The sequence below is a fragment of the Urocampus carinirostris genome, chromosome 7 (assembly GCF_059441175.1).
Source record: "Urocampus carinirostris isolate Australia breed hairy pipefish chromosome 7, RoL_Ucar_1.0, whole genome shotgun sequence".
Classification (NCBI taxonomy): Eukaryota; Metazoa; Chordata; class Actinopteri; order Syngnathiformes; family Syngnathidae; genus Urocampus; species Urocampus carinirostris.
This window is the reverse complement of record NC_142355.1, coordinates 27,625,904-27,770,082: the sequence shown is the minus strand read 5'-3', so window position 1 is coordinate 27,770,082 and position 144,179 is coordinate 27,625,904. Positions and strand designations below refer to the sequence as shown.

The 144,179-nt window shown below is 39.9% G+C and overlaps 4 protein-coding genes and 2 pseudogenes across 5 annotated transcripts; 2 read left to right on the top strand and 4 right to left on the bottom strand.

Annotated features, from left to right (window-relative positions):
• Positions 1-22,371: 22,371 nt before the first annotated feature.
• Positions 22,372-29,929, bottom strand: dusp6 (dual specificity phosphatase 6). Its single transcript, XM_088340434.1, has 3 exons — positions 29,231-29,929; positions 27,301-27,729; positions 22,372-23,364 (listed from the first exon to the last, which is right to left on the bottom strand). The coding sequence occupies exons 1-3, from the start codon at positions 29,652-29,654 to the stop codon at positions 23,027-23,029; spliced, it is 1,191 nt and encodes a 396-aa protein (XP_088196560.1). The 5' UTR covers positions 29,655-29,929; the 3' UTR covers positions 22,372-23,026.
• A 19,648-nt stretch (positions 29,930-49,577) lies between these two features.
• poc1b (POC1 centriolar protein B) lies at positions 49,578-116,596 on the bottom strand. 2 transcript variants are annotated; one of them, XM_088340431.1, is made up of 14 exons: positions 116,194-116,596; positions 115,914-115,998; positions 114,788-114,959; positions 114,456-114,635; positions 110,643-110,750; positions 110,445-110,560; positions 110,242-110,375; positions 108,533-108,601; positions 107,340-107,492; positions 107,179-107,256; positions 56,975-57,142; positions 53,455-53,572; positions 51,654-51,675; positions 49,578-50,046 (listed from the first exon to the last, which is right to left on the bottom strand). In XM_088340431.1, the coding sequence occupies exons 1-12, from the start codon at positions 116,206-116,208 to the stop codon at positions 53,456-53,458; spliced, it is 1,395 nt and encodes a 464-aa protein (XP_088196557.1). In that variant the 5' UTR covers positions 116,209-116,596; the 3' UTR covers positions 49,578-50,046; positions 51,654-51,675; position 53,455. The 2 variants fall into 2 exon arrangements, with proteins under 2 accessions (XP_088196557.1, XP_088196558.1); XM_088340432.1 differs by having other exon boundaries at positions 56,975-57,139; positions 116,194-116,595.
• Positions 111,877-111,996, top strand: LOC148362859 (U2 spliceosomal RNA; annotated as a pseudogene).
• A 314-nt stretch (positions 116,597-116,910) lies between the features above and the next one.
• On the top strand, positions 116,911-126,293 carry cep41 (centrosomal protein 41). Its single transcript, XM_088340433.1, has 11 exons — positions 116,911-117,592; positions 117,815-117,878; positions 117,961-118,008; positions 118,091-118,152; positions 118,341-118,410; positions 118,481-118,622; positions 118,772-118,929; positions 120,935-121,002; positions 121,099-121,213; positions 121,292-121,510; positions 125,798-126,293. The coding sequence occupies exons 1-11, from the start codon at positions 117,560-117,562 to the stop codon at positions 125,929-125,931; spliced, it is 1,113 nt and encodes a 370-aa protein (XP_088196559.1). The 5' UTR covers positions 116,911-117,559; the 3' UTR covers positions 125,932-126,293.
• Positions 126,294-127,373: 1,080 nt separating this feature from the next.
• On the bottom strand, positions 127,374-139,377 carry cpa5 (carboxypeptidase A5). The gene is made up of 11 exons (XM_088340429.1): positions 139,255-139,377; positions 133,535-133,616; positions 133,303-133,437; positions 130,763-130,867; positions 130,589-130,690; positions 130,333-130,434; positions 130,149-130,259; positions 129,982-130,072; positions 127,887-128,086; positions 127,734-127,818; positions 127,374-127,627 (listed from the first exon to the last, which is right to left on the bottom strand). Exons 1-11 carry the CDS (start codon positions 139,317-139,319, stop codon positions 127,440-127,442), a joined length of 1,266 nt encoding a protein of 421 aa, XP_088196555.1. The 5' UTR covers positions 139,320-139,377; the 3' UTR covers positions 127,374-127,439.
• Positions 139,378-143,920: 4,543 nt separating this feature from the next.
• Positions 143,921-144,058, bottom strand: LOC148362855 (U2 spliceosomal RNA; annotated as a pseudogene).
• Positions 144,059-144,179: the final 121 nt, after the last annotated feature.

Here is a 144,179-nt window from a genome sequence, read left to right as displayed (position 1 = left end):
GACTACTTGGCAAAAAATACATGAACTATCATACAAATCTTAGTTTTTATTAAAAAAGAATCATAGGAGGAGAAATTAGTATTTCTCTAACTGTGGAATCCCTTCTTAGATCTGCGCCATGCTCTTCCAGCATGCTCTGCCGGGTATCAGCTTGCTTGTACCAGACAACACAGTGCCATCTACTGGTCAATTATTATGCGTTGGGGCTTTACGAAAAAAGTCAAGTCATGTTTATTTGTGACGCCCTTAATCAGTAAACATACTATATATTTTCAGTTTTTCTTCTAAATCTAGAGTAACACCATAATTATGTAGTAAAACTTGGAAAACAGGTTAAAAATAAAATCTAAGATTACAGCAAAGCTGTGACCTCAAATTAGAAAAACTTTATACGTCAATTTAGGAAACGACACTTCTGTCATGATTACCGATGTGATGGACTTGTGCCCGCTCCTTTGGCGCCAACTGCCTCGGATTCTGATTAGCTCCTTGTCACTATTTAAACCCACTTCGCTCTGTCACCTGTTGTCAGTCCGTCTGCGAACCTCAGTTTACTCTAGGCAAGCTTTTTCGACCCTGACTCACACCTGTTTTTGCTCCCATCTGTTTTTTTATCCTGACCACGTCCACTCTCGTCTCCTGGCGTTCGATTCATTTCTGATCCCGACCACGTTTTATTTCCCCTGTCCCGGCTACTGACCCGTTTTTTCCGTTCCTGACACCGCCATCGTTCGCCACGGAAGTCCCACTTCCGCGTTCAAAGCGACCTGCTTCCCGCGACCAGCGATCACTGGAACGTGGGTGCAACCCTTACCTTTCTTCCAATAAAGCTTAGAGAAACGTAACGCAAGTGGGCCCTGTCTCAGTTCTGGTCCTGACAACTTCGTAATGTTGCATTTAAAATATTTTTGGGGAATTTCCTTTCAATCTATAAAATAAATGATTTACATTTAAATACCGGTAAATGGATTTTGGTTAACATCTCTACCCTATAATTCATTAAAAAACAACTAATACTCTGAGGAGTGCAAGAACTTTTGCTAAGATGCGGACCTAAACAATAAAACACACTTGTTTTTTTTATTTTTTTTAAATAAGATGGTCCCTTACAAAATATATATATATATATATATATATATATATATATATATATATATATATATATATATATATATATATATATATAGCATTTGGCACAATCTCCACACTAGATACAGGCACTGCAACAAATACTGCAAATAATGTCTCATTAACAAGCAAAATATGGCAATAAGGTGTGATTACATAAAATGAGTATAAAGAATATTTTAAATTCAAAGTGTCCTAATAACGAGGATCATGTAAGGCACACAATAATCTCCATTTTGGGCGTCAATTAAAAAAAGAAGTTACACAAAGGGCTTACCTGCACAGTAATATAGTCGTTTCCCTTTAGTTCCATGATGCCCTTATTTGACACATGTGCTCCGTCTGCCTTTATACTTAATTCTAATCTTGTACTTTGCTCTTAGTAAGTTTTTATTGGCCATTGTCATCAGTCTTCCCCGCTCATTGGTAATATTTCCACATCTTCTTATGCAACGGTGACAAAAAAGAGTTCAGACTGGACGGTCATAAAGTTTGGTATTGCCGTCTGTGTACAGTAATATTGATTTGCTTGAGTTGGTTCTGATGGATTTATGGGGTGCAAGATTGCAAGCGCTTGTCAAAGTAAAATGGGCTTGAAGGGTTTATGGGTTTTATCGGGTTTGAGCTTTAGCATTGATTAGAAGTTTTTTTTATCGAATCATCTGTACTCAGTCACTCACTCATGCACACCTATTAATGGATCCATAATTTGGCTCGTTGCCTAAATCCCATTCAGTTTTCTATCCAATCACATAAACTACCGTCAACAATCATTTCATGCATCCATCAATTGGTTTACTCACTCAGACACTTGAAATTCCGTTAATCCATTGGTTGATCTTCTCACTGATGCATCCGTCCGATAAATCATCAATGAAATCATCCATTTTTACAACCATGGATCATCGGTCATCTACTCAAGATTTAAAGAAGGTCAAATTATCTTATCGTCATCTATTGAGCCATTCACTGAGTCATCTGTCCATTGATTCACACGTTCATGTATGTTCAACGGCTATAAATCAAATGTCCATCCATGAATTTCACTCATCAGCTCACACATCCATTTATACATCTGCTCATCATTGGGCATCTGTCTATTCATTCATCCATCTAGATTCATTATTTTCATGCATTCATCTTCCTTTGCAGCAATCATTCAACCATCAATGGATCCATAATCTTGCCCATTCACTTCGACGCATTCGGTTTTTCATCCAATATTTAACTACTGACGAAAATGAAATTTGTTCATTCATTAGAAAATTACTTCATTGATTAATATTCTTATTCATACATTCATCCGATAAATCGTTGAACCAATCGTTGATTTTATTTATTTTTTTCGGAATCATTCACGGTTTACAGATCCCTTTACCGCATGTGTCGTCAAGGCACCAACGAGGGTTCAACTCTAGACAGCCTTCTCCACTGTTGACAGTCCCTGGCCTGTTCTCGGGTCGTGGCAAAGCTGGCACCAGTCCATTCCTTGATGTTGACAGCTTAGTTCGTTTTCGGTCTTTCTATCCTGCCCCGTTGGTCTTTGCCCTGGGGAATTATCCTGATTATTTCTGATGATCTTGACGTGACGTGACCTTACCACTGAAGTTTCCATTTGCACACAGTTGACAAGAGTTCTTCGTAGGGTCCAATGTACTTTCTGGTAGTTTTGCGCACTGTTTGGGGTAAGTAGCTGATGCCCGGAAGTTTCCTGTAGCATCGCATCTCCATGGCCTGGGTTTTCTTTTCCAGTTTTGCTGTGAGAGTCCATGTCTCTTAAGCGTAGAGGAAGATGGAAGTAACCAGCGCTTGCATGAGTCTGATCTTTGCTTTAAATGTAATGTTCTTGTCCCTCCAGATGGGTTTAAGTCTAGCAAGTGTGGCTGTGGTTGGAGCTATCCTGGCCATGATTTCTGGTTCTGACCCCTCATCTGATATGACAGGTCAGAGATATTTAAATTCGGTGACAGGTTCTAGCTCTTTGTTCGGTTGATGGTAATGTTTGTGGCGATACCTTGGGGATTGTTGTTTTATGTGCTGATTTCCATCCTATACCGGGTTGATGCTATATGCAGGTGATTGACCAGATATCTAAGTTCCTGTTCGTCTCCTGCCAATCCAGCAATATCATCAGCAAAACTGAGGTTAGTGGTGATGTGTCCCCAATACTGGCTGTGCCTTCATGTGGCTCCAGAGCGTCGGACATAATTGTCTCCAGGATGATGTTGAATAAAGTTGGAGAGAGAATGTCGACTATGGTATGTAACCACGCTCCAATGGTACCATTCATAAGCACCTCACTGTTCTCATTGGCATAAAGTTGTTACAGTTTTGAATCTTTGGTCATCTATTTAACATTCAAAAAATGTCAATTTTTCTCATCCTCGTGGGATCCGTATTTATCACGGCATTCATTCTTTTATTCTTGCATCCTCATCTGTTAATCAACTTGTGACCCACGCATTCATCCAGTCGCCTCCATCCATAAAGCAGTCTGTACCACCAATCATTTGACATGCATTCATTGTCATCCAATCACCTATCCATCTACGAATCAGGTCATCCATCCACATATTCATTCTTCAATCCGTTGTAGTTGTAATTCATCAATCCACCCATCAAGACGTGCATTGTCTTCTTTTTGTGAGTTTGTTTCCTAACAGGTGAAAAGATAAATATGAGAGATCAGAGTGAATGAGTGAGAGCACCTAATAAAATACGGACTAAGAATATATTAGATCTGCGACCTATTTTTTGATTTCAAACTCTGTTTTGTCTGTCTGTATTTTCTCCCAAGGCTGCATGCAGATTGGATGTCTATTTTTACACTCTGTGGGCTGTATGAAAACAGCACACATGATTCAGGGCCATCGCTCTTTTACCTTTTGCTATGGCCAGCTTTCTCTCTTCAGGCCTTCGTGTACTCATGTAGTCATAGAGTGTCATGTTGGAGAGCCCTGTAGTGGTAGCGGCGTGGGCTGAAGAGTTCGGATGACTCAAAGTGAGCTGAAAAATGCTTCCAAAGATAGCAACCGAAAAGAACTTTCAGAAGTCTGCATCGTGATCCGGCGAATGCTCGCAAGGGAAAATGTGAACAAAATCGGGAATGAAATAAAACAAAGTCGCAGCGTATTCTGACATGAAGTTCAATAACCAACAGATCGTTTTCTGGTCTATTTGACGTCAGTGTTTGTACACCTCGTCTAATTTCGGACGTTAGTTAAACCTCTATTAAATGTCTTTTCATAGACATCTGAATGTAGACCGTGGGCTACCAAACTTCTTGAAGCAGAGAGCTAATTTTTTTGTTACTGATGAAATGAAAATGAAATGATCTGCATTTATATAGCGCTTTTCAAGTCAATGACTTCCCAAAGCGCTTTACAGTGTGCTTCACATTTCCCAATAGCGGCCTTGTATTGCAGCCATGTAAGACGCTAACCTGCTTATTGGGGGTATTAGGGGTTCAGTGTCTTACCCAAGGACACTTCCACATGTAACACAGACAAGCCGGGATTCGAACTGGGATCCCTTGATTCCAAGACGAACGCTCTACCTCCTGAGCTACTGCTGTCCCACGCCACTGATTAGCACAGAGTGCTACCAGTTTGACATGCATTTGTAAGATAAGTTATCCTGTTACTATGTTGTTATTGTGTTATTACTATGTTATTACCAGGCTGAAATTATGAGTAGTATTTCAGAACCAGTCTGTGGGCTACTATTTAGCTGGGCTTAAGGCGCTACCGCGGGTACCACATTCGTGATCCCCAAAATTTTCTAGACTTTTGAACGAATGAATGAAAACTGTATTCGAACATTAAAATAAAAACAGAACAAAAACAATAACTCAACAACAAAATACTGTTACATAATATGTTCGAAAAGGGGGTAGTAAGAAGCAAAATGCTTATATTCCCTGCCCCATCATCTTCCCTATTAAATACACCAATGATATAACAACAATTGTAATAATATCAATAATAACAGTTATGATACAACAATAGCAACAATAACACAAAGTTAACCATAGTTCTGGCATGCACTATTCCCAATCTCTCGTATCACTCATGCTTTATCGTCGACGGCGACTTTAATCGGGCATGTTTATGGACTGTACTCCAAAATCCATTCAATTGTGGACTGAGCAATTCGGAAAAACACTGGACTATGTGTAATGTAAGATCAAACATTCGGTTGTATCCGGCAACTCTGTTTGACCCCCACACCCCCCCCCCTTCCATAATCCAAAAACATGCATGTTAGGTTAATTGGCCAGTCCAAATTTCCCCTAGGTGTGAATGAGCGAGCCAATTGTCTGTCCCTGTGTGCCCTGCGACTGGCTGGCAACCAGTTCAGGGTGTCCCCTGCTTACTGCCCGAAGATAGCTGGGATGGGCTCCAGCACCCCTGCGACCCTACTGAGGATAAGCGGTGCAGATAATGGATGGATTTAGTCCCCTAAACTTGAACTTAATGTAGGCCAATAAAAGACAGTTGAATTTTGGTATGAACTTTCCTAAATGAAAATGCACAATATCTTTCCCGTGCTCAGGATTATAAACTGTGCACTTGAAATAATCCCTCTAGTTAGCTTTAAGGCAGCAAAATGCTGACTAACAACGAATAAATGCAACATTAGCAAGATGTTAGGGTGGGGAAAACAGTAATATGACACATAAACAGTCACTAACAAGTAGAACCTAAAGTTACGGTGACGTTCTTTAGCACGCATGAATAAACTCTTCTTTTTTCCATTTTCTTTGGGTTTGACATTTGGACAGCATTTGAAACAGTCCTTTTCTTACTTTCACCGTTTCCGATCCTAGATGAAAAGAAAACCGTGAGCACGTGCGTGAAATCACTCTCCTCTCCTCTGCCGTAATGCGCTCCATGGCTACCAATGATAAAAGTAAGATAAAAGCACGTAGGCATGGTGGAAATATATATATAAAGGCTCTTTGAATACAGTTGGGCATTGTTAACACAAACTTAAAAGAGAAAAAACATCCTTCGTTTTTTTTCGGGAGAAACTTAAATTACGCACCACACTTTTGGGAACATCTGAATAGCGTGCGGGCACCATGTTGAAGACCCCTTCTGTAAATGATAACCAGTAATTGTCACGCCTTAACTTTAAAAACAATGTTTTTAAATCTACACAAATCCCCTGTTTTTTGCGATAAATGGGGAACATAACCGCCCGTCAAAAGTAGTATACCTTTTTCTTTTCGGCGGCCTTCATTGAAGTAGACTAGCTGACAGAGAGAGAGAGAGAGAGAGAGAGAGAGAGAGAGAGAGAGAGGGAGAGAGGGAGAAAGGACAAAGAGAAAACTAAAAAAAAAAAAATTAAGGTAAGCATAAATATTTTTTGGTGTGTCTTCATTAAACCGAAGTTGCTGAATGAGAGAGAGAAAGTGAGAGAGAGAAAGAGCACAAGAGTGTGAGAGAGCAAGACAGACAGAGAGCGTGAGCGAAATAACATAGAACCCGTTTTGATTTGAAATTAGTTGATGTTTTTTTGGCTCACTTTGGTTAGAGCCTTGCCGAGTGAGTGAGTGAGTGGGGTTTGGCAGATGCATCATTCAGGCGGCATAACGAAGGCGCAGGACAAAAACTCTTCTCAGCGAGATGCAGAGGAACGCAGAGCAGGTGTCTGGTCAAAATGCAATATAAAATACACTGAAATAATTTGGCCAATCAACATTAGAGATTACACGTTGAGAGGTGCTGGCCAATCGGCTTAAATCTCGGTGGTGCAGGAAGCATCTTTTGGATTATTTTTAATTAATCTTTTTCTGGGGGGGATTTAATATTTTTGCTCTGAAAAGGAAAGCACCAGCAGTAACTAAAGCACGAAGTAGCGAGGAGTCTCTGTATAGCAATTTCAGTACTTGATTAAATGAGTAATATCCAATTTTTTTCTGTTTATTGATGACAGTTGGGGACGCTCGTCCTGTGATCAAGAGGTCGCAGGTTCAATTCCCGGCTCTTCCTTGTTATATGTCGAAGCGTCCTTGGGCAAGACACTGAATCCCTAATGTCCCCGGTAAGCAGGTAGTTGCCTTGCATGGCTGACGCTGCAATCGGTGTGTGAGTGTGAAGCACATTGTAAAGTGCTTTGGGAGGTCTTCAGTGACTTGAAAAGCGCTATATAAATGCAGACCATTTACATTTGTATCAATGACACTGCCTTCTAGTGGCCAAAGTTGCAATTTCAATTACAGAACACTCTATTTCCCTTCGACTGAACTTTCAACATTTCTTGTAGGGAAAAAACCGTCGCCGTTTGTGTATTTTTTTGATCGCCGTGACTCTGTACTCAAAATATAAGCCCTTTCACACAGAGATGTCACCTTGCTTCCTGAACTCTGACGGGAAGCTCGCGGTCGGCGAAGGGTCGAGAGTCAAACGAATCTTCTATGTACACGACTTGCGAGAAAATATCCTTTGATGGTCTCGCAGAGAAAAAAAGTTGGTAACCGCATGTCAACTTTGCGTGTTCTAAATTTTGCCGTAGGACAGTCTTGCGGAAGAAGTCCGGAACCGCGCTGTTGACACCGGTTCGGTTGCCAAGTGAAGCCGTTGTGTACACACGCTCCTCTCCTCCCAGTGTGCAAATTCCTTCCCAGAATTTTAGAGAGCGTGGGACTTTTACGACTTGACACGCTGAAATGAATCATGTTAAACTGAGGAGAAATTACCTGGGAAAGTTTGGAATGTTTTTTTCTTTTACTATGGGATTTTGTCAAAGTGAGATTTAAAGCGGTTCATTGATATTTTTCATTTAAATTTAATTAGAACGGAATATGCAATGCGGATTCAAAATAACGTTTAATGCTCACACGCCATCTAGCGACCAGCATTATTCACTTCATTTAAACGTGTGATTTCTGTCTAAACCTATCATATTTGTTTCTTGTATTCATGTGACCTCATTTAAGCCAATCAGATGTGTTGTTCTACGGGTGAATTCTTCAATAAATGAGTCTCTAGCCACAGAAGGAGCGTAATTATTTAAACATTTGTGGTATATTTACATTGACAAAAGTTAATTCCTTGTTTTCGGTAATTTATTTTATACTTGTAAATTCAGCTTTGATGAGAGTATATACGGTAGGGAGAATATCTCCATGAGGACAAATTCAGCGTTTTCATACTTGAGACAACACAACCATAACTATTCTGAGGTAAATATAAACACCCTTCAGGGATTGCTCCTGACGGATCAAGGGATGTATTGTACCATGTCCATGAAGAGTATAAACAGTGCCTAGCAAAAGTATTGCCCCCCCAATGTGTCTTGAAAGAGGTCTTTTGCAGACTCCGGCAGATTGTCTGCCAGCATCACCCTGTATTTGGCTCCATCCATCTTTTCCCGTCAACACTGACAATCTTCCCAGTAACTGCTGAAGAAAAGCAATCCCAGTGCAAGATGCTGCCGCCACTATGTTTGACAGTGGGGATGGTGTTTTCAGGGTGATGTGCAGTGTTTTGTAACACTTTGCATTAAGCCCAAAAAGTTGAATTTTGGTCTCATCTGACCAAATAATCTAGTTCCACATGTTAATTGTTGTCCCACATATGGTTTCTTGCAAACACAAAATGGGGCTTTTTATGGTATGCTTTTAGAAAGGGCTTTCTGCTTTCCACTCTTCAATAAAGGTCAGATTTATGCAGAGGAATAATAATTGTCCTATGCACAGATTGTGCCACCTCAGCTAGGTGTGCAATGTGATGATAGAAATCTTGGTTGTTGCTCTGATTAGTTTCCTTCTAGTTTGGGCTGAAAGTTTAGAGGGACGGCCAAGTCTTGATAGATTTGCAGTAGTTTTATTCTCCCTCCGTTTTAAAATTATTGCTCGCACAGTGCTCTTGGAGATGTGTAAATGTTTTTAAATCTTGTATCCCAGTCCTGCTTTAAACCTTTCCACAACTTTATCCCAGACCTGCCTGGTGTGTTGTGTTCTTTGGTCTTCATAAATGTTAAAAGAATTGCTATAGTTACAATTATTGTCATAATAGACTAGATGACTATTCTTCATGCTATTGTTGAACGTTATTTATGTTATTATATTGCTGTCATCATTATATTATGCAAAGTCAATGCAATCTAGATCAGGGGTCAGCAACCTTTTCGGTGTGGAGTGCCACTTTCAAATTTCCTTGTAAATCAGTGTGCCACATCAAGATCGACTCTGAACAGTTGCCTGCCCAGCCATAAAGTTGCCTGCCCCATTTTTCCCAACTTGAAAAAACAATAAGACGACTATAATTGCAAAAAAACCCGTTGTTGCAAAGTATTAAGGATTGATAATCAGAATATATAACAGAACAACACTTTAAAATTGAGTTTATTATAAATTAACTTATAACATTCATTTCCTGTATATGACATTGCTGTTTTCCATCTGCCATCAGTATGTATTTACTCATCTTCATTCATGCAATGTTTGCGTTGCGTCGTCTGCTACAAGCCATGTGAACTCCTCTTTCCATGATGCTTCTAATGTATGTTTACGTTTTTTAGCGTCATCAATTTTGTTAGCTTCTTTTGAATGTTTCTTCTGGGGCTGAGGTTTTGGCTTGATTCCTAACCACTTAACCATTTTTCTTCTGTTCTCTACTTTGGAAAATTATATGCAAATACAGGACCTTATAACACTCTGGAAAGTCCAGAAGCACAAGTTATTCGATGCAGGCTTCTGATCGGCTGCAGAGTATGCAAATTGCCAAACGAACACTCACTTGCACACGGAGCAGAAGAGGAGGGGCGCTACTGTAAAGCCTCTAAACAACACGGCGCGCAACTGAAAATGTCTAAATTTCAGGTAAAAATGCCCATTTTTAAAAAATAATCATGATTATTTTGCCGTGCGCTCGCGTGCCACTGGTTTTCCCTTCGCGTGCCACTTCTGGCACGAGTGTCATAGGTTGCCGACCCCTGATCTAGATCTATATTTATAGACAAATCAGTGAGGTGATTAAATATGTTGGCGATGATGGTGAATATTAAGAAACTAAATGAATGGAGATAAGTTTTTATAAGAAAACAAAACAGAAATATCTATATCAATATATCAATACTTTTTCTCGGCAATGCATACAGTAGTGAACACGTGTAGTAACGCACCAAGTAGTAACGACCGTAGTGTTACAAAATCTCATCAACACGATGTTGCGTTTAGTTCCAAAAATCGAGTTCCTTAATCTAGAAACAAAAAAAGCAGATTTGGTTAAGGTGTGACACACATGCAGCGTTCAATGTTTGTTTTGTGAGCCATCTGTTGGATCCGATGAGATTTTGAGTGGGATTAATAATCTGCATGTGCGTATTACAGAGAGAGCAGCCGGGTTCGACGTTGACAGTGAGACGGGTTGGCATGCCAAAGGCAGGGGTGGGGAACTATTTTGAGTCAGGGGCCGCATAAGGTATGTGGCAGAGGGGCCGATCCTGGAGACCTATCCAGTTTTTTTTTTATGTATCACTAAATATACATGCAGACATATCCATGTTATATTTCTTTTGATATAGTTTAATCTCATCCAATTCGTTTTGAAACAATTGTAATTAAAGTAAAATAGTATATTAGGTCCCATTTTTAAGGACTGGTTGATATTTAATTCAGTAGTAGTTGTATTTTTGTAGTTCTTTTGTGGTATTTCTAAAGTTGTTTGTTTGTCTTAACTGTGTTTTTTTTTAGAGTATTACTGTAGTTTAATTTTTTTAGTATTTCTGCGGTATTGTTTTAGTAGCATTTCCATAATATCATGTTTTAGTATTTCTGAAGTATTTTAATGGTAGTTTTTGCATATCTGTAGTATTACTGTAGTTGTATTTTTTATTACCTTTGTGGTAATTCTAAAATTATATTTTTGTTGTAATTCAACTGATTTTTTGGAGTATTACTGTAGTTTTATTTTTGTGTCATTTCAACAGTAGTATTTTAGTAGCATTTTTATAGTAAGATCTTTTCCTGTATTCCTGTAGTATTTTGATGGTACGTTTTTTTTGAGCGTTTCTGTGGTATTACTGTAGTTATTTTTAGAATACAATATTTCTGTGTTAAAATTTTTGTTGTCTGTCTGTAGCTTTTCTGTAGTATTTTTGTAGTGTTACCGTAGTTTTAATTTTGTTGTGTTTTTGTAGTATTTACATATTACAATTTATGTAGTATTACTGTGTTTGTTTTTTTTGCAGAATTTCTGTCATAATATTTCTGTACTGTCTCATAGTTTTACTGTAGTTGTATTTTTGTAGTGTTTCTGTAGAAGTATTTCCAAAGTAGTATTTTGGTGGTACTTCTGTAGCTTTTTTTCTAGTATTTCCATGGTAGTGTTTTTATTGTTTTTCTTTAGTATTTTAGTAATATTACTGTAGTTGTATTTATGGTGTCATATTTATGTAGTAGTATTTTTGTACTGAAGCATTACTGCAGTAGTGTTTTTGCACTATTGTTTTTCTTTTTAAAATCAAAGCAATATTGTGTTTGGTTTTTAGGCCCCTAATTTGATACTTTTGTACTCATTTTGTAGTATTTTTATGGTACTTCTGGAATAATATTTTTGGAGTAGCCACACAAAAGAGACAATAGGCTCGAAGTTGGCACCAAAAATCATGTCTTTATAGTAGTACTTTATTTAGTATTTAGTGGGTTCAAGTCCAGCTATCGCAGCCTCCCCATGTGGAGTTTGCATGTTCTCCCCATGCCTGCGTGGGTTTCCTCCCATATTCCAAAACCATGCATGTCAGGTTATTTGGCTGGACCAAAATTGTCCCCAAGTGTGAATGAGCGAGCGAGTTATCTGTCCCTGTGTGCCCTGAGATTGGCCGGCAACCACTTCAGGGTGTCACCTGCCCACTGCCCGGAGACAGCTGGGGTGGGCTCCAGCACCCCCGAGACCCTACTAAGGATAAGCGGTGCAGATAATGAATGGATGGATGATTTTTTTTTTACCAGTCTGGTTTGTTGGGCCAGATCAAAAAGTACGCCGGGCCGCACGTGGCCCACAGGCCGTAGTTTGTCTGTCCCTGTGCGGGAGGGGAGAATGTGTATTTCCATGCAGGCGTGTGAGCGGTTTTGGAACGTGTAACAAGATCTGCAAGGGCAACAGGAAATTGCTGGCGTGGAAAAGGAGGGGGTGACTGGGACATGAGACAGGTGGGACGGTAGTAGAGTAGGCGGAGGGGGGGTGCGGAAACCAGCTGTCGATGAGGCGCAGGCTGCTTCGCGGGTTTAATATAAACATCCGTATTTCAGATTTCTTTTTTTCTGGACATTTAGGTGCACCCAAAAAAACACAAATTAGCCAGAAACTTGAAAGTGCGCTTTATAATCCGGTGCGACTTTACAGAGCCGGAAAAATGATCGATAAAATTGGAAACCATTTATAAATGAATTAATTTTTTTATATTTAAGATTCCCTAATTTTCATATTGGATGACTTTCTTGTCCTATTTTATGTGCCTTAAAGTTCGATGCACCTTATTTATGAAAAAATAAATAAAATTAAAAAAATCACACAGGGGTATTTTGAAGGTGTGCCTTATAGTCTGGTTCATTTCGTTATTTTGAAAACAAAGTCAGTGGTTCAAAGTTAAAATCCATATATAAACTTATAATTCACTAACAATTTTATAGTGATAATGAAAGGTGGAGGAAAGTATCAATCCTAAAACAAAAATATCGATCCGATCCAAGTTACCTGGGATACAATATTCATCCGTTCTGAGTGGAGCTAATTACCGTATAACGGGTGATAGAAACCAGTTATTTTTAACTGATTAATTACGAGAACAGAATAAGAATCTATTCATGTATTAACAATTGTATTTATTGTATCTTTTTATTGATGTATTTTACAGGAAATACAACTAAATTCCAATTTATGGGTTTTTTAAAGCGAATGAGCGAAGGTGTATATAGCTAGCTATCTGGCTATTTTTTTTAGCTTTGTAGGTGGCCATCTTCCATCATTTTAAGATATTTAGCAAGCTATCTAGCTAGCGTTTAACATTTTTTGCATGCTATCTAGCTAACATTTTATCTTTTTATATCAAGCTAAATCTTAGCCTCCTTTCTAGCTATCTAGCTTTTTTTTTAGCTTTCTATCTGGCTATTAGTTGGCTTTTTACTCTTTTAGCTAGCTATCTAGCTCCTTTTCAGTTTTTTACCGGTTTACTTTTATAGCTAACTGTCAAGCTCCTTTTTGCTACACTGGTACCTCCACTTACAAATTTGATTTGTTCAGGAAGTTGCTTTGTAACCTGAAACATTTGTAAGTAGAGACACCTTTTGAAGGTCAATGCACTAATCCATTCAAAGCCCCGCAAAATTATATTTTTGTTTAATAAATCGTTAAAGAGCATCAGAACATGAAACAATTATATATTAAATTTAGATTACAGCTCCAGAAACATAAAACCAGAGGCACATAATGTAAAAAAACCAAAAGAAAGGAAACAATGAAAATATTAATTTACCTTTTAACTGGTTAACTGGTTCTCAGCAATGTTTCTGGCTCCATGTTTTTTTTGAAAAACTCATCCAATGACGTCTGCTTTTTTCAGATTTTCACAATCCGTCGGGAATGCGCGTGACAGACATCATAATGAGCGATTGTCCTGAGCTGTCAACACGTTATCTGGGTGATTCCTTTCCACAAATTCACTTTGTGGATTCTTGCCAAAATGTCTTTAATTTGTCGTGTGTGAACTCCTGCACGGCAGTATGTGTCTTCATACTTTTCTATTATCTCTTCCTTTGTTTCAATGGCCAAAAAAAGTCTCTTCCTCTTCTTTTCTCCCTTTTCACTTTTCTGTACATCTTTCGTGGGGTCTTTTGTAAATAATAGCTCTTTGTAGCAGTACCATACAGTATACCGTTTACAGAGCGGATAGGGGCCACGAAGAGCATGCGGGGATTCATGCATACGCATTGGTTGTCAGGTAGATCTCTGGGAGCATGAATGGCAGCGCGTACTGTACTGTATTTTTAGCATTGTATCCTGAAATGCCTTTGTAACTCGAGGCAATATTTTCCTCAGATTCCTTGTAACCTGAAACTTTATATGTAGCGATATTTGTAAGTAGAGGTACCACTGTGTTTAGCATGCCATCAAGCTAATTAGCTATTTTAGATATTCGTATCAAACTTTGTTCCCTTTTGCGCTGATTGGCAACTACGGTAGCTTTGAGCTTGTAAAAGGTTGGAGACCCCGATGTAGGCAAATCAAATAGAAATCATGTTCCCAATGACCCACTACGAGATTTTTTTCCAGCACTTGACGTTTCCGACATATGTGTTCGATTCACGGGATTGGACATGCTAAGGAAAGGCGCACACGCGTCTCTAGAAGGCCCAACAGTTCGTCCAACCATTGACAGCTGAAAAAAATCGTGGAGGTTGGGTGGAGACCAGCTGTCAACAGGGAGTGGGGTGAGCAGGGGTGTCGGGGGTTAGTTTGGAAGTGTTAGCAGAAGATTAACAGGCGTGCCAAGTTTAGCAACATGGACGCCGTGTCCGAACGCGAGACGGGCAGGATGTTATGTCCCAAGTGTGAAGGAACTTTTAATCATTGGCAACTCCGGCGTTTTCAAACCAACACAAGTATCTTCGTACCTTAGACATTTGGACTTTTTTTCCACTGTTCATCAGATACAAGTTTACGCTGGACGTTGAAAGCCAGTGTTATTTAAATATGGAAGTGTCAATAATATCAATATTTGGATCGCTGAACCCACCCTTACCGTGGACATTCATCAGTTCTGAAGAGAGGAAATTGCCATAACGGGGGAATGAAAACCAATGTCATGAGTTATGTCCAGATCATCAAATAACATGAGAAATGTTAAGGAAAAATGAAATGTGATTTTCCTTTGACGTGACGTAACTTGACCTGGTACAGTTGGGTAGCTGGTGGATGCAGAGGGGGTGAGGAGATTAATCTGATTTACAAACTTCTACTCACGAGGATTGCATCATTGTATGATAAATTCCATGCTTCTTTTATATGGGTGTGTGTATTTCATTAGAGATAAATGAGTAAATACTGGGCATGGCGCAGTAAGTCTTTCAAAGTGTAATGTGGTGTTCACAAAGTGGAGGTGACACTCCTGAACAATATTGAATGATCTTAAATCCTTTTAAAAGGTGTTATGTTTGACCATTAGATAGCACTGTATTGTTTAAAATGCAACCGAAAACCAGTGCCAAAAATATTACTCAAACCAGCAAGATGTCAGACAAACATGGCAGCGACTGCCAATTATGGACTCCGCTATGTAAAACAAATACTGTATATCTTGCTCAACCTATGAATATTTATAAAAATTAACATTACAATGATAATTCATGTATATATGCCTATTATTCATAACAATGTTTTTTTTACTGAATGTTTTTTGTACCACTAGTAGGCACTAATTATTACACTGTCCCTTTAAGTGATTTGGAAACAAATAAACCAGCCAGGAGTAAAATCGCCCCTGGTTACAATTAATCCAATCCATCTTGGTCCCGTCACTTTTACAGTCCAAAACACTTTTCACAATTATCCAATCAATTAACCAGTTTATGATAACAAGGTATTATATGTAATGTGATTCACATCTCTGTATCACACTAAATAAAAGGAATAACTATGAACATTTGATAAGCAGGTGGTAATTCAAGTTTTTTTGGTCAGCCATCTTTTCGTCAGGCCCAGAGATAGTTTAGTAGACGTAAGTCCTTCGTCATCTTTATTTAGAAAGAAAAAAAGCTTGACTACCAATCCATATCTTTTCTTACCACACTGCTTCACTGCGCTTACTTGCCACATAAGCTGCCTACACACTCTCAATCACTGGATACAGGGAGCAATATTAGGAAGTGGGGCAGCTTTCTTGATGAGTGGACAGAGCTGATCAAAGCCACTCCTGACATCTCATGACGATTTGTCACTGGAATAATTCCCAGAGGCTTGATACTTACTGACGAGCTGCAACAAACCCTTTCTAATATATTTTTTTTTTCAAATAAAAGAAAACATATTTTTTTTGGGGCACTCGGGGACAATGCTTCTGAGAACTAAAAGACTGCTTTTCTTCTTAGTTTAGGACCTTGCTTTAGGATGGAAAACGTTTCATTTCTATTGTTTACGCAAAGCAAGACAGTTTTTTGGGGTTGGTGTATACTGTATGTTAACCCCCTGGAGTTGAGATATCACTTGTTGGCTGCAGGTTCCGTTTTTTGTTCTGAATCATATTTTGAAGTTCAAGCAGCTTGTACGTATGAATGCTGTTTAATTTTGATACCATAGTTTAGAAGATCATTCAGATGACTATTTTGGTCAAAATCATTCACAGTGGTACCTTTATTTACGAATGTCGACATACGAAGGTTTCAGGTTACTAAGTACCTGGAACAGGAAAATATTGCCTCTAGTTACAAATGTGAAAATAGAGTACAGCACGTGCTGCTATCCGCTCATCACAGAGTTTCCAGATTGTAAACAAACTGGCTATCGCTTCAAATCTGCCTGGAATGCGTGCTCCCAGCATGCTCTTCATGTCACCGTCACAGTTGAGAGTTAACAGATGAGAAGGAGAGGGTTTTCCAGCATGACGCAGCCATCATTCAATCAGCCCAAATTAAAGACATTTTAGCAAAAGTCTTGAGATTTGTGGAAAGGAATCACCCGGGAAAAGTGTTGACAAGTCGGGCTGTCGCTACTTCTGCCTCACGCATTCCCGCTGGATTGTCAAAAGCCTGCAAATGCAGATGTCATCGGATCAGTTTTTCGAGAAACGCAAGGCAAAAAGGTGAATGATTTTTTTTTTTTTATTTCCTTTATTTTCGTTAGTTTTTATATTATGTGACTCTCGTGTTATGTTTGTTGTGCCGTAATATAATTTTAATATGAGTTTGTTTCATGTTCTGATGCTCTTTAATGATTCATTTAACAAAAATATCATAATTTTGCGGGGCTTGGAATGAATTAGTGCATTGTCATTCAGAAGTCTCTTCTTAAAAATGTTACAGGTTACAAAGCAACTCCCTGAACGAATCAAATTTGTAAGTAGAGGTACCAGTGTAGCAAAAATGAGCTTGCTGGTTAGCTAGAAAAGTAAACAGGTAAAAAACTGAAAGGGAACTAGATAGTTAGCTAAACAAGCCAACTAAATAGCCAGATAGAAAGCTAAAAAAGCTAGATAGCTAGCTCGAACAGAGACCAAAAGTTAGCTTGATTAAAAAAAAAGATAAAAGGTTAACTAGATAGCATGCAAAAAATGTCAAAAGCTAGCTACATAGCTTGCTAAACATGTTGGAAGATAGCCACCTACAAAGCTAAAAACAAAGTAGCCGGATAGATAGCTAAAACACTTTAGCTAGTTCGCTTTATAAAACACATAAAATGGAATTTAGTTTGTTGTATTTCCTGATTTTGCAGGGTTGAAGGTTTTTTCTTTCCGATCTTTTCAAACTTGTTCTCCAACGTTGAAAACTTGTCTTTCAAATGGTTGAATCAGTTGTCGTAGCTCCTCCGTCTCGTCAGATTTGTATCATCTATTCACCCATTATCTGCACCGCTTATCCTCAGTAGGGTTGCAGGGGTGCTGTAGCCCATCCCAGCTATCTTCGGGCAGTGGGCAGGGGACACCCTGAACCGGACCGGCCAGTTAACCAGACATGCATGTTTTTGGAATGTGAGAGGAAACCCACGCAGGCACGGGGAGAACATGCAAACTCCCCACGGGAAGGTTTGATCCCATGACCTCAGAACTGTGCCGCACACACATATTTTTTCATTTTCTCGATTTCGAAAAGGAGCAAAAAAGAGCAAATGAATGAGATAGCAGAGAGCAGTGTGAAAAGCGTCCTTCTGGTTTGAGTCAAAGCACTCAAAATCTTTAACAATGTTAGCCTTGAGTTTAAGATTCTGAGTCCTTTTTTTTCTTGATGACATTTGTTGGGAAACATTCAAGCGTTCCGGACTAAAATTAGCGTTGCCCCACGGCGTCCGAGGCCTCGAACGGGAAGAGTGGAATTGTGGGGCGGGGGTCCGACCGTGCCTGCCAGGCGCTCACCCCGTTTTCACCCTTGCTTGTCAATCACTTTCGTTGGACTCATTTAGCCGCAAGATATCGCCGTCACACACTGGAAGGAATTCGAGTTCTAGTTTTGTTTGTTGTTGTTTGCTGTGCGAAACGCTTCTCCTAAATTGAGTACAGCAAGACGGGAGGTTCAAAATACTAAAAATAATTGTGGTGGTCTGCTGTAAAAAGCCCCCCCCTCAAAAAAAGGTAATTCCTTTAAAATACTTTCTTTTAATGTATTGGATCTAATTGAATATGTAGAGATCCGCTGCCTCAACAGCCCCCTTTCTTCCACTGACAGCATTTTGCACACAGTTGTTTAAACTAAAAACGCCACTAAAATGGATCATCATGTCACATTGTTGTTAAATTTAGAACAAAAATGTGATTGTGAAAGTGTCATCGCTACATAGCAGTAAATCATTTGCTGTGATTCATGAACCTCACCAATGATTCATTTCCATCCGTGTTGCTATTTTTTGCTATGCGGTGCGTAATCATTTTCCAAAGGTGGCCTCGTCACGTCACAGTCGTAGCGTGGAGGAAAAAGAATACTCGCGCTGGTCAGAAGACAGAGGAAAAGAAAGGTGTCATTGTTGCTCGTTGTAGTTGCCAGAATTGAAGAAATAAGTTAATAATCTCGGATTAAGGTTTTACAGGATGCCAGCGGAAATTCCTGATTAAAAAAAAAGAAGAGAGTTGTGGTTAAATGCAAAAAAGCGAAAAGATTGGACCGAGGCACTCATCAAAAGAGCTCGGGTTTGCAGAGCACATTTCATATCAGGTAGGAACAATTAAACGTTTATGATTGTCGCTATCGAGTCCATATGACTTATCTTAACGGCAAAGTATATTGTTATTTTCTTAGCTTCAACTAACAGTTAGTGTGTAGGCTAAATGCTATCAAGAGATGCATGTCCTAAAAAATAAACAACGAATACACAAATAATTAAATGTATATAAGAAATGACATGAATTGTTACGCTACATGCTAACAGTTAGCCGAAGCTGAGAAATATAAGATATTTTGCAGATATAATAAATGATATGGACTAAATATTTAATTTCTTTTACCCGATATGAAGTGTGCGCTGTAGACCCTAGCATTTTTTGACGAGTGCCTCGGTCCAATCATTTTGCTTTAATGCATAGAACCACAACACTTTTTTTTTATCAGGAGTGTCCGCTGGGATCCTGCAACACATCAATTTACAATCGCTAATGTTTTTTTCTGATTATTCCGTCACCCAAACACACAAGGTGACGACAACTAGCAGCACTGACAGCTTTCTTTTCCTCTGTCTTCTGACCGGCGCAAGTCTTGTACTGAATCTAGCTTCGGCTGTTAAATCCCACATGAAGTAGGTTATTAAACCGTAATGTCAAAGCTATGCATTTTGATGATACAAAGCGAAACTCTTAGCGTATTCGCTTGTTGACGTATCGTCTCGCCACTGCTCACTGGATACAATGTTTACAAACAAATAAAGATGTCTGCTGAGTGTACTTTTAATTTTTTTCACTCTGTCAGAATTCTGCTCTCATTTCCCTCCCATGTCCAAGTGCAAGAGAATAAGTTTCGTTTTTGGCATTTGCATTGGTAGGCACATAGCACACTTATCACATTATTCGCTCTATATTGGTGGGTACAGGCCCCCTCCGCCCATGCCAAAACTACGCCCTTGTCCGAGAGTAAAAACTAGCTTTAATAAAAACCAAAACAGTTGAATGGAAAATGTCAAACTTTCACTGTGCCAGAACAAGGCAGTAGGTAAGAAATTGTAACATTTAACAATGATTTGTTTATGAAGAAATCAATCCCTTACCATTGTTAAACTTTATGAACTTGTTTGTCAATGCGACAATGACACAGTATATATTTTTATATAAACATATATTAATTACGTTTTTTTATTTACCACTAGGAGACAGTTAACGATACACACTGTTCCTTTAATAAACAATGTGTCATTAATTTTGTCGGTTATAGCTAGCATTAGCCTGTTTGTTTGATTCATGCCTAACAGACTAGAAGGCAGCTAGTTAATTCATGATGGTTGTAACTTTTGATAATGCTATTTTTTGGAGAAGATTATAGTAGCGTTTGAGAGACAGTTTGTATACTGAAAACATTTAAACGATGTTCAGACATGTTTTTATTCAAGTGACCATTTTTTGACTTGCGTCACACAAACAGGAATTCTCGCAAAATCTCTTGAGAACAAACGCCATAGTAAACGAACATGGCTGATTTAAGAGTTGTAGGTATGTCATCTTAATTGACAAACTTCTTCCTGCGGAGTGGCAAGACGGCCCGCATCTGTATTACAAGTACTATTAGCATGTTAGCTTACTAAAAAAGGGCAGAAAGGAACAAAGTAGAAAAACGCTAACAATCTAGGACAGGGGTGTCAAACTCTTTTAACTCGGGGGCCGGACTAGTAGATTAAAGAGAAAGAAAAAGAGAGATAAGGAAATAAAAGAAAGAGGGAGGGGAAAGGAGAGAGGGTGGGACAAAGAAAGAAAAAGAGAGGAAGAGAGCGTGAGAAACAAAAGAGATAAAAAGAGAAGTCGTTAGAGAGGGGGAAAGAAAGGAGAGGAAGAAAAAAATCCAAAGAGAAATAGAAAGACAGAAGGAGAGAAAAGGAAAAAGAAAGCGCGAAGGGTAGGAAGAGAGAAAGAGAAATGAGAGAAAAGGAAAAAAGGAAGTTAGAGCAAAAGAAGTTAATATGACACAGAGAGAGAAAGAGACAAAGCGCAACAAAGGAAGAGACAAAGAGAGACACAGAGAGTGAAAGAGACAGAGAGTGGGAGAAAGGGGTGGAAAAGAGAGAGAGAGAAATAAATACAAGTACAATATCTTTGTGAGAGGCACCTGGTTTTGGCAACATCAAGTTGAACATATTTCAACCTGCAGTTTGTTTTTCTCTTGCGCTTCTCTGAGTTTTGTCTCGCGGGCCGGATTCAATCCTTAGCGGGCCTGATTTGGCCCGCGGGCCGCCTGTTTGACACCTGTGCTCTAGTGTACGTGTTAGCATGTACTGTTAGCTTGTTTCCTTTTTTTCTATTGGATGTTCTTGAATAGTTTATAGGACTCAAAGTCTGATAGTTTGATGACTGACGTGTCGCTGTAGCAGGGTTCTCCAACCTTTTCAGAGCTGAGAGCTACTTTTTGTTACTATTTAGCGCACCCAGTTTGATATGAATCACTAAAATAACAACTTAGATGGCCTTCTAAATAGTTAAAAACTAGCTTGATAGTTACCTAGAAAGGTAAACCGGCAAAAAAAAACTAATAGGAAGCTAGATAGCTAGCTAAAAGAGTAAAAAGCTAACCAAGTAGCCGATTAGAAGCTAAAAAGAAGCTACAGAGCTAGCTATAAAGGAGGCCAGAATTTATCTTGATAACTAACAAAATAGATCAAAATGCAAAATAGCTTGCTGAATAGCTAAAAAGTTGAGAAGATAGCCAGCTACAAGGCTAAAAAGGTAACAAGATGCACATTCTTTCCTCATTCGCTCTATAAAACCCATAAATTGGAATTTAATTTGCTGTATTTCCTGTAAAATAAACCCATACATAGATTCTCATTCTATTCTTTTAATTGCTTAAAAATAATTATTAATACTTAGCTTTTTTGTACGTGAATCCCATGAACCAAAATTTATTTATATTTGTAAAATAACAATTTATCATTTTATTACCAGTTTAAGTAGAATAGGATTAAATAGATCCAATCAACCAATAAAAAAATCATTTTTTTCAAAAAAATCTGGATGACCTAGCACTGGTGGGCTATTTTCACAGGTTCACGACACTTCAACTGTCCTCCAGGGGGCATCCTGGAGATCTCTGCGCTATGGCTAGCATTAGCTGTTCGATTGATGCTTCTAGTATTGCATCTAGTTTCACACATTTGAATTTTACAAACTATAATTCGTAGTATAAGTACCATTTATTTGTGATCTATACAATGAGGCACTATGCTTATTTATCACAACAACACGCAGAAGACGACAATGCTAATTTTTGGATGATACAGTGCTAGCTTTTGAAAAACTATTGAAATAATAACCATAAACTAATTTCAGAGTTTTATTTATGACGACAATGATATTGAAAGAAAACAACCACTCGGACCAAAAACTGAACCACACAGCGGATTTTATAGACAAAATATCCATTTATTAATAATTTATCTTTACATTCATACAAGGAAGAAGGGAGCTTTCCACATTCTTTTCTTCTCATCACATTTTTTCTCCCGCCAAAACATCACAGATTCCAGGGACCCTCACCAGAAAGAAGGGGGAAAGAAATCATGCCTCTGTCGTCCAAATAAATAAGGCGACCTCAGCCCAATGGATCTATAAGAGGTGCAAAAAAAGGCCTGATGGCTCAGAAACGTTGATAGCAATCATATACTGAATATTTCACTCGATTGGGCCTTAAAAGGCCCAGACAGTGTAAAATGAGACACTGAGAATATATATATATATTTTTGGTCGTGAAAACACCGCAACTGATTACATGTAGATAGAAAAGAAAAATCCTTTTTGATTGATATTTTTTGGCATAATCAACATTTATATACACAAGAGCGTCCGTTATGCGTCTTCGCAGAAGACAAAAGTCCGATCGAGTCCTCGACTCAAAGGGTGGTCCAGTTTGAACACGTTTGACCGGGTACACCTCCACCGCTGCCCCCTACAGGTTTCTCCCAGACGGCCGCCCACGTCCGACGTAGGACAGAAAACTCCTTCCAGGACGTTGAGATTTCATTCAATTCTCACATTTTTTTCCCCGTTTTCGCATCGTTCACGTGGACTCGAGCGGGTCCAGCTGGAAGACGTTGTGGTTGGTGGGTGTGGTGAAGTAAAGGGGTTGGCCGCCGGGTGGCGCCATCACGGCGGCGCTGCCGGTGAGCCGGTTGTCGCACGGGCTTTTGAGACCTAGCGTGCGCTCAAAGTCCAGAAGCTGGCCCATGAAGTTGAAGTTGGGCGAGATGTTGGACTTTTTGGTCTTGACGATATCGTAAGCGTCGTTCATGGACAGTTGGAGTTTCTGCATCAGGTACGCGACCGTCACCGTGACTGAACGGCTGATGCCGGCCAGGCAGTGCACCAAAACGCCGTGGTGTTGGCCCCGGGCTTCGTCTGAAAGGAGAGAGGAGAGATTGTTAACCGTGAAATTTTTCACATCGAGTATTAATTCAAAACACAACAATAGCACAATTCAGAATCAAAACCTACGTCTTGCGGGTGCAGAGGTTCGTTGACGGACTGACAAAGTGTGAGTGAGCTTAAATAGGAGGGAAGCTAATCAGCCAACGAGCAGCAGCTGGCACCAAACGGGCGGGGCCAATTGGGCGCCATGGGCAACCGTGACATTGTCATAATATAAAGTTGATTTGTTCTCAATTCTTTTAAGTTTTTAAGGTAGAAAACATAGACATATTTGAATAAAACTACAGATAAGATATTTAATGTAATACTATGATTTATAACATTGGGGTGACATTAGCTCAGGTAGAGCGCTCGTCTTGTGATCAAGAGGTCGCAGGTTTGATTCCCGGCTCCTCAGTGTTCTATGTCGAAGTGTCCTTGGGCAAGACACTGAATCCCTAATGCCCCCAATAAGCAGATATTTTACCCTGTTTATATTACAGTGTCTATTTTTCGTAACACTATTTACTGATTAATACACCCTGTCGCTACAGTGTTAGTAGATTTGGTTTATTTTTACCAGGCATCCATATTTTAATACATTTTAATCCCAACATTTTATCCAGTAAGATTTTTAATTTTACTGTCATCAGACTGTTATTACTTTCGTAAAACCATTCAAGATAGTTTTTAGTTTTAGACATTGTGTTTGAAGTAGTTGTGGAATGCTCTGCCTCCTGAGATTTGATCTGCAACCTCAGTGGATCTGTTTGAATCTAGGCTTAAAACACACTTCTATTCTATTGCATATGAACAACCTATATTTCATGTTGACAAAACCTGTGTATTATTTGTTATTTCAACATCCATTGCAGCCTGTTCATCCTGGAAGGGGGATAACCTTATATGCGGTCCCTTCTCAAGGTTTCTTCATTTTCTGCATGTTTAGTTTTGAGTTTTTCCTTGCCCTCATGTAGGTTTTAGATCAGGGGATGGTGTAATAATAGTCTATGGTCTCTACAGCCCCGAGAGACTCTTTGTGATTAAGGGTGTCACAAATAAACATGACTTGACTATTATATTGTGAGTGAAATGAGTCATAGAATTAAGTTACCTATCTTATTTTACCGGAATTTTGTTGACATCTCCCGCGGATGACGAGCGGGTAATGACGTCATCAACCGAGATCAAAAAACAATTTCCATAAAGCCTGCTTTGTTTTGAAATGATCTGCATTTATATAGCGCTTTTCAAGTCAATGACTTCCCAAAGCGCTTTACATTTGTGCTTCACATTTCCCAATAGCGGTCTTGATCTGTGCAGCCATGTAAGGCGCTAACCTGCTTATTGGGGGTATTGGGGGTTCAGTGTCTTACCCAAGGACACTTTGGCATGTAACACGGACAAGCCGGGATTCGAACTGGGATCCCTTAATCCTAAAACGATCGCTCTACCTCCTGAGCTACTGCCGCCCCATAGTCATAAATCGGTAACGTTGCCAGCCGACGTCAAAACCTCAAAGCTCCGACCGCTTTTCAAAAACTCGTCCACTGCAGTGACTCACAACACCCGGCGGGTCGACCTGACGATTTTACAACACTTCCTCTTTTGATTTCATTTTTCCGAAATCGTTTGCTCCGGAACACCGTGTCTTTCTTCTCCGGCCTTTTATCGACGTCGAGGTAATCGGCGGAGATGACCGGCAGGCGCCCCGGTGTTGCTCTTTGCGCCTCTTGTGTAAGAGTCGCTTCCAAAAAAAGAAAAGAAAAAAGGACCGCGCTGAAACCCGAGAGCAGCAAACCGGACGGTAATTTGAGCGCAACAGGAAGGAAGCGCTATTGAAAGTAATCTAGGACAACCTCTCCCCCCCGATCCCCTAACCCATTACGTGAACAAAAGCAGCCTTTTACAAGCCCGGTTGACATCCTGTGAGCCTCAACAAACACCCTCATGACTCGCCAAGGCCCAATGGCGCCATTGTCACGCAAGGGTCGGCGCTAGTCGGCTACGCTAACGGAAAAACTTTAGGACCCTGCTTTTTCCAATGTATAGTACACTCTTTTTAAAGGAAATTAAGATTCAATAAGACATTCTTTTTCATTTACTATTTATTTTTGAAGTCTTTTAATCTGGAGCACCACATTTAATATCGTAAACAATGTTCACTTTAGTGTCAAAACGCCAATAGAGATAAATCTATTTCATAAATCATTTTAACACCTGATCGGTATCTACTAGGAGTAGGACAGATAAATCTATCGCAATTTAATTTTTGTCCATTTTTAAAATCGACGTTTCTCCCCGGAACAGATTGAGATGTCATATCCGATATGTAAAACTGCGGGAAAGCAACAGAATTAGAAAATGGAGGAAAAAGGGCAGCAACTAGAACTAGGGCGCACGCCTATAAATTTTACATCGATCATGTTTGGTATGTTTTTAAGTTTTTTTAACAAAGAAAATACAGCGAATCGGCACCATGGTATTGTGATACAATCGAAATTGTGACCAAAGAATATAGTCTTACTCGAAGTATACACAAACGTTGGGTTTAAGAAAAGAAAAACAGTTGTTCCCCATTGCCATTCATCCACTGGTAAACATTTGAACCAGTGATTTCTTTTGTTTTTAGCATACAAAGCCTGAAGTAATGTCAGCTCTCAAGTACTCATAAAAAAATACACATTTTAATCCTAATGGATTAAATCTAACTTACTGCCATGATACAACTGGTCAAGTAGATATAGCCTATTGTACTTCAAATATTTTGTTCACAAGAAAAATCAATTGTTAAAGAATATTAAGCAGGTTTCAATCAAATAATAAATCACAATCTCGAACCGAGACATATGCTACTGCACTTCAAGTATGTTCACACATCAAAAGTATAACATTCTGAGCTATTAAACATTTTCTAATCAAATGGATATCCAAATTATTGATCATAATCGATATTGATTAACATATTTGGCATTTCAAACCTATGCTCCATATTTAACCTAAAATATTCCTGTTCCCACAAAAATGAATATGGCTAATGTTATATTTTGCTAGTTATTTTGTTGTTGTTTCTGTGCTCTGTACACCCCTTTGAGACTTTTTGTGATAAAGGGCTTTACAAATAAATATGACTTGACTAATAACTTTGATTTGCCCACTGAGGTTTTTCAGGTCCTAATTTTCATGACATCCTTCAGAATAGTGTAGCAATTATATTTATAGACGTTGCTTTGAAGCAGTGTTTCGCAATTATTTTTTAAATGATTGCGGTTTTTGCCACTAGAAGGTGCGAAATAATACACTGTCCCTTTAAAATGGTTTTATTTGCTTTTCACTACCATTACAAGGTAAATTTGTGATTGGGGTATATTTTTGATGTTTTTAATTTCAGGCTAACACAATAAAATCTTTGTTTTTGTTTGATGTTTTAATGCAGAATCAATATTATTTTAACAGAATAAAATGAGTTCTTACCCCCAATTTCCTCTTTTGTACCACGTGTAAAAATATCACGCCATTTCGTCTGCAGTGCCACCTGCTGTTTTCCCACCCAAACCTCAGTTTGCTTTCCCACAATGCTGGAAGAAATGTCGGCTTTGGGGTACATGTGGTTTTATTTTAATTAAAATAAAATCGCTTTTAAACCATTATTACGGATTACATGATTGTGAATTTCGAAGAATATATGGATAAGTACATGTATATTTCTCAATTTATACACAGTTTTAGGGAAAACAATAACAAATTGATAACTTAGTTGCGTTTGGTTTTCATGCAGGATAGGATTTGTTTTTAAACGTAATAAATTGAGTCCCCCCCAATTTCCTTTCTTCCTCCACATGTAAAAAATGTGAAAAGTTTGTCTAGTGCCCCCTGCTGCTACCACATGTAAAAACTCAATCGCTGTCCCTGGTCAAACCAACTCACCGATGAAGTTGATGGCCTCGGGGAAGAACTGCGACAGGTTCTGGCTCCAGTGATCAGAGATGGGGATCTGCTTGTACTTGAATTCGCCGGCGTTTTCGAAGAGGTTGGGAAGGTTGGGCGTGACGTTGAGGATGTACTTGATGCCGTACTCCTCCAGCACGTCCAGGTTGGTTGAGTCTTTGGCGCAGCCCAGATACAAGTTGGGCAGGATCTCCACGGGGAAGGACGGTTGGGGGTTTGAGAGCGGGCTTCCGTCAGAGTCAGTTGCGCTGCTGGGGTCCACGTCCGATTCGATGTCGGATGAGTCCGAACTGATCCGTAGGCCACCCAGGCCCAGGACTTGCGTGGAAGGAGGGCTGCTGTCCGAGGAACCGTCCAGGTTGGTTTCACACAGGTTGGGGAACTCGGCTTGGAACTTGCTAAAGCCACCTACAACCACAACGTACATGACGATTAGAAATTATGTATCCTGAGGGCCTTTGGTTGCTCCCCTTTACCACACATGCATTGATATCCTTGTTAACCTTTCTGTTTTGCTGGTGTAAGATAAGAAAACTTGATATTTCTATTATTAAAATGTGTTTGTTTCAATCCAAATATCTGTGATGTCAAATTCCCCTCAAAATAATAAATTAAAAGGCATCTTCACTATACATAAAACGTTTTATAGGATCTGGCTAACATACCGCTAAGTATAATTTATAGGCGATTGTCATTTCACAAGAAAAAAAAAACCCACAGTTATTCCAACAAAAATCACAACAATAATACATTTAAAATTAACAGATTTAGATGACCTTTTAAATAATTTTGTAAAAGTACAAAGGCACGATTGAAATAATTGAAAAAAAACAACCAGTACTTTTCGACCATGCGTTATTTTTTTAATGATGGCGACGAAAAACGATAAATATAGGTACAAAAAAAAAAAGCGAAACAATAGATTTAATATTGAGAAGTTTAGCGTACAAGTCATTTTTAGATAACTTTCTAATAAACAATTTAGGGACAATTTAACGATTTTTTGGGGGGGAGAAACGTATTTTTCTGTGACAACACCCAAAAAACTATATATTTAGTATAAAACAACAATAATACATTTTCGCGTTGTCACGGGGGGAATGCTTCGTCTAAATCGGTCAATATTAAATGTATTGTTGCTTTCCGAATTTATACATTTTCTGTCACACTCTTGGGAAAATCAGAGGAAAAACATCTTAAAAAATCATTGAAGGCACTGTGTGTAATATTTAGTCCCTCCTGGTAGTACAAAAACATTGATTTGAACACTAGGCAAAAATACCCGAACTTTCATCAGACAGTAATGTCAATTTTTGTATAAAAAATATATACATGGAGCAATTTTGAATTTCTTTTACATAGAGGAATCCATACCAAAGGCTGCCGCCATGTTTGCCTGGCAACTTACTGCTACGGTGTGCTATGTGGCACCGGTTTTTGTTCACATCAGACAATACAACGGTGAATTATTAAAAAAATACGGGTTTTAAATATTTTTAAGTAAATCACAAAATAGATTTTAATGACGCAAAAACAACTAGTTAGCGGTTTCATTTACGCTACCGCAGTTTTTGTGTCCGAGAACACTGATTGGTCAGTGGCGTGGCATGAGTCATGCGATAGGCGTGGTTAGCTACTTCATTCGCTTATATCTAAGTTTTTATTAGGCCGCAAAAACAAGGGATGCTGTTATTGTTTTATAAAACGGGAAAAAAAAAATCTTTCCAAGTCTGCTTTTAAAATATCACAATCAAAACGGGGGGGGGGGGGGGGGGGGGGGATGTCTGTTTACAACTCGTAGAATGCGGGTTGAACCCGTGACCCTTCCAGGACGATCTTTATGGAAAATACTCTCCAATCGGTGTTTAATGGACTTTAAAGTTGAAATGAATGGCTGGTTCCGACTCACCCTCCAAATAGAAGGCCTTATATCCCTCGTCCTTCATGCGCCGCAGCAGCAGCCCCAACACGGATCCCCCGTCCACATTCTCGTTCCACTCGCGGCTGTATTCGTCGTAGAGCACGATGGTGGCGCTTTTGCACCGGCGGGCGAAGCGTTCTCGGTCGGGCCCGTCAGCCAGGAGCGCCCGCACGGGAAGATTGCCCTTGCGGAGTCTTCGCAGCATGAGGCCGGGCAGCGCCACACTGATAGCCCCCCGGACGTGCGACGACTCGAAGGGCTCTTGGCCCCGGCAGTCCATCACTAGCAGCAGGCAGTCTCGACGCGGAGTCTCCAGCTGCTCCCGGAGCCAGGCCGACGTTTTGCTCACCGCCATGACCGAGTCGAGCGGCTGCTTCTGCGGGGGGAGCACGGGCTTGAACTTGTCCAGCATTTAGACGGGTCCCGTGGGGTAGAATGGAAAGCGTTGTTTATCAATGAGCGGGTGAGACGGTGAAGGAGTCCCGCAGTTGAGTCTTTCTTCTTCGGGTTGTTTTATTTCTCCTCGAAAATATAATCCGAGGATGAGTTCGAATTTCGAACAAATTCCCTTCGTGTTTCCTCGTCACGCTTCTTTTCCCACACTGAAACCCGGACAGCGGCGCCGAGCTACTGAATGGTGGCGCTCGGGGGAGGAGGTGGAGGATGGAGGCGTGGCCTAATCTCGGCATTCCGATAAACAGCCAATAGGGAAAGGCCTCGAGTGGCGGTTGCCTAAGCAACGGGGGGCCGGAAGGCGCGAACCGCCCCTCCTGTCTTCCTCCCCCCGCCTCCCTCTGTGTTGATGAATTGTTAATGAATTTGTCATTCACAAAAAAAAAAAAAAAAAAAAGGGGGGGGGGGGGGGGGGAGAGGAATTTCCGCTCCGGATCAAGTGAGTGCAAACACGATGAAGAACTGCGGAAGGAAGGAGGGAGGGAGAGGTGGGGCGATAAAGGCAGGGGATGGGGAGAGTCGGCTTTCACATGCTGCACCAATGCAATCAAAAGTGAACACACGCACCAGACACAAACGCAAACATTGTAAACAAGGGATGCGACTAACGACTATTTTAAGGGTCGACTAGTCCCCGACTACTTGAAACGATTTATCGAACAATCGTTAATCATTAGTTCAATGCAACACATATAAGGTGCATTTGTGAAATACATCCAGACTTCAACTACAAAGACCAACAAAAGTGATTCGATGCCAGACGTTGCTCTCAATTGGGAAGAGCCGGGTGCCAGCCATTTCTTTCCATTGAGACGCAAAAGAAAGTGCAATTCTGTAGGTCCATAGGCATAGGACACATCAACAGACGGCTAACAACCATCATCTTTCACTAGAAAAATTATGTTTCTAGCTTATCCTTTGTTTAGAATAGAACGCCTTCATTGCACAAAGTGTCAATAAAATTCAAAACTGCATCGAACAGTGCACATATACCATTAGGATTTAAAGTGACATAGAAATTAAAAAGTGACATAGAATTTAAGAAGTAACATAGAATTTGAAAATACTGCAATTACCAATATGATTAAAAAATATTTAAAATGTATATAAACAACCGTTGAACATTGCTAAGTTTCTCGAAAAAAAAAAAACTTGTTTCCCAAAAAACAGAAAAACGGCTTTTTGTGAAGGGATGCATTGCATTTTAAGCAGAACTCAGTTTTTTTTTTAAACAAATGTGATACCTCTAACATCGAAACAATCCTTTCCTTAAAAATAAGAGCACTTCGATTGCAAAATAACATTTTATTGCAAGAACACTGAACTTGTGCATGAATTTTGCTAAAACTTTTCAGCATTCGGCGGTTCCAATGAAGTGATCACACTATTTTACGCACTATGGCGATGCACGAAACGTCATCCCTCTCTACCCCGACAACGATAGAGCGACTTTGTAATCTTTTTTAGAAAGAACTCTCTGTGCTTATCCATATATTCGCTACTCTGACTACACTGCTTTACTACGTCTTTGCGGGGTCGCACACACACTTCATTTGCTGGATACAGGAAGAAAGACTAGGAAGTAAGAGCTTCCTCGAGGTGTGGACAAATATTTGATCAAAGGTTTTCCTACCATTTCATGGTGATTTATCATAGTGAAATTATTCCCTTCGCTTGCAGAATAACATTTTTATTGCAAGAACACTGAACTTGTGCATGAATTTTGCTAAAACTTTTCAGCATTCGGCGGTTCCAGTGAAGTGATCACACTATTTTACGCACTATGGCGATGCATGAAACGTCGTCCCTCTATACCCCGACGATGATGGAGCGATTTTGTAATCGTTTTTAGAAAGAACTCTCTGTGCTTATCCATATATTCGCTACTCTGACCACACTGGTTTACTACGCCTTTGCGAGACCGCATACACACTTCAATCGCTGGATACAGGAAGAAAGACGAGGAAGAAGGAGCTCAATCGAAGTGTGGACAAAGATTTGATCAAAAGTTTTCCTACCATCACATGGAGATTTATCATAGTGAAATCGTTCCCACAGGCTTGATACTTACTGATAAGCTGTGCTAAACACTTTATAATAGCTAAAAAGACAAGGGAACAACACTTCCGAAAAGGTATTTATATGTTATGGCATTGAATGAGTTAAGTATGTGTTAACACTGCCCAACTGAGTTCAAGTAGCCCTTATGCTTTAATATTCATTGCACAAATCTGCCTTTATCGTACTTTTAGCAAAGCTGTTTGGGGCGGAACACATTAGGTAGGAGGAACAGGGGTTGGGTGTAGTGCTGCAGAAACCTCCTGCCCGTCCTTACAAGTGTGTATTCCGAAGTTGTTATTCGTGTTATTTACTGTAACAATCATGCAAGTGTTATTACTGATGTAAAAACATTTTCACCTTTCAGTTACGACGCTAAATCAGATTCAGATCTACTTTATTGTCATTCTAGTACACGTGTATACAGAACGAAATGTCGATACATCTGACCCACACAGTTTCCTTGAATGTACAGATATAAGTAAAAGTTGTATTGTATTATGGCTACGTATAGTATTTTACCATAGTGCCGATAGTGCAAGAGGAGTAGCTAACCAGATGTGCAAAATGGGCAGGTAGGTTAACAAGTCAGGTAAACAGTAACATTAACACTGTAACAATAACGCTGTAAGTACAATAGTGCAGAGAGCAAATTTGCAAGGAGTGGCAAGCTATAAAGAACTGCCAGTAGTGCAAAAAGTCAGATTAGCAGCCTTTTAGATTTAGGTTAACTATATGTTAGATTGACCATTTAACAGTCTAATGGCCAGGGGGACTAGACTACTGCGGAACCTGGTGGTCCTGCACCGCACACTGCAGTACCTCTTCCCAGAGGCTAGCAGAGTGAACAGTCCATGATGGGGGTGAGAGGGGTCCCCGATAATGTTCTTAGCATGGGATAGGCAGCGCTTCTGGCCAATGTCCTGAATGGAGGGAAGTGTAGTCCCGATTATTTTCTCTGCTGTCCTCGTTACCCTCCTCACACTACCCCAGTCAGTAGCGCTGCAGCCTCCACACCACACAGATACAGCTGGTCAGGATACTCTCTATGGTGCCCCTGTAGAATGCGATGAGGGATGGTCGGGGCAGGTGGGCTCTCCTCATCCTCCGCAGGAAGTACAGGCGCTGCTGTGCCCTCTTAACCAGTGATGCAGTGTTCACGGACCAGGTGAGTTTGTTTGTAATGTGCACCCCTAGGAACTTGATACTGCTGACAACCTCCACAGCCTTGTTGTTGATGCAAAGTGGGGCATGGTTGGGCTGGTTTTTCCTAAAGTCGACAATGATCTCTTTAGTTTTGTCAACATTCAGGACCAGGCTGTTGTCCCTGCACCAGCCCACCAACTGCTCCACCTCCTCTCTGTAGGCCAGGTCGTTGTCGTCCCTGATGAGGCCCACCACTGTTGTGTCGTCAGCATACTTCACGATGTGGTTTGTGGCGGACCTAGGGACGCAGTCGTGTGTCATCAAGGTGAACAGCAAGGGGCTCAGGACACAGCCTTGGGGGGAGCCCGTGCTGAGGTAGATGACATCTGAGATGTTCTGACCTATCCGCACTGATTGGGGTCTGTCACTGAGGAAGTCCAGCAGCCAGTTCCGCAGGGGGGTGTTGAAACCCAGGAGTCTCATTTTGTCTACCAGATGTTGTGGGATGATGGTGTTGAATGCTGAACTGAAGTCCAGGAACAGCATCCGCACATGGGTGTTCTTCTCCTCTAGGTGTGTCAGGCTCAGGTGAAGCGCAGAGGAGATGGCATCCCTGGTGGAGCGGTTTGTCCGGTAGGCAAACTGGAAGGGGTCGAATGAGGAGGGGAGACTGGAGGTGATGTGCTCTTTAACCAGTCCCTCAAAGCACTTCATTATGATAGGAGTCAGTGCAACGGGCCGGTAATCGTTGAATGATAAGATCTGGGGTTTCTTTGGCACTGGGATGATGTTGGCAATTTTGAAGCATGATGGTACTTTGGCTTGGTCTAGCGAGGTGTTGAAAATGTCTGTTAGTACACAAGCCAGCTGATCGGCACACTCCCTAAGTATCCGCCCCGGAATGTTGTCCGGGCCTGGAGCCTTCCTTGTGTTGACCCCTCTCAGGGTCTTTCTCACGTCAGTTGAGTCCAGGTGGAGTGCTCTTTCGTCCTGATTTGGAACCGCTTTCGCTGCAGGGGTGCCGTTTTGTGCCTCGAACCTTCCAAAGAATTTGTTGAGGTCATTCAGAAAGTCCATGCTAGTGTTCTGCACTGGGGCGGTGGTTGGCTTGTATTTGGTGATGGCCTGAATGCCTTTCCACATATCCCTGGTGTTGGTTGTACTGAGGAAACGTTCCTGGATTTTTTGACTGTACGTTCGCTTTGCTAGTCTGATAGCACGGTTCAGGTTAGCCCTCGCTGATCTCAGCGCCTCCTTGATTTGTACATTTAAATTTATATATTTAATTCAAATACAACTGGCGTTTTCTAACGAATCAAGTAATACACACTGTCCATTTAAGATAAGTTTCATTTCTTTCATTACAAAAGCCAACATTTTTCAATCATAACAAAACAGAAATTTTAATCAAACACAAACTTTTTTATAGGACCCTAATTGAAATGCTTTTCGAGTGGGAAAGCAGAGCCACATTCTATTGTCCGTTAGGAAAGTTGTAAAACACAAACTCCTACTCGCAGCCAGGTAACGACATCTGAGAGCACTTCCTAGTGGAACGTAATCACCCCCCCTCTCTCCGTTCTGGAAAAAAAAACAAGGGGGTCCGACACGGGGCCGTGAACAAAGTGTGCTCGTGCGTGTTAGCATACGAGTGGGAAGCGGCCCCAGCTCGAACACGGGGAACTCAGGAACCCCCTCGTCCACCACAGCAGTGAATGGAGCCAAGCTGTTTGCATTCACCTTTAACTCTATTGTGCTCTTTCACTGCTCCTCCCGTCGACCCGGGGCACATTTCAAGACGTTTTGAGGGATTTCTTTTGCTAGCGTAGCCTGGGAACGGACGCCGGACAAAATAGCCCATACATGGACTCAATTTGCTCAAATGTATACGTGGGCTGGGCAAAGAAATCTAAAATAAACAAATTAAACTAATAATTGATTGTTTTAAATGTTTAAAAAAAGTCAAACAAAATTGTGCTCTGGGGCTCCAGGTAGCCCCCTAGGGAACAAATTATTAGCCTGCGCCAATAAGAAATAAATAGCTAAAAATAGCTTCTGAATATAGCTCACGAGTAATGGATCATTGTGATTTTCTAGCTCATAATATATAAATGCAAATCATTCAGTGGCCTTGTAAAAGACACATGTTTTTGTGTTGGACAGATCCTATTTTTATCCTACTTTTATCATAACAAGCTAGAAATAACACACACTAACAAAGTAATGACATAGTAATAACCTAAGAAATGCATATCAAACTGGTGTTCCTTCGCGCAAATCAGTAACAAATAAGTATCTTTCAGCTTCGAAAAGGAAGATAGCTTGGATGGGCTCCAGTGCCCCAGCGACCCTAATGGGGATAAGCAGTCCAGATAATGAAAGGATGAATAGATACAATGCTCAACATACTTGTGATATAAATATTTTTGGGGGCCTTATCGCCCACCCTCCTTTATTTCCTAAGTGATTCCATAACTTGTACTCTATGATCTTTATTGCACCCCCAATTTACATTTTTCCCTCGTTTTTTGCGACCTTCCTCGTTTCGGCTTACATTTGAACTTTCTAAAAAAAAAGCGGAGCTTCTTATCGGATGTTACCACATGAACCGAGCAGCTGATTCGGGGTTAACGCGGACGTCAGGCGAAAAACAAAAAACACAGAAAGCCACAACATTCATGTGACTCTTATTTAAACTGCACGAAAAAACACAGACACATGAACCTGATTTGAGTGTTTGTGTCTTTTGTGCAAGGACAAAGGACTTCTCCGTCTGAGAGGAGCAGCCGGTGGGCAGAAAAAACAGGGAGGAGGACCAGATTAGCCGTTGACAGACTACAAGAAAAGTGGGCGAGTACGTGTTCTTTGGTTTCCTCGCCCGCACAGGAAACGCCACTCAGGAAACAGGAAGTCTACCCTGTCACATAACCCAGGGGGGGAAAGACAGACGTGGACCTTTTCACAGAGACACAACGGCGGCAGCTTTTGACTTCCTCTTCTTACGCCCACAGAGGAGATAACGGATTTGGTGATAACCATTCACAGCGCAAACACAGATAAGACTAAAGTCATCGATATGGTCGCGAAAATACAGTATTTTCAACACTATAATGCACACCTAAAACTCTAAATTGGCTATAAATTTGAATGTGCGCCTAAAAAACAACTTTGTAAACATTGTTACGTATCCGGTGGGCGGGGCTTAGCCTGGATGTAAAAAGCTAGAGCGAGACGAGTATGTCAACAAGCGTACGTGCTAAAAGATTAGCTTTGTATTATTAAAATGGACGACTTTGAAATTAGAGTTGAATAACCTACGTGACATCACAGGTGAAGCTGGAGGCAAAACATGACATGCGCTGGTGAGAAGACAGAGGAAAATAAAGCTGTATTTACTGCTAGTTGTCCTCATGTGTTTGTGTGCCAGAATCGGAATAAAATACGTAAGTGATCGTAAATGGAAGTTTTACAGGATCCCAGCGGACACTGCTGATCAAAGAAAAAGAAGAGAGTAGTGGTTAAATACAACAAAGCAAAAAGATTGGACCGAGGCACTCATAGAAAATGCTCAGGTTTGCATTTCATATCAGCCAAGAAAAATTAAACGTTGAGAGCTGCTATCTAGTTCACATTTTTTCTCATATCAGCAAAATATCTCGTTTTTTTTTTTGTTTAGTTTTAGCCAACTGTTAGCGTGTAGCCAAAGTACCAACATTAGCTTTAGAAACACTGCATGCGGCTGCTAGAACAGGCACGTATTGCAAACAATCTTTGGGCACACAATCCAAATCCTTTATTCAATGAATTTCATTATTCATGTATTTGTTTGTCTAGGAGAAACTTCTCTTGATGGCATTTAGGCTACACGCCAACAGTTAGCTGAATCCAAGAAAGAACAAGATACTTAGCCGATATAATAAGTAATAAGGACTCGATAGCAACAATCAACGTTTAATTCCTCCTACCTGATATGAAGTGTACGCTACAAACCCGAGCATTTCTTATGAGTGCCTCGGTCCAATCTTTCCGCTTTAAGGTATTAAACCACAACTCTCTTCTTTTTCTTTGATCATGAGTGTCGACTGGGATCCTGTAAAACTTCAATTTATGATCACTAAGGTTTTTTTCTCCGATTCTGGCACCCAAACACAACATGACGACATTTTAACACCCAACTAGCAGAAACGAAAACTTGTTTTCTTCAGTGTTTTGACCAGCGCGGAGACTATGAAGGGGTTTGTAAACGGGTGCACAAGATAAGGTGGATACAATTGGAAATGCATACAGTTTTAAAACTTGTGCTGACTACACAAGGTTTTACGGTATACTACTGTGTTTGTGCAATGATCTATAGGTCGAAAAACAGCGCTGGCCATAACTGCACTGTATGCAACAGGAATCGAACCCGGGTCGCGGGGGTGAGAGAGTAGACACTTGACCTTAAAACAAAAGTGCCTAGAACTTTTTGAAAAAATAAAATACTAATAGATTTTAAAAAAGGGAAAGAAAAACATAAATAGAAAAGCATATTGAAATAAAAAGCTCCTATATATTCAATACTATGTTAACTTTTATTTTGTCAGTAAAGTAATACTTCGGTATATTTTAAAGAATGGTTAATTATTTTTTTCTTTTTTTTGTCTTAAAACAAGCATCATTACTTGTTTGTTTTATTCTTGTTATATTGATGTTGTACATTCTGTGTACAGCCTTGGTTTTCCTAAAAGGAATAATTATTAGTATTTTTTCCCTTAGTTTAAGGATTTTTTTTCATCCGAGAAACATTTTTTAAATGATTTTTTTCCAAAAACAAGAAAAAGAGAAGAAGTTCTTATTTCATAAATGTAAACACAAAACTAAATTTTAGAAACATGTGTATCCACAGGAAATGAATCGGATTATGTACAGAAACAGAAAAACGAAGTTTACTAAGATCTTGATTGACATCAAAGCTACTCCAACACAGGCTCGACAACTCATTCCTGCTACACCATTTTATAGATCTAACTGAAATGACCCATAAAAGTAGGAAGATGCTTGATATGTATGTTTACCAACTGAACAAAATACAAAAGCTACAAATAAGTAATTGAACACCTGTGTATCATCTAGAATTCTGACCCTGAAAGACCTGTTAGTCCGCCTATTACACTCCATGTATCATCCTGAATCAGATGCACCTGTTTGAGGTCGTTAGCTGCATAAAGACACCTGTCCATCCCCAACAGTCAGTAAGACTTTAGTTTGTAACATGGCGAAGACCAAAGAGGTGTCCACCAGAGACACAATTGTACACCTTCACAAGGCTGGAAAGGGCTACAGAGCAATTGCCAAGCAGCCTGGTGAAAAAAGGTCCACTGTTGGAGCAATCAATAGAAAATGGAAGAAGCTAAACATGATGGTCATTCTTAATCGGAAAATGGAAGAAGCTAAACATGAGGGTCAATCTCAATCGGAGTGGAGCCCCATGCAACATATCACCTCATGGGGTCTCAATGATTTTAAGAAAGGTGAGGAGTTGGCCCGAAACTACATGACAGGAGTTGGTCAATGACCTGAGAAGAGCTTGGACCATCGTTTCCAAAGTTAGTGTAGGTAATATACTAAGACGTCATGGTTTGAAATCATGAATGGCACGAAAGGTTTCCCTTCCTAAACCAGCACATGCCAAGGCATGTCTTAAGCTTGGATATGACCATTTGGAAGGTTTTGTGGTCAAATGAGACCAAAAAAAGACCTTTGTGGTCATAATTCCACTAAGCGTGTTTGGCGGAAGAAGAATGAAGAGTACAATCCGAAAAACACCATCCCTACTGTGAAGCCTGGGGGTGGTAGCATCATGCTTTGGGGGTGTTTTTCTGCACATAGGACAGGACAAGTGCAATGCACTAAAGAGAGGATGACTGGGGGCGTGTATTGTGAGATTTTGGGAAACAACCCCCTTCCCTCAGTCAGAGCATTAAAGATGGGTCGTGGCTGGGTCTTGAAACACGACAGCGACCCGAAGCACACAGCCAGGAAAACCAAGGAGTGGCTCCGTAAGAAGCATATCAAGGTTCTAGCATGGCCAAGCCAGTCTCCAGACCTGAACCCAATCAAAAATCTTTAAAGGGAGCTAAAACTCAGTTTCTCAGCGACAGCCCAGGAACCTCATTGATCTGTGCGGAGGAGTGGGCCAAGACTACAGGAAAAGTTTGACCTCTGTAATGGCAAACAAAGGCTACTGTACCAAATATTGACATTCATTTTCTCAGGTGTTCAAATACTTATTTGCAGCTATATCACACAAATAAACCATGCATTGTGATTTCTAGATTTTTCTTTTTAGTTTATCCCTCTCACCGTAGACATGCACCTACGATGAAAATTTCAGACCCTTCCATGATTTCTAAGTGGGAGAAATCGCAAAATAGCAGGGTGTTCAAATACTTTTTCTTCACTGTATAATGGTCTGACACAAACCAGCTCTAACAGCACAAAACATGAAAGACCACAAGAACCATTCCCACACGTGAACAGAACAAGTAAAGTGCCATGACAACGAGACAATCTACTGTAACGCAGGCCTACCAATTAGCTCTGACTTAACAAAAGATGAAAGAAGGCTATGCAGGATATGTAGGGACACTCGCTAACTGAACAAAAAACAGGAAGTTCAGATTTTCACATAACGCACACGCTGCAGCTGCCACTGGCTCGCCATTCACATGCTAATGCTACACAATACCGTTTATGTACAGACACAAACGCACTCACAAACCCACTATGTTATCCGCAACTCCATCAGGTTGTCTCTCCGCAGCGTGTGTTCACGCTTTTGTACTTTGAGCTCAGTAGCATATGTAGAATGAATGCAGATTCACGCAACATTGTGGAGTCTAGAAAAAAAAAGTCATTTAACACAGAGCACATAACTTAAGATCGTTAACTGCGGTGACTAGGTGGAACAATTAAGTAGGTTACCGGAACGTAAACAAGGACAAACCCTAACATTGTGGAGCAATTTAAGCGGTGCATTGTTACACAGAAGACAGCTCCACATTACGCTAATGTCTTAAATACTGCAGACTGACAGTGGGGAGAAATCTCGTGATTCTGTAAAAAAAAAAAATCAAAACAAGCATAGTTTCCCATTTCAAACACATGGACGTGCACAACGTTATGGAGCACCAACATGTCAGTGTATACGGGAACTAATAAAATTTGGAATTTTTTGCCCGACCGGGTTATTAGTGCAAATACGGTGCAAACCTTTAAGCAAAGGTTGGCAGAAAAAGATCTGTCAAATTTCCTTAGGGGAGGGGGTGTAAGGTGACCATATTTGGCCATGCTCACTCTCAGCATTAGTTTTTCTTTTTGTGTCATGTTTTGATTAATGTATCCAAGAATACCTTCAATAAACATTTCTTCTTCTAATAGTTCCACAAGAGGTAAAGTGGCTGCATCTGAATGCAATCCGTCATTGAAACGTCATCTCCACACGATATACCCAGAGTGTAAGTTAGATGTGTTGTGCCGCACAACGTTGAGGAGCAAATCCATCTCAGCATTTGATTCTTCAAGATGCTGGCGCCGTATTACCCAAATATCTTAAAAAGCGTAGGCTGATAGCCAGACAAAACAACTGCAAAATAAAAAAATAATACCACACTGTCACGAGACGTGGTGGCGTGGAAGGTGACCGGACCAGAACGGAGGCAGGAGGCATGAAGGGAGAACTCAAATGCGTTGACGATCCATAGGTTTTATTTAATAAAATAAAAGTCGCCCAATACTCCGAGGCAAAACAGAACAATACAGAGTTCCTCCGGCACGAACTCAACAGGACAAGGCATAACAGACTAAAACAGGACAAGGCATAACAGACCGGGATTGTGTATAATGAGTAATGAACCAGCCCCTGCCAAACCCAAAATCCAGCCTTAAATAGCAGAAGAGCAATCAGCTGATCTGCTTCAGCTTGAGTTCGGGGGCGTGGCATACTGGTCGTCATGGCGACCGTGACAGAGCCCCCCTCTTAAGGGACAGCTCCCGAGGTCCCAAAAAAGAAAAAATTACTACCTCGCGCCCCGGAATGTTGACGATCGCGATTGGGGCAACCCTGCTCCCTCCTCCGAACACGCAGGAACGGGGAGAGGCAGGCGCCATCTGCGTCGGGCGGATCGGAATCGGCGCTCGGCAGGGGGGGTCTGGTGGCCAACTGGACAGGGGATGACAGACAGGCAGAACCGACGAGAACAGGACAGATAAACAGGACAGGCAAAATCAGGACAGATAAACAGGACAGGCAAAATCAGGACAGGTAAACAGGACAGGCAAAATCAGGACAGGTAAACAGGACAGGCAAAATCAGGACAGGTAAACAGGACAGGCCGATGCAGAAGAGTCGCACTCAGGACAGGCCGATGCAGAAGAGTCGCACTCAGGACAGGCCGATGCAGAAGAGTCGCACTCAGGACAGGCCGATGCAGAAGAGTCGCACTCAGGACAGGCCGATGCAGAAGAGTCGCACTCAGGACAGGCCGATGCAGAAGAGTCGCACTCAGGACAGGCCGATGCAGAAGAGTCGCACTCAGGACAGGCCGATGCAGAAGAGTCGCACTCAGGACAGGCCGATGCAGAAGAGTCGCACTCAGGGGGGTCAGATTCAGAAGAGTCGCACTCAGGGGGGTCAGATTCAGAAGAGTCGCACTCAGGGGGGTCAGATTCAGAAGAGTCGCACTCAGGGGGGTCAGATTCAGAAGAGTCGCACTCAGGGGGGTCAGATTCAGAAGAGTCGCACTCAGGGGGGTCAGATTCAGAAGAGGCGATTCAGACAGGACAGGCAGAATCAGAACAGGCAAGACATGAGAGGGTCAAAATCAAAACAGACAAGACATGAGAGAGTCAAAATCAGAACCGGCAAAACAGGAGGAGCGGAGTCGGGCTGGCAGGCAGCGGAGTCGGAGTCGGCCCAACGGGCAGCGGAGTCGGAGTCGGGCTGGCACGCAGGGGAGACGGAATAGCAGGCAATCGGCACGGGAGTCGGGCAGGCAGGCATGAGAGTCGAACAGGCAGGCGTCAATTCTTCCCGGGACCCCATTCGAGGCACAGCCAGGGCCACGACGGGCGGGGCCGTGGTTCGAACGGGCAGGGAAGGCCAAGTCAGTAGGCGCCTGCCGAACTGCGCTCTCCAGCTCTCCCAAGTCGCGCTGGGATCGTTCGCTGAGTTCTATTTGTTGGCTGGTTCATTCTGTCACGAGACGTGGTGGCGTGGAAGGTGACCGGACCAGAACGGAGGCAGGAGGCATGAAGGGAGAACTCAAATGCGTTGACGATCCATAGGTTTTATTTAATAAAATAAAAGTCGCCCAATACTCCGAGGCAAAACAGAACAATACAGAGTTCCTCCGGCACGAACTCAACAGGACAAGGCATAACAGACTAAAACAGGACAAGGCATAACAGACCGGGATTGTGTATAATGAGTAATGAACCAGCCCCTGCCAAACCCAAAATCCAGCCTTAAATAGCAGAACAGCAATCAGCTGATCTGCTTCAGCTTGAGTTCGGGGGCGTGGCATACTGGTCGTCATGGCGACCGTGACACCACACAACATTATGGGACGACCAAAAAAGGCTCTACTGGTAGAATATATAACACCACATCAAATTTGTTTTGATATTACGTAATATTATTTCAAATAATGTTACTTATTTACTAAACTTGGATGTGCACAACATTGTGGAGCAATCACATGTAAGTGTTTACAAGGACTAATGGTACCAAAAAAGATAGAGAGGCATCTTCTATTTGTTCAAGTGCTGCAGACTAATGGAAAAAAAAACAAGCAAGTTTTTCCATTTCATTAACATTGATGTGCACAACATTGTGGCACAATCACCAAACTAATTCAAAAAATAAGCAAAGTTTCAAAATAATAAACATTGATGCATACCAGCTCAGTAGCCTAGATGGTAGTGTGCCCGCTTTGAGACTGGGAGGTCGCTGGTTCGTATCGACATTTCGTTCTGTGTACATTGTTACAAAGAATGACAATACAAAGGAAATTATTATTATTATTATTATTATTATAACACAACATTGTGGGGCAACCACATGTCAGTGTTTACTTTTTGTCACGAATACTTGATTAACTCATCCAAATAATTCCACTAAACGTACAGGGGCTACATCTGCATGCAATGTGTCATTGAGGACATCATCTCCACATAATGTATGCACAGAATGAATAAGATTTGTTGCCACACAACATTGTGGAGCAAACATGAGGCCGGATGGACTGAAAAATGAATCATCTTCTCGACATAACATACTGTTAACATTAGGTTGAACCCCAAAAATAGATACATAGCGTAGCTCGGTAAAACATGAAAATGGGGGCACACAACATTGTGGAGCAACATCTCGCCAGAATTGACTGGAACGTTATGCGTCTATAATACTGCAGACTGACAAAGGAAAAAAATCTCAGAACTCTCTGAAAAATGAACCCACAACATTGCGTCGCGGCCATAAAATTGTCTACTGCAGGGTCCTAAAACTCAATTGACTTGGGGACCAAGAGAGCTGGGGTCTGGGGGATGTTGGGCTGAATCAAGTTTTCCAAAAAGAACGGACGGATAGATGTTGTATGGGTGGTGCAACCGAAAAGAAGTGCTAAAAAGCACAACGAAAAATCAAAATTTCGGAGACTCAACTGCATTTTTCTTGGAGCAACCAAATGCATCTCCACCTATCTCCAGTATGAATATGATGTGTAGCCACACAACATTGTGGAACTAACACAAGTAAGGATGGACTGTAGAACAAGTCAACACACGATAGAATGTTAGAGTTGAACAAACAAATGCATAGTGTAGCTGGGTGGAACATGAAGATGAGGCCACGCAACGTTGTGGAGCGACAGTGTAGTTATTTACTGAAAAAAAATAGTTCCAGAAGAAGTAAGGGGGGCATTTTAAATGCAATTTGTGATTGAAGACTTCATATTCACCTAGTAGATCCCCAAGAAAATATTTGTAGTCACACAACATTGTGGAACAAACATAAGGCATTAATGTACTAAAAAAAAACAAATTATAACACACCATTAACAGTTAACACAGTGTTGGAGAATACAAAAAAAATAGTGTAGTTTGGAGGATCATGAAAATAGGGAAACAACCTAGTGGAGCAACCTAGCGTCAGAGCCTTCTGGACTGACTGTTATGTATCTTTATATGCAGACTGTGAAGTTTATTAGCTTAGCAGAACATCAACATGGACACACTCTCACACTATACTGTGGAGTGGACACATCAAACAATGGCTGACCCTCAGCTTGTCGACTCGTGTCTCTGCCGGGTGTCAAAGATGTTAGCACAAGGTTGAAAGGGGCGAGTTTTTTTTGTTTAACTTTGACCCCCATTAGCCTTTCTTGCTTTTGCCGAGGACCACCCACAACAGAGGGGGATGGGAGAGAACAAAGATGGTGGTCTTTCTGGGATGCACACGTAGAACATGTCCCCAATTTTACAAGACACAGATAGTAAAAAAAAAACAATTAACACTCAGCAAGCATAACTTTGTCGATATACACTTATTTTCTTAACGACTGGGTTTCCATTGCTTAGTATTAAGTTTAAACTTAAGTAGACACAATAACAAACATATTCACACTAGGGCTGCAACAATGAATCAATAAAATCGATTATTAAAAGTGTTGGCAACTAATCACCGACTCGTTTTGTTGCGTGATTTATGAGCCACGAAGCATGTTAAATCAATGCAAATAAATGCATTTGATCTTGTTGTGGGGTTGTAGTACCACTTTGGTCCGGCAGAGGGTTTTAAAAAGCATCTTACAATTTTTCTGATGAACATTGCACCATTGCAAACAAAATTGACATACAAGAGTCAAACACTACAAAGTTAAGATTTTTCAAGGGAACAGAAAGTGCTGCAGAAATACATAGAAAAAGAAAAATAATAATGATGCCGTCTTTAACCCTACACGAAGGGCAAATTCTTAAGCATATTAAATATATCATTTGCACATTGGGAATGTTTATCATATTCAAAGATTCAACCCCCCTAAAAAAAATTGTTGACATCAGTTTTAAGAGTGGGTTTACATCTTTGATATTGGATTTTCTTATTAGTTTATACTGCAGAATATTATGTTGTTTTGTGCAATATTTCTATATCGCAAACCTCAATTTTTGTCTCGAGGAAGAAATTAAAAATGTGCTTTTTTTAAAATGCGATTGGTCGATTCATCGGAAGAATAATCAACCGATTCATCGATTTTTAAGATAACTGTTAGTTGAAGCCCTAATTTACACCCAACTGCACTTTGATGTATGCCTAGATGGTAAGGCGCCCGCTTTGAGACTGGGAGGTCGGTGGTTCGCGCCCCGGCCGAGTCATTCCTAAGACTTAAAAAGTGGTCAGCGGCGCCCTCTGTTGGCTGCGGCTGCATCGGCTCGCTACAACGGGTCAGGTGCAATCGACATTTCGTTCTGTGTACATTGTTACAGAGAATGACAATACAAGGAAATTATTATTATTATTATTATTATTATTATTACGTACAATGACACAGAATATATGCAAATAGTTCAGTAATGTTTATTTGTGCAGTCCTTGATCACAAGAAATCTCAAAGGGCTGTATAGACTACAGACTATTACAGACGCTGCCCTACTTACGAACGAGATCGTTCGTAAGTTGAATTTGTTCGTAAGTTGCTTCGGTACTATATTTTTTATGTTTAAGGTTTAAGTATGTTTAAAGCTTGTATAAGTGACCTGCATTTTTTTGTACTGAAGAAAAATTCATAAGATAATCTGCTCTATAAAGATAAAGTTGAGTTTACTTTATTTTGGAAGAGGCGCTAATATAGACATAGACAGTATAGGATGTTTACACAACACTGTAGCTGATTGAAGGGCACTGAAAAAGCTGCGGTCAATCATGGGACAATTCATCACATCCACTACACAGCATCATCTCCAAACGGAAGAGCAGCTTCAGCAACAGACTGCTGTCACGGTCTTGTTCCACGGACAGACTGAGGAGATCATTTCTTCCTCATGCCATGAGGCTCTTTAACTCCACCTGGGGTAAAAGCCCACATTAAACCACACCCCACATTGCAGATTACCCTATTTTTATTACAGTGTGTATTTTATGTAGCACTATTTAAATACTCTATATTAACACGTTACATTGGGTATTTATGTATTATATTCCTTTTACTTTATTAATGTTTTATTTTCAACACAAGGATACTGCTGGAAGTGTGAATTTCCCGACGGGGATGAATAAAGTATCTATATATCTATCTAGAAAGAGGAAGCGGATTTCTTCATCGGGGTGGATACTGGGTGACATCTCACAGCGTCACATAGCGGAAAGAAGTACTACAGCCATTTATGCCCTGTACTCGGAAAACGGTGCACACAATACAAAATCGAATTTATAGCAATGTCCAGATATTTTCGACAACCCGAAAAAAATGATTGTACCTACCGTTTTTCGTAAGTCAAATGGTCGTAAGTAGGGGAGCGTCTGTATTACTCCGTCCCCTGATAAAAAACCTACATGAGGGCAAGGAAAAACTTAAAACTTTAGCATGCGAAAAAAGAAACAAAAAACTTGAGGAGGAGCCGCACATGAGGTAATCCCCCTTCCAGGATAACCAGGCTGCAATGGTTGTTGCAACAAAAAACAATACACAGATATTGTCAACGTGAAATATAGGTTATCCATACGCTATAGAATAGAAGTGTTTTAAGCCTAGATTCAAACAGTTCCAATGAGGTTGCAGATCAAATTTTAGAGGGCAGAGCATTCCACAGCACCAGGGCTCGAATGGAGAACGCTCTCGAACCTGCAAATTTCTTCTTGGTTCTTGGGACCACTAGTAGAAATATTCTTTCCTTTTTGTATCTACGGTACATATTTGATTTGATTTTTATTTCATCCTAGTTTTAAACTTGGACACAGTTGTACACTGGGGTTGCAAAGAAAATGTATTGGCATTTTTATGTTAATGACATAAAAAAGATCTTGAATCTGATTGATTTTCTTTTCATTTTTTCATTTTCTTTTCATTTTTTCAGATTTTATTATTTTGAGAACAGTGAAACGCCTTTCTTGGACGTTTCCATTATTCCCCCAACCTCACCAAGACCTCAACTCCAACACCCCCCAAGGGTAAATTGAGTTTGAGAACCCTGATTTACGGTATACGTACAAAAATCCATTGATGAATCCAGTCCATTTGAAAAGTCAGGTCAGTTTAAAGCGTGTAAACACAAATCAGTCTTCCCTCCTCCTCTGCCAGGCCAGCTGCCGGCAGGTCTCGTGCAGGGTCGGCCACCTTAAAAGATTCACTGCCGGTAAACCACTTAAAAGTTCAAAGCTCCACGGCCGAGGAGAGATCAGCGCTTACGACGCCTCGCGGCCGGAAGCGTTCCCTTCCTGATGGGAACAAACAGTTCCCGGGATAAGTGCTGACTTGGCGTTTACCCCGTACGCTCGCTTCCTGCCTTCCCGGTTCCTGAACATAAACGCAATAACAAGAGGGTCTCTTCTCTGACGTTTCCTGTGAGGAAAGGGCCCCGAGTACAATTGACAGGACCGGACACTCCAGGGCTCGAATCAGGATGAGAATTTGATGGGAACATTGGGAAATCGTGAGAAAGTGACAGTCGTTAGGTGTTCTTGGGATCGTTTTCACAATTTTACCATCATTGAGGGGGTAACTAGAGGTATTTTTAAGACATTGGGTGAAAAAATTTGGCCAAGGGACCAATCCTGGATTCTGATCCAACTTTTCCATGAATGAATAAATATACAAACAGGTATTTGCATGTTATATTTCTTAATATTTTTTTAACGGAATAGTTGAATCAAATTAGTTTTGAAACGCTCACAATTAAAGAAAATTAATATTTTAGGTTCATGTTTTAAGCACTTAATTTATTATTATTCATGTATTTTTTAATGTAGCTGCAATTGTATTTTTTATGTTATTTTTGTAGTATTTCTGCATTCAGATTTTTGTAGTACTTCTATTTTTGTCGCTTTAAGTTGTATTCCCAGAATAATTCGGTCAAAATATTTCCATTATAGTATTTCTGTAGTATTTATGGAGTAGTATTGTATTATAGTATTAATCTAGTGGTACTTTTTTGAGTAATTATATAGAATTGAAATATTTCCACAGTAGTATTTTTGCACTATTAAGTAATATTACTGTAGTTGTAGTTTTTGTAGTATTTCTGTTGTAATATTTCTATTTTTACTCATGCGCGGTCCTTTCTCAAGGTTTCTTTATTTTCCTCATGTTGAGGTTTTTGAGTTTTCCTTGCCCTCATGTAGGTTTTAGATCAGGGGATGGTGTCATAATACTCTGTGGTTTGCAATAATCTGTGGTCTGTGCAGCCCTTTGAGATTAAGGACTATACGAATAAATATGATTTCACTTGACCATTACTGTAGTAGTACTTTTGTAGAATTTTCTATAGTATTTTTTTTTGTAGTATATTTGTCATACTATATTTGTTGTAGACATACAAAAGGACATTGAGGACAAATTTGGTACTATTTTTTATTTTATAAGGACTGATTCACTATAATATATATATATATATATATATATATATATATATATATATATATATATATATATATAAATCGAGTTAGACTTTAGTTAAGGTCAGCTTATATATAAATCGAGTTAGACTTTAGTTAAGGTCAGCTTAATGGTTAGAGGTTGAGACAATCAGTTCATAATAATAGGAATATAATACAAATATATATAATGGATACAATTTATGGTAGGTGGCTATCAAATGCATTATGTCTATAGATTGTCTAAACTAGGATAGAAAAACAAAACTGAGTGTGTGTACTCATATTTCAGACCTCCATTTTCAGAATTTTACCATCAATAAACCTTAGTAGGACATTTTGGTGTATCTAGTCTGGCTAAATTATTTTTAGAGTTAAAACTTGGTTTTACAATTGAGGTTCGGGTTAAGACATGTGTGTGTACCCATATTTGAGAACTTTGTAGGACCATTATCAGGATTTTTACTATCATTCAGAGTCTGAAATAACGTCTGCCCGGTGCGTGCATCTTTTACGTGGGCGTACAACTTACACAACGTCTCTACCCGGGTGGCCGCCAACTTTTTTTTTCCTTCAAATCAAACGTTTGCTTTATTCCGATTTTGAAATCTTCGTTTAGTTTGGAAATTATGACTGATTTCTATATTAGGACATCATGAGTCCTAGACATCTTTTTAACGATAAAAAACTTGGTTTTGAAGTTCAAGTTTTGAAGTCCAGGTTTGAATAACTATTTAAGTTTAGGTCATGGTTCTCTTTAGGCAATTTGCATTACCGGATAAGATCAGTGTAAGAAAATCATGATGCCAACGAAATATCTCTACTTGTGTGCATGAGGGTGGCTACGCAGGTGGGGGTCCGGTCAATCCAGTTAGGCCAGTGCAGGTAAAGCCGATCTAGAGATGGAGGGAGGACAGCAGAACAAGGGATAAACCACAACAACAGCAGACACTCTCAGTCACGCAGCTGGCGTAATGCCGCCGAAGCAATGCATTGTGGGACGTGACCCACAGCCACTGAACTCTCGATAGGCAAAAAGGCAGCAGACGCTCATTCATAGTAATGATGACACCAGTTTTATTTAAAGCGCTTTTTCGAGACAGTTTATAAATATGCATAGAAAAATATATAACACGAACAATAAGCATTGAATTAAAAAGCCCAAAAAATCGGATTGCTTGAATTACCGTATTTCCTGGACTACAAGGCACACCCGATTATAAGGCGCACTTTAGAATTTTGGGAAAATTCTGTTTTTTTTAGGTGTGTCTTATATTCAGGAGAATCAAACATTCCACAAAATGTAAAAAACACTAAGCTTTTGGTCAATGACCGACCTTATTTTCTTAATTCAATAATACATTTGTAATGAAGGTAAGATTTTGCAAGCTCACCAATTTTCAGTTCAGTTCTTACTCAGTGACGTGCAAAAGTGGGCGGGAATGGTCATCTGTTTCCATTGGACCCCCGTGTGATTCCGTATGTCCGTCTTCAGAGTAGATTTCCATGTTTTATTTACTCTCTGTCGGGTACAATAATAATTAAAAAACCCCGCTTGTCAGACATGAACCATATATTGTATGTTTGAATAGAACAAAGATGCACGAAAACCATTTCCCCCGCCCCCCCCGCTTCCTGCGCCCAAAATATTTGACTAGAGGCAAGAATACATTAACTATCATACATGTTAATTTTTATGAATATTCATAGATCGAGAAATGTGTTTTTACTTTACAGAGCAGATTCCATCCTTAGTGGTCGCCGCCATGTTTGTCTGGCATCTTGCTGCTAGGCTGTGCTCATTCGGTACTGGTTTTTGTTCGAATCAGGCAATCCAGTGCCAACTAGTGTCTAAATTACACAATGTACCATTAAGATAAACCAGTGAAAGCTGTCGGGCCCTGCTGTTGAACAAAAGAGTGTGTTGTGTCACTCTGACCCGAGTGACATGGCCGCTTTCTGGTGTCCCATTTCATCTGGAGGGACGAAAGCATGACCAACTTGGGTGCCGAGGTGCCTAACTTGTTTGGGTGTTTGGGCAATTGGGTTGGCCATGGTCCCAAAAAATGTTTGTGTTTTTTTTGCTATTTATTTCCCTTTTATTTTCTTTGTTATTGTATGTGTGTGTCTTGCTGTCGGTCACCCCTCTTGAGGGATATGACCAAGGTAGATAGATAGATAGACCATTAAGATATAAGTCTGATTTTTGTCTGAAGTCCAAAAGTGAATTCATACTGATTACCATACAATTCTATGAAGGTCTAATGTGTCAGTTTTCTTCCTGTGAGTTCATAGTAGCAAACGGAAACTGATCTCTGCAGTGACAGGTGGCGAAGTGGCGTCACTTTGGCACACGGGAGACAGGTTTTAGCTCCAGAAAAGCGTTAAGAAGCTTCCTTGGATCAGCCGTGTGAGGCGGTATCCACGAGGCCGTCACTCAAGACTGAAAGCTCTTTGAGTTTTGGATCATCAATGGCCAAGCGGACACTTTTAAGCGCCTTAACACAGAAAGGAGATCTCCTGCTCATTGACCTTGCTCACCTGACTTCTAATTAAAATAAATTGAACCACTGATGAGCGGAGCTGTTATGGATTGTGGGATGCCGAATAATCATTTTATGTTTATACAGCAGGTCCCCGGGATACGACATTAATTAAATGAAATGAAATGATCTGCATTTATATAGCGCTTTTCAAGTCAATGACTTCCCAAAGCGCTTTACAATGTGCTCCACATTTCCCAATAGCGGCCTTGCAGCCATGTAAGGCGCTAACCTGCTTATTGGGGGTATTAGGGGTTCAGTGTCTTACCCAAGGACACTTCGACATGTAACACAGACGAGCTGGGATTCGAACTGGGATCCCTTGATCCCAAGACAGGCGCTCTACCTCCTGAGCTACTGCCGCCCCGCTCCGTTCTGAAATCGGTATCTCAAAGTAAAATTGCAGTAAAGCGGGGGATAGAAACCTATGGGAATAAGTTAATGCGTTCTGAACCCCCAGTACCGCAGATAATACATAAAAAATACGGTATGTAGAAGTACTAATTACGTATAATAAAAATGTACATAATTGAGTATCATAAATACAGTTAATATATTTTAAAAGGAAAAATGAAATTTCATTTACCTTTGCTGTGACGTGACTTGAGCTGGTTGAATGGAGTGGCAGATGGATGTAGATGGGGGGGAGGAGATAGTGGATAAAAACAGATTTCATAACTTACATTTGTTTAAATTGCCACCTTATTTTTAATAATGGTCTGGACTGTCAATCAGCTATGGCCATGCAACTTAGCATGGGTAGTGAGGCATGTGCCTTTCTCGTATTTCTTGATCATTTGTTCCCATAGTTATATTGTTGTGGATAAATACAATGCAGAAAATAAAATAATCACATGAACTTGCCAAGAACACGAGATTCTGACCTGAATGAAGAGAAACGCTATTGAGAGAGGGAGTTCACCCAACAACATACAGGGTACCTCGTTCTACGATCGGCCTGTCTTACGAATGTTTCGGTGTCCGAACTTCACGTCCGAGTAATGTCTTCCTCGATATACAATCAGTTTTTCAGTTTCCAAAGTTAGTGATGCTACCGCTAAAGGCAGGTACGCACCATCAGCATCCTCATGGTTTATCAGCTCGCTGAGACCGTTAACCCCCCTGCATTAAATTGCCAAATTAGCCACCAGGGCTTAGTTCATTTTCACTCTTGTGCCTTATTTATGTTTCCATCTATTGGTCCAGCGGAAAAGGCGAAAAAGAGAGCCAGGGCTTCACTTAATTTCGATAAGAAGCAAAATATCGCAAATTAAGAAAGAGGGACAATAAATAAATAAAGATATGGAAACTTTTTTTTTTTTTGGACACGAGAAAAAGCCTGCTGGGGACTTGATATCGTTATCAACGGCAGAAATTAAGGAAGCGTTCGCTTTTTGGTAGAACTGCTGTCCCTTTTAACAAAATGCATCCCGATAAAGCCAAAAGTGGAAGGTCAATGGAGACATTTGATGTAAACTGTCTGAAACATTCTGAGATCTAGATAGAAACAACGATCGCTGGATCGCTATTTTATGCGTCCAGCGACTGAACCGGCACAAAGTCGAAAAGCATGGATAGACATTTAACTGATTTTTCACATTGATTTTCATCTTTTTTTCCCTTTTTTAAACTGTTCTTGGCTAAAAAAGCTTTGGACTCCCTCATTTGCATTTTTTTAGCCTTATATCTTGTTTTATCTAAACTATGTGGTATATTTATGAACATCGACTGAATATTTGTGTACATACAGGGCGAATGCAGTTGATTTAGGGTTAGGGTTTGGTTGCATTTGATGACCTTGAAACGGATTAATCCCATTTCAGTTAGATTCAATGGGAAAAGGTGTTTCCGTGTACAACGGTTTCATTACACGTCACTGCTGGAACCAGTTACATTTCGTAAGTAGAGGTACCACTGTATCTGCAATTTTTATAATGCTATGATGCTAACCAATGGTAGCCAAGCATCTTAGAGACGCAAAATTTGAATTTGATTAGTTTTCAGGAACGCAAAATATGCTGTTGTTGATGCCATCTAGTGGGGAAAATGCTGTAAAAACTTCTTATTCCACACCAAATAGTGAAAACAGTGTAAGGTGGGGACGTTGTATCTGAGGGTTTGGTTTACCAAGTAAACCTGCCTTTAAAATGTCTTAAAAGGTTTTCATAGTTGTAACTCATGAAGCAACCTCTTCATGACCGAAACCCTTCAACCCAAACCCTCTTCATGTCTCTAGACGTCAATCCATTTTATCTGGGCAATGAATGAACCAATTTACCCGATATCCTATTTTTTTTGTGTGTTTTCATGTGACGTCAAAATGTCCCATCCAAGCATCTCTGGACGGGTTTTCAGAGAGGTGAAGAAGATGAACAAATCAAACGCACCTCAAGTGCTGGGGTCCCGCAGTCTATCGTGTGGAGCTGTGTTGCGTTGCGGCGGGCCCAGACACTCTTGAAGTTTGTCCTCCGTCAGGCTTAGTCTTTCCTCCAGTACGGAAACGGTCTGAGGAGAGAAAACGGAAAATAGTGCAATGGATGGGACACACCTTTAGAGTGCCTTGTTGTTGTGTGTGAACATGGCACTGTAAAGACTTCTTTCTGGGTTAACCCAATCTTCTGAGTTTTGAGACAAAATGACCCATTTTTGACGTAATTTTGTGTGGCTTATTAGAAAGGGGGGGGAAAATCCAAATTATTTCTGGGTTCTTGTGCATAGGATAGATTTTGGATGGGAAATTAAAATGAATTATTTAACCTTTTTTATAAAAACATCTGTGTCCTGGGTTTTGTTTTACAATATGACCCACATTTTTTTCATTTCTTCCTTATTCTTAGCCTAAAAATGATTTTATCTTCTTCACTGCAACTCCCATTTAAATAGATATTTGATGTCTAGAACTGTCAATGACAGTCCAGCTAAAATGCATCTTTAGATTAGAGGTCGTCTATTGCAGAAAATGAGTTGAAAGGCCCCAGTGTGTAATATTTGACCACTAACTGGCAATGTATTGTCTAATGTGAATGAAAACCAGTGCCAAGAGCACAAGTAGCAGCAAGATGACAGACAAACCTGGCGGCAACCTCTAGATAGGGATTCCACTACTATACAAATTTACCGATGATAAAATTAAACGTATGATAGATAGTAGGCGGCACGGCAGCTGAGTGGTTAGTGCGTCCACAGCGGTGTTCTGAGGTTCAAATCCAGCTACAAGCCTTCCTGTGCAGAGTTTGCATGTTCTCCCTGTGCTTGCGTAGGTTTTCTCTGGGCACTGCTGTTTCCTCCAACATTCCAGGTTAATTGGCCAGTCCAAATTTTCCCTAAGTGTGAATGAGTGAGTGAGTTAATGTTTGTCTCTGTGTGCCCTGCGACTGGCTGGCAACCAGTTCATGGGGGTGTCCCCCGCTCACAGCCTGAAGATAGCTGGGATGGGCTCCAGCACCCCCGCGACCCTGAGGATAAGTGAGGATAAGTGGAGCAAATAATAGATGGACAATAGATAGTCCACGCTTTTTTGCCTAGTATTCAAATCAATGTTGTTGTTTTTTTTTTTACTGAATTCAATATTTTTTTGTAGGCACTAAAAATTGCAAACTATCTTTAAACAGAAATGATGTTTTATTTTTGCTAAAAAACAACAACAAAATAATGCTGGAATGTTTTTTTTTTTTTCATAAAAAACACAAGTTTAAATCAACTAGCACAAGTAATGGATCAGTCAATGCTTGACCCAAATCATTTTGACACAACTGTTTTTAGAGTGCATGATAAAATGGAATCATGAGGAAAGGAAATAAAGGGCGGAAAGAATAAAAAAATCTGTGTAAACAGAGGTTTCGGGTTTAAGTTCTTATTTAGAATGCCTCATTGTCACAGCATAGCTTTTACAAGGTTGATATCAGAAGTAGTGTTAAAACTGAGTGACTTTAATGGTAAATGAGGCAATCAAGCAAAACACGAACTGCCGACAAAATACTTCTGAAATCAGTTTCTGTTTTTTCATTAGGTAAATCTGAGAGCATCAACTTGTGTGAAACTGAGAGCTACTTTTTTGATACTAATTAGTGCCACTAGTTTTATATACATTTCTAATTTATCATGTTTAATTTTATTTTGTTCTCTAGTTCTGTCATACTGAACATATTGTGCAGAAGTTTGGGGCAATAGTTACAAGAGTTAACTACAGCCCCTTTTTATCCTCCAAAAACGTGCAATTAGAACCATACACAGGGTAGGATATAAAGATCATACTTATATTTTATTCCTGCAGTCCAAATGATTAAAATTGGATGATTTAGTAAAATTTATCACTCCACAACTGCTATTTAAGGACAACAAAAACATAGTGCCAGATAACATCCAAAAATGATTCACTCGGAAAGAAGTTATAACTTAAGGGGCTATTGTAAATTCAAAATCCCAAAGGTGAGAACCACCAGGAAAAGTATGTGTGTGTCTGTGTGTGGAGTCAAACTTTGGAAAAACCTACGAGACGAGATCAAACAATGTCCAACTATTCAAGTGTTCAAATTTAAATACAAAAAAACATGACTGGCAGAATACAGAGATGAAGAAAATGGGGTATGAATGATACTAGAGATTGGAAATACTGCGTTTACAACTATAGTTAACATTGTTGTTATTGTTATTATTATTATATCATAACTGTTATTACTGCAATTGTTGTAATTATCATTTGTGTCACTATGAAATTTAGTGACTAGTAGCATTATAACGTTAATAGATGGGTACTACGATGATTAGTGTATAAAATGTGACTATTATTATAATTATTGATATCTGACCTATGTAATATGCATATCCGTGAGATTTTGTTATATTTAGACACAAAAGAGGAGCTATCTGTAAAATGTAATTAATAGGGAAGATGAAGGGGTAGGGAAAATAAGTGTCTGCTTCTTTTCGAACATTTTATGTTAACATTATTTTAGTTGTCATTGTTTTTGTCCTTTTTTAATTTTATAATGTTCGAAATAAAGTTTTCATTCATTCATGTTATTACTATGTTGTTAATAAGTTATTTTCATTACCAGGTTGGAATTCTTACCAGTAGGGTTAAATTGGGTTTAGTTAAGCACCAAAACATCTACCTTGTTTAGGGGCACATATTTACATATACAAGTTGTAGGCAAATTAAACCATGTTTTGTAAAAATTGATTATGTATTTAAAGACAATGATCATGTCAGTGATTTCTAGTTCAGTTAGAAATGAATTGTCCTAGAAAATCGCAATGACCCGTCACTAAGGACCTATTTTAAGAACCAGTCTGTAAGCTAATCCAGTGTTTTAGGGGGATACCCGTTGTTTGTGAGCACCACATCGGTGACCCCTGCGTTAATGCATATCGTTTTTATACTGATAAGTTTATTCAGATTTCAATATTGGACACCTGTGAAGATTGTATAGGATGCTAGTTTTTGACTAATATACCTCACTATTGTTTTTTTTCTCGACTATTATGCGTGGTTTACATCAATGTCACTATACGCCTATCATGTTGCTGTTCTTTGATTTTTGCATCTTCTAGGGAGATTCTGCTTTTGTAACCAGATATATTTAATAAAAATAAATTAATCTGGTGAGGGCTTTTAGAAAAGGATGGAATTTCTTACCTGCGGTTTGGGTCTTCTCCTTTTCCCCTTGCAAGTTAAAAATCAACTGATGTGGTCTTTCCTTATTTTCAGTGTCTACTAAACGATAAACTTATATTCAAAATGCTAAATAAGCACCCTGCATTTTTTGTAGCAGGAATTGCATATTTGATTGCCAGTCAGGTAAAGAAGGGTCACCACAATTTCGGAAAGAAAGCCTCGATTTTTCGGCCTCATTTATTCAAATTTGTCAATGTGATTAAAAACGCTGCTCTTAAAAAATGGACAACCTGCGTGAGGACGTCCAGTTGCTTGACCATGTGCTGCAGGATGGAGTTGAGAACGGGGGGCTGCTTCGCGGCCTTGTCCCACCGCCCCTTTGGCGGACCTTCCTCTGCGAAAATATCCTCCTGCGTCCAGATTTCTTCATCCGCCGATGACTGACTGTCACGTCGCTGCTGATCAAAGTTTAAAGTTCAAACTTCAGCTGATTTAAGTTAGGAACAGGGTTTGTACACCTTTTTCGTGGCCAAACTCAAGCACTTTTTAAGGACTTTCAAAGCCATTTTTCCGAATTCTCCAGGACAGTTAAAACAAGATATCGGGTGTGAATCATGTAATTTGCAAATATATGTGGGATTTCAAGGATTTAAAGCACCTGTAGTAGATACATCATAAAAAAAGCATGGCAGGGAAGGGCATATTTAAATTCTATATAAGAAACTTAATTGTTTCAAATTTAACATTTTGTTTACTGATGTTTGTTTGTAAAACGAGAAAACATTTCAAATACATTTATGAGGAAGCTAAGTAAACTCATTTTTATTCAAGGTATTGTATATTTCAGTTAAAAAAATTATCCTTCAAGTAAATCTAAAAATTTAAAAATCTTCAATTACTTATATTTCTAACTTCAAGTTTTCCACGTTAGTGACGAAATATTTCTTCAAATTCGAGGATTTTTCTCGTTTTACAAGAGAACTAAGCAAAAATGTTGTATGATTAGAAAAAGTGTCCCTAAAATGTGTTTTTTTTTAACAAGACTTTTGAAAATAAGGAAAGAATTAAAATAAATTCACGAGGAAGATGATTAAACTCTTGTTAATATCAGAAATCATTTTTTATATTTCAGGAAAAAATCTTCGAGTAAATTTTAAAATTATAAAAAAATCTAATATTTTTCTTTTTTTTTTACTAACATATCATTTTTTTCTTCTTCAATATTTTTCAAAGTAACTATTTAGAAATAATAATAAAATCTAAAATTAAAATGGCAGAAGAACAAGAGTATTTAACTCGAATATATGTTTTGGGGACAATTTTTTTCTACTCCTTTTGTATTCCACAAAACTTTTTTTCAAATCAGTAATAAAACGGTTAGATTTGGCAAGAATTCCATGCACAACTATATATTTTTTAAAGCCCCAGTGCGTAATATTTGACCACTAGATAGCAATGTATTGCCTAATGCGAACGAAAACCAGTGCCAAATGAGCACAGCAAGATACCAGACAAACATGGCAGGGACCCCTACGTAGGGATTCCACTTTGGAAAAGAAATAAAGATTTCTCGACCTATGAATTTTTATAAAATTAACATTGGTATGATAGTCCACATATTTTTGTCTAGTTATCATATCAACATATTTTCTTTTTCTACCGAATGAACGTTTTTTTGTACCACTAGGAGACATGAAATATTACACTCTGTCCCTTTAAAAAGAAATATTATATAAGTGCAAAGAAAAGTTGGTCAGAAATGAACACTTTAAAAATACACACACAGACCCAGAATATAAAAATGTACCATGTAAAAAGAAGCATGAAAATGAGCATTCTGATGATTTTAACAGCGTCTCATTGGTTCGTGTACCTAGTGAAGGGTCTACTGTTCCCACGTGCGCGTAAGAAAACACATGCACGTGCACGGGGGAAGAAGGAGGGCGGATGGACGGAAGGAAGAAGCGGAAGAAGAGGGTGTCACACATTCCAGACTTAATGCACGGAGCAATCGATTCCGGCGTTCTTCCTGTCCGGGCTTCAAAGAGGCCGCTAATGATAGAGGGAGAAGGAGGAGGAGTGGAAAGAGGGGAGCTATTAAAACGGAGGTGAACAAAGCTGTCAGTGTGACTCCGGCCGGGCTATCTATTCCCCATCTCCTCCGGCACATCTGGTCCACATCTGCCCGGCTCATTTGCTCTGAGTGCAACCAGACCCCGTGCAGGAAGAACGGCTGCAATCAAACCACATCCCAGAGGAACATGAGCCGGACGCCCTGAGAGCCAATCAGCGGGATTACGCATTGATCAGTCTGCTTGCTAATTAAAAGGCATGCTAATTAAGGAGCAGCTATGAGACAAAGTCCCGTGAAAAATTATTTGCCCCCTTCCCGATTTTAGTTTTTTTTTTTTTTTTTGCACATTTATCACTCACAAAGGTTTTAGATCATCAAGCCGTTGTTACAATACACAGAGAAAACCCCCAAAAAACATAAAATCCAGTTTTGAAATGTTGATTCTATTTATATTCACTAGGATTTATACAGACGCTGCCCTACTTACGAACATTTGAGTTACGAAAACGGTAGATACGAATATTTTTTCAGGATGTCGAAAAATATCCGGACATTGCTGTAAGTTAGATTTTGTATTGTGAGCACCTTATCCCGAGTACAGGACATTACGGCTGTGCTTCTTTCCACTGCTACCGGCGTGTGGTGGCGCTGTGAGAGCTCACCCAGCATCCAGCCCAAAGAAGAAAATCCGGCTTCCTCTTCCTAGTTTGTGTGCTAATACACTATACTGTATCTCCAGCGCGTTAAGAACTTCAAGATTTTTATTGTTTGATAGCTCGTGCATCCATTCAATATGGTTGGTGTGAAGTGTAAAGAATGGGCGAGACGTTTCTTTTGAAATGAAAGTGGAATAAGAAAGCTTCATACGGTTGAGAAAATGGTTGGCTCGCTTTTTTCCGGCCACTTTCTACCACAGAGGAGGAAGTCACCTAACGTTTGAAGCTCATCTTCCAAAAGTAAGTTAAACTTAACTTTATTTATCTTTATAGAGCATATTATTTTATTGCATGTTTTTTTTAATACAAAACAGTACAAGTTACTTGTATAAACCTAAAACATAAATTCCATACAAAATACAGCACTGAGGCAATTTACTTTAATTCAACTTACGAACGATTGTCCGGAATCTCGTTCGTAAGCAGCAGCGCCTGTAATAAACATGGTCCTCTCAAAAAAATATGTGATAAAAGTTGAAAAAAGGGAAAAAGTCCTTGGCTCACAAGAGGAATTATTAATGCTTCCAAGTAGAAAAATAATCGGTATGAAGAAATCATCAAAACGAAAAGCAGAACGAATGTATAAAACCTCCATCCATCCACCGCAAACAATTACTCAATTTTAATAAGTATTTGAGAAAAAATCTGGAAATTGGTCAAAAAGTTACATGACAGGTAGGGAACAATACGTTAGCATGGGAGAATACAGATCAAATAATCCCTGTATATCATGTGAGGTTCCACAGGGATCTGTGTCGGGACCAAAACCCTTCAACGTGTACGTACATTTTTTTTAAGTGTCTCAAGTACTCAGGCTCGTTCTGTTCACAGATGACCCTATTTTTTTTAATGAAAAGGATGCTACAGAAGAAGTAACAACTGTAAATAGAATATTACAAATAATCAAAAGATGGGTGGATATAAATAATGCGAAAAGGACCAAAGAAATGTTTTTGGGGAATTTTAAACAAAACATAGAATTACCTATTCTCAATTATGCACCATTTAAAAAAGTGAGTTAATATAAATTCCTGGGAGTCATAATTGATGACAAATGATCCTGGAAACTCCACGTAAACCCCAAGCAATCAATCTTATCTTTCTTAAAATTAGCAAGTATTTGTCTGTTGTCGCCTTTTATTTTAATGAAAAAGTTTTTACGATAGCTTTTTAAAGTATTCACGTTTTTCAAATGCAGTGTCTGAATTGTTATTTGTTGGGTATCAATATCAAGGATGATATATTAGGATCATGACTATCCTAACAGAGACACACACAAAAACAATAATTGGACAAATAATAATGATCAGAGAACTAGTTCATCCAAACATAGTTACATTCGTTTTTTTGGTTTGGTAGACCAAAGTAAGATGCCATCACGTGCCAAAACCCGCAAAAAGTAGTCTTATTTTGCTGTGAGTATTTTGGGAGGTCTTCAGTGACTCAATGCAGTACATTTATTGTACAGGCAAGGACTGTGTTCGAGAAAATCCCTGGGTACCAAACAATGGAGACGAGAGGGAAGAAGCCTCTTGAGTTGAACATCAAAAGGCTCCTTCAGGTTGATGCAGAGAGCTCAGCTAATCCTAGCTGCATGCTAATGACACATTTGATCTTTGGATGGAATTCCAAACGGCAGCTATTTGGATAGCGACGTTACTTTTGATCTCAAACATCACAGCTGACCCTCTGACTTGGTGGCCAAGGGTCATTGGTCGCAATCTTCATCGTCAAACAGCTTAAAAACCTACTAGCCGACGTACTGGCTCATTCTGAGCCGTTTTTACATACGACAAGTATCATAAGAACTGAAAGACTTTTACTTTACACCAAAAGCAACCATTTTTTTACTCTCTGCCGAAAGCTCAGTATTCCTCTTCTCCTAAAACCACCTTGGTCTTTGATACCAAAAGCAAGTATCACCAAATATTAGCCTCAAATTCTGCGCGAAAGCTCCCTAACTACCTCAGTACATAAACAACAAATATTATTTATACACAAGTGTAAATTATAGTCCCTAAAATTACATTATTGTCGACGCCAGATGCACATCGGTTAACACGCTTACATTTTAATAGGCATAAATCACACAAACAGTTAATGCTAGCCATACCTGACAAAAGTACTGACATGTCATACATCACCCTCTACGGCTTTGTGAAATATTAATCTTTTCACAAACATTTAGAAAATAAAAGCAGGTTTGCCAAACAGAAAATGCTAACAGCAATACACAGCTTGTTAGCGTTTTTTAATTTTGTTCCTTTCTTTCCAAACTTTCTTAGTTAGCCATTATGCCAAATAGTTCTGTTAGAATACTGAAGCTGGCTGTAATGTAACTCAACCAAAAGTGAAGTTTGTCCAAAAGCTTAAATTAACCCTACAACTCTTATTCACCTTATTCTTTTACATTAAAAGCTAGTATCGTCCTCTCTTGGGCCGATAATTAGCGTTGTAATCATCTGCACGAAGTTCTAACCAGAATTACTTAGCTTGCTACTTTATTATATAAACCAAAAATAATGTTGTTAATACTCCACTGTGAATTATATTCTGTAAAAATAAATTATTGTTCACGGAACATGCATATCGGTGATGATGCTCACTACAAACATTGATTGCACAAACAGGTAATGCTCGCTATAGCCCACAAACGTAGCAACACGTTATCCTATGACAAAAATAAAAACAAATTAGCCAAACAGAAAATGTTAACACCAATACACAAATAATTGTTACAGAATTCAATTCTGTTCCTTTCTTTCTACTCTTCCTTCGCTAGCTAAATGCTAACCAAATCTTATTGTAATACGGATGCTGGCCATCTTGTCATAGCTCAACATATAGTGAGGTTTGTCCAAGAGCTTAACCTGTACTTAAAAATCTTAACCAACCATGTTCGATTACGCTAATGTTACTATCCATCTCAAAATATTAGGTGAGATTTTCCTCTATGAGTATACAGTATTAGTGTTTGTTAGGGACGTATTAGCAAATTTCTGGCAATTCTCCTTTCATTTTTAACTAAAAGAAATAATCATTAGTCTTAGAAAACATATTTACTTTCCAGAGAGGGTTTGAGTTAAAAAGTACATTTCTCAATCAAAATATGCATGATTTAACATGAACCATTAACGCAAAATATGCTAGCATCAACAGCTTTCAACCACAATGCTAGCATTAGTACAGGTGTGCCCAACATTTTTTAAGCCAGGAGTTACTTTTTATGTTTCTGATTTGTGTAAATGGCTACCAGTTTGATGTGGTTTTCTAAATAAAAAAGAAAAACTATAATCATGTACTATGTTATTACTAAATTGTTGATTAGAGGTAAGATTCAAATAGGTCCAGTCATACACTAAAATAACTGCCTTGTATAAGGGCAACACCGAGTGATTCACACAAGCAAACATTACAGATGATGTATTTAAAGACACTGATCATTGTCAGGGATTTGTCATGCCAGTTAGAAATCAAATTTCCTAGAAAATGGCAATGACCCATCAGCGGTTAGCTATTCTAAGAATAAGTTCAGGGGTTCATTGGGGGTATCTCGTGCCCACGGGCACCACGTTGGTGACCCAATGCATGGGTAGTTAAGATCTGTGACACTAGCATTAGCTGTTTAATGATAAAGTATCAACCACTAAAGTGATGCTAGCATCTAAAGCAAAGGTAGCCATCAAAACAATGCTATTTGCTAAAGCTGCGAGCAGCTGGGTTGGCGAGAATATGACTGTTGAAACAGGTCATAAAGACAATCTGATATTTTTTTCACGTTTTGAGAATGCAAACAAAACATATCACTAACCCTTTGTTGACTGTGAAAAGTGTAGACTTTTCTAGGACAATTCATTTCTAACTGACTTTAAAAATTGTACATAAGGGCTTTGGAAATTTCCCGAAAACGTCTTCCACAACAACATGCGTGGGCCCGAAGCTATCAAACTTTGATCTCCCGACACTCATGGAGAGAGTGACAGACGTCTGACAAGTCTTGCGTGCGAGGACATGGCGGCTTGTTTGTTATGCTGCCGCGCCCGCAGCAGCAAGAGTACAAAACACCTGCGGGAGGTGCGCCACCCCGTTAAAGATTGTTGCCGACTAAACAAACTAAAAGTCGACAAAGGTGCGGTTCGCAATTTTTTTTTTTTCTGAGAGAGGAAGCCGACACATCCGCTCGTCTATCTTGGCGACATCCGCCCACGCTCGAACCAAAACATCCTGCTTGGCAGCTTTTCAATGACACACACAAACAGACACACAGCAACGTTTAAGCCAAGGCCTTGTTGTGGATCAATGGCGGCCTGTCATTCAGAGAAAAAAAACCCGTTCTACATGGTCATTTGTTATATATTGAGAGAAAAAAAACAATATATATGTATAGTGGATGCCACACTTGTATCCATCTATAAGTAGTGTAAGTCCACGCATGTATCAGTCCATAAAGCATGCAAGTCTAAGCTTCCTTGCAGAGACGGAACGCCCCACATTGGGAATGAGAGAATACAAGCATGGTAACTTGGTTGATTTTGGTCTTTAGTGAAGATAAGATTTAGATAAGATAGACAAGATAAGCTGCTTTTACACTAATATAGAGAGCAGGGGGTCTCAAACTCAATTTACCTGTGGGCTGCTTAAGCAAGGGTCTGAGTGAGGTTGGGTCAAATCAGGTTTTTGGATAAAAATTTGTCACAGTTTTCGGATATATATTTTTGAATTACCTTCACAAAAAAGAAATAAGGCCTCAAACTATCACTCTAAGTGCTGCAACTGGCCCTCGGGCTGAGAGTTTAAGACCCCTTGCTCAGGAGATATGACAGTAATTATTCAAATAGCATCATTGTGAAGGAGTTAAATGAGATTGTGATCTCAAAACATTGAAAAATTATTAGCAGTCCGTAGCCTGGATTTAACTACAATTTTCGGTTACGAAGCCGCATTGAAAAAAAAGCATGGGTTTGGTGTCTGGCTGACCTTTAGGAGCTAGCATCAATTAGTAGTAAATGCATTTTTTTTGTTTTGTGGTCAATAAATTAATTAAATTGTGATTTATAACATTTCATATGTCCATGCCTTTTTTATTTGTTTTGAAATTAAAATAATTCACTCGCAAATTTATTCACACGCACGTAGGCTACTTAAAGAAAATCAAATTTCCTTCCGTGTCTCTTGGCCAATGAGAGGCATCCGAATACACATCTGAGTGTGACGTCTGCCTGCTACCATTTACGGGAACATTTAGTCAAACATAACAGTAGTCTGTGTAAGTTATGAAAAAAAAACAAAAACAAAACAATGATCATAAAAATGTTTGTAGATTTTAAATATGTTTAAGATTCACTTGTATAAAACGGAATGGTCAACGATTAAGGACTACTCAACTCCCAAGGTTATAACCAATGTTCCCTCTAAGCTGCCCGCACATTCTCAGCAGACAAGAAAATCTAGCCAGCTCACAAAAATGAGGGCTCAAATTGCTAATTAAGAAGCGAATTAAGTCAAAGTCACAGTGCATGAAGGTAAAAATACACGGGTTTCCCTGACCTTGTGCTCTAAATGCGGTATTTTGAAGTCAAAATGTAAAAAGAGAAAAAAAGAAGGCAAAATTTAGAAAAAAGCCAGAAAAAAAGAAAAGAAAATAACAAGGGAAAAAAGTAAATGGAGAACAAAAAGAAAAAAGTAACAGCAAAGGGAAAAATAACCACAATGAGATTTTTTTGAAAGGAAATTTAAAAAAGTAGAAAAAAACATTGAAAAATAAGAAAAAGTTTGTGTTGCATTCAAATAATTTCCAATTATATCAAGGGAATCTTGTTGCCAACATTGTACTTCTACTAAAAAATATGATTAAGTACAGTTCTGTATCTTGCAACCGACTAAATAAGTCCCCAAAAATGTTAGTATTATGCGACAAAATATATCAGGAAAAAAAAAAGAAATGGATATCTTGTGAAAGAATTGTAAAACGTTTGTAAGCCGTACAACCTTTGCAATAGTACATGAGTCAATTCATTCAAAAGAGAAAGATAATTTTGCATTGCCGAAAACTCAGCAAAATGTAACTTGATGTCAAATTTTGGACATGTTTGATCATGATTTAGTTGCCACACTTGGGATTATGATTGCTTACTGTTGTTTCAAGCGTTGCTCACCGACTTTGTGTGAACGCTCAGACCCGTGCAAAATTAGAGGGAACATAGGTTATAACTGTGACTATGTCAGACAGATGAAGGTAAATGCATCTGTACACTTCTGGTTTGCAGTATTTAATGACATTTTTACAAAAGGACACTGCTTGCACCTTGTTTTGTAACTAATATTCACATACATGAATTGCGTTTACCTGTGTATTTTCTGCACAGTCCTTTGAGACTTCTTGTGATTAAGGGCTATACCAGTGTCTGAAACCCATGACAAATAGTTACAGGACATCAGGGCAGACAACTCTGAAAAGTTGCCTTCCCAGTCATAAAGTTGCCTGCCCCATTTTTCACAACTTGAAACACAATAAGACGACTAATCGCAAAAAAAAACCCATTGTTGCAAAGTATTAAGGATTGATAATCAGAATATACAGCAGAACACCACTTTAAAATAAGGTTTATTGTAAATCTACTTATAACATTCATTGCATGTATATGACATTGCTGTGTTCCATCTGCCATCAGTATGTCTGTATTTACTCATCTTCATTCATGCAATGTTTGCGTCGTCTGCTACAAGCCACGTCAACTCCTCTTTCTACGATGCTTTTAACGTTAACGTTTACGTTTTGTAGCGTCATAAATTTTGTTAGCTTCTTTCGAATCTTTCTTCTGGGGCTGAGGTTTTGGCTTAATTCCTAACCACTTATTCATTTTTCTCTTGTTCTTTGTGCGTCTACTTTGGAAAAAGATATGTAAATGCACGACCTTATAACGCTCTGGAAAGTCCGGTAGTACGAAGGTATTCGATGCAGGCTTCTGATCGGCTGCCAAGTATGCAAATTGCTGAACGAACCGAAATTCCGAAATTTGCTGGACTGGACTTCCGATTTGTCTATTCAGATCTTCTTAATCTCAATAAAATTGAAAATAAAATCCATTTTTTTAAATACCTAAGAGTTAAAAAGGTTAAAAGGGAAACGAAAATATGTGAAAGTAGAAAATAGTTGTAAGAACCAGTTTATTTTTGTAAATGTCGATATGTAAATTCAGATTTTATTTGTATTTAATACATTTCGATCTAAAAATTGATGAAACTTATTCATTGTCAATTTCGATGTTTGTCTGGTTAAAATGTATTCAATCGTAATTGTACGCTCACGCATATACTTGTGGAATTGACATGGTTTTTAAATATTATAGGCAAGATACAAACTCGTAATATTCAGTGAATTTTTTCAAGATGTATTTTTGAGGGTAAATACAGTTTTCTGTTATAATTACTTCAGTAAAACTCAAAAATGGATTTTTAAAAGCCGTTCAATAAAAGTAAATATTAAATGAGAACGTGCAATAATACAATTATTTCTCCAATTGTGAAAACTTTTGTGAAGAGTTATTTGCAAGTGGTACAAAACAAGCTTTAAAAATGATATTTCTCATATATTGAATGGAAAATAATTTCATAATAACTAACCCTGCTCGCAGGTACTTTGATTACCTGCAGTCAGGTCGCCGTCTTTGCTCCATTGTGAGCAAAACTTCACGTCTTAAAGAGAGTTTTTACCCTTCCGCTATCTGTATGTTCAACAAGAATTGATTTAGGTTATTATGTGTAGTATTATTATGCCAACGGCGTTCCTCCGACCTATTCTACTCTCGTCTTGTTATTTACATATTCTTTCTTTTTAAACTATTCTATATAATTACCTTGTATTATACACGCCAATATATTTTTTACTCTATTCTTTTTATTCTTTTAAATCTTTTATTTTATCATTATTGAGTGTTAGCGTGTCAAATGATTTCTTGTATATATCATGTTAATGGTTTATACTGGCTGAATAAATAAATACAATACAATAGAACAATACAATAGATCAAAATATCATTTTACAGTTTGATTAATTGATTGAAAATTGATTCATAAACATTTTGTCAAACCAAGCCCAAACAGATACTAAAATATTCCTTTTTTTTCTTGTTCTTTACTGTAGTTTTTAATCTTCCTTAAATTTTTTTTCATGTTAAATAAAACTCTTGAATGTTTGCTCAACCCCCACACAAAACAAACACACTTTGGCGGAGGCCACATTGTCACGGCCATCACGTTGGTAAACATCCTGTGTCCCTGAACACACACATGCAAAAAAAAAAAAGAGGAAAAAAACCTTTTTAAACTTTGACCCACTAAGAGTAACATAAAGGACTTCCCTTTTCTCACAACAGGAAAGCAGTCTATGTCACTTTCTTAAATGTAAGTCTATTAAATCCATTATAAAGCAGTGAATTTGTTTGTATCCTGTTTTTTGTTTGCAGTGTTGCAGCAGCAGAAAAATCTAAAAAAATGGTTAGAAAACATGAGTAAATTAAGTTCAAGCCCAAACATTCCAACGGGAAAATGTCTGAAGCAGGAAAAATCAATAAGCTGCCATTAAGGAAGCGAAATGTAACATCCTGCCAGGCTAATACCATCTCACACAGACCACATGTGTGCTATCAGTCACTTAGTGTTAGCATTTAGCACCGCAAGATGGACTATGTTTTCATGCAGGCAATAATCTGAATGGAAACGGAATACAGTGGTACCGTTACTTACGAATTGAATGGGTTCCACATGTTGTATAATGAAAAAGTTGCAAATCGAAACATTTTTCCCTATTGAAATAAATGGAAACAGGATTAATCCCTTCCGAGGTCATCAAATGCAACAGAACTCCCATTAAATCAACTGTAATTGCCCTGGAGGTACACTAATGTTTAGTCAATGTTCATAATTATAACACATAGTAAAGATAAAACAAGAAATAAGGTTAAGTAGATGAAATAAAAAAAGTAATGTACAGTACAAAGCTTTATTAACTGATAACAGTTCAAACAACAGCCACACAACTAAATAAAAACGATTTTCCACTCACTGTGCGGCTTGAAGCATAAAATAGTGATCCAGCGATTGTTGTGTCAGTCTAGTACGCAGACTGTTTTTAAAATGTTTAAGTTCATCAAATATTCCGTTGCCCGTCCACTTCTGGCTTTATCATGATATCTTTTAGTTATAAAAGCCTGCAGTTTTTGCCAGCAAGCGAACGCATCCTTAAATTCTGCAGTGGTTAGCGGCTCCTCTGGATCATTTTTTTCATCAGAAACTAGGTTTGGACAGCAGAAAAACTGGATTTTTTTTTGCACGAAAGTGAACCTTTAGCTGATCTGTTAAAGTCCGTCTGAATGGCTCAAATCCGATTTTTTCCACACCAGACACAGGCCAGTTCGATATTTGGTCCTAAAATTTGATACGTATCTGATCTTTTGGAATGTGACTTCTGTGTGAACGCTTGAGATTCATTCATTCGACCTGCACCACACTCTGCAGCCAACATGTTTCTCCTGGCAGAAGTTGCTACCACTGACCCACAAAAGTCAAAACTCTGTTTTTCTTCCTAATCTTCTTCTTAAAACGATAAAGATGTACATGTGCTACCTGCTGTAGCATAACAATTTAAAAATTGCTAGATATACTTCACCGTTACCATCCGTGAGTACTTTGGCAAACACTGATCGTGTTGCATGTGACGTTCGTGTCTATTCTGCAGGACAATTGGCGTTGGAAATGGGAACCATCTCACAAAAACATCCGATTTCACCCAAAATTCGGAATTGAGCATTAAACTCTGCAGTGTGACCCTAGCCGACAAAGCACCACCGAGTGCTCCATTTCCTGTCTGCAACTAATGAATTAACAGAATAAACACATTTTCAATTTAATGCAGGGGAAGTTGCAAAGGTCTCACCTAGCTGAATCTTTAGTGCTAGTGTCACTGACTTCGGATGCTGGAAAACTTATTGTATAACGAGGAAGACTTTAGTTGGACTTTGGATATTGAAACATTCGTAAGATAGGTGGATCGTAAGAACAGGTTCCACTGTATTGGGTTTCTGGAGCAATCTGAGTGAATCGTTCACATGACTAGTGCCATTGTATACATGGTGTTTGGGGGTATTCCAATTACAAAAGGGAAGTGTAAATGGGCATTTCCACATAAACTTTCGACCAATTTTGGACATATTTAAGCAAATAGCCGGCTTCTTACCTTCACGCCCAAAAATGAAAGCCAAAGCTGAATCCTGTGTATTACAAGTTGTGCCCTAACATGGCAATCTAGAAGCAAAGAGTTACACTACATACAGATACAACTATGTTATCTACAAGAAACTGTAAGAATAATTGTCACCATGGGGGCAGAAACTATTGTATTTTCTCGATTTTCGCGTTTAATCCGTCTCATAACCAGCAGTATTAAGTGAAATTTCATGAAGTAGGAACTAATGAGCATCATCTGGGATTGTATGTCGCAAAGCATTGTGGGATTTGTAGTACAGAGACAACTGATACATGCAATCTCCTGCTTACTTGCTAAAAGTCCTCACATGTATTGTTTGATTTCTCAAAGACAATTCCATTTCACGTTCTGCCACCAGAGTGAAAATGTTGGAGTCCATATAGAGAGGATGCCACATTTGTATCCATCCATATGTATTGTTACTCCTCAATTGTATCTATTTGTGTATAGTGTAAGTTTATGCTTCTGATCACACTTTGTAAACAGAGAGGACAGAGCAAAGGAGCCCACTTTTGGAGCAAGAGCAGACAAGCAGGATTGTCTCTTCAAGTACTTATTTTGCTTGTGCTTGACCTTCCCCTGTTTGTTTTTCCACTAGAACGTTAAAACAATTGGATTTCTCCAAATAGTACCATGTAAACTGAAGACAATTTTCGCATTGGTTTGATTGTACTGTGCTCATAAAATGACGCTAAAATAACACAATGTACACAAAAATTCTCAGAAACTAATGAACGGGAAAAAAATCTGTGATGCATTAAGGACGCAAATTAATACGTCGGGGAAAAACAGTAAAATTGAAATATTCTTGATAAACCATTAAATACACATGAGGCTTTTACAAGCAACTCAACTGGATCTTGTGTGTATCAATCGTCCACATTGTTTTGCAGAATAAAAATATCCCACATAGGGAAATTGCGCACAAGCAATCCGATAACTCAAATGCATGTACATGCACGAGTAATCGGAAAATGAAAGCACTAACCAAACCATTTGCAATTCAAATAGTCGGACTAGGACATAAATCAGATTTCTGTACATCTTCACATGGTCTTACATAACCGGAATACTGGCAATATTCCAATTCTGAACAGATTATTGCCTGCATGCAAACACACCTAGTGTTGCCATATAGCGTTCGCATTAAGCTCGTGTCAGAAAACCTTATTTGAAAATACGTATTTTAAAAGCAGCAAAGAGTGTTTGTGTTGCCAGTATGTCAAAGTGATGAAACACGCCGCAAAGGCGCGTTAGTAAAGTCGCCCGTATCTTTTTTTGTGTGTTTAGTGTTTTAAGTGGCAACGCAGTGACAAGGACTGACCTCTGGGACTCATGACTGTGACTCATCCTTGGCATCCTTACATAAGCAGGTGGAGCTTCCTCTTTCAAAGCAACACAGGAATACTCTTATCATTGAGTGTTCACGCTAAAGCCCATTTTTCATTCGATCGAAATAGACAAATGTGCTTGGATATTTCTCAATTCAAATGATGCATACGATTATTTGACTATGAAAAGAAATGCTCCAAATCCAACTTTTTGTGGGCAACTGTTACAATCAAGTGCCAAAATACAATTAGAACACGGGTTTTATACTTAAACATGCATTGTGGAACCGGCCCCTTTTTTACTCATGGCTGCCCCCTCTGGCTCAAAGCAAAACTACAGCGTCTGCGTTTAACCCAAGATGCATGGAACTAAAGTCAAGTCCTGTTTATTTGTATAGCCCTTAATCACAGGGAGTCTCAAAAACCTGCACAGATCAGATTATTGCAAACTAGAAACCATTATAACACCATCCCCTGATCTAAAACCTACACGAGGGCAAGGGAAAATTCAATCAACTAAACATGCACTTTCTCAGCTTCATTCAAAACACATTCAAAACTAATATTTTGGCCCATTCCTCCTTGCAAAACAGCTGGACTTTGACTTGGCCATTCTAACCCCTTGATATGTTTTTTGGTGAACCATTCCATAGTAGCTTTTGCTTTATTTTGGATCATTGTCTTGTTGGAATCGCCATCTCAGTCTCAGGTTTTTTGCGGACTCCATCAGGTTTTCCTTCAGAATGGTCCTGTATTTGACCCCATCCATCTTCCCATCAATATCAAGCATCTTCGCTGTCCCTGCTGAAGAAAAGCAGGCCCAAACCATAATGCTGCCACCACCATGTTTGATTGTGGGGATGGTGTGCTGAGGGTGATGAGCTGCGCTGCTTTTACGCCAAACATAACGTCTAGCATTGTTGCCAAAAAGTTTGATTTTGGTCTCATCTGACCAGAGCACCTTATTCCACATGTTTGGTGTGTCTCCCAGGTGGCTTGTGGCAAACTTTAACGACACCTTTTATGGATATCTTTAAGAAATGGCTTCCTTCTTGCCACTCTTCCATAAAGGCCAGATTTGTGCAATATACGACTGATTGTTGTCCTATGGACAGATTCTCCCACCTCAGGTGTAGACCTCTGCAGTTCATCCAAAGTGATCATGGGCCTCTTGGCTGCATCTCTGATTAGTTTTCTCTAAAGGTATTAGGGGTACGGCCCGATCTTGGTAGATCTGCAGTGGTCTGATACTCCTTCCATTTCAATATTATTGCTTTCAGTGCTCCTTGGGATGTATAAAGCCTGGGAAATGTTTTTGTATCCAAATCCAGCTTTAAATTTCTTTACAACAGTATCTCAGACCTGCCCGTTGTGTTCCTCGTTCTTCATTATGCTCTCTGCACTTTAAGCAGACCTCTGAGACTATCACAGTGGAGGTGCATTCATACAGAAACTTGATTGCACACAGGTGGATTCCATTTATCAACGTTAGTCATTAAGATCAACATTGAACAATTCGGAGATTGTCACTGAACTTCTGGACAGAGTTTGCTTCACTGAAAGTAAAGGGGCTGAATAATCTTGCACACCCACTTTTTCGTTTGTTATTTGTTAAAAAAGTTTCAAATATCCAATAAAGTGTTTTCCACTTCATGATTGTATCCCACTGATTGTTGATGCTTCACAAGAAATTACAGGTTTATAGCTTGATGTTTGTAGTCTGAAATGTGGCAAAAGGTCACAAAATTCAAGGGGGGCAAATCGTTTCGCAAGCCACTATATGAGCCCTGACCTAATTTGCCTTATTTTGGATGTATGGGATGTAAACATTTATTTGAGTATGCAATGTACTGATAAATGTTGGTGGTCAACCGCTTTTCTTTTCGTTATCCAACCAGTGTTCTTTATAAAACAAACCCCCCATAGAAGCTGACAAGTTCAATTTTCTTGCTACCTTTTTGTGTAAAATCAAACGCATAATCAACGAGCTGAGCATCCTTAAATCCTCACGTGTCACATTAACCGATGCTTGAATAAATTAAAGACATAAGAGTTCTCTAATAAGAACGTGATGGATCACGACTCTCGTCCTCTTCAGAACAACACAATAATACTGAAGAGCTCTTTCTCGGAAAAAAAAACACTCCGGTGCTCGTCGAACTCGCCAACGCAGCCGCCGCTTTGAGTTTTATTGAAATGTTTTTCATCTGAAGCACTTTCTACTCGAGCTATTTTTAGTTCATCTTTACACAACAGTGACCTTAAAGTTCAAGGACAGTTTTCGCGTCGTGTTAGCATTATACAAAGTTGGCGATTTAGTCTATCTAGGACAACATTACAGCAGCAAACAGTTATGGAAAAAAAATGTACAGTTTCTGTGATTTTGATACGTGTACAGAACAGTGTCCGAAACTCATAAAAAAAGTTACCGGACACCAAGGCAAAAAACTCTGAAAAGTTGCCTGCCCAGCCCTGAAGTTGCTTGACCCATTTATCACAACTTGAAACGCAATAAGATGACTAATCGCAATGTACGTTAACGTTTTGTAGCGTCAAAAATGTTGTTCGCTTCTTTTGAATCTTTCTTCTGGGACTGAGGTTTTGTCTTGATTCCTAACCGCTTATCCATTTTTCATGTGTTCTCAGTGCGTCTAAATGATATGCAAATGAGTGACCTTATAACGCTCGGGAAAGTCCGGAAGCACGAAGTTATTCGATGAAGGCTTCTGATCGGCTGCTGAGTATGAAAATTGCCAAATGAATAGAAATTCAGAAATTTTAAAACCGAACGAAGATCAAAATCAGAATAAAGACAAAAGTTTCATTTGAAAAAAAATCTTTGTTTTTTTTGTTCTTGTTTTTTTTGTGAAAAAGTGTCGGCCACCCGGGCGGAGATGTTTTGTAAGTTGTACGCCCGACGTAAAAGATGCATCCGGGCAGACGTTATTTCAAACACTGGTACAGAATGTTGGCACATTCCGCACTTCCTGGAATCGAGTATGACTGCAGCTGTGTCCTGCATCTTGAACCTAGCAAAGCCTATAAATGCTATTTAAGTCTTCTAGAGCTAGGGATGAGCTAGCTATTAGCGGGTTAGCTCCTGAAAGTAATCATGTTTGTCCTATTTGCATAATGATAAACAAGTGCAGCACTTTGTCGTTTTTGTTTTTTAACTGTGAGCAGATGTTTTTGTTTGTTGTTGCAAATTGACACCTTTTGCTCTCATTTACTGCCACTGGTGAATATTGAGTTAAATTCAGTATTTTTACTCGGTTGCCATTGGCGGCTATTCACATTGTTTTTAATTAGGCGGCAGATAGATTTGAAAATGTAATTTATTCCACTGACATTATTTGGAATGATCACATTCAATATAAAAGGTTGGACAATAAATTAATGCATGAAGGAATGCATAAAATCAAATATAAGCCTATTCACAGAAAATAAATAATACTAAAAAATAATGAATGATTGATTTAAAAAAACTTTCGCTATCTACGGCTAAAGACACAATTTATACATTTTTACTAGCTTGTCATTGAGGGCCGTGGACGTCAATGATCTGTTTTTAGTGGGTCAGGAGTAAAAACAGTTTATTACACGGACAGTTATTGAAACAGTAAAATTGTGGCTAAATGGTTGGAAAATGAACAAATGAATGAACGAACAATGAATAAATAAATGAGTGTAGATCACAGCCTGTGCCCACACAGACCAATTCACCAGACAAAAAGGGTTAGTCCTAAAATCAATTAATCGGTCTATTACTGTTGCTAAAAAAAAAGTGCTGACAATACCAGTGCGATACTTGGAATTTAATCAATAGGCATACAAACATACATCCTTCGCGATTTTGTTCATTAATAGAACATATTGTTCTTGCCATATAAATCTGCTAGCTCTTTGAGTGCCAAAACCTCAAAAAGTTGAGAAATCTGATGCTCATTTTCATCCCATGAAGATCTGTGGCAATGGAAACAAGAGCGGAAATTTTAAAAGACGTCCCGTAACCAGCTGATTCATCGTGATCGTAACACGACGGTGGCACTTTCATGCGTACATTGCAAGGTGTCCAACTTTCAGTTCCTTTTTTTTACGTGAGTCAGTAACTCAGGTTCTTCTTTTTATTCGCATTTTAAAATGGGTGAATACGCTATGCTTCCTCTTTTTTACCAAGCTACGTGACACATTGCACAGAGTGATTCATCTGTCAACATTCTGTGTGTTGTAAAGTCCTATATGACAACATTGCTGCCCCCGGCTGATTGCAATCATGAATTGTCAGGACGGTGGCCACGAAAAATATTCTTGCCGCGATGTGACATCCATCTATTTTATTCCGCTTATCTGTGGTCCCTCAGCAGGGAGGCCCAGACCTCTCTACCCTTAGCTCATCTAACGGGATCCCTAGACGTTCCCAGGCCAATCTTAAAAGAGGTAGTCTCTCCAGCGTGTCCTGGGTCGTTCCCGGGGCCTCCTGCCAGTAAGACAAGCCCGGAACACCTCCCGAGGGAGACATCCTTATTACATGCCGGAGCCACTTCAACTGGCTCCCGTTGAAACGGAGGAGCAGTGACTCTACACTGAGTCAGTCCTAGATGACCGAATTTCTCACTCTATCTCTAAGGGAGAGCCCAGACACTCAGCAGGATCTTGTTCTTTCGGTCATGACCCACAGTTCATGGCCATAGGTGAGAGTAGGAACATAGATCGACTGGTAAATCGAGAGCTTTGCCTCTCGGCTCAGGTCCTTCTTCACCAAGACAGGGTCCACATGACGGCAGATGCTGCGAAGATCAGTCCATCTGTTATTGTTCTTATCTTATTAAATTATCTGAACTTTTAGGAGGTAGTTGGCATAAGTGAATTAATTTTTAACTTAACTAACTTATATGTCAGGCCATTTTTTTTTTTACATTTTAAAAGGAATGTTTTTTTCAGATCAGAAAATGAAAACTTGCTATATTATTTGCCGGGTGTCATATAAAGTAGACAATGTCAAAGAAATCAGATAGTATCAAATCAGTTTGCTCTTTTTTTGGACCAAAAGAAAGAAAATGTCCCTAATTATCAAGCGCAATAAAATGTAAAATGAACAGAATTCTTATATTCCTGGTTTTTAAAATCCTCAAAATGAGCAAATCCTGATAAGCGAGATCATCTTTTCTCATTTGTGTATATATATATATATATATATATATATATATATATATACATATATATATAATTTATCTATTAACAAGTTTTGCCATTTAAGACATCTTTTTTTCTAATCAAATTGTTAAAAAAATAATAATAATATATGATCTGCAATATCAGGTTGTTTGCTTATTTTAAGGATTAATTAAGATTAAAATATATATATATATATATATATATATATATATATATATATATATATATATATATATATATATAAGCTATACTTAAAATGAGCATTTTTTGGGGGCTAATTTGCTAAGAATGTATTTTTATTCTCTATCTGAGGTCTTTCGTAACACTATTTAAATGCTCTTTATCAACACGTTATATTGGGTATTTTGGTATTCCATATCTTTTATTTTATTTTTTAACACAAGAATACTGCTGGAAGTGTGAATTTATCTACAGGGATGAATAAAGTATCTATCCATCTATCTTGGTATTAGAAACGACTGTGAACTTCGAAGAGTCAATTATTCAAAGCAACTACATAGCTAGACTTTTAAGTATGAATGCTAAAGCTAAATACGGTATGTCACAAAAATGAGTAAACCCTCACTTTTCTGCAGAGATTTCGTTGTTAAGTTTAATTGAACAACACTGAAGAACCATCGCTTTGAAAAGTAATCTGCTTATATAGCAGTGTACATTTATTTTCCCCCTAAAAAAAACTCAAAATATAGCCATTAGTAGCTAAACCCCTGGTAGCAAAAGGGAGTACACTCTAAAAGTTATTTTGTGTGGCACCAAGATTTTGCAGAACCAGCTTGATCCTCCTGGCCATGAATTTCACCAGAACCTCACAAATTACCACTGCAAGCTGGGGGATATTCAAGATCTTACATACAAGCTATATATATATATATATATATATATATACATCCGTCCATTATCTGCACCGCTTATCCTCAGTAGGGTCGCGGGGTGCCGGAGCCCATTCCAGCTATCTTTGGGCAGTGGACACCATGAACTGCTTGGCAGCCAGTCACAGGGCACAGAGAGACAGACAACTCACTTGCTCATTTACACCTATGGACAATTCAGACCGACCAAATAACCCGTTAGGCATGTTTTGGGGAATGTGGGAGGAAACCGGAGTGCCCGGAGGAAACCCACGCAAGCATGGGGAGAACATGCAAACTCCACACAGGAAGATTTGACCTCATGACCTCAGAACTGTGCCACACACACACACCAAGCACTGTGCTCCCGTGCTGCCCTAGTGCTATATACTTATTTTCATTGTTTCTTCAGTAATGTCCTATTATCCGTTATATTGAAATCTCTGCAGAAATGTGAGGAGTGTACTCACTTTTCTGACATACGGTAGCATTTACTGCATGTTGCAGAGCTACAACCTTTTTAAAAACAATTTGAAACAAATGATACAGCACACAATAAAAGAACCAAGTTGTATATTACTTATCCTCTGTAAAGAAGAACCAAGATTGGTGCTGAAATGATACGATAGGATTTTTCTATGATAAGAGGAGTGACTTCATTGACACTTTGTGTAATGACAATAAAGGCGTTCTATTCTATTCTATTCAAAGGACTGGCTGTTCTTCAGGTATTAATTACGGAGATATTTGGTAGGATTGCAGCAGAAATCAAGGTTTCACCTCATTTCCTTCTCGATGCTTTTGGGACATCACCAAACAACAAACTTCAGAACAAACCCAATATTGTTCTTATTATTGCCGGTTACATATTGAAGGTCCCTTAAAATGTTAAAATGGCTTGGCGATGATGCAGGCCCCAAAAAGTTAGAAGAAATAGGGCTTGTGCCGCCATTTTTAGCCACTTCTCAAGCGCTGAGGTTGCCGTTTGATGATTTACTTTCCCACCTCTTGCAATTTCTTTCCCAGCGAGCGGAGGCGAATCCTTTCACGTTGAGCAAGTGAATGAGCGTCATTGTGGCCCGGCGTGGGATTAGCCCATTTTAAAGCTCCTCGGTAAGCAAGACTTACCCACATTATTCACATTTTGACGCTCACGCTCACAAACTGGGAAGTGGAAAATGTAGGACTGATGGAAAATGGATTTTCAGCCTGCATCCTTCCCAGAGAATACATCAGAAGGGAAGCAAAATTAGCCAGTGTCTAAAGTATATGTTATGGCTTCCTTTATTCAAATATGAAGGAGGCTATAACACCAGCTGTGACAGAGACCATTACTTTTTCTGACTAAGATCTGAAGACAACTTGTCATTTTTCATAAAATAAGGGTCCATGTTGTTAATTACCCTCAAAGTTTCCTTGTATTTAAAAACGGTAAGCCCAAGCCGAACCTGAGCCGGACCCAAAATTCGGGTCAGGTTGGGCCAAGAATGTCAAAGATTACTTTCGGGTTTGGGCTGGGATTCATTCTCGCTGACTTTTTTTCAATTATCCATTTGTCATTGTTCTTTGTTTTCTTTTTCTTTGTGGAAAATCTGCGTGTTGGATTCCGTCCCCGCGTCCGCAAGCTAGTTGGGTTCGCGCGCTCGGCATGTCCGCACGCTCAGGGGCACAGGAGGGTAACGGAATCCATTGAGCGGATCCTTCACAAAGACAAAGAAATAAAGAATAATGAAGGATGGATAAAGAAACAAAAAAGGTCAGCGAAAGACAAGCACTCCTCCACCAGAGTCCTCACGAATAAATATAATAATTCAGGTTCGCTTTGAACTGTCCCTTAAATGCAGATCTGTCAGGCTTGGGCTGGGCCAGGCTTTAATACCGCCGGGCCCTGTTCGGGCTGCATTTTTCAGGCCCAATATTACCTGTATTATCTATCATATTTACAGGACTATAAGGCACACCTAAAAACCCCAAATTGGCCAGGAATTTGAAAGTGCACCTTGTACCACAGCCTTCTTTACCGGAAAAATACGGTGGACAGAATTAGAAATGCATAGTTACAAATAAATTATAGTGTAGACAGTAACTGTTATGCCTTTGGGAAACATATAGAATGGTTTTGAGTGTCTTCTAGTGATTAACATGTTAATTGTGCCTAACCAATTACAACATAAGACAAAAGCAGAATTTCGACTGCAGCTCAGACATCAACTTTGCAATGTTCATTGCAAATTTCTTTTAGTTGCTTTAGACAATAATTGTAAGTAGGAAACAAATTGTTATTACTTGAATGAAGATTTTTTTTTTAATGGTAACGTTTTTTACAAACTTAACTACTCTTGTTTGAATTGTTGTTATATGATACTGCATATGGTTCTGCCTTTGAGAAACGTATAGAGTGGTCTTTGAGTGCCCTCTTGTAGTTAACATGTTGTTTTTTTGCTAAAATTAATATCAGGGATGAAACCACATTTAATTTTGTTAATTTATGTCCTACCGAATAAATCATTTTAATATAAGTGTATTTATTGTTTATGCAACCTCAACTTCAACTGTAATTTCAAATTATTGCACCTTATAGTCCAGTGTGCCTTATATATGACACATATCACAAAAAAAACTATAATCGGGGGTGCGCCTAATAATCCAGTGCGCTTAATAGCGCGCAAAACACAGTAGTCTTCAAAACCTCAAGTAGATTATGCGAATCGATTTGTAATTGCACCATCTTTTATTGATTCTTCTAATTCAATATGGCGGCCGCTTAAAAAATTACGTGACACTCGGAAGCCTCTATTGAATCGAATTGTGTATTAATTGTGCTATATAAATTAATGCCATCAATTGGCTTATATTTTGTTTTAAAATCACTGTATTTTCTATCTCTTAAAAAGATATAAAAATACTATTACCAGTGTCTGAAAAAACGTCTGCCCGGACGCCCAGGGCATGCATCTTTTACGTCGAGCGTACAACTTACAGAATGTCTCCGCCCGGGTGGCCGACAACTTTCCTGAGTGTTATAAGGCAGTGCATTTGCATATCATTTCCCAAAGTAGACGCACAGAGAACAAAAGAAAAATCCATAAATGGTTAGGACTCGAGCCAAAACCTCAGCTCTAGAAGGAATATTCAAAAGAAGCTAAAAAAAATTATTATGCTACAAAACGTAAACACACTTTAAAAGCATGAGGGAAAGAGGAGTTCACGCGGCTTGTAGCAGACGACGCAACGCAAACATTGCATAAATGAAGATGAGTAAATACAGGTACATACTGATGGCAGATGGAAAACAGCGATGTCATATGAATGCAATGAAGGTTATAAGTAGATTTATAATAAACGTAATTTTAAAGTGTCGTTCTGTTATATATTCCGATTATCAAACCTTAATACTTTGCAAAAATGTTTTTATTTTGCGATAAGTCGTCTTATTGTGTTTCAAGTTGTGAAAAAAGGGGCAAGCAACTTTATGCAGGGATCAGAATGGAGATTTTCATTTTCAGCTGAAATAGCCAGCGTCCAGGAATAAACCAGGGCGGAGCCAACCCCCACCCCTCCCACCGCCACCCCCCCCCCCAAAACCTGGGTTTTAGGCAATTTACTTGTCCAAAACCATGCTTATATTTATCATTTAAGTAACATTTTTAGAAGATTAAAATAATTTGCCCACATAACTGATTTTTTTGGAAATACTGCAAGATAAGTTCAAATGCAGTTCAGTCCCTGCAGCTTGTGCGACAATGCGGCCAATTTTTCTAACGGCCGCCAGGGTGCGCCAGAGCAATAAAGGAAAGAGTGAGACAGTCGGATTTTGAATTTGTTTGCTACGCAAGAGAAAAAGTGAAAAAGTCGGAATGCCTTTGGGGTTCAAAAACAGCGGAAATCCGCGGATCCGCGGAAAATTCTGATCCCTGTTTATGGCTCGGCAGGCAACTTTTTGTCATGAGTTTCAGACACTGCTATTACCCCTGGACAATTGCTCATGGAGAAACACTGCGTTTTGATTTTAAGAGCGTGGGCGAATGAATGAGTTTCTCACGCAGCCCTCGTCGGTGACATCTTCAAGATCAGAGACAGATCTATCTCACTAGGACGTGCCCACGGTCAACTTTCAAGTCAAGCTCAGAATCTGCCGCCTCTTTGCAATTGATTGATGCAGCTCTCGCTTTTGAATGCATCCTCCGCCTACAGCGCAGGAGTTATGCTTTTGCTGGAAAAAATTGGCCCTATCACCCGTTTGCCACTTAAGTACGGTAATCAGCTTTGGGACACAATGCCTGCTTATTAATCTTTGCTTTTGGTTGGGGAGGGAGAGAACATGCCTTATGTGTTTAATACGCTCCAGACTGGACTTTTTCCTGAAAACGAGGAATCCAGACTTCCCTGGTAAAACATGTCAAAAAGATAAAGGGATGTGGACCGGTGTCTGAAACTCATGACAAAAAGTTAGCGGGCACCAGGGCAGACAACTCTGAAAATTTGCCTGCCTAGCCATAAAGTTGCCTGCCCCATTTTTCACAACAAGAAACAAATAATCAAAAAACAAAACAAAAAAAAAAACATTGTTGCAAAGTATTAAGGATTGCTAATCAGAATATATGTCGGAACAACACTTTAAAGTAAGTTTATTATAAATCTACTTATAACACTCATTGCATGCTTATGACGTCGCTGTTTTCGATGTGTCATCTGCTACGAGCCACGTGAACTCCCCTTTCCATGATGCTTTTAATGTACGTTTACGTTTTGTAGCGTCATAAATTTTGTTAGCTTCTTTTGAATCTTTCTTCTGCGGCTGAGGTTTTGGCTCGATTCCTAACCAGTTATCCATCTTTCTTGCGTTCTCTGTGCGTCTACTTTGGATAATGATATGCAAATGCGTGACCTTATAACGCTCGGGAAAGTCCGGAAGCACTAAGTTATTCGATGCAGGCTTCTGATTGGCTGCCGAGTATGCAAATTGCCTAACGAACCGAAATTTCCAAACCGAATGAAGATTTTGCAATCGGAATAAAGCAAAAGTTTGATTTGAATAACAAAATAAAAAATAAAAACAAAAAATTTTTTTTTTCTTGAAAAAGTTGTCGGCCTCCCGGGCAGAGACGTTGTGAAAGTCGTACGTCCGACGTAAAAGATGCTCGCCCCGGGCAGACGTTATTTCAGAAACTGTATGAAATGAAATGAAATGATCTGCATTTATATAGCGCTTTTCAAGTCAATGACTTCCCAAAGCGCTTTACAATGTGCTCCACATTTCCCAATAGCGGCCTTGCAGCCATGTAAGGCACTAACCTGCTTATTGGGGGTATTAGGGGTTCAGTGTCTTACCCAAGGACACTTCGACATGTAACACGGACGAGGCGGGATTCGAACTGGGATCCCTTGATCCCAAGACGAGCGCTCTACCTCCTGAGCCACTGCCGCCTTTAATTTAATCTAAATCCATCTTTAAATATTTTAAATTAAGCGCACTTTTACCATAAATTCTGCACTCACATTTGCCCCATTTATTTACAGTTTTTGTGCTCAACACTCGCCGGCTAGGAGAGGTGCTGCCTCCTTAGGCCTGAGAGTTAATTACTCCTCCTGCAGTGTCTCTTTTTGCATGTCAAGTATCTTTGGGTATTGAAAGAAGCTATGTATGAATTGAAATACAGCAATTCATTATTTCACAGGGCTTGCGTTTCAAAAAGGCCCTGCAATATTCAAAAGCCGCGAAGTAGAAATCTGTTTTTGTTGTACAGTATGTTGTCTGTGCAGTTCTTTGAGACTTCTTGTGACTAAGGACTATTCAAATAAACATGACTTGACCTAAAAATGTAAAAAAGTTTTGTATTAAAGGCCGGGTGGGGGTAGAAAATATAGTGAAACATGGTGAAGTGTAGAGAAATTGCTATCAAATTGCGTGACCTGAAATGATTTGAACTAAAGGGAAATACCGTAAATTACGGACTGTAAGCAGCTACCTTTTCCCCAAACTTTCAACCCTGCGGCTTATTCAGTGGTGCAGCCAATTTATGTAATTTTTCTAACGGCCGCCAGCGGCGCTCGAGTACAAAAGGTAAGATTTAGACCAGTGGAATATATGCGCAGAGGAAGACTGCAACTTCACTAAAACTGGCCGGATGCGAAAGGCAACTTTTTAGCAAGTCTGTCAGTGGATCTTGACAGCGTGGGGCAGCATAAAAAAATCCACCATAACCAGCGGGTTCCGAAAAGCCGGTCTGCTGCGTGACGGAGAGGGGGGCACAGAATCAGGAGTGGATGAAAGTTCCAGCGACAATGAGAGCGCGAGTCCGGCTGCGGGAGCGTGGGACGACGTCTATATGACACTGTTTCTTTCCGACACTGAGGAAGACGACTTTGATGGCTTCAGTTCTAAGGAGGAAGATGAGGACGGTTTACCGTGATTTTTACAAGTACGGTATGTTTTTTTAACAGACCCGTTTACTGTGTTGCGAGCGTGTTGCTAGCGTGTTGCTACCATTAACTGCACGGATGAAAGTTATATTATTAAAGCTTTGAAAACTCTCGGTGTATCGTCTTTCTTTGTAAATATGTGTAACCATGTATAATATGTATTTGCAACTGTATATTTTTGTAATGTATTTATTTTGGACACTTATTCTGATATGTCCTGCACGGGCCAATTAAAAAAAAAGGGGCGTAACAAACGCGGGGTGACGGGAAGTGGGGACCGGTAAAGGTGAGTGTTTGTGGACACGGCGGACAATAGTAGATATATATTTTTCCCACCCTTACCTTTGGAAATATACACTTTTTTTCCTTGGATTACTTTCAACGGGACCCGGACTCTGCAGGACTGCATCAAACCTTAAGTACCGGTATCATTTTGCCCGCTGTGATTCTTGGACTGTTTACTTTAATAAAGGAAATTCAGTATCTATCGCGGGACTTAATGTCCGGTCTGGGTTAATTTTGTGTTTGTGATACATTCTTTTAATGTGGGCGCATGCGGCTTATATACAGGTGCGGCTTGTGTAAGCACAAAATCGGTTTTCCCCTTAAAATGTGGTGGGTGCGGCTTATAATCAGGTGCGCTCTATAGTCCGAAAATTAAGGTAAATATTGACTCCAATTCCATGAAGTCATTCCACTTGGTTTAACAGAATTTAAATGATTTAATTTTTTAAATTATATTGACGCCATTTTAATATCATTGCGGTCATGTGAAAAGATACACATCTCCAAAAATCGTTTTATTCAAAATAAAAACAAAACAAAAAAAAAAACTATTATTTGAATATATTACTAGGTTTTGGGGAAAGTTTTTATAACGTGAGAGCAAAGATCAATTTAATTTAGGAATCATTTACTCTTTAAATATCCATCCATCCATCATCTGCACCGCTTATCCTCAGTAGGGTCGCGGGGGTGCTGGAGCCCGTCCCAGCTATCTTTGGCCAGTGGGCAAGGGACACCCTGAACCGGTTGCCAGCCAATCGCAGGGCACACAGGGACAGACAACTCACTCGCTTATTCACACCTCGGGACAATTTGGACCAGCCAATTAACCTAATAGGCCTTTTTTTGGAACGTGGGAGGAAACCGGAGTGCCCGGAGGAAACCCACGCAAGCATGGGGAGAACATGCAAACTCCGCGCAGAAAGGATCAATGTCATGGCCTCAGAACTGTCACGCGCTAACCACTGTGCCGCCATTCTCGCACTCTTTAAATAACGTCTTAAAAAATATTGAGGGACAATTTAGCTAATCACCAAACAAAAACAAATTTTGAGATTTTCTTCACAACAGCCACAATACAATACTCAAGATGACATAATGAACTCAGCTCAGGAGGTACTACGCTCTGTCTTGGGATCAAGAGGTCGCAGGTTCGATTCCCGGCTCCTCCTCATTATATGTTGAAGTGTCCTTGGGGAAGACACTGATTCCCTAATGCCCCCGATAAGCTTGTAGTTGCCTTGCTATCGATATGCGTAAGTTGTAAAGCGATTTGGGGAGTCTTCATTGACTTTAAAAGCGCTATATAAATGCAGACCATTTACATTTAAATCAAGTGGCAAATAAAGTAGGACAATCAATATTCAATTATTGTGCTCATTTTTATGACCAATTAAGTAAATGTACTTCATTGATAAGTCTCTTATGGCACATGTCAAAGAACAACTTTAACAACTTGTAAAATTAACAGAATACTTATTTTACTGTAATCTACAAACGTTTTGTGGTAAGAATACCCAAATGAATCCTCATAATGAGCAAAACCTGAGTTAATTTAAAGAAAACAAGCAAAATGATTTGTCATGTGTCATTTAACACAAGTTAGATATTTTTCTGATCTCTGAACAAAATTAGTCAAAACTGATCTTTCATGTCAATTCATTTTGGTTTTAAGATGATGACATCAAATCTTATGCCTTTTCCAGTGTCATCTTTACCCTTGTGACATTGAATTCTGAGTTGTACACATAAATAAAACAGCTTGAAAAACCTACATCAAGTACGCGCAAATCTTTTTCAACTTTTTCCCTGAGAACCATCATATCAACAAAACACTCTGGACACACAAGAACACCAAAAGATAGAGGAAGATGCTTTCTATTGCAAAGAAGGTTGGACTTCTCCCCCGGCAAAACGTGCTATGGAGCCACATGCGGCTCTTTGGCGCTCCCTAGTGATTTTTCAAAAATGTTTGACAAAGGAAAAATATATGGTTTCTGTAAAATGGGCAAACAAGACATTCTTAACATTATCTAATGAATATAGATAGGTACAGTGTTTCCTTCCATTTAAGGGTTATATAAGACCATTTATAATTTTCGGCGGCTCCAGACACATTTTTTTTAATTGTCCAAAATGGCCCTTTCAACATTTTGGGTTTCCGACCAGAAAGCAAATGCAGTTTTACAAAACGTCCACGTGATGATGATAAAGTATGTGAAGTAAAGTGAATCGTGTCCTTAATACAGTTGTGCAATAAAGCGTAAAGATGATATTTAAATCAATAATTTGACAGTAGAGAAGTTAATTGTAAAAAATAAGGTTCATAACGGGCAGCACAGTGGTTAGTGCGTGTGCGGCACAGTTCTGAGGTCATGAGATCCAGCCTCCTGTGTGGAGTTTGCATGTTCTCCCCATGCTTGTGTGGGTTTCCTCTGGGCACTCCGGTTTCCTCCCACATTCCAAAAACATGCATGTCAGGTTAATTGGCCGGTCCAAATTGTCCCTAAGTGTGAATGAGCGAGCGAATTGTCTGTCCCTATGTGCCCTGCGATTGGCTGGCAACCAGTTTCCCCTGCCCACTGCCCGAAGATAGCTGGGATGGGCTCCAGCACCCCCGCAACCTCACTGAAGATAAGCGGTGAAGATAATGGATGGATGGAAAGTTCATAACGTACAGTACTTGTAATTCTTAAGCAAGAACTCGATCCTGTAAATTGGGCTTGTTAGTTGGTTTCAATGTATAATTCCGTAATGGAATATTTTATAAATAACAAAAGTTTTGAATGCATAAGCAAACGGCCCGGTAGCAAACGGCACACTGGAATCGATGACAATGTTCTATCTGTAAACGCATGTTAGTACAACAGGAAAGCCGATGGCGGTGAAAGGCCACCTGTGGCTTTTTCTCCTCCCCCATACAACAACCGTAAAGGCCAAAGACGCCGCATGCCCTCTAGTCCCACCCGCGGCTCCGGCTGTCAATCACGCCTGCGGCGGATACGCTAGCTTCTCTTGTCCCCGATTTAACCACCTGCTATTAGCATCCCGCGGGCTGCCATTTACAACAAAGACTTGAGGCATTGTCTGTGCTTCTCCTTTACCGGTGAATGTCAAAAGCTGTTGCCGACACCATCTGGGACGCGTCGGAGCCAAATCGGATGATAACGCGTCGAGCGGATTGTGTCAAGTGGAGAGCGGGAACGCGGCTCAACGAAAATTGGAGAATGAATAGAGCACACAAAGATAAAGGTCATAAATCGAGTCGCAATCCTAATGCTAATGCCATGCTAATAATAAGGGCCGGGAATAAGTCGTATTCATTTGATTCCTTTAGCGTTTAAAACGTATATATGTTTGCTTCTGGGATAAGAATTAAAGAATTCAATATGAATTACACAAATACGACACTAATCAGTTGTGAGTTGCGGGTTGTTAAGTGAAATTGCCGTATGGCGGGGATAGAAACCTATGGTAACCATGCTAATACGTTCCGAACCCGTAGGACCCCAGATAAAAACTTAAAGATAACAAAATACTACTTGGCTATTACTGCTGTTCTGCTTTTGAAAATATATATAGAGTGGTCTGGGAGCGCCCTCTTGGGGTAAACAAATCAATTGTTGCTAAAGATGAAGAAAGGTGCAGAAATTCCGAAAGCAGCAGACTTTCAAACGGTTGTTGCGAATTCTGTTTTGTTGTTTCTTTGGGCAATAATTGATAAGTATGAAACTTGTCATAATTACTTGACAGAAGATATTGTTCATGGTAATGTTTTGTACAAAATAACTTTATTAGGTTAATGGTCAATGCCATTGTCAGAATAAACAGCAACTAAAAGAGAGAAGTCCGGTTATTTGGAATGTCGTTCACTAACAAACTAGCTGGCTAAAAGGTGAAACTTCTGGGTAAGGAAAGCACAACTACTTGGATGTAATAAATGTTTATATGATTAAATGATATTATAATAATAATACATGTAAATGGAAAACAACATTTGATTTACCTTTGGTGTGACCGGACCAGAGTTGGTACAATTGGGTTAGCGGGTGGATGCAGAGGGAGGAGGAGATGGCAAATTAAAATTTAAAATGATTTTAAATCTTCCACTTACAAGAACTGTCATGCACTTGGCGTTTTTTTTAATCACCCTCTCATTCTTCTTAATTGTCCCGATTGTCAATGGGTTACAGCTATACAACTTATTGAGGGTAGCCCTCGTTATTATCTCAAGCTTTGTTTCCATGGTTATCATATTTTGACTTGCACATTTAGCAAGCATTGTGGGAGGCAGTACAGCAAATAGCATAATGGCATCTTCATAATGTCTTGACAAAAAACAATAGTAGGACAGCATCTTGTATGACATCCACCATTTTACAATTTTGTACGTTTTTGGTTACGCAAAATAAGTTGTTGTTAATGTCTTACAGTGGGGATAATGGTGAAACAAGGGACTGAAAACACATTTGATTCCACATCGTTAAGTGGAAACATCGTAAAGCGGGGAAAACATATTCCGGGAGAGAAAGAAAGAAAAAGGCAGTGTGGAAAGGAGTTCACGCAATAGCATATCGGGATCTTCATGATGTCGTGACGCAGGCCAATAGCAAAACAACATATTGTCTGGCATCAACCAATAGCAAACATTTATTCAGCCTTATAATTAAGAATTGTATAAATAAAGTGAACTATCTTCCAGTAAACCTTCGTGCAGGCCTACCTGTGACAGTCAAAAGCATTTTGCACGACCCAATTGAGTGTATTGAAGGTAAGTGGGCCACTTTCATAGAAACCCCCCCTTGCGTTTTGCACTCAAATCAATTGTGCCAGCCGGATAATAAAAAAACCCTATGACAGGGATAAGCCCCAACTTTCATATCAGGAGCAGATTGGCGTGTTACATTTAGGTTTTCCACTTCCAAATCTAATGGTGTCACATTCTAGCAAATGGTTCCCTGACAAGGAACCCAGTCATGTCGGGATGAAGGGATTATTGTCTTGTTTCAAATCTAGAGACAATCCATTTTCAACGGTATTAACCGAAAGTTTTTGAGTTGAAACTCTATATTTGTTGTATGTATGGAGTATTTCTATAGTTTAACTTATCTGTTACAGTGTTCTGGCATCTAGAGCTATAGACTGAAAATTTTACCTCACCAATAACAGCCTATAAAGCCCATTTGTATTAAATGTATTGTTTTCGTTGTAACTGGGTAGATCATAAATGAGTGAATCGCTTAACAGAGCCGGCAGGGAATTATTTAAGGACCAAAATGTTATTTAACAACACTTAACACGTTTAATTTGCCCAAACTAGAACTAAAAACTAAAACACAAGCCCAAAAAAATGTATTTTTATTGCAATGGACTTTTTTTCAATAAAGAAAACTTTGAAAAGTAATTTTGAACAAAGAAAAATAAATACTAAATGTTAAAAAGGTATTCCCTAATGCTAGTGGTGGATGCTAGCCACAGTAGCAAATACATCAGAAATACTGATCATCGTAAGTCTGTAATGCTAGCAGCAGTGTTGACGCTCGATGCATTAAGCCAAGTCATGTTTATTTGTATAGCGCTTAATCACAAAGAGCCTCAAACGGCTGCACAGACCACAGATTAATGCAAACTACAGACTATAATTACATCATCCCCTGATCTAAAACCTACATGAGGGCATGGAAAAACTCAAAAACCTCAACATGCACTCTCAGCCTCATTCAAAACACATATGTGAAATTTAGGCACTAATGTTTGTGGCTGATGCTAGCCATATTAGCATTAGATCAGAAATACTACTCTAGCTTCGCTGTTCGGTCAAAAAAATCGGAGTTCGAACGCCGGTAATGCGTGAGTGCATACGCTAGGGTGCGATGCTGAGCGGCGTACGGGTGGAGATCGCTCTTTTCGTGACCCACTGTTATCGTGTGCGGACGTGCTTCGTTTTGCTTTCGCTTTTAATATAGGTGTACGAAGTGTTTTAGCCCATAATTATGCCTCCAAAGATAGTCAGTGCAAGCAGCAAAAATGCTACAGGTGAAAAAAGAAAAGTAGTGCGTACAACTATTGCATTTAAGAAAGAAATAATAGCAAAATATGAAGGTGTGCGAGTGTCTGATCTTGCTAGGGAATACCCCACTGTCCGCCTGCGCCTTCTGCTGACCACCACAGAGGTAAGAAATCCTATTCATAATTCTTTTCTTTATCCTTTTTTTTTTATTTTTACACGTTCATGTTAGCGTAATCTTTTGTATGGAAGATTACCATAACGCGAACGTACGATTAGCCTGGGTTAGCTTTGTTTACGTTGAACATTCAAGGTAAACATTCAGGGTGTTGGAACAGAGCCCAACTTTCAGGGTGTTGGAACAGAGCCCCCTTTCCAATGAACCGCTCACCACTAGTTGTGGAGACCCGGGTGCTAAATGACTTGTAAACGACCTGATTTTTTTATTTTTACACGTTCATGTTAGCGTAATCTTTCGTACGGAAGATTACGATAACGCGGACGTACGATTAGCCTGGGTTAGATTTATGTTTCCGTTAAACATTCAGGGTGTTGGAACGGATTAAAACGATTTACATTATTTTTAATGGGAAAAATGATTTTGGTGATCGAACAAATCGGTTTTCGAACAGGGTTCTGGAACGGATTATGGTCGAGAACCGAGGTTCCACTGTACTAAAATATGTTACTAAGCCTGAGCTCCACCGATTGACGGCCCCTCATAGTTAAGAGTTAATGCTAATTGCTAACACTAGTAGCAGCATCCTAGACACTAGCTACATCAGCAATAAAGGCATGCACTTCCTCAGTTTCATTAATAACGTGTATGTTGAAACAAATATGTTAAAATGGTAGTTGCTAATCTTAGCCATGTTTGAATAAGCGTCTCCTGAGCTTTGCTGATTTACATCCCTGGTCAATGCTAATTGCTAACAGTTGTGTCAGTGACACTGAATGTATTGTCAATACAGGCATGCGCTTCGTTAGCTTTATGACTTACACTTATGTTAAATTGGAAGTCACAAATGCCAGCAGCAGGTGCTAGCCACATTATTATTAGCCCCGCTTGACCTCTGACGATTTACGGCCCTTAGACCTAGCTTATCGCTAATACTAGTAGCCATGTTAGTGAGACAAGCTGCATTAGCAAAAGAGGCCTGCACTTCAGCAGCTTGACTGATAACATGTTATACGTTAAATTGGTAGTTGCCAATTCTACCCACGTTGGCTTTATTGTCTCGAGCACTGTCGATTTACATCCTTTGTCCATGGTTAGTAGTAAAGCTAGCATTGATGTCAACGATCAGCAAATGAGCCATGGCCTTCCCCAGCTTCATTTTTAACACATATTATAAATAAGTTAAGTTTGTAGTCACTTATGCCAGCGGAAGATGCTAGCCACAGTCTTCAGCTAGGACGAAAAACTGCCATGTAAATTGAAAATTCTAGTGTAAATAAAACTACTGTTCAAACACAGTTTAGGGAAAACTTGTGATTCTTCACTTTAGTTTTGAGCAACGTTAACATGTTTGTGGTGGTTGGTTAGAAGGCAAAACTCTTCCACTTGTTCGTAAAATACATTTCTACTTGCAAAAAATGTTTCAAAGTGCATTATTTCTGTACTGCCGACTTGTTGTGTTCTGTTGGGTCAACTCTCGCTAGTGTAATTTAAATGAGCATTTAGTCAAAAGCTGACCTTGTGGCGCCGATTAAGAAGACTTTCATGCTTAATGGTTTAATGACGCTCCGATGCTCCACGTGCACGCAATAAAGAAAAACACATTGTTTTGATACAAACCCTAAAACTTGAGAGCTCACATTTATTTTCTCTGAAGTATACAGATAGTAAAGCCCCTAAACACTTCCAGGATATAACCAAGCACTATTCTGCAGTTGCCAGATGGGGCAGATTAAATCAAATGAGCCGCGTTGCCACATACACACACACACATAAGTGCCTCCTAATCAGCTTTAGAACTTGAGCTAATACCAAAAGGAAGGCAAAGAACCTGTGAGAAACTCATTTCCTTTGAGCGTAATCTTGCGGCTAATTGTTGATTGTCCCACGTGGAGACAATGCGGCCATTGGGTTAGCCTCTCAGACATTTGCTAGTCCTTCAACACGTTCCCACACATACCGGGCCAGCGGCCACCACCAAACAAACACCTTAAGCGCCTTACAAGGAAAAATTGGACGCTAATGAATATTCACACAAAAACAGCACGTATTGCAACAGTTGACAGTAAACCCTTGTGGCGCTGAAGCAAATGATTGAGTGAATTCATCTTTTGGTTAGTTGGTAAATCAGATTCATTTCCATGTGTTTTCTCAAGCACTATGTAAAACCCCAAGTAGAGTGATGGCTTAGTTTTCGAATGCCTCTGACCTCAACCAAATTTACAAACATGCCTTACATTTGGACGGAATTTTAGATTTCAAAAGGCCTGCGTTAAGCAGAGTGTGAAACAGTCTTGATTTTGATTTAAGTTTGTAATTTTAGATTTAGGATGTGGGGTTTACATTTAGGAATTTGATTAATGATTGGGATGAAGGACTTTGGATTAGAATTTAGAAGTTTTTAATGTGTCACTAGAAATAGTGTTTATTATTAGGACATTGATTAGGATTTGTGTTTGAGGAGTTTGGATTTGTATTTACAATAAAGAATTAAGATTTTGTGAGTTTCGATTATGATTTAGGATAATGATTTTATACAGACGCTGCCCTACTTACAAACAATATACGTTCCGGACGACCGTTAGTAAGTTGAATTTTTTTCTAAGTTGCTTCAGTGCTATATTTCGTATGGAATGTAAGTGTAAACTTTATATAAGTATGTTTAAGGCTTGTATAAGTAACCTGTATTGTTTTATACTAAGAAATTAACATTTCATAAAATAATATGCTCTATAAAAATAAATAGTAAAGTTTAATTTACTTTTGGAAGATGAGCTTTAAGAGTTAGGCGACTTCCTCCTGCATGATAGAAAGTGGCCGAAAAAAGTGATCCAACCATTTTCTCAACCGCTTCAAGCTTTCTTATTCCACTTTCATTTCAAAAGAAACATCTCGCCTCTTCTTTACACTTTACACCAACCATATTGGATGGATGCACGATATATTAAACAATAAAAATATCAAAGTTCTTGGCGCGCTGGAGATACAGTATAGTATGTTTACACACCAACAAGGAAGAGGAAGCCGGATTTCTTCTTCGAAGTGGATGCTGGGTAAACTCTTACAGCGCCACACGCCGGTAGCGGCAGAAAGAAACATAACAGTACTGTCCTGTACTCGTAAAAAAGGTGCACAATACAAAATCTAACTTACAGCAATGCCCGAATATTTTTCGACATCCCGAAAACAATGTTCGCATTCGAGTTTTTCGTAACTCGAATGTTCATAAGTAGGGGAGAGTCTGTATTTGCAAAATGATTTGGAGTTTGGATTTAGCAAAGAAGATTGGGATTGAGGAGTTTGGATCTAGATTTTGAGATTTAGCAGTTTGTATCAAACTTCTGGAGTTTAATTCGCCGCAGTATAATAAATGAGATTTATTGTTCGGATTATGATTAGGAATTGTGACTCAGTTTGGATTGGGATTTGTTAGTTTGGATCTATTTTCTATTCTATTTGCATTATGATTTTGGGTTTTGATTTAGGAGTTTGGATTTCAGATAATTAGTTTTGATTAGAAGTTGGGTGTTTAATTTACTCAAGTGCGATGAATAGGATTTAGTATTAGAATTTCGATTAGGATTTATGATAAAGGAGTTTGGAAATTAAGGATTTGAATTTAGGAGTCTGGTTTAGGAGTTGGTAGCTTGGATTAGGAATTGGCTAAACGGATGAATGGACGGACGGTAGCCAAACAGGGCCTCAAATACAATTTTAGGTCCTAGATTTTAAAATCAGAATGTATTAACAATGTTGCAATGTAAAATGAAGGTTTGCAGCCTAAATGGGGGTTTCAAATTATGATCAAGGTTTTAAAATAGAGGTTTAACTCAGTATCGGTGGCTTTAACCAAGGATAAAGATACAAAACAAGATCTAGGGATTTAATTTTCCGGTGTCAAAAATGAGCTAGTGTTTTGAGCAAACCTATCTGTTTCATTGGGTTGAAATCTGACTTAGCCTATCAATTTTGTAATTCTACCTAATCAGCTCTTAATGCACAGCTAATATTTTGCCATTGAAAGAATATTTGTCCAAGATTACCCTCAAGAGATAACTAAACCCGAGGCAGTAAAAGCAACAGATGTGATAATGAAGTGTGGTCTCAAGATGATGACCTGCTATGAAGGGCTTATACATGCTTATTTGCCATTTTGCACCCTTCAAGCAGATTGTGCCTGCTCACACTTTCCAAGCCAAAAGTAGCAAAGTGTCAAAGGAGACGCGCTGACCCACCCACAGGGCCTCCGTGAGACGTATTAAATGTGTGTTGCATAAGGCAGGGAGATAAAAGCCAGGAGGAGTGAGCCTAGGACGGAAAGGATGGCGGAAAGAGAAACCTGTTTCATTAGTGATGAGGACTTGGCCTCCTTGTGTCTGTTTTATGAGCTTGGTTATGTTTCTGGATAAGCGAGCACGGACAAAACAAATCTCGGTTGGCTGCGTTGCTGTGACCCCACTGGTGCCCATTAGCCGGATGCCCTCAATGGTCCATTATAACAGGAAAGAAAATGTACTGTGTTTTCCGGACTATAATGGCGCTCCTACAAACCCCAAATTGTCCAGAAATTTAAATGTATGCCTTTAGAGTTTGCTAATGGTGGCAATCGGAGGTGAACTGAAGAGCGATGGTACGAGCATCGAATCCAAACCACCAGTTCGCTAGGGACATGGATGTCACGGGAATCGAACCTGGATCGCTACGAAGATAGCGCTGGATATTAATCACTAGGCCACTAGGGATACAGCTGACACATGAAAAGGCATTTTGTCCTGTATTATGATCACGATATTTGTAGTCACGACACCAGACAAACAAAGTGATTACAATTCCGGGGGGGTGGTTCCCCCCCTTTTTCTCAGTTCAAACTCGGCATTGTAAGTGATAAAAGTCTTGAATATGTGCTGCCGTGTGTTTATTTATATCTTTCAGAACAACCAAATCACTTCCAACAATGTTTTTCTCTTCATTCAGATCGTAACAGCCAAATCACTTTCCACAATGCCTTTATCTTCATTCTGTTCAGAATCACGCGGGCTTCGTGAAGACTGTGTAATTTAGTGGTCCCCGGTTTAATGCCCGTCAACATTTTCGCGGCCCGGCTCAAAGATAACATCAACAATTTCGTTCACGGATCCCTTGACCGCCAGGGTCGTCGGGCACAACTTCCTGTGGTGTTTTAGTCTGCCGGAGCCCATTGGTCTCCAGGCCGTTTTTTGGGCAGGAGTTTGCTCCTCCAAATAAAACAGATAGTAACAGTTTCCAGGGTTACCAATAGCAGGAGAAACCTGATCTGACTCAGATACAGCACCTTTATCATCCGGCCGACGTTTTTTTTCTCGGTGTAAAGAGTTTCTCTACAGAAATGAGCCAGACCCAGGCCTTGATGGGCAGTGGCAAGTGACAATACCAATACTAAATCCTAAATCATTGGATAAAAAAAAATTCTTTGAGTTGCAACAATTTGGTACTGTGAGAAAAAATGATGATGAATATATAAACCCTTTTCATGTGTCGTCTGTATCCCGAGAAAAATAGTTGGTAGGATCTTGTGCACTTCCTGCCGGGATCAGAGTCCCGTTGCGTCAATATGTACATTTTTACTTACTATAGTTTTAATTCCGAGCGCTTCATAGTCTGGTGCACTTTATATATGAAAAAGACTTCTTTGGGGGGGTGCACCTTATGATCCCTATGGTGCGAAAAATGTGGGAATCCTATGTCTCAAAAACAAGAGTATAAAAACTATGAAATCACAATAATCTCCACGTATATTCATGCAGGCATATTTTTTTTGTAATTCTGTTCCAGGATTTCTTGTGAAAAACAAGAATCTCCCTTCATCCCCTCCCCCGAGAGGTTTTTCTATCTTTAGTTAATTTCCGTTGCGTCTTGTCACTCTGCCTCTCCTCTTCGAATTCTAAATATGGAAACTAAACCCCCTCGATGCAATTCAATCTCCCTTTAGCGCAGGAAGCGTTTCACGAGGTGCAGCGGAGTGTGCACGGATGCGCCAGGCCTCACGGAAGGATCGGAATTCCCAGGCGGACATACGACGCCGAAGGACAAACAACCGCAGAGGAGAACGCTGGCCGGCTAGAGTACACCCGCTTGGCTGGTTCTAGCGTCACGGTAGAGAGTCCGGTAGCGACATGCGAGACCACGTCCGGTAACTCGATCGCGTCTGCAATCTAATCGCCTCTTTAACGCACAAATGCACCCAAAAGTTGGCAGCCTGACTGCTCCCTGTCTAGCCTGGAGGACATTGCCAGCTCGCCACCTCAGCAGAGCTAAACACCTCCGGAAAGACTCATTACACCCCAGGATCCGTCTTTCTGAACTGTTACCATCGGGCCGTTGGTTCAGATCCCACATAGCCCAGACAAATCGACTTAGGGATAGCGCAGTTGTAAAGCACAGTTTTAAAGTGCAATGTTCTAAGTAAAATGTCTCGGTTCGAAGTGCAATGTCCCAGTTCTAAGTGCAAAACCTCAGTTTTGTATAGATTTCATTTAGATGTTCTTGGCTTTGGTTCTAAAACAGTTGTTGGAGAAAAGGATGTATTTTGTTTTTGTACTGTTTGTTGTTTTTACATAGTATTGTTTACTTTTTTTAAACTTTAATTTCCTTTCCAAAATATTGAGCAATGGAAGGTATTTAAGTTGTTATGTTGACTTTGTTACAAGTGTTTTAAGTGCAATATCCTGGTTCTAAAGGGAATATCCCATTGTGGATAGATTTTATCTCATACGTGAATACTTTATATTTGAGGTGATATTTTTTATTTTCTAGCCTTTATATTGTAAATTTCACCAAATGCAATACAATCCCTATTTCGTTGTAGCAATACAATGATAATAAAGGTAATTCTGATTTTGCCCTGCAGTTGTTTTCAACGGGCCATACTAGAAGGTAAGTCTTTTTATTCATTTCGGATTGGATTTATAAAGCCATAAAATGCGCTAACCCACACAAAAATATTGCAGCAGTTACAGTAAAAAACAAAACAAAACACAATTTTACCGAAATTGTACTAGTTAACCACAAAATATTTTGCACAAGAAAGTGTCATAAACAATCCGGCACAAATACTTTAGAAAACCACAAGTGCAACAACTAATCAATTATCCAAATAACAGACATTCAAATAGGGCTGCAGTGGTTAAAATAGATAACAGAAAAAGTCAACAATGACATTCCTTGTAGACTATTGTCCCCAAACACCTTTTTCCAGCAAAAGAGCCATCTCTAAATGAATATAATCTCTGCTGACGGTTGAGCATGTGCAATAGCATCGGTCTTGATGGCGCCATCAACATCAATTAAGCGTATCAAAACAGCTAAAGTTTTTTAGCCTGGATATGGTAAAATGACTACTTGCATAATACACCTTGCGTATCATGGCAGTGCCTCGCTGATGCGCGAACATTTAAAGAGAAAAGTCGGACACTTGAACGAAACCGAGTCTGACTCGCCTCGGTAGGATTGAGGTACCGTTCATGCCAATTTGGTATTAAAGACATTCATTGCATATTTTATACGTATATATTTCGCTATTAAAGTGAGCTTACGCGTTATGCCAGACTGTGCCTGAACGCATTTGAGATTAAACGCATGCAGTCGAAGAACAAACGTCAGTTGTTAAAACCGTTTGATTTCAAACTGTCAAGAACAATTAAATACTTTTGTTACAGACTTTGCCATTGTCCACTGAGTCGATTTCACAAAATGGATATGATATTCATTTTATGTACTGTTTTTTTTGTGACTAATGTGCCTCTTATTGGTTTATAGGGATACAAATGTTTGCTTGATTTTTATTTATCATTTATCTGCCTTTCCCTAAAAAACGGACGGCAGTTTATTTATGTATCATGAATTTATCATGCATGGACATTTCTCACAAAATATGTATATAAAAAAAAAAAAAAATATATATATAAATGGCACCCAGGTGGTTAGCACGTCATGGCACAGTTCTGAGGTCATGGGTTCAAATCCAGCTACCAGCCTTCCTGTGCGGCTTTTGCATGTTCTCCCCGTGCCTCCGTGGGTTTCCTCCGGGCACTACGGTTTCCTCCCACATTCCAAAAACATGTATGCCAGGTGAATTGGCCGGTCCAAATTGTCCCTAAGTGTGACTGAGCGAGTGAGTTGTCAGTTTTTGTGCACTGCGACTGGCTGGCAACCAGTTCAGGGTGTCCCCTGCCCATTGCTCGAGGATTGCTGGGATTGAGTCCAGCGACCCTACTGGGGATAAGCGGTGCAGATAATGGATGGATGGATGTAGATATTACACATATATACATATGGATGAGAGAAATTTTCATGCCTGAATTATGTCTACTGAACGAGCACAGATTTTATTTTTGTCCAAATGTTCAATAAAAGAAGTATTTTTTTTCCCCATTTTTCTTGTGTTCATTACCATTTGCCGCATAATGAAAATCAACATCATGCTAAAGTAATAAAACATGAATAATTATCCGATTATTTGACTAATCGTTTCAATTCTCAGTGACTAGTCGACTGTTGAAATTGTCGCTAGTTGCAGCACTACTATCAAATTAATAGTCAACAAGCTTTAGAATCAATTGTAGAAAGGCCTTTCGAGTCGTGATAGTCAAAAGCTGTCCATTTTTTATTGTCTTCCATGAGTGAGCATAATCAGATTATTTTTGACATATTTAAACTCACAAGTCAGTATTTGGTGAGTACGGAAAAATTAAAGCTAATGTTGGGACAAACATACAGTTACGTGTTTACGACGCAAGGAATATGTTTTACATTAGAAAATTTTCATCCATCCATCCATTATCTGCACCGCTCATCCTCAGTAGTGTCGCGGGGGAGCGGGAGCCCATCCCAGCTATCTTTGGGCAGTGGGTAGGGGACACCCTGAACTGGTTGCCAATCGCAGGGCACACAGGGACTGACAATTCGCTCGCTCATTCACACCGAGGGACAATTTGGACCGGCCAATTCACCTGACATGCATGTTTTTGGAATGTGGGAGGAAACCTAAGTGCCTGGACCCTGGAGGAAACCCACAAAAGCACGGGGAGAACATGCAAACTCCACACAGGAAGCTCGATCTCATGACCTCAGAACTGTGCCGCACACGACCTAACCACTGCGCCGCTGTGATGCCCCCTCATTAGAAAATAATTGTATGTAATTGATGACATAGAATGATGAAATAATTTACATTTTTACACAAAATCTGACACCTTAAAGTTCAAACTTAGTATCCACATTATTATCAATTTCAACGTTAACTTGTTCAAAATTGTCGTCTTAAAACATATTTCAGTTTATCAGACAGAAATATGTGCAGAATAATCAAGTATTCAAACAGTTTGTTGTAAATGCAATCGTGACAACCAAAACTGCACAAAATGTCACATCTCACCCAAAAATTGTCATTAAAACATTGCATATTGTAACAATTCTTGACAATTAGTTATTACTTTAAGACAAGATGGCTCCCCGCTACAACAAACACATGAATTAGGAAAAGGAAAAGCAACATTTGGACAGAAATGTACTCAAGTAGATGAGCAGAATTATCACTTGGCCTCATTAATCTACTAAAAAATGTCATAAGCTCCCCTCATAAAAGACCTAGAATGAAGGTCTTTTGTTCCTCAAACTCGCTAATGTGGTGAAGAGAGAAATAAAAAGATATCTCCAGACATCAGCGGCCTTGGTGATGAACGGTCTGAAATTACAGCGCTGCAAACAAGGAGGTTTTTTTTGGGAATGATCACTTAAAAGTTCAAATGACACACACCGCATTTAAAAAATGTCTCCTTCGAGCCAATTTATGTAAAACGAATGATGCCAACATTGAGGTCATCAACAGAAATGATCTCAACTGAACAGCGAATTCTGTTATTCCTCCAAACCAAGATTAAAATGCTACCCCGGGCGAATCATCATGCTTGCTGTGGCATTGAATAATTCAGGGGTGGGAAAGCTACGGCCTGCGGGTGTTTAAAGCTGGCCCTCAGAACCATATAGGTCAAAATATCATCCATCCATTATCTGCACCGCTTATCCTCAGTAGGGTCGCGGGGGTGCTGGAGCCCATCCCAGCTGTCTTCGGGCAGTGGGCAGGGGACACCCTGAACTGGATGCCATACAATCGCAGAGCATACCAAGACAGACAACTCATTCGCTCATTCACACCTAGGGACAATTTGAACTGGCCAATTAACCTGACATGCTTATTTTTGGAATGTGGGAGGAAACCAGAGCACGAGGAGAACATGTAAACTCCACACAGGAAGGTTCGAGCTCATGACCCCAGAACTGTGCCGCACATTCACTAACCACTGCGCTGCCGTGCTGCCCTCAAAATATCATACCATTATTAAATAAAGTACTACTTATAAAAACACGTCTTATGGGGAGATGATCTTGTTCCTATTGTCCCCTTGTGTGTACAACAAAAAATAATACTAAAGAAATACAAGAAGAATACTACAAAATGACTACAGCACTAAATATCAAATTTAATTCTTAAAAACAGGGTCACTTATATTATTTGGCTTTCATTCAGAAAAGAAAAAAAAGCAATCGAAAAACTAAAACAATGAATCAAAAATACTAATAAAAAAATATTCTATTTGTCAGGAAAACAACTCCATTAACATTACGAAATTGCTGAAGAAATACGAGAAAAATACTCCAAAATGACTGAATAACTTTATATTAAACTTTATATTAAATTTAGTGCATAAAAACAAGAAAACTTTTTATATTATTGTCATATATACTGAAAAGAAAGCAAATGCAATAGAAATTCTGCAACAATAAAACAAAATACTACTACAGATGTTATGCCATTAATACTACAAAAATACAACTACACTAATATTAAAAAATACTTGAGAAATACAACAAAAAAATACTACAATTCTCCAGAATTACTACTAAAATACTACTTATACTTCAAACATTTTTAAAACTTTAAACAGTATTACTAAAGCAATACAGTAATACTATAATACAAAAACTGTACTACACAAATACTACGAAAATTATAATATGGACATATTAAAAATTGGAACAAAGATATTACTACACTTACTATGAAAATAAAACTACACTTGGAAATACTACAAAAACACAACAATAGTAATATTACAAAAGTACTACCAAACTACAACAAAAACCTGACCGCAGTCAAAAATACTACAAAACCAAATATCAAATGAGTTGCATAAAAAAGGGACTTAATATATTATTTTGCTTTAACTTCTTAACGTTTCTGTAAAATCGCCTAAAATCCTAATCCAAGACGTACCCAAAGTAAAATGAATGCAGTTCTTGAACCATTTGGAGAATATGGACGGTTTTGGTCTCTTCTGAAAGGCAAGACTGAAGCTTTGCCCTAAACTGAAATATCCATTGCAAGTGCTACTAACACTGAGTAATCCAAGTTAGAACACTCAAAAATTGAAGGTTTTTATTCTCACCTATTTTTTTTATTTTTTGCAATTAAATATCAGCAAATAAATGTAGCATGGGCATCTTAGCTGGAACACAGGTGAGGCAATAGCTTAACCCCTTACCTGGTACTTAGTCAAATTTTATGAAAATCTGAAAAACTAAAAGAGGTATTTTGCACATTTTTGTAAGGGTAGGTTTACGTGTTTCTAAAAAGGGTCATTTGGAGACGAGCAGTTTACAACATTGAAGCCTTCGCAAATGTGTGTAGGCCATAGGCCGATCTTTTTAGACATTGTGACTGTTTTTGATTCCTCTTCCCAGAAGTCTGATCAATAAGTGTGGACTCTCATTTGGATTTAGACTCTGAGTTGCCCAACAGCCAACAACAAAAACGGGGGTCTGTGCTGAACGATGGTGGCGAAACTGCAAGTAGCAAAATCGGCCAGCTCCGCGTCCACCTCGGGCCATTTCCGCACCCCTCCCCAATCGTTCGAATCCGCCTACACTGGACGGTACATGGAGCCACGGCAGAAAGAAAAACACTCTGCGGGGATGGAGTGGGACTGAGGACTCCTGCTGATGGAGCCATAAGCACACAAAGGTGTATGAAAGGTAAACACAAGCTATTTTAAAGTTGAACAGAAATGATGCTGTTGGACTCAAAAAGTTTCCACAGAAAAGGTCGAGAGGTAAATGTTGTCATTGAAAATGTCAAATCTAAATACAGTGACGACAGGGAGTATAAATTGCAGTTTTTTTCAGTTTGGCCTAGGGTGCGATCTATAAGTGAAATTATAACCACATGATATGAACATTGATTTATGAATTATGATTACCGGCATATAATTTCACGTTATTTTCACACTAAACCGCAAAAAGGCGCTTGGTCGGTTTTGCACTGTTGTGTGGGGAAAATGTTTGGGCACAACGCAGGTAATTTATGAAAACAACTGAGAAGAACTGTACAAAAATGGCACCGAAAAGAAAATCATATTCTGCAGATTACGAGCTGCAAATAGTGAAATATGCAGCCAAAAAAGGTAATCGAACAGCAGAATGAGAGTAATTCACGCGCGTGCTTGCGGTTTACTTTTGTTCTAAGATAAAAAGAATGGTGAAAGTAAGAAAAGGACCGTTTTAAATACATTCCAAATGCCAACCTAAACCCCCAAAAAGATGAATAAAAAGGTCACCTAACAAGAGTAGCCTGACAGAGACTGCAATGATGATTTCAGCCAAAAGATGGCGTCAGCATGTAGAATATTTTGAAGTTACAAACATTAGCTTTGAATGAATACTTGAGCCTGTAATACGATTTTGTTCTTTGATTTAAATGTACTGTTTATGATAATTGTAAATAAATAAATGTTAGGGCGTTACATATCACGGGTTATGTTTGGAACCTAACGCCTGGGAAAAACAAGGGACTGTACCTCATGTGATTGCAAAAACTTTTTGTTTATTCATTTAAGTAAAAGTGATAGTCATTAAAAGTGATAGTCATTAAAAGGTCAATCAAATCAAATCAAGCATTTTGCCATATTCGCGCAAATAAAATTCAAGAAAAAACAAAACTGATTTTAAGTAAAAACGAAATACTTGATTACAGAATGCCGAATTAAAGCACGACTGTAAAATGTTGACCATAAAAGGTTGTATTTGAAGCCTAAAGAAATTCTTAAATCTAATGAGATTACATGTAATGTGCATTCATTTTTAGGCTGTATTCACTCATAAGTGAATTTCACTGCCCACCAGTTTTAAACTCAGCCGGCTTTCTGATAAAGACTTCAAATCTGGTGTTTGTTTTAACAGAACACACATTCATACTTTAGAATTTGTTTTAAACTTAAAACAAAGATTGGAGGCACCTGACTGAGTTAACTTTCACAGAATTTTTTAGACGCACTTGAATACCGTAAAGTCTACGTGACAAAGGTTTTTCAGATGGCGAGAAAGAAATACGCCTATGACAGCGACATTTGAAGGGACGAAGATGAAGACGGGAAACCGTAAATATAACAATTACAGTATGCTTTTTTAACAGATACGTTTGATGCGTTGCGAGCGTGCTCATAGTAGCGTGATGGAACCTTTCAAAGGCACGGTTTGGGATGAAAGTTATATTATTATTATTATTATTAAAGCTTTGAAAACTCTTTTGGTGTACAGTCTCTCTTTGTAAATATGTGGAATCATGTATAGTATGTATTTGCAACTGTATATTTGTGTAATGTATTTATTTGTATGTATTTGAGATAGACCTAAGATTTATGGCCCGAGCCCAAGCCCGAACCCGAGGCAATTTCGGGCCGGGTCGGGCCTGAAATGTCAGTCATACGGTCGGGTCGGGTCGGGTCGGGTTCGGTCCTGCTTTTTTTTTTTTTTTTTTTTTTTAATTAATTAATAATTATAAATATATGTTCATTAAAAATATATACTTAAACTATGTATGGATACTAGACCAAGGAATACTTGTTATAAAATAAATAATTTGGATAAAACGGAGAAGGAGCTGTAATTGCTATTTAACGGAGCCAGAGCATGCTCTGTGCACGTGACGTGAATGCTGTCCTTGTAGTGGGTTGTACATAATTCACCCACGGAACCATTGTTTAGTTAGCGAGTTCCTAGGGGGACTCTTAATTCGGCCGGTTCTAGCGACTCCCGTGTTTGTTTTGTAATTGCAAGTTTACATGTCATTAAAGCAGCTCCCGTTGGCACCTTTGTTTGGCACTCCGCCTACGACTCCCGTCTCTGCTCGCTACATCCTCTTAATAATCTTCCCCTCCGCAAATTCGCATGATTTTGGCCTGGTATCCCCGATATGGAGTCGGACCAACAAGAAGTGAAAGATGAACTAAAGAGAGGAGAACTGACAAGGAAAACACACTCTGGTAAGAGTGAACTGTGGAGCACTTTCAAATTGATCGTCGAAAATGATACAGACACTTGCGTTGGCTTCGCTGTGTGTCAATTTGACACTCAGCGAAGCCAACGCTAGAATCTTAAGGACGTACTGCTGCTGTGGATTATGGCCCAATGATCAAGTCGTCAAAATGACGGACGCTCTTAAATGTTTACGCCGCCTCTAAAAAAAACCCGTCAATGACAGATTGTCGCTTAATGTAACATCTGCAGTGCAGACACAGAAATATAAAAGATGTAAATGTTTATACAGTTTTATTTAACTTAGGCCTAGATGTTGTAACAAAAGGCAGAGTTTAATTTGTTATCATAAATCACCCCTCCTTATAAATAAAATATGTAATTTCGGGCTCCCCTCGGGCCGGGCCAGCAAATCCAGTTAATTAGTCGGGCTCGGTCCGGGTCGGGTTTAATACCCCTCGGGCCTGCGTCGGGCTCGGGTGCTTTTTTTTGGCCCGATCTTACCTCTAATTTGAGACACTTATGCTGATTTTCACGGCGAATAAAAAAGAATGGGCGGAGCAAACGCGGGCTGATGGGAACTGGGGACGGGCAAAGGTGAGTAATTGTGAACGCGGGAGACAATAGTGGATATATAGTTTTCCCACCCTTACCTTTGAAAATATACACTTTTTTCTCCTTGGATTACTTTCAACGGGTACCCCGACTCTGCAGGTCTGTATCAAATGATAAGTAGCTTGCTCTGTCCATTGTAAGTATCGGCCCGGTATTGCAGTATCTCCGGGATCGGTGCAATTGCACTGATTGATTCCTGGCCCTTTGGCTAGGACCTTGGCTCACTCCTTTGGCTGGAAGTGTCTTAGCCTATTGGCCATTAATTAATGTCATTAGAGACGTTCAATGAAAAAAAAAAACAACATTTATTGTGGGCGCATGCTGCTAATATAATGGTGCGGCTTGTGTATGTACTAAGTCAGTTTTCCTCCCGAAATGCGGTGGGTGCGGCTTATAATCAGGCGCGCCTTATAGTCCGGAATTTACGGTATATTCTTTTTTAATATATTTGGGGGTTTGGGTTAGCGTTTGGACCGTCCCTGAAAAGTCTATTTCTTACTTTCACCATTTTCATGATAAACTAACAAAAAATTCCAGTGAAGCCCTTAAGGGTACCCTCTCTAATTCTACCCGCCCATTTCGCGGCCCTAGCAGCTTTGCTAAAAGTAAGATAAAGGCAGATAGGTGTGGTGCAAAAAAAAAAAAAAAAAAGGGCTTTTTGAACTCAGTTGGATATTGTTAACACTTACTTGAGAGAAAACATTCTAATTTCAACTTTTTAACGGCACCTCAAACAACACACCCAACATCTCAGTATGGTTCAGTAGTTCACTGATTGAAAGAAAATACAGTACAGAAAAATATCAACATGCAAACTACAGCACCACCAATGGCTTAAAGAAGCACCACTCCAGGTTGCTCACAGTGGAAGACTTAAACCCGCTCTGGCTTGTCTATTATTAGATCTCCGCAGAGGGCCCTCGGGGTCCCGGGGCGCCCGCACGTGGACTATTCCCAACGCCCACCACACGCAGAAGCCCTCATCACCACCACCCACTGCTTCTCTCCCCATCCTGTGATCTCCACTTGCCTTCATCTCTCGCTCGCTGTTTCTCACTCACCCATCACATGCCTTCACATGCGCCAAGAGCGGGAGGATGAGGAGGAGGGCAGGGGATATTCTGGATTATAACATTGCGTATGAATGCATCTAATACAGTGAGAAAAACTGGTTGCCAATGCCGGTGCTTCCAATCAAAGCGACTTTTTGTAATATCCTTCACTTGTAACGTTCATGGTTTCCGCCTACACTCCAGCTACAGGCTATGTGTTGGCAAAAGTGGCCACAACACACACAAACAGAAAATTATGTAAATTTGTGAGTGTCCATTGTTTAGACTAGTTCAATGTCTTTATGTTTTTTTATATGTGACCTACTTGGATGTTGTGAAACCATGCAGCAGGAGGGTCGAAAACGATAAACGTGTCTCCAGCCCCATCTGGTGGCCATGACTAGTAAAACCATCCACATATTTCCGACCGGTTAAATCTTCACGTCAACATTTATTGCCGATGTGGTATTGTGATACATTACTCCAACTATTCCCACTGATGTCGCCTGTTGTAATTTGAAGATTATATATTTTAATCTTATGAGAAACCACAACTTTTTTAAAGCGGTATAAAAGGAATCTTTCCTAATGGTAGGTAAATAATACAACAACATAATAATAATAACAATAATATATCATGCATTATAGTAAGAAAATTAAGACCATGTGTGTAAAAAAATACGTCACGATTTGTAAAGGATTGAATTAACTACCAACCTAAAATATATATTTTCTAGGAAGAAGAACCCACTATACTGTTAAAGGAGGAATTATATGCAGGAAAAGAAATGCAAAAATTGCAAATATGCAAAATTCATAGAATTACAAATAGTCATAATACGACAAAATACATGTAAAATTGTGATTTTGAGAGAATAAAGAGATAATAAACTTCTAATTTACAGAGGAAATATAATATTATATATATATATAAATATATATATACATATGAAATATATATGTACATAAATGGTCGTAAGTAGGGGAGCGTCTGTATATAGATATATATGTTTATCAAATATTTTTGGCGTAAATAAAAGAAAGAATAATGCGTTCATCATACAATTGTCAACAAATCTATTGTGTTTATCTTTTATTTAGTTATTATTTTTAGAAAAGTAGTGACAACAATAAAACCCAAATAATTTTTTTAACTCACCGCGCCTTGTCGATTCATTTCTTGCACTTCAATAATTTGTGGATCAGCCGAGAGCGTGTCCTTCACCCCTGGACCGACCTGCGAGGATGTACGGATGCCACCTTTATGTTTTTTAAACACTGCAGGATTGTAGTCACTTGCAAAAAATATTGGATGAGAACCTGAATGCCCGAGGTGCTCGGCTGGGGAGGGTGGGGCATCCGAGGAGGGATATCTGTCAGGTGAGGCGGGGGGTTAGGCGTGGCTCTTCGAGTTGTTTGCTCCAGGACTTCCCGGTACGATTTGGTGTCGAAGTTAGTCTTCCACAGCATCACCTGCTTGACGGATTGAGAGAGTAAATACTATTATCAAGAGCCAAGTAGTATCTCATATTCAAGAAGCTGCTGGTGTCCTTTAAAAGAACAGCAGTGGAGAGCATACAGCAAACGGCATAACAATGTGGCATGCTTGTACACGGCAACCGCACAGGAGAACATTACCGAGGATCATGGACACAGCCCAGAAAATCAACGGCTGTTCTCTCCCCAGTCTGGAGGACCTTGTCAGCTCTCACCATAGCCTAGCAGACATAACCAACACTCCCTGCCTTCCTCGATAGATGTTTTTTTTTACTTTAAAGGTTATGACTTTTCTTAGATTAGTCCCAACAGTAAAAGAAAACTGAATGTTGTTTTTGTTCACATTTCCATGTAAGCTGTAAAATAAAGTACAAAGGTGTCCTTAAATATGAGGACAGGACAGTCAATGCTCCTCCCACACTGGCCACTAGCTCTTTGACCTGCTTATTTTGTTTTCATTTGAAGTATTTACTGGAGTTCGAAGACTGTTTTGGAAACAATGTACACGGCGTTGTTTAATCGATGACTATGAAGACAATTCTAATTCTAATACCGGGCAGCATGGCGATGCAGTGGTTTTCCTCCGGGCACTCCGGTTTCCTCCCACATTCTAAAAACATGCGTGTAATGTTAATTGACCGGTCCAAATTGTCCCTAGGTGTGAATGAGCGAGCGAATTGTCTGTCCCTGTGTGCCCTGCGATTGGCTGGCAACCAGTTCAGGGTGTCCCCTGCCCACTGCCCGAGGATGGCTGGGATGGGCTACAGCGCCCCCGCGACTCTACTGAGGATAAGCGGTGCAGATAATGGATGGATAATTCTAATATTTTCTGTTTACTGACAAAATAACAATGACATCAATATTTGACAAGCAAAATATGTCGATACATTTTGCCATTGTAATATAACTCTTATTTGAACAGATACTGCTGATATTGCTCAATACAAAATTGATATTGACACATTTTCTTTCTTGATACTTTTTAATGCATAGAACAGTTAATAAAAACCACAAACCTGAGAATCAACGCCTCCAGAGGCAAAGCATTCACCACCCTTAGAAAACGCTACAGTGAGGACTGCCCCCTGAAAGCAAACAAATTGAGATGATAATTTCGTTGCAAATCAAATCGTGTCAAAGAATGAGTTCTTGCCCTCGAGTAAAGAGTTCATTACTGAAAAAGCCCTATTTTCTAAATTCATGAATGAATGAATGCATGAAACTTAACATGACATAACAAAGCAAAAAACAAAACAAGAAATCAAAAAAAGAAGATAAAACACACAATGTTATCGTACATGTTCAAAAGGGAGTAGGAAGAGGCAGTCACTTCATTACCATCATCACCATCACCACTTCCAACACTTATTTTACCATCATCATTATCATTGTTGCTATTTCTATACATTTTCAGCATACTGTATTGTATAATTAGAGTATCTATTATGATAATATAGTTCTCTTGGGTGCTTATGCTGAAACTGACTGCTATGTGGTGTGTGTTGTGCGGCATACAAGTATCTTTGGACCTGCTTATCTTAAGGGGTACGACCCCAGGCAGTTTAGTGTCCTAAACCATGCATTAAAAAGACAAGGTACGGGAGCTTGAGCCGGATGCCTCCAGCATTAAGCTCACACTTGTCTGCCCTAACTCTGAGATGTGCAGGTATGTCTGTTTTGTGTTCTTTTTAAAATGTATAAAACATTTGTTTGGAAATATCAAGTACTGCTAAACCCTCATAAATGTTTTGAAGGTATTTTAATAACATTATTAAGTTACCATTCTATCTTCACCCAGATAACCTTATTGTTAAGCAGAATTAAAATTAATGTAAATTACTATCTACATAATACTTTATATAGTAATATCAAAAACTATGTCGTTACGTTGGAATATTTTGACTTAAACGGATGTCACCAAACTTTTTAAAGCAGAGAGCTACAGTACTTCTTTAAAAATGATTGGTGTGAAGGGCTTCAAGTTAAATTTAGTTTTATGAAATTAAATGTTTATTTTGTTACTACTATGTCGTTACCATGTTGTTACTATGTCATTACTAGGTTGTTTTTACAATAAGGCATTGGCATCAAATCTGCCACAAACACATTTTCCTTGAAAAAAGACAAAGGGAAATTACATTTATAATTATTAGGGTCATTTTAAGAAGATGTATTTAGATGTATTATTGGGAATTGATCATTTACTACAGGTAAATACACTAACCACATGAATGATTATACCAGTCGGCAAACAGACACTGCAAATATAAAATACTTTTCAAATATTTTCTATCGTTTTCAATTTCAAATTTCTTTGGAAATCACAATGATCCGTTACTGGTGAACTATTTTCCACAACTAGTACACGCTAACCAGGTTGTTTCTTTTTTATGAGGATGCACAACTCGTGCTCTTGGGAACCCTTTGATTAGAGCTTATAAAGTTAGTAAACCCAACATTGTTTGTAATACAGACAGATCTAAAAAAAAAAATAATTACACACTATTCTCATACACATAAATACGAAAACTACAATTTGATTACATTTTAAGACTCCTCGTTGCATTAAAACTTGACCAACAAAATATGGTTGCGTGTTTTTCCAAACATAAATGACACATCAAAAAAAAAAAAATATGTATTATTTAATGTTCAAATTCACTTTTGCATAAATTTTTCAATGTATTCTCATTATGGTCAATAAAATAAACTCAATTGAAATAACCTTGTGTCCATGCAACGTGTAGATGAGGCGACCCTCCAGCAGGTCGAGAATTTTAATAGTGCTGTCGCTGGAGCCGCTGATCAAGTAGTTATCAGACGGGTGGAAGGAGAAGCTGTTGACGCTGGCCCTGTGAACTATGACGCACGCATTAGACAAAATGACGGCACGAAAGACCTTTCGCTCCTTCTATGCTGCTTGGTTACCTTTGTAATGCTGGATGAGCTTGTTAGTGCGTATGTCCCAGATTTTCAAGGTGCTGTCTGACCCTGAAGACGCGATGCAAGTGCCTCTCGAGTTGAAGTCGACGTGTGTCGCAGTTCTGTAACAATCGAAATGTGAGCGGAGTACAGCAACAACACCAATTTAACTATTTAGTTATTTTTAATCGATTTAATTTATACCCGCAGCAATCGGTGAAGCAGTTGATGCAGTTTTTGCTGAATGTATCCCACAACCTGACAGTGCGATCATCCCCACAGGACACCACAAGGCGACTGTCCGGGGAAAACCTAGCAGAAAGGAGGACAGACCAAATTAAATGCAAAATTGAAAATATCATAAAATTTTAAGGTGAAAAATCATGTCACAACAGAAGTCTCCAGACACTACGTTGTATATTTGGCCTATTTAGCCTGACGTCTTTTTCTCTTATCTGTGATTTTTCTCTTTTTAGTCTTTTTTACATGTTTATCCATGAGCGCCAGGTCTAGTCTCGTTGCAAATAATGCTCACTACGTGGTTATCGATAACAATAAAAATGATTAAATTCATGTACTTAAAAAACAGACTGAAATTATCATCACAAGATCACAGCAAGGTTGTCAACACTAAGGGTTTGCAAAATCTGTTGGCGCCTGGTCATCGTGAAAGGGGGATCACTTCATGTGCGGTGAATTCTCAAGGTTTCTTCATGTTGAGGTTTTGAGTTTTTCCTTGCCCTCATGTAGGTTTTTAGATCAGGGGATTGTGTGAAAATAGTCTGTGGTTTGCAATAATCTGTGGTCTGTGCAGCCCTTTGAGACTCCTTGTGATTAAGGGAGTCACAAATAAACATGACTTGACTTAATTATTTCATAGCCTATTTAAGGGTTTTTGTTTACTATGTTTTATTTGTGAACAGAGTTTTGCTTTCAGATGTCTATCTATCTATCTATCTATCTACCCTGGTCATGTCCCTCGAGAGGAGTGACCGACAGCAAGACAAACACATACAAAAACAAAGAAAATAAAAAAGGGAAAAAGTAGCAAAATAATACACACAAAATGTTTGGACCATGGCCAACCCAAATGCCCAAACAAGTTAAGAACCTCGGCACCCAAGTCGGCCATGCTTTCGTCCTTCCAGATAAAACGGGACACAAGAAAGCGGCCATGTCAACTCGGGTCAGGGTGACACAACACACTTTCTGTTCGAAAGCAGGGTCCGACAGCTTTCACTGGTTTACCCTTGCCGCATGATAAGGGTGCCCTGCCCATCCTTTAGAACATGTCTAAACATCCCACTATTCTTTTTCTCCACGCATTCCTATCACCAACACAAGAGCTCTAGCTTCCACTAAATTTAGACCTCTTTTCTGCAGTGCACCCATAAAACCATCCACCCACATCAATCGCGGCCTTCCTCCTGGTCAGTCCTTAGCTTGGCCTTTGCCATGATCTTTGATTTTTGCAATCCGGAGATGGAATAAGAGCTTGCTCTGTCCACTCCACGCATCGGCCCGGTATTGCAGTACCTCCGGGAACGGTGCATTCGCAATGATCGCAGCAAGGCTTTAGGGCTAGGACCTTAGCTTGGCCTTTTTGCTGAGAGTAAGTGTCCCGGCTCCTAGGCTTTGTAGCGTATTATGAACAGACCGATAACGGATAATGGATAATGAATAACGAAGATAGAACAATAACCCTTAAAAACCCCCCTTCCTCCTGGTCTCCTTCCATTTATTTGTGCTCTGTAGATCCTCTTCAACATTCGCTCCTCATCCATCCTCTCCATGTGTCCAAACCAACCGAGTGCTCTCTTATCCACACGCTTGCTCAGTTCCACTACTACTCCAGTTCTGGCTCTCATGATTTCATTTCTCAATTTATCCAATCTTGACACTCCTATCATACTCCTCAAACGCTTCGTCTCAAAAACATTTAATTGATGTGTTAGCCTTGAGTAAAACGAAGATGAAAGCATTCAGATGTGGCTGCTAAAAAGGCTTTATGAATAAAGTTGAGTGGATGTAAAAAACTCACGTGTATTCTAAAAAGAAAAAGCTGATTAAATAAGTTTGTAGTAGAAAAAACTAAAAATATTTTGTACAAAGTAGCAGTGACAAAGAAAAAGGTTGAACCCGACGAGTTATTACACTTTTCTAACCAATGAAACAGGTCTTAAACAATAATAGCCAGTTAAAATGTAACTGTGCTTATAACTACTAACCACAAGAGGCAGCTACAATTGCACTACTATAACCTAACCTGACTTTTAAATAGATACTCCTTAAAATATGATTAAAGGAACAGAGTGATCGTAAATAACATAATTAAAAAAAAAATTAATTCATATACAAAACAAAAACACACGAACTATCATTTAAGAGTTTAATTTTTACACTTATTTTACCGAACGTGAGCCTCACCTAGAGGGGTTGCTTGACTCAATACAGCAACATCTAGTGGTCAAATATAAATTGCCCCTTAACCTGACTTTTTAATCGTGTTACCAAAGTTCAGTGGTTAGCACATTCGCCTAACACGCGAAAGGTCCCAGGTTTGAGAGGTGCGTGCGTGCGAGAGAAAGAGAGAAAGAAAGGGAGAGAAAGAAAGAGAGAAAGAGAAAGAGAGAGAGAAAGGAGAGACCCAGCAACGAGAGCGAAAAGATCGCGCTCTCTCTCCAGCCATCGTGGGCAGATGACTGGGGCTTTGTGCAAAAAATGACCGTGTTGTTTTGTGCATTATGCCCCGAGAGCGTTGTACCTCGCGCTTCAAGTGTTAAGTCATTACGAGACGAAACATGAACATGAATTCAAGGCGGAGACATTAAAACGCTCTGTGTCCAGATACGGCAAACAAACACAGACCCTAAAAACCTTTGTCGCTGCTAAAAAAAACACCACTGAAGCTATCTAACAAATTGGCCACTGAATGGCAAAGCACGGAAAACCATTTACTGATGGCGAATATTTTAAAGAACCTCTGATCTAGAGGTAAGATCTTGGGCCCTGGCTTAAAATGTCAATCATTAAGTAGGGCCGGCAGGGCTTCTCTCTCTTCTTTTTTTCCCTTTGTTGAGGATCTGCACAGCATGCACTTACTTTTACTCAAGTAATTATTAAGATCGAGAAAATGCTTACCAAACTATCAGTTTAACTCCAAATCCATAAATCCATTCATCTTCGGTGTTGGGGTAAAAGACGCACCGCTTCCTCCTACCACCTCCCTCACAGCAGACATAATCTCCGCTTATAGCCAATAGCTTACAAGCTTTATAGCATTCTTTCTGCTTTTCGGCCAAATATTTCACTTTTTGCAGCTTGTAATCTGCAGAATGATTTTCTTTTCGTGCCATTTTGTACAGTTTCCCTTTCTTTCGCTGCATGCCGCCGAAATGCGCACTTTGGCATCGAAACGTTCTTTTTGGTGCTGCATTTGCAGTGCACACTTGATTTGAGGGACTCAGCCCCAAGTAAACCTGAAGCTGAGTGGTTTAGCCCAAACGCAGTTTGGTGCTAAGGTACGCACGGGTGAAGTAAAGCTTCGCATTTACTTTGGCGACAAATTAAAGCGTCTGGTTTATTTCGGGCTCAGTTATCAAATGAAGTTAAATTCGTCGGGTTTGGGTTTATATACCCGCGACTCGGGTCGGGTCGAATTTCTTAGGCCCGATCTTACCTCTATATTCTTCCCATTCCGGGGTTTTAAAGCCAACAAAATGTATCAGAATTACCATGTGAGGGAACTGTAATCCTTGTAGAAATTCTAGGATTATTTAAGAGCCCATTTTGTAATGAAGATTAACGGGTTAAGAAAAAATTATGAAACAACAACATCCCTAAAGACTTATCAAAGGGCAGGACCAGTGATCTTTTTTCATCAAGACGTGTGTGGGAATAAATCCTGCAAGCATGGAAATGTGATAAGTGCATGTTATTTTCTGAAGGTGTTAAGAGACTGTCAGGAAAGAAATTGAGAATATTTTGACCATGCCACCCAAGCAAACAGTCACCTACCTAGCACAGCGAACCCAGTTGGTGTGCTGGTTGAGCGAATACATGAAGCAGCGCCGGCTGACGCTCCAAACCTTCACTGATTTATCATCAGACGCCGTCACCAGCCTGATGCCGTCATGGGAGAAGGCCACACTGCGCACCGCGGATGTATGTGCCTTGAACACCGTCGATTCCCCTTTCCTGAAAAAAAAAAAAAAAACATTATTAGTTTATGCAATCTACTGACTCCATTAGCTCGCAAATTACCAGATTCATGTAAATATTTCTAACATGCCACGTTGTAATTATTTGATTTTATAATAAACTTAACGGTTAAGTTTTAAGCAACTTACAGGGAAGGTTTCCAAAGTCGCACCATCCGGTCTCTGGATGAGGTTGCCACCAGGTTGCCAACCGGGCAGAACTGTACAGCCGTGACGGCATCCTCGTGATTGACGAAGCGCAAGCACCTTCCGTTTGCTGGCAGGTTCCAGGTCATAAGGCTGTTATCCAATGAACCCGACGCTGACAAAATAAAGAACCCCAGAAACCTTGATTGATGGCATTGCAGATGACACTGGCAAGTCGCTGCTCCTTACTGAAATTAGGAATTCAAACTACCTTTTCTATGGAAAGAATTATTAATACAGGATATATATACATATAGGGCAGCACAGCAGCACAATGGTTAGCGCGTCTGCGGCACAGTTCTATGGTCATGGGATCAAACCTTCCTGTATGGAGTTTGCATGTTCTTCCCGTGCTTGTGTGGGTTTCCTCCGGGCACTCAGTTTTTCCCCCCACATTCCAAAAACATGCATTTAAGATTAATTGGCTGGTCCAAGCAGCACAGCAGCAGAGTGGTTAGCGCGTGTGCGGCACAGTTCTAAGGTCATGAGGTCGTACCTCATATGTGGAGTTTGCATGTTCTCCCCGTGTTTGCGTGGGTTTCCTCCGGGCACTCCGGTTTCCTCCCACATTCCAAAGACATGCATGTCAGGTTAATTTGCCGATCCAAATAGTACCTAGGTTTGAATGAGCGAGGTCCGTCCCTGTGTGCCCTGGGACTGGCTGGCCACCAGTTCAGGGTTTCCCCTGCCCACTGCCCAAAGACTGCTGGGATGGGCTCCAGCACCCCCACGACCCGACTGAGGATAAGCGGTGCAGATCATGGATGAATGGATAGCTGGGGTATTTTAGAACCCAATAACTAAACATTACCACGCGTTGCTCTCCCCACCATACGGCAATTTAACTGCAGTTTCCACTTAAGAACGGAATAATGTCGTATCGTGGGGGTTTCCAGTGCAAGTTTGGTTTAGAGGGTGTCCCGCATGATGGCCACGGTTTATAGAAACATTGGAGTGGAGTGAAAATAGAACTCAAATCAAATTTTGAAAGTAAATTAATGCTCTTTGAAAAACTAGCAATGAATATGAAATGTTTTTGTAAATTTGGGAATTACAAGTGGTTGCTTACCGAGTAATTTGGAGTTTGAACTGAAATGCACGCAGGTGACGGCATTCTTGTGGCCTTTAAACAGTCTATCCAAGCTGGGGTCATCCTGTAAACATGACAAAAATACATTTTATGCATTTTCAATATTTTTTATTCTCACATTGTACACAACAAACACGGGAAGTTGGGAGTTTTCTCCTTAACCAATCCTCTTAGAAGACATATTGCTGACACAGCTTCTATTTACACGCAGTTGCATATTCCCAATTCTTTAAAGTCCTCAATAAGAACTTTAACTCACCAGCACCGAAGCCATTGTGAGTGTTTTTTCGTCATTCGTTGCTAAAGTTTGTCCACGGGAACGTTTCCTCCATTATGCTCAAACATTGCGCCTTCGGATAAGTATGTAGGCCTGAGCAGTTAAGCCCCGATAAAATGATGACCAACGCCACAAGTTCTAATCGAAAGTCATCAAAATATGGATAAAGCGTTTGTTTTATGGTGCATTTTTTTTCTTCATTTTTTGTGAGGCTATTTAGTGCTGATTGCTAATGATAGCAATGAGAGTGATGTCAGTATCGGTTAGGTTGCGTTTGAAAAGTAAACGATGAGGTATTGTGTAATGACATACATAATAATTGGTATTTTTAGATACATGATGAAATTGGTAGTGATTTGGTAATAAATGAGCAAAATGAGTGATGTATTGTTTCTATCGTCACCGGAGCCACAACAGAGCGTAGTCAAGTTACTTAGCAACCACTATGACCAAGGAAGCCTGCTATTGGCTCATCTTGTCCAATCAGAGTTAGGCACACCTAAAACAAAACTCGTAGACGCAAACGTACCAAACTAGTTGTTGAAGAACTGAAACGTAGATAAATAATTGGTATATCAATGAAATCACGTCATAAAAATTGTAAAAACATTGTTTGATGTAATCACCCGGCTTCCCAACCTAAAGCCAATCTCGAAAAGGAAGTAGTGTTGAGTCCCACAATTGGCTCAAATCAAGAGTTTGGTCTGTATAGTCTTCTATAATTGGCTAAAAAGATCGAGCATCATCCAATCAGCGTCGCGTACAGTGGATGCCTGCAGATTCAATTTGCTTTCAAAAACTTAAGGAATTTGTGTACTGTATATTTGTTACTTTATTTTTAATAATTAAAAATACAATAACTAGCAATGTGCATTTCGCCGCTTTTTTTCCTGCTAGGTGTTTTTTTTAAAGGAGTTGCTGAATTAATTAGCCAAACACTAACAGTGCAGACGTGCGAACTCGACAGTCTCGCTCGCGTGACGTCGAGAAGTTGCAGTGTTTACAACGATTGTGATCATGTAAAGGGATTTGACGTCACGCCAATGCTTGGACAATCACATTAGGATAAAGTATTCCCTTGCAAACTCGTCTTCTAGTCGTGTCGCCGACGTCCAGCTTCTATTATTATTCCGCTTCGCTGTTGAGTCTTCATTCGATCGATTAGCCTTGACTGACCATGACAGCATGAGATACAGGGTATAAAGCAAACATCGATTAAAGGCAGCTGATCTGGTTAAAACAACTGGCTCGGAGAGCCTACTTCGCTCCTAAATGACAAAGTGTCTTGTAGTTTCGAACATTTGAACGACATCAAACCCGTGGCCAGGTGCTGAGGCTTCAGTGAAAGATGTCGGTCTACAGGGGCATTGGCAGCGATCAGGTATTTTCTTTCTTTAATAATTGTGTTTTAGTCGTTTTTTTGCTTCTGATTTGAAGTTTGATGATTATGTATTGACGGAATGACACCGACAGTTGTCCTAAACTGAACAAAAAAGCATTACCTTGCTGATACTTTCGCTTGCAGTTTTGTTGTCATGGCAACGATACAGCAAGTGCCTATCTATGCAGCTAACAAACCGCTACAAATCTCTCCCATTCTTAGTACATGAGGAAACAGATACCAAAGAATTCCAAGTATCAGCACATCAAAACGAAACTTGACACTGGTTGGTTCTAGTTATGATTATATTGACCTCACATGGATATCAGCTTGTATGTGACATAATTGTATGATCTTCCATAAAACAGGAGGTAGCATCACCAAGTATTTAGAGCGTTTGGAGGAGATAAAACATCGTGAGTGAGGCGTTTGCTTTTATCATTGTGCGTTTATGCAAACTTACTAAATAAATGACTGGTTAATTGTCCTTTTTTACAGACTACAAGCTTAACAAAGGAGAAATCTTCAAGCGCTTTAAGGCGACAACATTTGCAGAGTTGGTTAGTCCTTCTTTTACGATTCCCATTTCAATCATCAATACATTGCTTTGCAGGATGGCACTGCAGAGGTATATTTTTGGTTTATTTTATCCTTTAAAAAAGATGAAGTTTAAAACTGTATGACTTCTCTTCTTGATTGTGTCAAGATGCAAACCAATTTTAATAATGAACCATGTTTTCCACCTCAGATACTCCAGGTAGCATCTGTAACAGAAATGCAGGAACGTATCAGTGGCGATATGTATCACAACCCTCATGGTAAATATAACTCTTTATTGTAAATGAATAGCTGTTGTTACAATTCTTACAAGCTAATCATTGCTAACAGATGATGGCAGTGGCGACAGCACGACGGCGGCAAAACCAGACTTGCAGACGGGGCCTGTCAACAACTCACCAGAGATGTCAGAATCAAGGGAAGCAGCACAGGATCGTGAACACACTCAACCCATGAGGTCCACGTTGCTAAGGTAAATGAGCATACCGTGGATTACTCGTGCAAAAATTTATATAAAAAAAAAAAGAAAAAAGTTTATAAATACTGTAAAAAAAATGATCTGAAATCCAAAATGATTTTCCAGTGAATGAAAAGAGAGACGCTTGTGCTTTTCCACGGCAGTGTCATCAACGGCATCGGTGAGCTGAACATAAACGGGGACAAAGCAAAGGAGGTTGAAGTTGGGGTCGCAAACGTTGAAAAGCCATACCCTGATTGTCCATACTTGCTGCTGGACGTGCGTGACCGGGACCTTTACGACCAGTGCCACATCATAACAGGTAATAATATTTAATGAATCACCGCCTTTTTAAAGGTTAGAACTCCCTTTTTTAAATTAGGGTGAAGGCCTACCAGGTTTTTTCAAAAGAACAACTTCTGTTGTCACCATGTTGTTATGTTACAAATAGGTTATTACCAGGTTGTAATTATCAGAAGTAAGGTATATATAAGCTCAGTCTACAACTAAAGACATTTGCCTTGTATAAGGACACTGAGTGGTTTACATATTGATAAGTGTATAGTTAGTAGACACCTAAAATAAGGAGAGAAGACATTAATGGATTTTGGTTTTGCTGGTAGAACAGGAGTAGACTGTGCCTAACACTCTAATAAGAAATTCCAAACTGTTTTAAAAGGTGTTCCCTGAGCCCTTTCTTTTTATCAAATCTCATTGGTTACAAATAGTAGATCAGCCGTAAGGTGTATGGAAATCAAAGAACAGCAACCTGATTGGCCAAGAGTGACGATGATGTAAACATTGCATAAAGGTCAAAATAATGCACAACAGTGCAAAATTATAGTCAGTGAGCTAAATTAACGGATTGCGCGCAATAATAATAGTCAAAATAACTAAAATCCCTGCCATACTCAGCAAAATTCTATGCAGGTGTCCAAAAGTAAAAATAAAATAAATGATTTACTAATCATTCCCCCGTTTTTATATCACAAAAACCATGAAATCATAAGCAGTCTTTACCGTCTGAAAATAGCATAATAAACATGAAATGAGTAACTTAACACATATTTGAATTACAGGCTAATTTTAAAAAGAATAGTGAAAGAATTGATCATCTATTTAAAGACACTTACGATGTCAATGATATCTCATGTCAGTTAGAAACCCAGTTTCCTAGAAAATTACACAGCGTTGTTTCTTTTCCACGGATGTACAGAAAAGGCCGAAGTACGTAAGAAGTAATGCATGCTAAAAGAAAACTGCATGCCAATGTGAAAGATACAAGTGGCAACGTACTGTCGCGATTGCGATACTGTCAAATTCACTGTTGTTGAAGGCTATACCATCCCACAAAGCAAAATGGAGAGCAGATGCTTACGGATGGGGCCAGGTGTGCGCTGGGCTTGAAATAGGAATGCATTTGTTAAAATAGAATTAGTTGGCTGAAGATGGGCTCGCACAGTCACAGTTCAACAACGATGGCAATGCACGGTGCACATACCTCCATCCATCCATCCATTAGCTCCACCTCTTATCCTCAGTAGGGTCACGTGGTTCTGGAGCCCATCCTAACTATCTTCAGGCAGTTGGGGCTGGGGACACCCTAAACTGGTTGCCAGCCAGTCGCAGGCCACACGGAGACAGACGATTCGCTCAGTCACACTTAGGGACAATTTGGACCGGCCGATTAGCCTGACATGTATGTTTTTGGAATTTGGGAGGAAACCAGATTGCCTGAATTGAAACCCACACAATCACTGGGAGAAAATGCAAACTCCACACAGGTCGGCTGGTAGCTGGATTTGATCCCATGACCTCAAAACTGTGCCGTGGACGCGCTAACCACTCAGCTGCCGTTGCACCTACCTTTTTTTTTTCATAAACAATAATTTCCCACACTTCTTCCTTTAACGTTCTCATGGTGTCCTCTACTACATCCTTCTTACAGCAACACACACAGTGCAAATCACACTATAACAGGCACGCCACACATTATGAAGTCAAGTCAAGTGATGTTTATTTGTACAGTCCTTAATCACAAGGAGTCTCAAAAGGGCTGAACAGAACACAGATTATTGCAAACTACAGGCTATTATTACACCATCTCCTGATCTAAAACCTACACGAGGGCAAGGAAGAAACTCTAATACTCTTATATGCACCTTTATGGTCATGAAAATACAGTCCTTAATATGTCAGTCCAAAAACAAATAAGTGGTTTATAGTTTAGAGCTCCAAGTATGCAGACATTACAACGTTATTTATGAGAGTTTTTGAGATGATAACATCTGGTGCATGACCTCACCCTTTCATTTCTTTCCTTCTAGCTCACAGTTTTCCCATCACTTCACTGTCCCGCTGCATGAATCCTTACACCAAAGAAGTGCTGGAATATGTATCCTTCTTTTAAGACGTATTTTCTCTACACTCTCATTAAATTACATAAATAGAACCATTGGTGGTTTGATCTTGAACGCTTCTGGGCGTGTAGAAAAACGGCGACGGTAAAATTATCATCGTGTATGACGAGGACGAGCGCATCGCCAGCCAGGCGGCCACCAGCATGTGTCAGCGCGGATTCGAAAATCTCTTCCTGCTCAGCGGAGGTAAGGCGACAAAAGGCGGCGCTCCACACAAACCCAAAGGAGAGTTCCTTCGTTTCACTCACTGTTGTCACGCGTCAGGGCTCAAGGTGATCGCTCAGAAGTTCCCCGAGGGCATGATCACCGGCACCCTGCCCGCCTCCTGCTTGCCTCCTAAAGTGCCGTCCAAGTGGAGGAAGAGCGTGCCCCCGCCTCAGCCAGTGACGGTGCAGCCTGCGGTGCAACGATGGAGGTTTACGGCCGACGAGATTGCCAAGATTGAAGGCCAGCTGGAGAACATCACAATGCTGAGCACCAGTAGTAAGAAACTACTATATTTCTGAATATATCATGAAATAGAATGAGCCGAAACAATAACGATCTGAATTACACGCCATCCATCCATCCATCCATTATCTGCACCGCCTATCCTTAGTAGGGTCGCGGGGGTGCTGGAGCCCATCCCAGCAATCATCGGGCAGTGGGCAGGGGACACCCTGAACCGGTTGCCAGCCAATCGCAGGGCACACAGGGACAGACAACTCGCTCGCTCATTCATACCTAGGGACAATTTGGACCGGCCAATCCACCTGAAATGCATGTCTTTGGAATGTGGGAGGAAACCGGAGTGCCCGGAGGAAACCCACGCAAGCACGGGGAGAACATACAAACCCCGCACAGGAAGTCCGGTAGCTGGATTTGAACCCACACAGGAGGTTCCCAAGACCTTAGAACTGTGCCGCACACGCGCTAACCACTGCGCCGCCGTGCTGCCGGAATTACACGCCATATTTTTTTAAAATTGCACGATCAAAGAAGCAAACTACAATCTTTGTTTACCATTTTCATAAGGAACTAGTAACGCAAGCGATACTGGTGAGTTATTTTCATTGTTGGGCACGTTACTTTAACAAAGTAATTAGTTATAGTTACTCACTACTTCTTCCAAAAAGTAAGTGAATGACTAAATAGTAAAAGTAACTGGTTACTAGGGAAAGTAAGTATTTCCGTGACTTTAAAAAGAAGTTGTTGTATGTCAGAGGATTTAAAATTTTCTTAGCCGTATTCGACTCAATTGAATGGAGAACAGTCAGGTAGATATTTGTTGTACATCCCCAGCAACAAATTTATCCTACACTTGAAGCATAACAAAAATAAACAATAAACAATATCATCAAATAACAATCAGCAGTAACCAATATAAAGTGAGTTAATCCATAAATCTAACTCGACTGGTCTGTTGTAGAGATGGGTATTCTGACTCTTTTTAGAGAACTGGCGTTTTCGGCTTGGCTCACTAAAAAGAGCCGTCTTTTTCGGCACCCAAATGGCTCTTCAGGTTCTTATGGTTGTTTAATCCTTATATTACAATTTCTAATGTATTATAATGAATAACCCAAATAGGAGATAATAAACCAAAATGAACACTTAAACGTTAACGCTAAAAAACACAGGAGACAGAAATTAAAATATTTATAAATATACAAAGAAAAAGATGAAATACAAAACAATTCCAAGAGCAGGCTCTTAAAGACGACACGAGTCGGGGTGCTTAAATTTTTCGCGAATCAGCCCTCATTCACCTTTTCTCTCGTAGCATTAGTAAATACTATATCCTTAATCGCTATTTAACTATATGATAGTCGCTACATTGAATGGTGAAGTTATCTGAAAAGACGTGAACGTAAATATTCTCGAACGAGAGTGGAAATCACTTTATTTAAAGTAACGGACCGCTTTTGTCCGTCAGTAACGATAATGGCGTTCTAACGGTGGAAAAAATAATTAGTTAGATTACCACATTACTGAAAAGATAGGATGGTATTCCCAACACTGTTTATTTTAGTTGCAAATGCAGGCAGTTAGAGGTTATTGCTATACATCTTAGGCGATTGTAGTCATGAATGTTGACGGTTATTTCTATGCTGATCCATTTGTTCACGGACCAAAGTTTAACAGTAATGTACAACCAGTGCAATGTCAATAAAAGTGCTACTGTGGTTTGTTACTGCTAATTGGAGATGCCAAGAAATTGATAGTTAGCTAGTGACTTATATTAGCGACCGGTGGTCAATTTTATGCTGATCCTTTTGTTTACGGGTTAAAACACTACTTTTCAACTAGTGCTGATTTGTCATCATAATTGCTACTTTGGTGTATTACTGCTATTTGGACACTCCAAGAAATGTCTGGTTAGTTGTTGGCTAATTCTTGTCGCTAATAATAGGGATTATACCTACGTTGATCCCTTTTTTGAACGATCCAAAGTCTTTATTTTTTTCAACTAGTGCTGATTTTTTTTTTTACCTATAATTGGAGACAAGATACAACTAGTTAGTTGATGACTAATTCTTTTCGCTAGTGTTTATTTCTCTGCATCTCCCTTCTTTGACGTTCTTTGACTGCATTATATGCTTTTAAAATGATTTGTATTTTGCATTAGGAAAAGAAGGTGAGATATTGGGGAAGTGAAAAAACAATCTTGACACTCCAGAACAAATCTACCACCAGACAGCACCCATCCCAATCTAAGAAAAAAAATAACATTCCTTATTTTTTCACTATTGCTTTTTTTAAATAGCTTTTTTTGGGGGTGTTTTCTTTTCTTACAAATGGAAAAAAGGCAATTTGGAACTGGGGATAATGGACCATGGATGCACAAATGCAGTAATTTTAGGCAGAACTACGGTTACAGAAAATTATAAGTCTAGTCGTTGTTTATTTGTCTATCTCTTAATCACAAGAAGTCTCAAAGGGCTGCACAGACTATTATTACAGACTATTATTGCACCATCCCCTGATCTAAAACCTACATGAGGGCAAGAAAAAAATTCAAAACCTACTCTAAAGCTGCTGTACAACACCTGAGTACAGCGATACGTTGATAATATTTTAAATTGAAGGTCCAAGGATCCAAAAAAGATCTTTAATTAGCGAGTCAGGGAGTGGGTTAAACAGACAAGTAGTCGGTTTGGCCATACTCACTACCCGGTGCAATTATCAAGTGACAAAAAAACTCAAACAGAAAAAAAACACTTGACAGCCGTCTATGATTTCCAGATCTTTGACATGTGACGTATTTACATGATCATTACAAATCTCTTCCTGGATGTGTTGAATCTTCTTATTAGAGAAGACCACAAAGTCATGAACTGAGTGGGTAGAAGCATCTGGGATAATCTGTTGCCTCATTAGCAATGCTACAGTGTTGAAGAGGATTTTTAGGGTTATTTTTTTGTGCAGCAATTACCATGCCGGTCAACCTCCACGGCTCCATGCCCGTACAAACTGTCGTATTTTCCCGTACAAAATAATCGTACACTATATTTTTTTTCCGGAATGATGCATGATGGGAAATCTCCCAGGCGGCAGACGCATGCGAACAGTAGCATCAAACCGCTCGCTTTTTTTGCAACGAAAAAAACGATACCGAGATAGAGGCTTCCGCGGCAAACTCCTTTGACTTGATTGATTTGCCGTTTCGTGATAGTCGTGTATACCAAATGGTACCCATCATTGACAAATTTGCGTTTTCTGTACAGATTTCCTTGTACGTCGTACTCGTCTTAAAATGCATAAAAACGTACTTTGTACGGCAAAACCGTACAGGTTGACAGGTATGCAATTACCTTAGACTTTTCCGACAGAAAACCTCAATCTTAGTTGTGCGCCATTTTTGTTCAAATTCTCATAGTATTTTTTAAGTAATCAAGATTTTTCAGTAAACCAAGGCATGCCTCTTTTTCATCAATGTTTGTGTAGGAGGGGCGCCACAGAATCCACGACACAAACCAAAGCCGTATCAGAATCACTCATAAGTGACCCAACAGAACGTTTAAATAAAGGAAGCGACACAATTACCCCAGTAAAAGATCCAAGAAGGCAAAAGATGTACCATGACAAAATTGGGGCTGCTAAATTCTTTAGTTTTTTATATACAAACTTTAGCCAGCTCCTCAAATGTAAAAAATAATGATTAGAGATAACGTTAGTATAAAGCAACACCAGCACATTCGAGGTTGAAACTCCTCGTGTCAGAACCAGGTCCATTGTGTTTCCATCTTTATGATTCCTCATATCAATTAATTGATTAAAGCCAAATGTATGGGTAAGAGACCGAAAGGCAACAGTAAGCAAAATGAGTGGGGAATTTGTGAATGTCCTCATAGGTTACAAGGTCAGACAACAGTTCCGAGAATTCATCTAAGAAAGCACAGTGTGGTCCCGACAGGGACATGGAGGAGGACCGGATGACAAAAACCTCAAATGCCTTATATTTATTAGAGGCACGGGAAGTAAATTTTGGTATATTTTCAGAACTAAGACACCAGGGCCGACTAAAGTGCTCTCTGCCTGTCCCTGTTCCCAGCAATATGCATTTGGGGATAACATATTGCAGCCACACAAGGAAAGTTCACTTTTTGATGGACAGAATGGATAAAAGTTACTAGGCCCATTCTGTCAGACCCAACTCACGGCAATAAGCGTTTGGGGGATAATGGATCTCAGAATACTTTCCAAACAATTATGCTCGGTGGCCGCTAGGCGTGAAGTAGTGTGTTACCACAGTATAAACTCCTCACTTATTTTTTTGCGTGTGTTCTTTAGGTCGAGCGTCCAGTCGCCTGTCGACAAGCAGCAGTTTGCCGAAAGTGGGCAGCGTCCGCGGCAGTCGCCTGCCGTCCTCCGCGTCCTCGGTGTCCAGTAGGGACAGCATACGGGTTCAAAGGCCATGGAAGTGAATTCCCCATGCACAGCGCCTCCTATTGCTCACCTTTAGTAGTATTTCGTCCTTTCTTAACATTTTAATGTATTTGCACATGAGTGGTTTGCACTCCGATGAAGGGTCAGTGGATCATGAAGATTTCCTTTCTTAATATCAAATGTGTACAAAAAAAGGACACATTTTAATGCTGCCTTTTTGTGAATCACGTCACAAAATGTTTTAGGGATCTTGGCAAGCCTTAATGAGGGTCCAGGATGAATGTTTGCGGGTGTGTCTGCTGAAGTGTAATTTGTATTTTCTGTGTAGTTGTAAAAAGTCGGAATGGATTTTTTTTTCCTTCTTATATGTGAACTTTAAATAAAGTATTTCCTGCATTTCTACTGTGTTACTCATTCCTTTAAAACTTTCCATTGAAATCTAGAAAAGTATTGTGCAGGTAAAAAAAAACATTCATTTGATGTTCGACTTATATTAAACAGTTACCCAAAATTATATAATTTGGTTAGATTCATATTTCCATCCATCCATCCATTAGTCCATCATCTGCACCGCTTATCCTCAGATGAGTCGCGGGGGTGCTGGAGCATATCCCAGCTATCTTCGGGCAGTGGGAAGGGGTCACCCTGAACTGGTTTTAAGCCAGTCGCAGGGCACACAGAGACAGACAACTCACTCGCTCATTCACACCTAGGGACAATTTGGACTGGCTAATTAACCTGACATGCATGTTTATGGGATGTGGGAGCATGGGGAGAACATGCAAACTCCACACAGGATTTAAACCCATGAACTCAGAACTGTGCTTAGCACGCGCTAACCGATGAGCTGCCATGCCGCCCCATTTTTACTTTGTAACAAATTCTTTACCATAGTAAAAGTCCCTAAAACGTCTTATAACTTCTGATTTTTATTTTATTTTTTCTTGATCATTGTTTTAAATGTGTATTGTATTATTCTTGCAATATTTTTTGTACATTTTTATGGAAATAATTATTGTTTCACAGTATTTCCTTTCTAATATATCATCACTGTTGTGAGAAAAATAGTGTTTTCTAACATTAATGTTTCACTTTCTCCATTTGTTTATCATTTAATTTTCTTTCGCAATTGTTTTTCCCTAGTTTTTTACTAACAAAATTATTTTTCCCCTTTTTGTCTTAATTTGATTGTTTTTAAAATGTTAATTTTAGGTAAATCTTTGTAATATTAAAATGAAATAATTTCTTTCCGTGATGTGAAAAAAATATATAAATTATTTGATAAATCATCCCTGGCAGATCCTTTGGTTTTTTTCTTTTCGAAAAGTTTTAATATTTAATGTAGTGTTCCTTTCATGTATTAAATCTTAAAAAAACATTTTTATGACAATATTTATTTTCCCAACCCCCTAAAAAACTTTTGGAGTCCATTTTTTTACATGCTCGGGATTGTTTTAAAATACATAGAGAAGCATAGGAATATTTTCTGATTTTTGCTTTATTGTTCTTCATGATATTCTTCCGCCCACATAGGGCAACGTGCTGCCTAGTAGAGGTTCTTGGAAGTGTGGTCCATGATGGCCATAAGAGCCAACCAAGTCTCCTGGGCAGTGGGCAGGATCTGGCTGGCTGGCAGCATGAAACCGTAACGTCCCGTGTCGCGAAGCTCGAAAGTGAAAGAGTATTTGATTCCCTGATTGTACGTCCAGTCAATGGTTCCTCCACTGGCCTGATCTGAAACGGGAAAAGGAGAGTTGAGCTGTATGAGTGACTAATAGTCCCTGTCTTTGACAGCTATATACATCTTGCTAAGATACTTTAGGTTGGACTAAAAACTCACAGATGGTGTTGATGATGCTACCATATCGGTACCGAGTGCGGTACAGAGAGGACAGGTCGGTGATGGCCTTCCTCGCCAACGAATGCTACCCAAACACACAAATCAATGGAGGGCCAAGACAGCAATGCTATATCAATCGGCCCGATCTCTCACCAGTTCAGCCTGATCCCTGACGGGCGTCCTGGTGTATCCGTACGGGTAGAGCAACATCTGCGAGTACGAGTGGATGGACACGAAGGACTTGATGTTGCCGTGAGATTTGACAAAGTTCACGATGGAGCTAACTTCTGACTCTGAGTGCGCCCGCGGTCCGCGGTACGTCTCCGAGCAAGGGCTGCCACTTGCACCAGGGCCTGAAAGAAGATGGAGAATCGTAATGCTCTACATCAGCAGTGACTCATGCTTTCTGCCATTGTGAAGAAGGTGAAGTTACTTCGACTAATAAAATGAAAACAAGGAACGAATGACAGATGAGCTTGTTTTTTCATCTAAAATAAAGGTGCCACTCCTAACACTCCTAATATAAAATATAATTTACCGGCTAACTAAATGAAAACAAACAATCAACCAACAGAGGAACAATCAACAAACTTTAGTAATTAGTGGCCTTTTCATGAAGGTACAAGAAACAAGGTGTCATGATTACCGATGCGATTCACCTGTGCCCGCTCATTCGGCTCCTACCGCCGCGGGTTCTGATTGGATCCCTGTCACTATTTGAACCCTGTCCTGTCAAGCCCCTGTTGTCAGCTGTCTGCGAATATCTGTGTATACTAGGCAAGCCTTTTTTTGACCCTGACTCACGCCTGTGCCGTTTTTTGTTCCTGTTTGTCTCCCGCTACAACCTGTTTTGATCCCGATCACGTCTGCTCTCCTGTCCCGGCTTAAAACTCTTTTCCGACCCCGACCACGTCTTGCTCTCCCAGTCCCGGCTACCGACCAGTTATCCGCCCCTGAAACCGCCATCACTCGCTACAAAAGATCCACTTCTGTGTTCGGGTCACAATCCGAGTACGAGAGCGACTTGCTTCCCGCGCCCAGCGAACATTGGATCGTGGGCGCAGCCCTTCCTCTCTCTTTCAATAAAACTTGTGGTAAACGTTACGCAAGTGGGTTCTGTTTCCGTTCTGGTCCTGACACAAGGTAATAAAGGGTGATCGGAGTTATTTTTTTAAACTTTAGATTATGCTTACATAAACAACAAACCAAACAAGAAAGTTTACTATTTCATTGTTACCAAAAATCCTTTAAACATGTCACTGCAATGCATAGTGGGTTTAACCATAGACAAACATCACTAAATAGTCAAAACAAAGAACCTAGCTGTACCACGTGTGCGAATCAGTAATCAAGACCAACTAAGTAGTCACTAGCAAAGCTCAGAGTTATGATTTTTTAATGATTTGTGCAAATTTTGAACATATCTAAAAAAAAGAACTGTTAGCATGCTTTGCTTTATTGTTGTTATGTTGTTATTATGTCATTGCTAGGTTATATGATTTGGGTCACAAATGGACTCAAGTCAACAAAAACAATCTTCCTTGAAAATGTTATTACAACATAAAGTTCACATTTACATTCATTTATATTCCAAAGGTTCCTAGGAAATCCCAATGACCCCTCACTGGTGGCTTTTTTTTTTAGATCCAGTTGGTTATCCCCTTCCATCAACCTAGTGCATGTGACTGCTCAGGGCTAAAGGAAAAACTGAAACGTCCTGGGGGATGTGTCATGATTACTGGCATTTAGACCCTGACTCCTGCCTGTCCGGTTTTGCACCCGTTTTCCCACCTGTTTTTCCACCCGTTTTCCACCCGTTTTTCCACCTGTCCGTTCCTGATTTCCCTGTTTGTCTCGGGCTACGACCTGTTTTTTTATCCAGACCACGTCTGCTTTCCCATCCCGGCTTACGACGCATTTTTTATCCTGACCACGTTTTTGCTCTCCTGTCTCTGACACGCCATCTCCCGCTACAGAAGAACCACTTCCATATTCGGATCAAGATCCAATTGTGGGAGCGGCTTGCTTCCAGCTTCCAGCAAGCACCGGATTGCGGGCTCTGCCCTTCCGCTTTCTATCAATAAAACTTGTGGTTAACGTTACACAATTGGGTCCTGATTCTGTTCTGGTCGTGACAGGATGTTTTCTCAGTGGCACAACAAATCAAAGTGAGGCTACCTAGACGTATAATGTCATGCTACAAACAGTTCCGGGTTGAGAAGGCAATTAAGTTTATGTGCAACATTACCTCCAAAACCAGCATCCCAATTCCTGTTCGGATCAACTCCCACGCATGAAGATCCCGGATTGGGCTTCCTGGTCTTACGCCACATACGGTTCTTTGGGATGAAAGATCAAATCCAACGCTCAATTGTCTAAATTGTAGCAATATTGACGAAAATGGTGTTTGCTGACTCTGGTGTGTGTGTAATAGTAGCCATCAGGGTTGGTGACGATCTCCAGGAAGATGTCCATCTTGTTGAGGATGGCGGTGAGGGCTGGATTGCGGCCGTAGTCGGTGACGATCTGAAATTGGAACATGGGTGGAAATTAATTGCTATAAAATGTTCCGGGTTGAAAATATGTGCCATTGAATCACCTTCTTGGCAAACCAAGTTCCGCTAGCCTGAGTGACCCATTCACGAGAGTGGATTCCCGTGTCGATCCAGATGGCGGGACGCTTGCTTCCCCCAGTGCTGAACTACAAACCAAAAGTATTCATTCAGATGCTAATCAGGAAAAATGACTATTTATTGTACCGTTTACTAAAGAAAAACTGAGCATCTGTAAGTTAAACAAACTAGCTAAATCTGAGACAAAGTAAAGTAGCTTTCATGAATGGGTCAACTCTTCACCTTGAGAACATTAAGCGGACGCCGCTCGTAGCTTTGACCGATCACAACCTTGCTGACCAGCTTGGGATTCTCGGCCACCAACATGTCTTGGAAGCGGTAGAGCTAAAAACATAATGTCAGTAAACAAAAGTCAACAGTCACCAGTGGTAAGAGAAAAACGAAGGCATTTCACACCTCGCTGATGCTGTGATATCTAGAGAAATCGAAGCTATCCGTGTTTCTGGGCTCGGCTTTACGGGCTGAGGCATCCATCTCTTCCTGTTCCTCGTCCAGGATCACCTGAGGAAAAATGAATAGCAAGTTGATAAAAATACAGTACTGTACATTGTACAGCTAGCTTGTGTTAGGTTTTTAAAATAGGTCACTAAGTATGTTATCACTATCACATGAGTTTTCCAGCTATATTAGGTTTATTATTTAATCATCACATCATTACTTTGATACTCATATTATTCATGTAGTTGTTACAAATGTCGTGATTGCCAAATTTGGAGCACACAACAAATGCACAATATATTCATCCACATCTTTCAATAAAGTATTTACTTGCTAAATATACTGTTTCATATCATTGAACTTTCGCATTAATGGTTTTATCATACAACCTTGAAGACTCAGTTATGTGCAGTAGTAATCTTGTTCAGGGAGTTCCTGTTTTTTTGTTTTGTAATGTTAGTTCTTGATTCTGAGTGTGTATAATGCTGCATGTACAACTTTTCATATTATGAGAAAGAGGCTGAAACATTTGTGCATGCCTTTTGGTTGGAGAACCCCTCTCCTTCAATTGGTCCTGAGTGCACTCTGATTTTATCTTTAATTTGAAACTTTGTAATAAATGTCCAAGACTATATTGCTTCTCTCCAGCTCTATTTTTTTCAAAGTCGAAATACTCTGTCTGGTCCCGGAAAAGAACACCCGGCGAGACATCGAAATGTCCTTCGCCTTCATCCATCCATCCATTATCTGCACCGCTTATCCTCTGTAGGGTCGCATGGGTGCTGGAGCCCATCACAGCCATCTCCGGGCAGTGGGCAGGGGACACCCTGAACTGGTTGCCAGCAAATCGCAGGGCACACAGGGACAGACAATTCACTCGCTCATACACACGTAGGGACAATTAGGACCGGCCAATTAACCTGACATGCATGTTTTTGGAATGTGGGAGGAAACCGGAGCGCTTGGAGGAAACCCACGCAAGCACGGGGAGATCATGCAAACTCTGCACAGGAAGGTTGGTAGCTGGATTTGAACCCATGACCTCAGAACTGTGCCGCACATGTGCTAACCACTGCTCCGCCGTACTGCCCCCTTCGCCTTCACGAGCTAGCTATTTAGCTTTGGAGTTAGGGATGGAGGGAACAGCAATTATATTTACTATATGTAGGTTACAAACAACCATATGTCTAAAAAGGAATAAATGAATTAAAAACTGACAAATACCCAACAAAAACAACTTACAAACTACCCAATTAAAAAACCACATCAGGGATAACCACACACATAATAGTGATAGAAGAAAAAATAATAATATTGAAAGGTAAACATAGGCACGTCGTACATGGATCTCACCAACAATTTTCTATTCCCCTCCCCCCAAAAATTTGAATAGGGGCGTACCAATACTGTATCAGTATCAGTGCCCGTATTTATCATGGTCGTCCATACCATCTCCTTTCTATTGGACATTTAACAATAAGTGACCTGAAAATAAAGGAAAATAGTATATATTCTATTGTAATGTAAAAGTATTTCTTTAAAAAATGTTTTGAAAAAAAAAAGAATACATATAAAATAGATATATTTTAAAAAAGAGATATCATGATTGCCCATTGCCCTCACTTGGGCCCACTCGTTTGGCGCCAGCTGTTGCTCGTTGCCTGATTGGCTTAAACTCAGTGCGCTCATTCACTCCTGGTCAGTCTGTCAACGAACTTCTGCACTTGCAAGACTTGTATTTTGACTTTGTCTGGTATGCTCCTCATGTATCCAGTATCCTGTATCGATCCCGCCTGTCTTGTCCTGTCCGGTATCTTGCTCCAGTCTCCAGTATCGATCCCGTCTGTCTTGTCCGGTTTCAATCCGTCCCGGGCATCGACCTGTTTTGCCCCTTTTCCTGCCTGATACTTGTTGCCGACCTTTTTTCTGGACTCGATTACCGCCCTTGCTCCCCTATCCCGGCTACCAGCTTTCCTGCCACTCACGACTATTCCCGCTCGACATGGAACTGCCACTTCCCCGTTCCTGCCATCAGCTACCCGTGTGCGACGATCATCGGATAGTGGAAGCAAGCACTGCTCTCTTTTTCAAGTTAAACGAACGCTATTGGGTCCTGTCTCCGTTTCTGGCTTGTGACACCGATAGCAGCATCAGCAAAGCAATACCTGCTTATCAGGGGCATTATGGATTCAGTGTCATGCCCAAGGACACTTCAACATATAACACAGAGGAGCTGGGAATTGAACCTGTGACCTATTGATCCCAAGTTGTGGTTATGAGACATTAAGTCAACAGTTAGAAATCAAACTCTTTGGAAAATCACAATGATGCATCTCCAGTGAGCTATTTTCTGAACTCCTCCACGGGCTACTTAGGTGTTCTTGGGGGGTTACTTGGTGCCTGTGGAGACCCCTGTTCTAAAGTGTAGTTACAAAAAAAGGGTGGATGCTAACTAACTAACTGACTAACTAACTAACCAAAAGAAAGGGTGTTCTGACCTGCAGATCTTCAATCATGACGGAGTATTCAATGTCATTGGTCTCCAGGAAAAGTTTGACAGCCTCTAGACTCTCGATGGGAACTCTGACGTCCACATTCGTGTCCATGTCGCTGGCCTCCATCCAGAAGTCCAGCTAGCAAGTAGCGCCCACAAACACTTCATTATCTATACAATATCAATTCAAAATTAATAGTTTAATACTTAATTGCCACTTGGGGAAGTTGTCTTACCCCGTACTCCTCCATGTCCTCCATTTGCTTCAGAAGGGACAGCTGCGCTTCATCCTTTGCCACCATACGAAGAACCTGATGTCTTTGAAAGCAACACAAGGTTGTCAGTGTGATAATGGGATGTCCTTGAATGGAACGCCTTGTAAGGTGTAGGTCAGGTTTTGTGAACCGAAACTAAGAGAGCTTATATGTCTTGTCTGTTGTGTCAAAACTCTGAATTCTGTTTAATTCTACACCTAAGATGACACGACAGATATTAAGACATTTTTATCTTTTAAACATTTTTTTTAAATCCCTGCAACTTCATTGTACTACTGTATAATGACATTAGAGGCCATTTATGCATTCGTTTATTCATTCATTAATTCATTCGTTCAGTCAAATAACTGATAATGCCATGATTACCGATGTAATTAGCCTGTGCTGCGCTCCCTTGGTGCAAACTGCCCCAGGTTTTGATTGGCTCCCTGTCACTATTTGAACTCAGTCCTGTCAATTTCCTGTTGTCAGTCCATCTGCGAACCTCAGTGTATACTAGGCAAGCCTTTTTCTACCTTGACTCCGACCTGTTTTTGCTCCCGTCTGTCCCCCAACTATGACCCGTTTTGATCCTGACCATGTCTACTCTCCCGTCCCGGCTCTCGACCTTTTTTTTGTCCCCGACCACGTCCACTCTCCTTTCCTGGCTTACGACTCGCTTACGACCCCGACCACGTCCTCCTGTCCCGGCTACTGACCCGTTTTTCCGTTCCCGACACCGCCATCCCTTACCACGGTAGATCCACTTCCGCGTTCAGAGCGACCTGCTTCCCGCGTCCAGCAAGCACCAGATCATGGGCGCAACCCTTTCTCTTTTTTCCAATAAAACTTGTGAGAAACGCCATGCAAGTGTGTCCTGTCTCCGTTCTGGTCCTGACAGATCTCAACTTTTGCATATGATAATCTTCGGTTAGGTTGAGTTTGAACATTAAACTATTTTTGTTAATATTCTTAGAATTTTACCTCTGTTCCCCTAGATGGGTCGAGTTCAGAAATAGACCAAAAATTTCATAACAAGGTTTCTCATCCATTATCTTGATAAAACAATCCCAAAACTGATGTGGTGTTCCGAAAAGCGGGACAATCTTTATAGAAATATTAAACGTGTTTCCTCAGACTAATTAATGAATCAATTACTGATATTCATCATAATGAATCATTGACCCCAGTATTGGCTTCAATATTCTGATGGCCAATATGTATTATTGTTGTTGCCCAGTGTTTGTCACTGTAAAAGGAACATCTTTGAACTCAACACCGCATACATTTCACAAAAATACAGAGAGGCATGATTCATATTATCAAACGGTGTCAGAGCCAGATTAAATGGTTGACCCAAACGCGTAAAGTTTCACTCAAAAGTTTATTAGGAAATTGAGGAAACAAATGGCAGCAATCTAGTGCGTGCTGGACCAGGGAAGCAAGCCGCTCACGGGATCGGAGTGTTATCGGAATGCGGAAGTGGATTTCCCAGGGCAGGTGATCGGAGCATGGTCAAATGGGCAAAACGAGTCGATAGCCGGAGCGGCAGATTTGAGCGTGGTCGGTGGTCAAAAACGGGTCGTTAGCCGGAGCAGGATATCAGAGGGTGATCGGTGGTCGAAAAACGGATCATTAGCCGTAGCGGGAGATCAGAGCGTGGTCAAAATGACTAAACGGATCGATAGCCGGAAACAAACGGGAATCAGGAACAGACGAGTGGTATACAGATGAAAATGGGACCGACGGCAGCCAGAGTCAAAGTTCTTGCCTTGCGTATGCAGAGGTTCGCTGACGGACTGACAAGGAGTGACTGGAGTACTGGGTATAAACAGGAGGGGAATCAATCAGGCAACTAGCAGCAGCTGGTGCCAAACGAGCAGGCACAGGTGAGAGCAATGAGTAATCATGACAAACGGATCTTTGTCTTAAAATGCACACACACACACTAATTTTGTGAAGACTCCACTGCCTTCTTTGTAAAGCATATACCACCATAGAGTCCACAGGAGGGTTACTTTCATCAATAAGAACACCACCCACCCACAACACAGACTATTTAGACTTCTACCCTCAGGACCGAGGTACAGGAGCGTGAAATACAGGACAATCTGTCTAAAACAGTGGTTTTTAACCACTGTGCGGCAACACACTAGTGTGCCGTGAGAGATTGTCAGGTGTGCCGTGAGAAATTATCCAATGTCACTTTTTAAAATTGTATAAAACATTTATAAATCATTTTCTGCAAATGTTATGTCATTGTCAAGTGTCTGTGCTGTAAAAACTGGGGGCATTATGAATTATATTGTAATTAAACATACAGTACTGTTAAATGTCATTTTATAACATTTTAGGTAAGTAGTGTGCTGCAAGATTTTTCCAATGTAAAAAACATGCCTTTGTCAGTTTCTGCACAATTGCCATGGCGCCCGGTTGGCACCGCCCCTTGACACCGGCTGACTCGCATTTACCGATTACTTTTGTGGGTACTTAAACATGCTCTTTTGAACTGCGCTTTGGGAGATCGTTGTTGAAAACTTGTTTATGCCTGGTTATACTTGTTGTGCTTGTGGGACTTCGGTGTAACATTGTGAGAGATTCCTGCAAGTTCTGTTTAATTCTGGAAATGCCTAGATTTGTGTTTGACCCGTTTTGTTTTTTGGTCTGGTACGGTTGTGTTTTGGACAACTTTTCTTTCTCAATTAAAGTGTGAGGAGGTCTACGCAAATGAGTTCCTACTTCCTGCTTCCCGACCCGGTTCATGACAGCCTTGGCTCAAAAAAGGTTGAAAAACATTGGTCTAAAGAACTCTTTTTTACCCCTCTGCCATCAGACTGCTGATTGATCAATACACCACAGACACATTCAGCACATTACTGTCAGAGCCAGAACGGACGGAGGACCCAGACGCGTAACGTTTTCACACAAGCTTTATTTTACGGCAATGGGGCAGTCATGCGAGTGAACACAAATGCCAGTGATTCAGTGATTGCTGGGCGGAGGAAGTGAGACAGAAGTCCGGCGCGGAAAAACAGGAAGCCAGAGGCAGACGAGGTCGATACCAGCTACACGAGCAGATACCGGTCAGGACGGGACAGACAGGATCAGTACTGGAGACTGGAGCAAGATATCGGACAGGACGAGCTAGACGTGATCGATACCGGATAGTACGAGACAGACGGGATCGATACTGGATACTGGAGACTGGCGCAAGATATCGGACAGGATGAGACAGGGGGGATCGATACCGGATACTGGAGCAAGATAGCAGACAGGATGAGATAGACAGGATCGATACCAGATACTGGAGACTGGCGCAAAATATCGGACAGGATGAGAAAGGCTGTATCGATACCGGATACTGGAGACTGGAGCAAGATATCAGACAGGAGGAGATAGACAGGATCTATACTAAATACTGGAGACTGGAGTCAGATATCAGACAGAACGTGACAGACGGGATGAATACCAGATACATGAGCCAATACAGGACAGATGGAATCGATACCGGACAGGATTCACAAGCAGGATACACGTCTTGCGGGTGCAGAGGTTCGTTGACGCACTGACAAGGGGTGAGTGAGAGCACTGAGCTTAAACAGGAGGGAAGCCAATCAAGCAACGAGACGCAGCTGGCACCAAACGGGCGGGGCCAAGTGAGGGCAATGGGCAACTGTGACAACGACAGACACTTTAAACCGTGTTTTGGCTTGTTTTTATCTTATTGCCTTAACTTATCTCAGGTTAATCTTAAATGTTTATCTTTTTGATCTTCATGATATTCTTATGTATAAATGTATATAGTTTCTTCGTTTCTATTTTTAGGCTGGCATCTGTGTCGACAGCAAAGTAAGAATTTCATTGTACAGGGAATCGTGCTTCTTTACTGTGCATATGACAATAAACACTTTGAATTTGAATTTGAAGAGCCATTTATGCCTTCGGACAGGAAAGAAAATGTCACAAGATTGAAAGTAACAGTTCAACCGTCCACTCATGAGTGTGGAAATATTTTCTTTTGCCATCTTGTTTCACAAGTAGCATACTGGTCTTGTGCTTGTGTTTCCCTTTTAGTAAGGAAAGCATTTTAAAGTTGATATGGTCACAAATATGGTATAATTTCACCCCTACGTTTTTCCAAAGAATACTCAATCTTTATCCATGAATTGAGCCCAAAAATAAAAAACATGGTCATCTTGTCTGACACAAGAGCAAATAAATAAATTATCCAACAGAAAATGATAAGGAAAATGAACAAACGTATCGACTAATGCAGGCGTGTCCAAACTACGGCCCGCGGGCCAACTGCGGCCCGCAGGTCAGTTTTTATTGACCCGCAGCAAATTCTGAAAATATAATTTAATATGGCCCGCACATTGCGCTTGAGCTCAACTCTGTTGCACTTCTCAGTTTTAACACTAGATAGAGCCAGTAACAGAAAAGGTGCTTCTCCATCAGGATCCCCTGAACTGGAAAACATTGGAATTGTATTTTCTTTGCTTATTTAATGAACCTTCTTGAACTGTCATTGAAATTCAAAGTGTATTACTGTGTAACTTATTCTGACACAAAATAGATTGATTGTTAATTCTAAACCCTATCAGTGCAGATAAACATAAATTTTGCTACTGAAAATAGGTTAACAACATAATTAGAGTAGATGACCGGCTATCAAACTGAAAAATAAATAAAACATCCATCCATCCATTATCTTCACCGCTTATCTTCAGTAAGGTCGCGGGGGTGCTGGAGCCCATCCCAGCTATCTTCGGGCAGTGGGCAGGGGACACCCTGAACTGGTTGCCAGCCAGTTGCAGGGCACACAGGGACAGACAGGTCACTCGCTCATTCACACCTAGGGACAATTTGCACCCGCCAATTGACCTGACATGAATGTTTTTGGAATGTAGGAGAAAACCCATGCAAGCAAGGGCAGAACATGCAAACTCCACACAGGAAGGTTCGATCTCATGACCTCAGAACTGTGCCGCACACGCGCTAACCATCCTGCCCAAGATTCAACGTATTTAACAAAGTAAATATTACCACTCCTCAAACCTAGAACAAGTCCAGTAGCTTTTTTTCCTCTGTCTAAAAGCATTGGAGATACACTCAGGTATTGCTGAGGTTTGTATTCGAGATTGTATCGCTATATACAAAAATGTAATCAACATTTTTTTTTTCCTCCTCCTGGCCCTTTCAAAAAATGTTTAAGCCAATGCGGCCCGCGACTCAAAAAGTTTGCCCACCCCTGCACTAATGGAACATAAATCTTTTTGTCACTACAGTCTAACATTTTACAAGCCAAGTAATGTGCAATATTTTTCCCTTTTCCATCTTTTAAAAACAAATATTTTTCCTGTTTGTTGAATCCTAAACAGTTTCCTTAATCAAAAATATGTCATTTAATAAATTTCCCTTTATTACTTCAGTAGCAGATAATTAGTATATATTTAAAAAAAGAGTAATCGGCTGTCACCGACTGATATGGATAAATGTTACAGTTAGCATCATTTTTTTGCAAAGATAAAATCGGGAAATGTTAACATCGGTTAAAAGAATTGCCGGAACAGTGTCATGGACTATTAATCAGGTTCCTATTTTTGTCATTGCATGTGGCTGTTTGTAGCAGTAAGGTTAGAAAATATGTTATTTTTGTGCAATTCTGAATAATAACCATCCGTAATTGGCCATAAACTCACCCCTCGAACGTCTCCTTGCCCAGAGCGGCGACGAGCAGCGCTGCAAACACGAGCAAGACCCTCATTGTGACAGAACTCAGTAGTCAGGCCTGGGGGCCCCCAGCAGGTCCCTTTATGGACCCTCCGGGGGCAGGTCCCCCCTGCTTTGCTCAAGGGCAGGGAGGTGTGTCAGCAGCTGCTTCGATTCCCACCTGGAAAGCTGACGCCCCCTGTACTGAATGATGGATATTGGAAGTCACACTGCCGCTAATTTTTCTAATATTCATCAACCAAAAACAGAAATTCCAGGCATTTAAAACCAAAATCACATCTATGCAAACAAACTGCGCATTGACCATGATAAGCAACTGATAATACCTAATTTATGAAATTATTAAAACGTATGTTACTTTTATGGCTAAGCAAATCCAAAGTCAGGTCTAGTCACATTGAATTGTATTGTCCTTAATCACAAGATGTCTCAAAGGACTGCACAGTTTACAATTACACTATCCCCTGATCATTATATATAATATAATAATTTCCTTGTATTGTCATTCTGTGTAACAATGTACACAGAACGAAATGTCGATTGCACCTGACCCGTTGTAGCGAGCCGATGCAGCCGCAGCCAACAGAGGGCGCCGCCGACCACTTTTTAAGTCTTAGGAATGACTCGGCCGGGGCGCGAACCACCGACCTCCCAGTCTCAAAGCGGGCGCCTTACCATCTAGGCTACTGAGCTGGTAGGTAGGTTCCCTAACGATAACAGGAAGTTGCATCCATCCTCTTTGGTAACTTCATGTAGCTAATTCAAAAAATTCAATCACAAACAAAGGTTTCATTGTGAAGGATCATACGTTTTTCTAACAGAACACACATAACTGGATGACACTGTCATGATTACCGATATGAATCACCTGTGCCCGTTCCTTTGGCGCCAACTGCCTCGGACTCTGATTGGCTCCCTCTCCCTAATTAAACCCACTCCTATTTGTCCCCTTTTGTCAGTCTGTCTGCAAACCTCAGTTAACACTAGTAAAGCCTTTTTCGACACTGACTCCCACCTGTTTTTGCTCCCGTCTGTCCCCCGGCTTCGACCGTTTTTGATCCTTACCACGTCTATTCTCCCGTCCCGGCTTTTGACCTCTTTTGTCCCCGACCACGTCTACTCTCCTTGCCTGGCTTACGACTCACTTCCGACCCCGACCAAGTTTTTACTCTCTTGTCCCGGCTACTGACCCGTTTTTTCTGTCCCCGACACCGCCATCGTTCGCCACGGAAGATCCTCTTCTGTGTTCAGAGCGACCTCCTTCCCGCGCCTAGCGAACACCGGATCGTTGCCACAGCCCGTCCTCTTTCCGTTAATAAAAATTGTGAGAAACGTAACGCAATTGGGTCCTGTTTCCGTTCTGGTCCTGACAGACACACTCTCAACACAGGTCACATCATTCACTTAAAGATAACGTGCAAATGTCAGACATTCTTTCCTCTTACTCCAACATTTTTTGAGTTTAGCATAAAAACAACCTTCAGCATTGCTCACGAGCTGCAGATTTGACTTATGTAACACGGCTGATTGCAAAGGAAAAACATGCAGGCAATAAAAACATCTGCTACAGTCACACACAATGCCGGTTCATACCTGCTCACTGAGGAAGTTTAACTTCTAAAGTGACCTTCCATGCCAATTTTGTCACAGCGACAGAACTTCCCTTTAAAAAAATCTCATTTAGGTTGCTAAATGCAAACTGTCGGTAATATGAAATTAAGGTCAAATCATGGAAGTCAAGTCAAGTCACGTTTTTTTGGAGAGCCGTTAATCACAAGAAGTCTCAAAGGGCTGCAGAGACCACAGATTATTGCAAACCACATACTATTATGACACCATCCTCTGATCTAAAACCCTCATGAGGGTAAGGAACAACTCAAAAACCTTATCTTGAGGAAAATGAAGAAACCTTGAGAAAAGACCACACATGAGGTTATCCCCCTTCCAGGATGACCAGGCTGCCATGGATATACTCAGATATTGTCAACATGAAATATAGGTCGTTCATAAGCCATATAATAGAAGTGTGTTTAGGCCTATATTTGAGGTTGCAGATCGAATCTCAGGGGGAAGAGCGTTCCACAACAGAATGAAAACTATTCTGCATTCCCCTTGGTTTTGTATAAAAGCAAGATATTTTTGGGATTGGATATCCAAAACTATATTTAGCTTTGTTTAATCGTATTAAAAATATTATGATGCGGTCATCCATCCATCAATCCTTAGGTCGCAGGGGTGCTGGAGCCCATCCCAGCCATCTTCGGGCAGTGGGCAGGGGACACTCTGAACCGGTTGGCAGCCATTCGCATGGCACACAGGAACAGACAACTCACTTGCTTGTTCACACCTAGGGACAATTTGGACCAGCCAATGAACCTGACATACATGTTTTTGGAATGATGGAGGAAACCGGAGTGCCCGGAGGAAACCCACGCAAGCATGGGGAGAACATGCAAACTCCACACAGGAGGTCTGATCTTATTCCCTCAGAACTGTGCCGCACACGCGCTCACCACTCCGCCGCCGTTCTGCTGATGCGGTCATATTTGAAACAAAAAAATTGGCAGTGGGTGGCACGCGGCTGGGTGGTTAGCACACAGCTCCACGGTGCTAAGGTTCAGGGTTCGCGTCCAGCTACCGTAGCCTCCCCGTGTGGACTTTGCCTCCCCGTGCCTGCGTGCGTTTCCTCCAGGCACTTCAGTTTCCTCCCACATTCCAAAATCATGCATGTCAGGTGAAATGGCGACACCTAGGTATGAGTGTGGGTATGAAATGTTGTCTATGTGTGCCTTGCGGCTGGCTGGCAACCAGTTCAGGGTGTCCTCTGCCCGAAAATAGCTGGGACCCTACTGAGTGGTGCAGATAATAGATGGATGAAGAAATCGGCAGTCAAAATGAATAGGTAAAATAAAGTTAGATTTAAAAAGGGATTGGTAATGCTATGACAAAATGATAACAGATCAGAAACACTGAGCTGTTACTGAAACTACAAAAATGAATGAAAATGTTAAAAAATAAATAGCCAAGTGTCAAACGATCCGGTGTTCGCTCTCGTACTCGGGTTGGATCGGAACACGGAAGAGGATCTTCCGTAGTGTGCGATGGCGATGTCAGGGGCGGAAAACTGGCCGGTAGCCGGGACTGGGAGAGCAAGACGTGGTCGGTGCTGGAAACGAGTCGTAAGCCGGGACGGGAGAGCAGATGTGGTCGAGATCAAAACAGGTCGTAGCGGGAGACAAACAGGAGCAAAAAACAGGACAGACGTGAGTCAGGGTCAAAAAAGGGGCTTGCCGTGTAAAAACTGACGGACTGAAAAAAGGGAACAGATAGGAGTGGGTTTGAATAGGGACAGATAGCCAATCAAAGTCCGAGGCAGTTGGCGCCAAAGGAGTGGGCACAGGTAAATCACATCAGTAATCATGACAGCCAAGAACGTGTTCTCTTTCATGGATAGTTTATTTATTTTATTTTTTTCAAGATCGCGATATTCAAAGAACATTCGTAAATAACTCATTTAAAGTCACAAATTTTAATAGGTTCGTTTGTCTATTTGAAAATATTTCTTCTAAATAATTTCCCAGTATTCATTTTAATGCATTTGATTTCCTTTTTTTTTAAGTACTTCATTTGCAGAGTTGGGTAGGGTTACTTTAACTGGATTACTTTCAATTACTTTTGGATTACTCCAATACCAAATATGCTAATAAAAGACAAAATAAACTAAATATGAATAAAATGACTAAACTTTGTACAGGCTTGGAATACATGGAACGGCAAAAATGATGTTGGCAAGCTGTTTGGATTTATTTTCATTTTGTTTCCGTCGCATTTGATGTTAGTTTTGCCGGAGATCAGAGAGATCAAAGCCAGGAGAGAAAGCTTACCACGTGTTGTGAGTCATAATCTTATTCATATTTAGTTTATTTTGTCTTTTATTAGCATATTTGGTATTGGAGTAATCCAAAAGTAATTGAAAGTAATCCAGTTAAAGTAACCCTACCGAACCCTGTTCATTTGTCAAACCTAACACTTTTTTTCTTTGGATTTTGGTACTTAAAGAAAAACAAAGATACATTTTTTTCAAACTTTTATTATAAACAGTGTTAACATTTTCTTTCAACTCCAACCTTTCAGAGAGTCATCAGCATCATCAGCATGACCCGGGATATTTTCAGCTGCTGTCTGCCCAGTCTGGAGGACATTGTCGGCTTGCTTTACCGCAAATGTATATTCATATCTTATTACTTGATTTTTATTTTTGCACAATTTCACTGCTAATGTCATTGCATTATTTCTCATTCCACTATTTCTCTGATTTATTCAGATTATACAATTCTACAAGTACTTCCTTGTGAGTATTGCTTATGGATCTAAATACTATTTTTTTACACTTTTATCCTTGTGTTCTTTGTCTTATCTTGTTTAAAAAATGTTTACTACGTATTTATGACAATAAAGACAAGTTTAATGCATTATATGGGGTTTTTAAGGGTTATTGATCTATCTTCGTTATTCATTATCCATTATCCGTTATCGGTCAGTTCATAATACGCTACAAAGCCTAGGAGCCGGGACACTTACTCTCAGCCAAAAGGCCAAGCTAAGGTCCTAGTCCTAAAGCCATGCTGCGATCATTGCGAATGCACCGTTCCCGGAGGTACTGCAATACCGGGCCGATGCGTGGAGTGGACAGAGCAAGCTCATATTCCATCTCCGAAATGCAAAAATCAAAGATGGTGACTTCATAGAAAGTACACAAAAGGGCCAAGCTAAGGACCTAGCACATCAAAGTGATTGTAATTTCATAGGTAGTGCACAAATTAGAGCAAGCTCTTATTAGTTTACAACCCTAGAACCACAGCCCCTTTATGAAATATTTGACCTTTAGATTGTA

Bases quoted from the DNA above. Each gene is read 5' to 3' on its own strand.
- poc1b (XM_088340431.1), bottom strand. The intron at 110,376-110,444 runs GTAACCAAGCAG...CGTGCGTCATAG, and splicing joins GCTCATCCAGCATTACAAAG to TTCACAGGGCCAGCGTCAAC. The intron at 108,602-110,241 runs GTTATTTCAATT...GTTTGCTTTCAG, and splicing joins ACACGTTGCATGGACACAAG to GGGGCAGTCCTCACTGTAGC.
- dusp6 (XM_088340434.1), bottom strand. From the start codon at position 29,654: ATGCTGGACAAGTTCAAGCCCGTGCTCCCCCCGCAGAAGCAGCCGCTC. The intron at 27,730-29,230 runs GTGAGTCGGAAC...TTGTGGTTGTAG, and splicing joins TAAGGCCTTCTATTTGGAGG to GTGGCTTTAGCAAGTTCCAA. The intron at 23,365-27,300 runs GTGAGTTGGTTT...CTCTCCTTTCAG, and splicing joins CGAGGCCATCAACTTCATCG to ACGAAGCCCGGGGCCAACAC.
- cep41 (XM_088340433.1), top strand. From the start codon at position 117,560: ATGTCGGTCTACAGGGGCATTGGCAGCGATCAG. The intron at 117,593-117,814 runs GTATTTTCTTTC...TCCCATTCTTAG, and splicing joins GGGGCATTGGCAGCGATCAG to TACATGAGGAAACAGATACC. The intron at 118,411-118,480 runs GTAAATATAACT...CATTGCTAACAG, and splicing joins TATGTATCACAACCCTCATG to ATGATGGCAGTGGCGACAGC.
- cpa5 (XM_088340429.1), bottom strand. From the start codon at position 139,319: ATGAGGGTCTTGCTCGTGTTTGCAGCGCTGCTCGTCGCCGCTCTGGGC. The intron at 130,868-133,302 runs GTCAGAACACCC...ATTTTTCCTCAG, and splicing joins TCATGATTGAAGATCTGCAG to GTGATCCTGGACGAGGAACA. The intron at 130,435-130,588 runs GTGAAGAGTTGA...TTTGGTTTGTAG, and splicing joins GTCCGCTTAATGTTCTCAAG to TTCAGCACTGGGGGAAGCAA.